The sequence below is a fragment of the Acartia tonsa genome, chromosome 11 (genome assembly GCF_053477335.1).
Source record: "Acartia tonsa isolate MP-2025a chromosome 11, ASM5347733v1, whole genome shotgun sequence".
In the NCBI taxonomy this organism is placed as follows: domain Eukaryota; kingdom Metazoa; phylum Arthropoda; class Copepoda; order Calanoida; family Acartiidae; genus Acartia; species Acartia tonsa.
The window spans coordinates 46,587,808-46,714,249 of NC_137270.1; the positions used below are offsets into that span (position 1 = coordinate 46,587,808).

At 32.0% G+C, this 126,442-nt stretch overlaps 4 protein-coding genes and 6 long non-coding RNA genes across 10 annotated transcripts; 7 read left to right on the top strand and 3 right to left on the bottom strand.

Moving 5' to 3' along the window:
• Positions 1-12,307: 12,307 nt before the first annotated feature.
• On the top strand, positions 12,308-40,901 carry LOC145331328 (dynein axonemal heavy chain 5-like). The gene is made up of 15 exons (XM_080175944.1): positions 12,308-12,397; positions 15,023-15,142; positions 15,995-16,114; positions 32,537-32,568; positions 33,650-33,678; positions 34,171-34,243; positions 35,624-35,695; positions 36,667-36,771; positions 37,555-37,602; positions 38,040-38,103; positions 38,926-39,030; positions 39,339-39,387; positions 39,686-39,755; positions 40,265-40,349; positions 40,782-40,901. Exons 1-15 carry the CDS (start codon positions 12,308-12,310, stop codon positions 40,899-40,901), a joined length of 1,182 nt encoding a protein of 393 aa, XP_080032070.1.
• A 3,133-nt stretch (positions 40,902-44,034) lies between these two features.
• LOC145332785 (uncharacterized) lies at positions 44,035-45,480 on the top strand. The gene is made up of 3 exons (XR_013884311.1): positions 44,035-44,128; positions 44,693-44,749; positions 45,369-45,480. It is a non-coding gene; the product is annotated as an uncharacterized LOC145332785 (long non-coding RNA).
• A 1,034-nt stretch (positions 45,481-46,514) lies between these two features.
• LOC145332784 (uncharacterized) lies at positions 46,515-47,811 on the top strand. Its single transcript, XR_013884310.1, has 4 exons — positions 46,515-46,605; positions 47,005-47,064; positions 47,171-47,229; positions 47,751-47,811. It is a non-coding gene; the product is annotated as an uncharacterized LOC145332784 (long non-coding RNA).
• A 1,040-nt stretch (positions 47,812-48,851) lies between these two features.
• Positions 48,852-64,525, top strand: LOC145331329 (dynein axonemal heavy chain 5-like). The gene is made up of 19 exons (XM_080175945.1): positions 48,852-48,894; positions 49,348-49,414; positions 49,941-50,037; positions 52,735-52,823; positions 53,257-53,378; positions 53,572-53,645; positions 53,825-53,919; positions 54,309-54,360; positions 54,862-54,937; positions 55,196-55,235; positions 56,567-56,632; positions 57,099-57,161; positions 58,551-58,643; positions 58,747-58,828; positions 59,459-59,518; positions 59,975-60,046; positions 62,590-62,703; positions 63,732-63,837; positions 64,431-64,525. The coding sequence occupies exons 1-19, from the start codon at positions 48,852-48,854 to the stop codon at positions 64,523-64,525; spliced, it is 1,506 nt and encodes a 501-aa protein (XP_080032071.1).
• A 708-nt stretch (positions 64,526-65,233) lies between these two features.
• LOC145331330 (uncharacterized) lies at positions 65,234-67,358 on the top strand. Its single transcript, XR_013883707.1, has 4 exons — positions 65,234-65,261; positions 65,368-65,521; positions 65,950-66,040; positions 67,341-67,358. It is a non-coding gene; the product is annotated as an uncharacterized LOC145331330 (long non-coding RNA).
• A 58-nt stretch (positions 67,359-67,416) lies between these two features.
• Positions 67,417-85,122, top strand: LOC145331331 (dynein axonemal heavy chain 5-like). The gene is made up of 6 exons (XM_080175946.1): positions 67,417-67,522; positions 67,956-68,091; positions 68,934-69,053; positions 83,450-83,520; positions 84,079-84,167; positions 85,097-85,122. Exons 1-6 carry the CDS (start codon positions 67,422-67,424, stop codon positions 85,120-85,122), a joined length of 543 nt encoding a protein of 180 aa, XP_080032072.1. The 5' UTR covers positions 67,417-67,421.
• A 2,611-nt stretch (positions 85,123-87,733) lies between these two features.
• LOC145332782 (uncharacterized) lies at positions 87,734-90,223 on the bottom strand. The gene is made up of 3 exons (XR_013884308.1): positions 90,162-90,223; positions 89,162-89,237; positions 87,734-88,063 (listed from the first exon to the last, which is right to left on the bottom strand). It is a non-coding gene; the product is annotated as an uncharacterized LOC145332782 (long non-coding RNA).
• Positions 90,224-92,425: 2,202 nt separating this feature from the next.
• Positions 92,426-93,578, bottom strand: LOC145332783 (uncharacterized). Its single transcript, XR_013884309.1, has 2 exons — positions 93,534-93,578; positions 92,426-92,863 (listed from the first exon to the last, which is right to left on the bottom strand). It is a non-coding gene; the product is annotated as an uncharacterized LOC145332783 (long non-coding RNA).
• A 16,515-nt stretch (positions 93,579-110,093) lies between these two features.
• Positions 110,094-111,397, bottom strand: LOC145332781 (uncharacterized). The gene is made up of 3 exons (XR_013884307.1): positions 111,330-111,397; positions 110,515-110,584; positions 110,094-110,260 (listed from the first exon to the last, which is right to left on the bottom strand). It is a non-coding gene; the product is annotated as an uncharacterized LOC145332781 (long non-coding RNA).
• Positions 111,398-118,189: 6,792 nt separating this feature from the next.
• LOC145331332 (dynein axonemal heavy chain 5-like) lies at positions 118,190-123,421 on the top strand. Its single transcript, XM_080175947.1, has 5 exons — positions 118,190-118,235; positions 120,575-120,668; positions 121,959-122,057; positions 122,658-122,728; positions 123,336-123,421. The coding sequence occupies exons 1-5, from the start codon at positions 118,190-118,192 to the stop codon at positions 123,419-123,421; spliced, it is 396 nt and encodes a 131-aa protein (XP_080032073.1).
• The last annotated feature ends 3,021 nt before the right edge of the window (positions 123,422-126,442 follow it).

Here is a 126,442-nt window from a genome sequence, read left to right on the forward strand (position 1 = left end):
CCTTTAGATCTTTGGTTTTGCATAGCTACGTTAGAATTCACAAAAATAAAACTAATCGAAAATTAATGGTTTAATTTGTAAACTCGTAATATTTCATAAAAATTATAGAAATAAATTGGTACCTCCCTTTAATTACAGCTAGGTATATTTAAACTTTTGTTTAGACAAGGACATTTAGGTCCTATATTAAAAATGGATATGCAAAAAATATTATATTTAGTTAAACTTTAAGCAAAAGAGAATATTAAAGAAAAGGTGGAAGGGCGAACAGAAAGAACCTAGTAAAAGTGTCTGACTCTGCTTATGATGTAAAAAAAATTTGCCAATGAGAGGCCAGTATGCACTGTAATTGACCAATGATAAAATTTATAGAGGCCTCTCATTGGTTAATTTTTTTATGTCATAATCTGAGTCAGACACTTTTACTAGGGTCAATAGAAAAGAAAAAGAAGGTGGGAATTGGAAGATGACAAATAAGATGCAAATACAAAAAAAACAAGGATGACAACATCCATAAAAACAGTAGAACAAACGGACATTAACTCTTGTAGATATAAGAACTGAATATACAAAATATAAAAATATAAGTTTTGACAAAATTTTAAGTAAATTTGATATAGAAAAATACCTTGATACAGAATAATGTTATGGACATACTTACATTTTTAGGACTTCATTATAGAGTTGCTTTGCGTTTTACAGTGTACCTTTTTGTAATAGGAATCAATACTACAAAAATCATATCAATCGGATGATTATATCTTATAAAAAGATTGTTGTTAAAAAAGTTAAATATCAATATGTTAAATATAAACGAGATGCTACGCTTTCTAACTCGTACCTTACTTCTACAGGAATAATCATGCAAAGTTTGAAATCGATAAGACAATTCTAACATGCCTAAATTAACGAAAAAACCTATCCGTTACGGACATACGCACAGATGAACCGACCCTAATTATGGAAAAGCTTCGCTTTTAACAATATTAGGCTTTTATAATGCAAAATTAATTATGTTTGTATATTTTCTATTTATTGCATATTAATTCTTACATAATTAGATACTGGTCAGAATAATAAATCATTTTAATAATTTTATGATTGACAATTTAAAAAAAAATATATTGATAACAAGGGTGACAACATCCATAAGTAGCACAAAATATAAATGAATAGACCAACAGATAAAGTGAGTTATAGAGCAGATTTTCAGTTATAATAAAGTAAATAAAGAAAGAGAGAATATACAAAAACTAAAAGAAAATCACGCAACGGACAAAACAATGTATAGACTAGATTATGTCATAAGAATCGTCACTGTAAATCAGCTGTCTATCTTCAATAACAGCCGATAGAATTACTAACTGACTGATGGACAGACAAACAAAATAGATTATATAGTAGCTTTGGTACTAAAAACAGCTAATCAAAAAAAGTATGTGTTTGTCTGTATGTTTGTCGGTGAGCTTAAAAAACCTTTCATCCATAAGAAGCAAAAAGCTTGATAAAATATGACCAATGGTCATAAAAAATAAATAGAAAATGATATGACCGACAAATCATAAGATTAAATTATATCATAGATACTCATCTTCACAAAATCATTTTTCAAATACGAGCCAAGAAAATCATGTATCCCCAACACACCCCACCCGAAGGCATGTTAGGTTAGAAAAAACCCCCCGCAGAAACGGTTTACACAGGATGTACTGGGACCTCATGGTGGTTTCAGAACATGCTTTCCCTAAATTGAGTTAGTAGCTTCCCATAGTAGAAAATTTTAAAATTACTTTTGGTGATCAAATTTTACTTTTATTTTTAGACTACCTTCACCTAACCTGCTTTATTGTCTTATTTTTCCTTTCATTTTTATCATGCAAATTTGCTCACATTACAGTTGAAATGACAGATATTGGAGCTTTCTAAAAAGGTCTCTAACATTTTTCTAGCTCTAATACTTTTTGAGATATCTTATTTCAAAGTATTGCTGTAAAATCATCTTTTACACAGCAAAAAGTTGAAATATAAAATTAGTTATTTTAGAGTAAATTACAAGTATCTTCATGTAAATCTCTCTAATATTGCTCCAAATTGACCAAATTGGACAGTTAAGGTGCCTAAAACTATCTACATTCAATGGACAATCCAAATCCACACTTTTTGAGACTTTATAAGTCAACAGGAGAACGCTAAAATGTAATATCAAATAAACAAATGTAATTTAATTTTAAATAAAAATCACTTTTAAGTCATTTTTAATATTGGAAAAGGTGTTTTAAGATAATAGAAACTCCTAATTAATTATGATTTATGATTTTACAAATCGCAGTATTAGTTTAAAGTACCTAATAGTGTGTATTAACAAAAAAAAATGTGGCCTAAGAATAAATTGTTTATTTTATTATATGTGAGATCATTTATGAAAGTCTTTTAATTACTATGTTTTCTTAGTTAAGGTGGCAAAAACTAATTTTGTTTCATAAGGTTATAAAAAATTTAAAAGGCCAATCAACTGTTCTTTAAAAAAATTGCTAGAATTAGTAGATTACATTTGTGAACTGCTTGGGAATGCTTAAAATTCTAACCAATTTTTGGTTTATTTTCAATGATTATGTCTATTTTTCTTAAGATATGTTTCTATTTGTTCAAAATATCAGACGATTGTGTTTTATTTGCTTACTAATTACAAAGTGACAACTTTATACACCATAACTTACCTTAAAATCCTTGCTAAAGTCGATTATATTTATATTTATTAAAAATAAAACAGGAAATATTTTTTCCTTTAGCATTTTTAAAAATCACTTCAGTATGCTCCTATTGGCTTATATAGTCTTAAAAAGTATGTATTTGGATTGTCCATTGAATGTAGATAGTTTTAGGCACCTTAACTGTCCAATTTGGTCCATTTGGAGCAATATTAGAGAGATTTACATGAAGATACTTGTAATTTTCTATAAAATAACTAATTTTATATTTCAACTTTTTGCTGTGTAAAAGAGGATTTTACAGCAAAACTTTGAAATAAGATATCTCAAAAAGTATTAGAGCTAGAAAAATGTTAGAGACCTTTTTAGAAAGCTCCAATATCTGTCATTTCAAATGTAATGTGAGCAAATTTGCATGATAAAAATGAAAGGAAAAATAAGACAATAAAGCAGGTTAGGTGAAGGTAGTCTAAAATAAAAGTAAAATTTGATCACCAAAAGTAATTTTAAAATTTTCTACTATGGGAAGCTACTAACTCAATTTAGGGAAAGCATGTTCTGAAACCACCATGAGGTCCCAGTACATCCTGTGTAAACCGTTTCTGCGGGGGGTTTTTTCTAACCTAACACACCTTCGGGTGGGGTGTGCCAAATATATTTCAGACATACATACATACGGAAATTTCAAATTATAGAAAAACGCGCTACTAAACAGAAAAGTGTAAAAGAAATCTTAAAAAAAGGTTTAATAAAAGTGAATTATTTAAAAATCTATATAAAACAATAAAGCAATATAATTGTAATCTTGCCTAATAAAAATACTAATTATTTTTTTTGTTTTAATGTTAATAATTTCAAATAATTTAAAATGTAGAAAAATACAGTAAACAAAAATATGATTGCTGATGACAGCAACCAAGTGGTCTAAAAATGTACAGTCAAGGGCAAATAACCACTAATATATACAACTTTTAAAAGTTTGATTAAGTTCACTTTCCTTTTTAGTGACATAAAGAAATGGTAAAAAATACTTTTGAGGATTTTTTTCCAGGGCGTTTTCTCTTAGGAGATCTGTTCCTTGGCCCAAAGGAAGCTTCACTGTAAAGAAGAACCGTATTGGTCCAAAACATATTATTAGCTTGTTATTACCGCGCTACTTATAAATATATTATCCTTGTTAATACTAAGTTTACTATGATAGAATAAAACAAAAACTTCTTTGATAAAACCTTATTATTATCTTGTTATTGCTCACACCCCACCCAAAGGCGTGTTAGGTTAGAAAAAACCCCCCGCAGAAACGGTTTACACAGGATGTACTGGGACCTCATGGTGGTTTCAGAACATGCTTTCCCTAAATTGAGTTAGTAGCTTCCCATAGTAGAAAATTTTAAAATTACTTTTGGTGATCAAATTTTACTTTTATTTTTAGACTACCTTCACCTAACCTGCTTTATTGTCTTATTTTGTCTTTCATGTTTATCATGCAAATTCTTTCACATTACAGTTGAAATGACAGATATTGGAGCTTTCTAAAAAGGTCTCTAACATTTTTCTAGCTCTAATACTTTTTGAGATATCTTATTTCAAAGTTTTGCTGTAAAATCCTCTTTTACACAGCAAAAAGTTGAAATATAAAATTAGTTATTTTATAGAAAATTACAAGTATCTTCATGTAAATCTCTCTAATATTGCTCCAAATTGACCAAATTGGACAGTTAGGGTGCCTAAAACTATCTATATTCAATGGACAATCCAAATACATACTTTTTAAGACTATATAAGCCAATAGGAGCATACTGAAGTGATTTAAAAAATGCTAAAGGAAAATATTTCCTGTTTTTTTTAATAAATTGAAATATAATCGACTTTAGCAAGGATTTTGAGGTAAGTTATGGTGTATAAAGTTGTCACTTTGTAATTAGTAAGCCAATAAAACACAATCATCTGATATTTTGAACAAATAAAAACATATCTTAAGAAAAATAGACATAATCATAGAAAATAAACCAAAAATTGGTTAGAATTTTAAGCATTCCCAAGCAGTTCACAAATGTAATCTACTAATTCTAGCAATTTTTTTAAAGAATAGTTGATTGGCCTTTTAAATTTTTTATAACCTTATCAAACAAAATTAGTTTTTGCCACCTTAACTAAGAAAACATAGTAATTAAAAGACTTTCATAAATGATCTCACATATAATAAAATAAACAATTTATTCTTAGGCCACATTTTTTTTTGTTAATATACACTATTAGGTACTTTAAACTAATACTGCGATTTGTAAAATCATAAATCATAGTTAATTAGGAGTTTCTATTAACTTAAAACACCTTTTACAATATTAAAAATGACTTAAAAGTGATTTTTATTTAAAATTAAATTACATTTGTTTATTTGATATTACATTTTAGCGTTCTCCTGTTGACTTATAAAGTCTCAAAAAGTGTGGATTTGGATTGTCCATTGAATGTAGATAGTTTTAGGCACCTTAACTGTCCAATTTGGTCAATTTGGAGCAATATTAGAGAGAATTACATGAAGATACTTGTAATTTACTCTAAAATAACTAATTTTATATTTCAACTTTTTGCTGTGTAAAAGATGATTTTACAGCAATACTTTGAAATAAGATATCTCAAAAAGTATTAGAGCTAGAAAAATGTTAGAGACCTTTTTAGAAAGCTCCAATATCTGTCATTTCAACTGTAATGTGAACGAATTTGCATGATTAACATGAAAGACAAAATAAGACAATAAAGCAGGTTAGGTGAAGGTGGTCTAAAAATAAAAGTAAAATTTGATCACCAAAAGTAATTTTAAAATTTTCTACTATGGGAAGCTACTAACTCAATTTAGGGAAAGCATGTTCTGAAACCACCATGAGGTCCCAGTACATCCTGTGTAAACCGTTTCTGCGGGGGGTTTTTTCTAACCTAACACGCCTTCGGGTGGGGTGTGTGCTACGCTACTTATAAATATATTATCCTTGTTAATACTAAGTTCACTTTGATAGAATAAAAATAAAACTACTCTGATAAAACCATCTTATTATCTTGTTACTGCTGTGCTACTTATAAATATATTATCTTTGTTAATACTAAGTTCACTATGATAGAATAAAACTAAAACAACCCTAATAAAACCATATTATTATCTTGTTATTGCTGCCCTACTTATAAATATATTATCCTTGTTAATACTAAGTTCACTATGATAGAATAAAACTAAAACTACTCGAATAAAACCATATTATTATCTTGTTATTTCTGCGCTACCTACAGATATATTATCCTTGTTAATACTAAGTTCACTATAATAGAATAAAACTAAAACTACTCTAATAAAACCATATTATTATCTTGTTATTTCTGCGTTAACTACAGATGTATTATCCTTGTTAATATAATAAGTTCACTATTACAATGTAAAACTAAAACTACTTTGATTAAAACCCAGGAAAAAATATACATATACTGCTAATCATACAATAGTGTCCATATGGAAATAGAGAAAAATAGAAATAGCAAACAAGTTAAAATAAGACATTTTATATACTCACTTATATAGTTTTAAAAAAAGAGATAGCACGAAACCACCAAGAGAACAATGTTAAGCTTTTGTAAAATTGGGCACTCAATCTTGATAGAATATATTTTACTGAAATATTAATAAAAAATCAAGTGAATTATTAAGAATATGCTTGAGAATATCTGGATTATTTTTATTAAATACTTTATTATATTAATCTAAATTTTGCACACTTATAATTTAATACACGGGATTATTTCATTTTGCTATAAGTATATTTTCGTGGTATTGAGGGAGCTCTAAACTCAAAAGAAACGAATGCCTGGAACGACTACGCGACGCGCGACGACGGGAAAGCGCTGACCAAAAAGCCGCTCACCACACAAACTTTTTTGCCATTGAACATCTATATTGTTAGTGTTTCATTACGCTGTGTGTGCTTTTTTTTCTATGTGTGTGTGTGTGTGTGTGTGTATGTGTGTGTTGTTTTAAAATCCATGTTTCGTTGTTGCCACGTTCAAGTACAAGGGCAAGTAAGTCATTGTCCAAGAGTAGCGCCGCAATGAAAGTTAACTTTAGCAGAACAGTATACTTTTATTTAAATACAGTAATTTGGTATAGGGGGAATGTCTTAATGCTTTCTGTAAAAGTGCCTATTGAGCCCTGACCCCCGTTTCCTAAAAACAAGTAGATGGTAGTTTGGTTCATGGAAAGAAAACGAAGTAGCGGGTTTCGTCTCATTTTACATTAGCTTTTGATAGATTGATTTAAGTTAGCTTAGGTTAGGTAAATGTTAATGATTGCCTTGCTGTGTTAGGAAATTGGCCGCGCAAGGTTAGAGCCTACCACAGCGGTTAAAATTAGAGAAAATTACTGTATAAATATGACAAAACCCGCTTTTCTTTCTTTTCTTCCAATGATCCGGTAGTTTTCTCTCCTATGTATGATACCCTAACCCAACAGGGCCTATACCTCAACAGTCCTAACTCTGAATGGCTTTCAAGTTTCCCAGATCTGACACTAATAAACAAACATAAAACTACTAAAAATCCATATTTTTAATTCATTTAAAGATAAAGAGGGGGTTTATGTGCTTGACTGGACTATTCGAGGGAAATCACCAGAATACCTTAATGATTTAAACAAACAGAAAATTTACCAAAGTGCCATATTTTTAATATATTTCAATATAAGGAAGAAGGGTTTATATGCTTGACTGGACTATTCGAGGGAAATCACCAGAATGCCTTAGTCTAAGACAGGCTTTAGATAGATAAGGAAAACCAATTATTTTCAAGATTCACCCTCCTGGTCAATATTTAACACATTTCTTAATCTTAAAATAATCTATTTAATTCCCAAATGTATCCAATTATTTGACTGTAAAAGAAAGTTACGTTTGAATTAAACAATTTTTAATAGCAAAGCTTTTCTATAATTGATAAATGAAAATGAAAATATTTGTGTAAACATTTCTGGGTGCGGTTCTTGCATTCCCCTGGCGCCACTTCTACTATGCATCTACTATACCTTTTATTATTTCAGTCTTTTGTTTGTCTGTATTTTATGGTTACTTTTTCATTATACATGTTTTGCTGTCTTATTCATATCTTTATATTTACTAGGCCCTCTAACATTAGTAAAATAAGTAGCGATGGGCAAAACATAGCTAGTTTAAAACCACCATAAGACTGACATAAAATAGCCTAATACCATCAATGAACCTATAAGAAGCTTCCATTATATTGAAAACTTATATATAAAACTTTTTTTTCGATTTCCAAAAAAAAATATAAAACTCCTAGGACCTATGAAAAGCTACTTTGTAAAGGAGAACCATATCGGTTAAGCAGTTAGCGAGATCCTTCGGCAAAGACAGTGAGACATCCTGTAACATTTATATAAATATTATCATCGTAACTTATGATAAGTGCCATCCCTGTATACAAGCGGTAGCTTTTTATTTGAATATTGCACTTAATTAAAGTGTTTATTATGCAAATCTAAAGGATAAAAAATAATTGATTGCGTACTTAATAGCGAATCTAAGTAGGTAATTGTATGTAAACAAGGAGGACAATATCCATAAAAGCATAGCTCTGAAATCGAAGGACAAAGAACATTAAAACTTTTAGAGTGTCAGACTCAGAACTCATTAAATGTATATAAAAGTATATGAAAATATAAAAGTCGAAAAAAATGTTAAAAACTGGATAATGTTTAAGGAGATACTTACATTTTTAATACTTGATTACAGAGATGCTTCGCTTATAACATTTTACTTTTTTGTCCTAGGAATCAGTATTCAAAAAAATCAGTTCAATCGGATAATAATATCACATACAAATTTGTTGTTAAAAAAGTTTAAAATTGACATGTTTTAAAATGGACGTACGGACATTTCGGTATTTATTTTAGAGTTGCTACGCTTTTTTTAATTGTACCTAACTACTACAGGAATCATTATGCAAAGTTTGAAATCAATAGGACAAAGAATTGAGCTATCCGTTCCGGACGGACGTACCGACCCTAATTATAAAAAAGCTTCGCTTTAAACAAGGATGACAACAAAAAAGCTACGGACAAAGAAATATTACAATTAAAGAAAAGCACAGTTTTCAACGATAAAGAAATATTTTTTTGAGAGGTAGGGGACATCCAAATTTTAAAGGTTGTTCTCATTTGTTGGCTTAAAAACTTTGGGTTCTTCTATTATATCTTTATTGGTTGGTTCCATCTGGAAATGTTCAAACTGTTCATCCAATAATTAAACCAAAAGAGAGGGTATTTCTCATCAGACTTCTATAACGCATTATAACTTTAAGATTGAGAAGGAAAAGACACTAGTATATAAATTATTATATTTTGATAATAACAACGTTATCAGCTAACAAGGATGACAATATCCATAAAAGCGAAGCTCTGTAACAGTAGGACAAACGAACATTACAGCTTGAGTAGAGTGTCAACAATGAATAAAAAGACTATAAATGTATTAAAGTCGTACGAAATTTTTTTTAAGTAGATATGTTGAAAAACTGCTTAAATACAGAATATTGTTTAAGGACATACTTACATTTTAAGGACTTGGTTATAGAGATGCTTCGCTATAACAATGTCCCAGGAATCAGTATTCCAAAAATCCGACCAATCGGATAATTTTATCGCATATAAATTTGTTGTTGAAAAAGTTAAAAAGCAACATGTTTAAAATGGACGTATGGACTTTCTGGTAACGATTATAGAGTTGCTTTGCTTTTTAACTCGTGCCTAACTTCTATAGGAATCATCATGCAAAATTTGAAATCGATAGGAAAATCTAACATGCCTAAATTAACGAAAAGAGGTATCCGTTACGGACGGACTTACGGACGGACCGAACCTAATTATAGAAAAGCTTCGCTTTTTAAAACAAAATGATTGGGAAGATTGCTAGTGACCTATCTCTGTTAATTTGATTACTGTATTGTCGGATACCTTTAGGGATAAATCAATCAATTATTAATATAAAAGTTTGAACCCAACTTAAAATTTAAAAGTAGCAAAGGTTTTTGAGCCAGCGAATGATGTGGTTAAAAAAGACTTTTGGTACCAATGTATTTTACTGCAGGGAGAGAGGGGACATTGGGCTGTTTATTACACTATTCCCCAAAGTTTTATAATAACGTTTTCTTATACAACTTTAGGGACTTTTTAAGAATTTTGATTGGATGCTTCAATAAGTTGAGTGTCCAAATGATTCCACCACTAATAGTAATCTACAAAATGGGTAATTTTGGGTAGCATCATTGAAGATGTTCATCAAATTATCAGCCATTGTCTTATCCCTATAGAATTCTGATTATATAGTCCAATGTCCCCTCCCTCCCTGGTGTGTATTGCAAAATGAAAAGAAGAGTTAGAATTAGAAATGACCAAAACGTGGAATTTATTCCAAAATCAGAGCCACAGAGTAATTATTCAAAGACTATCATTATGTCCATGCATTGCTTTGTATTATAGACAGCTTTCCACGGATATTAAAATCAAAAGATTAAGACCAGAATTGTCTGTAATACGGTGCTATACATGATTTTCCAGTATGGCTGAGAATCGGTTCTAATCCAGCGGATATTAATCGGTTTCGAAGCCATACTGGAAAAAGCATTTTTAAAGTAACTCAAAGTATAAACTCATTGTCATAAACGGGTGCTATGAGTTCGAGTTTCAGTCTGAGCCACGTTATGACTAATGATGTTAAAAAGACTACAATGTGAACTAAAAATAAAATACATATTTAGATACTTGTGAGTTCTTAATCAATACTTATAGAGAGACAGATAGACACCATATTTTTTTCTGAAAAAAAGTTCTTTATCTAATTATTTGATGTATGCTTTTATTTATTGGTGTAAACATGGATAGGTATAATTCTTCATCTGTCTATCTTTATCATTTTTTTTCAACAAAACTTTTAATCGGATTGAAATTTCAAATGTGTGATAATGATACCTCTCGCTTCTTGACATTTCTTTTTAGAATAAAATTAAACATTAATAGTTATTTCTCGTATCGTATTATAAACATATTATGAACATTATCCTTTTTTTTGTCAATTCTATTGGTTAAGTTTTGAGGTGAAGCTTCTTGATTCGTCAATTTTAGAGATTTTTGATTGGCTAGTTTAATAGTTACAATTTAGTGTTGCCTGTAAAAATATAATATTTTAGGCCATTTTTTTTTTAAGTTTTTATTTTTTTCAATTTTGCTTAGAATGGATTTGTAATATTTTTCTGATTCTGAAGGTATATATGAACCCATGTTTTTATGTCTGTTTGAGAAATTATTGAAGTTTAAAGTTTTTATTAAACTGAGGTTAAAAAAATAGATTTTTTCAATAATTACTCAACAGAATTTTAAAATGAAGGTGTCAAATTAAAGATCTTACTATTTTTGTTCATACTGGCCATTTTCTTCTTTTATTTTGTTGCGTTTTAGTACCTTAAAACCGACTTAATTATTTAAAAAAAAACTTAAATTACTTAAAAAATAAGAGGTCTACAAAAAAAAACCGATTGCATATCTGAATTCTATGAAAAATTTTACATCTACTACTTACTAAAAGCACCGGCTAGCTATCTTAAATAAAAACCAAAAAAGTTAATACACCTTCTTTGTATATAATGTCATTAATAGAATAGCTTTATAGGATAGTTATAGGTTTCTAGATCTTTTGTAAATTAAGTTTTGAAACTACTTCTTTTATCAACCATCTAATCATTATACCATAAAACTAACCCATTCAGTTTAGCCAACATCAGGTACAAGTGTAATTTACATTATAATATCCCCTCCCTCTCTAATATTAATATTACGATATATGTTATATATCATTTGGTGATTCCAAGATTTTTTCTATTTTCCAAAAAAATGACGTCATACAATTAAGTTTACCAATGAGAGGCCAGTATACACACTAATTGACCAATTTCTTTCAAAAACTAAAACTGTAATAGGAAGAGGGGAGGGAAGTTGACTCTTCCCCCCCCCCCCATCCAACACTTTGTGTGCCTCTAGAGGCTCTATAGCACTTTGTATGATTAAAGTTAATAAATCCCCATACCTGTCTGTGGGTGTGAAAGTTTGCATAAATTAATTTGCAAATTACTACAAGTGTGCAGCACAGCTTGGAAAAGGAGGAATATTAAAAGGACACTACGAGTTTGCAAAATTAATTTGCAAATTACTACAAGTGTGCAGCAAAGCTTGGACAGGGGGAATATTAAAGGGACACTACGAGTTTGCAAAATTAATTTGCAAATTACTACAAGTGTGCAGCAAAGCTTGGACAGAGGGAATATTAAAAGGTCAATACGAGTTTGCAAAATTAATTTGCAAACTACTACAAGTGTGCAGCAAAGCTTGGACAGAGGGAATATTAAAAGGTCAATACGAGTTTGCAAAATTAATTTGCAAATTACTACAAGTGTGCAGCAAAGCTTGGACAGGGGGAATATTATATAAAGGGACACTTCGAGATTGCAAAATCATCCATTTATGAGAGTTTTCACAGAATAATTTAATCACTATGAGTTTTAAACACTTGGAGAACTCGAGCTCCCCCATAGACGTGTATTTCCTTTATAGATCTGACATGGATCTTGAAGAAATGAAACAGGCAGTTTTACCAATGTTAAAAATTGGAATTATCTGTGTCTCAAATATAGGTATCAAATAAATGTAACATGATGTCTGTCTGTCTGTAGGTTAGTTTCTTGCTAAAAATATGTCAGGAAATTTATTTTTCAAGTTCGAACTTGATACCTAAAAAAAGAAAACCCAATCTTATTTTCTCAATATAATGGATGTAGAATATACGTGGATGATATGACAAGGGAAAATTGTTATCAATTCAAGTTGCTAATATGGACATTATTTATTGGTCTGTTCGTTCATCCAGTAGGAGGGAAGTAGACGGGGAAAAGAGTGGATGTGGTTATCTCTCGACGAAGTGTCCGAAAAAATGAGCCGTCTGACGTCAATAGATCCATCTCTTTTTAAGGGGTTTACTTTCCCACTTGTCTCTCACCTCTCCCTTTCATGACGTCACACGGTTTTTTTTTTAGTTACTTTGTCGAGTGTCGGGTGGGGATAGTCATTTTAGCAAGCTACAAGTTTCACTATATTGAGGTAGTGTAATAATCTTATTAATGATCCTTTCTTAATATGTATGCACTGTTATTAAATTTATTCACAAAAATCTAAATTATGCAAAGCTAGTGTCCCTTTGAGCGTACATAAACCAAGGTTTTGTGCTTTAATTCTGCAATAACCAAAGTCGAAATTGTTCACATAAAAGTGTACTAAAAAAAGCTTGTCCTGAAAATTATGTGTTCGATTCTTAGCCCTAACTTTGTCATAACTTTAGTTTCACCATATTTACTTACTAATGCCCAAATTGTTGGAGATCTTTTTGTCTGCTAGCAAATTCTTTCTGTTCTTTTGTGTTAAATTTTTGACGATATTAGCTGATTTCAAAGACTTGTTTAAAAATTTGAATATAGCACCCCTCCCTCTATGTGCACAGAATTACATATAGCTCATGTCCCCCTCTATTATTTTACTTTAATGAATCAACACCCAATACAATCAAAGTCAACACTAGAAGAAAAAAGGTAAAAACTCAGAAAGGGAGGGGACAATGGGCAGTTTATTACACTAGTCCCCAAAGTATTTTAATTCGTTGACTTAACAAATTTAGGGACTTTTTATAAATTTTGATTGGTTGGCACATTAGGTTGAGTGATTAAACATTTCAACCATTAATTATAATCGACAGAAAGGGTAATTGTGTGTATTATTATTGGGGATTACATCAATTTGTAGACCATTGTCTTATCCCTGAAAAAACTTTCCCTCTCTCTTTCAATTCTTTGGTATTGTGAAGAATAAAAGTGTTTTGATATAAAAAATACCGCAGTACGATACAAAACGCTGAATAAATAACAATAAGATAATTTGTTCTAATTTAAAAAATAATAATATTTGTTATCAAAATCTTCATTTGTAATTACTCAATTAACAAGATTTCTATTTGTCCTGTAAGATCTCATAAACTGCTGAACTAGTTTGTCTGTTAAAAGTAAAAAAATGTCCCTCAAATTACAACACAACCTCCCTCATAAAAAATATAATATATACGAAAATTAAAAGTTAAGGTCATCATCTAAATATTTCATCTTTAAAACGGTAGAACCCTTTTCACGTTTCAAATTTCAGGGAAGCTTCAAATAGCTTTAAAAATCGTTAATGAAAAAATTTCTAATAGCATTGATAAGGTGATATTTCAAATATTTTATTTGCTGGTTTCCCTCGAAGTTTCTAAGGAGCACATACGTTTTTTTCATCGGCCTAAACCAGACAGGGCCTCTAACCCATCGGGGCTACACATGACTCAAAATAATCTAACCTTACCTAAACGAAATTAACAAACAAACGAAAAACTACTCCCCTATCACTTATTTTCAAAATACGGGGGGGTTTATTTGCTCTACTAGGCTCTTTGAGGAAATTCTTTCTTTTTTAATTTCAGTGATGGGTTAATTAATTGAAATTTCTTTGATTATCCTAAACTATTGACTCAGTGATTATTAATACCTGGTGTCCAAAAAACAGACTTTAAAATGGTGAGTTATATAAATTTTAAACCAGCGCGGCGCGGCTCATTGAGTAGGGTTAATAAAAAAAAATAGGATTTATTTTACAGCCAGTCAGTCCGTCATTTTCCCAGTTTCTATTTCTAATAAAGCTAGACTTCGATTGATTCTTGTCAACATAACCATCATTAGAAGCATATAAACATCAATGATATCCACTTTTAAGTAGCTTTTTAGACAATTTAATCTGTTTACTGATTTCTACATTTCTTTAGTGTTGTTGGTCCGATTTAAAAAATGTTAGTGGGCAATAGCATCAAAATTAAATTTCCTTGTCGTTCTAATGGATTTTTTTTATTCATAGACAAAAGGTCATGTAGAAATAAAGTTAAGATTTTCACAAGTCTTTTTTTATCTTCTCTGCTGCTATTAAAGATACATTGCTGATTTTTGAGTGTAGAAACACTTTTCAAAAGTCCATCTAGTATACAACTTAGTTTGTCTGTCGCTCATACATGAAAAAAAAACAAATTAATAATTTCAATAAATGTTTCCTAATTGTATATCTTTCTTCCTATTATTTTTAAGACCATTAAACGTTTGTCTAAAAAAATTGCTCTAAAAAAATCATTAAATTTTCTTCATAGGCTGGGGGGAGTAAGCTCTCCCCCGAGGAGCTGTTGAAGAAAAGGGAGGAGGCGGAGAGGAAGGCCAGGAGGGGGGAGATTGATCCCATGCATGAGTTTGCCTTCCAAGTTCTAGCCCAGGTAACATCCTGCTGTAATGATCAACTAATAAATTAGGAAAAATATTTGGTAAGTTCAGCTAATTTTTATAAGATTTTGGGAGGCATCACACCGCAACAAAGACGATCTTTTTTTATGTCCCACAATTTCATTTTGGATTTATTTTGCTTTTTGGCTATACCTTATTACTGGGTAATAAATAACCAGCGACTGTGATATATTATGTAGCGCATCCACTCCTTGTGTTCATCGCACGAATCTTGGCAAAAGAAAGCATTAGAACTGAAGACGGTAAAATGGTTCTTACTGTCGCTCTGTTTATGTTATCAGAGTAGGGGGAATGCATTGGCTCAAAGTGGATTACCATGCACAGTCAGGACTTCCAGACAAAGTTTATGCAATCAAAGGATTGGTTTTCTGAATTTTACAACTTTTATAGGGGTAAAATCCCACATTTATTGTGTGCTCCGCTAAAACTTTACCAGATGAACCTCTGAAAAAATTATCTTTTGGGATATTGAAAGTGAAAAATTTAACATGCCGCAAATTTAAAATGTTTGGGTGGGAGAACAAATTATTTAATTGTCTTGTAAGAGAGGACTACTTTAGTTTTTAGCATTAAAATCAAGTTTAGTAATGGATGTAGAATATATACGTGAATGATATTGTAGGAGAAAAATTGTCGTCAATTTAGGTTGCAACTTCCCCCCGCATTTATTGGTTGGACCGTTTATCTAGTAGTAGAAAAGATGATGGGGTAAAGGAGGGGAATTGGGCCGGGAGATAATATTTTAGCCCGCTACAGAGTTTACTTCATTATGAAACATCAACATGTGGAGTAAGATCCAAGTAACTATACATCTATTATTCTAGTTGAGTGGACTTGTACGGCACAAACTGTTGGACTATTTCTTCTCTGACCCCACTATGATTGATGATCTGGACTTTCTGTTCAAGAGTGATATGGCTAGGAAACTTATGTTCTACTATCAGGTTGATATATTTCTTTAGTAGAGAAGCTACTCTATATCTTGAATGTTGTATGTCCGTTTGTCTGACACATCTGACCCCACTATGATTGATGATCTGGACTTTCTATTCAAGAGTGATATGGCTAGGAAACTTATGTTCTACTATCAGGTTAATATTTTTTCTTAGTAGAGAAGCTACCAGTGATCTAAAGGGATAAGACAATGGTCAATAATTAAGTATACATCTCCAATGATGAAACAAAAAAATATCCCTTCTGTAGCGTAAACTTAGTGGTTGAAACGTTTGGACACTCAAATTAATAAATCAAATAATCAAAAATTAAAAACTTTGGGGACCAGTGTAATAAACTGCCCATTGTCCCCTTTCTTGCTGCTTGAAATCTCCTAAAATGTTGTCTGTCCGTTTGTTTGAAGCATTGGGGAAATGTGATTTTCTCACCTTATATTCAAGATAAACGGATGAAAGGTAATCTATGAAACCGAATCACACTTTGCTGAAATATAAGGAACAGACGCAATCGATTTCACAAGTTTATGTTACAAAAAAAGGCATTTCCAGAAGAAAAAAAATGTGCTTAAAATAACCCTTCCCTAGCTGTGCTTTAAAAAGGCATTACCAGTTGTTCAAGTTTGTTGATATAAATTGATGCATCGCTAATTATAACAAGTACATTCTTCCTAACAGGGGTAAAGGAACATCAAGTTATCAACTAATAATATTAAATCATCAAATCTTCAAGAACTACAACTTACGGGTGTAATAAATTTAGCTTAGAATGGTTTGTGTAGAAATAAGACCTAAATTTTATGTAATTATTTATATGATTTTTTTACTATATTAATATTTATAGAGCACTTAAACTCTGGTCCCCTTAATTTTAAATAAAAAAAGAGAGGGTTTTTTTTTTAATGTATCTAATCCCTGCAGGAGGCCATAACCCTGCGTGGTTCTACCCTGTACTTAATTTAACCTAACCTAACTTGATATTATATATAAAAAAAGAAAAAAAGCTACCCCCTCATATATTTTTTTTTCATGGGGTTGGGATTTTGTGCTAAACAAGGCACTCTGAAGGATTCGACAGAAAAAAAGTCAAAAGTCCTGTATCTAGCCTTTTTTTATACATAGTTCCATTTTGTAATGATAAATTGGTTTTTATTTATTTACCTATCACAAAATCTAGTTAATGCAGTGGTTATAAATTTTACCAATTGTATTTTGATTGCAGCTACTATAAAAAAACTCCCTGCGACTACGCCTCTAGAGGCCACTAATGGTATTTTAGAAAAAAAAGGTCAGGTTTTTAGGTTTCTATTTTTTCCAGGGTCTTTTCTTGTGAGGATAGAGATCCAACCCAAAAATAGGTATAAACCTTTCCTACGACCTAACAGAAGCTTCACTATATTGGTCCGACTGGTCCTTTCAAACAGATACATATATCTTTAAAGACAAACATCCTGTTACTTTTCTATATTGGAATCAAAACTTAATTTCATTTAAGTATTTTAAGTCAATTTTGCTCTTACTTTTAAACTTGATAGGAGAAAAGCTACTCTATAATTACACATCATCTACTATTATAGGAAACCAAATGTTTATGTAAGGAAAATATTAATTGATCTTTTTAATTTTCCCTAATGAACAAAATTACCCTTGTTCTGAAGTGGATTCTTAAACAACTTTTTGGCTCACTGCCTCACTAAAATTAGTGAGGTTTGCTAAAAAATTTTGTGGAAAATCCTCCAAAATTGCAATAAAAATCTTCAAAAATTAAACAAAATCTTATGCTAATAACCCGTTTATGATTTTATATAATTTTTGTTGATTTTCATGCGATTTTGGAGGATTTTTCACAAATTTTTTTTGCGAGCCTCACTAATTTTAGTGAGTCAGTGAGCCAAAAAGTTTTTAAAGAATCCAGCCTTGTTGTATTACTATTTGTTAATGGTTTCATGTTTGGATAGATAATCAAACTTTATATTCTAAAGCAAATGTAATTTCTTTAATTCCGGACAGAGATTAATATTCAGAAAACAAAGACAATTATCTCCATAACATTAATATTCTTATAAATAAATCTAAGACTTGCTAGCAACTACTCCCCTGAGAGGCCTCTAGGGGCAATAAAGGTGGAGGGAGAAAGTCGACCCCTTCATTCTTTAAATTTCATTTTAAATAGAAAAAATAAAAAGTAAAAAAATTAAAGGGTAATTTTTTCTAGGGACGATTTCTCTTAAAAAGGGTGGTGATTATTAAACCCCCCTTAGACCTATGAAAAGCTACATTGTAAATAATAAACAGATATCTTTAGTGGTAAGCAATAGATAAAGACAGACAGAAAGACATCCTGTTACTTTATGAAGATATATATTTCATAAAAAGTAATTAAATTTAGTTTAGTAAGTGTCTGGGTGGGAGGGGACATTGGCCTGTAAATTAATATGGTACACAAAGTTTTATAACTGCCTTTTTATTATAACATGTAAACAAAATACATTGGGGAAGTATATACATTTATCTTTTCTTCAGATTCCTGAGTAAATGTGGGTTTTTGTAGTTTGACTGACGTAAAGACTAGTTATTGAGTAGCTGCGTTACTTAGAATATTAGAACAAAACCCCAACACAAATATTACATTCTACTGAAATATCAAATTAGATTCTACAATTTTCTTTTTAGAATCCTTATCTCTTTCTGGTTTAAATTAGTTTTAACAAACATATATAATTGTAAAAAGGCCTATAGGGAAATGAAAGGGAATTTAAATGAAAGTAAGTATATTTATACATAAAAGTGCAGGTATATAATTTGTGTGTTATTAGAGACCCTATAACGGCTCGGCTACAACTTTTAGGGAAGCGTCGAATTGGACCCCAAATCTTTCAATTTAAATGTACACTAATAAAATCTTGTTATCATTATTTTTTTCGAATGATGATAGGATTTGTAAAGTTGTTTGATATATACTTCTTGCATTGTATTATAATTCTATGACTAAAATTTTTTCGAAGCATTTTTCTAATATGACTTTTAACCGGTTTTACTAATAGTTGCAAAAGTGTTAATCACAAAATTTGAATTTGTTTTTCTCTATTCAACAAAAATATATTTAATTTATTATTAACTATACCAGCAATATAAAGTTGCCTGAACCAAATAGAAATAAAAATAAATATCCAATGTGAGGATAAACATCATATAAATATTTGACAAAAAAAATAGTGCTATTTCTGCTATCGAGCATTTTTTGGAAACACCTAGCAAAGTTTTTTTTCTAATAAGAATATTAAGGCTAAGGTTAAAAGTGTTTATTTAAATTAAAATAGGATAAGGAAAATATGATGAAAACAAGTTTAACAATTAAAAAATACTCATTGTAAGATATTAAAAGGTTATAGCTTACAAATGGTCGGTTGTGTAGTGCACTGATACCTCATACATTTTTGAAAAAACGAAGCTTATCTATAATTAGTATCGGTCCGTCCGTACGTCCGTCCGTCCGTAACGAATAGCTTTTTTCGTTAATTTAGGCATGTTAGAATTGTCCTATCGATTTCAAACTTTGCATGGTGATTCCTGTAGTAGTTAGGTACGATTTAGAAAGCGTAGCAACTCTATAATCACTACCAGAATGTCCGTACGTTCATTTAAAACATGTTGATTTTTTACTTTTTTAACAACAAATTTTTATGTGATCTAATTATCCGATTGATCTGATTTTTGGTATACTAATTTTGGGACAAAAAGTACAATATCATAAGCGAAACAACTCTATAATCAAGTCCTAAAAATGTAAGTATGTCCATAAACATCATCCTGTATCAAGCCTTTTTTCAACAAATATACTTAAAATTTTGCTTCGACTCTTATACATTTATATTCTGATTATTCACTTCAGACACAATACAAGCCTTAATGTTCGTTGTCCTTCCATTTCAGAGCTTCGCTTTTATGGATGTTGTCATCCTTATTTTCAATTTCTTTTAAAATAACGGATAGGAATTTAGTACTCAAGAAAGTACTTTGTTTAATAATAATGCAAATAAAAAAATCACTTTAGACAGTGCAGAATCATGGCAAACATAAGCTAACAATATTTTGGACAATAACAATTAAATTTTAAAAATGGGCTTTTTACAAAACTTATGTCTGTCCTCGAACTTATTTAACCTGTCTTATGAAGTGACAGGTCGAAGCAAAATTTAAAAGCTTCCATAATATATTATTAGTCTTCATAATTTCAGGGATAAAAAGATAGACAAATGATAGTTTTTTTTATCGTATTATAGACAGCTTTCTGCGGATATTAAAATGAAAAATTATAATATTAAAATCTTTTTTGTTATCCTCGAGGGGCCGAAGGCCCGTTCAAACAAAACTGATATTTATTTTACAATTTCATTTTAATAATCGTGGAAAATTTTCTGTAGCACGACGATATAAATGATTTTTCAGTTTGACTGAGAACCGGTTCTAATCCAGCTGATATTCATCGGTCCATTCTGGAAAGTGAATTTTCTGTAATTCTAATAAAATTTGACCAAATAGTATTTCTTAAAACAGACAGACGCTGACGTTTGTATATTAGCTTAGCTACTAAAAAATTGTATGACATTGATATTAATGTGCTATTTTTTACTGCATCGATTATATATTTCTTTATCTAATATTCCCAATAGAAAAAGAAAGTGGAATAGAAAGGGGAATTTTGTTTATTTAATTTTATTAAAAGGTTTGCATTCAATTTATAACCTTATGTGTTATGTATTTTTGTAGGCTAAAAATAGTTAGAGCAAGGTTGACAACATCCATAAAAGCAAAGCTATAGAATCAGACGAACATTACACAGAATATAATATCAATATATATTTCTAAATTTTTTTTCCCTAAATTGCTTGAATACAGGATTCGGTCAATTGTTTATTTATATCATAAAACATAGTTGTTGTTTTAATTAAATGGACGTACGATCTTTCTGGTAATTATTATAGAGTTGGTAGACGTCTTAACTTGTATTTAACTATTACATGAATAATTATTAAAATTTGAATTCGATATGACAATTCTACCGTGGATTCTAAAGATGGACAGGGCCTAGTTTTATATTTGCATGTTAAACTTCACTACTCCAAGTCATACTAGAGACGTCAAAAAGTGTCGACTACGGCTATTGTATTTAGGTGGGAATGTACTGTCATATAATATAGGCAGAGTTACTGCAATATTCTTGCAATCAAAGACCAGAGGTGGATTCCTTAAAAAATTAGGATCGCTAAATCGGCGATGAGGGTCGCCAGATCACCAAAAATAGTTTTTTTTTTAAATCCTCCAAAATCATATGAAAAATCTACAAAGAATAAATAATTGATTATAACCCTTCTATGATTTTAAACACTAATAAACTAATACAAAATAAATTTTGTGATCCTATTTTTTTTAAGTATCCACCTCTGGATAATCTTTATTCTTTAGCAATGCAATCACTTGTGGCAAATAAATTTACACAATTAGAACTTTTGACAAAGTTAGAGCAATAGAAATGCAATCAGAGAGTTGGTTGTTTGTATTATTATATATGTTATTATGTACCAAAGAATTTTGACACATAAATCTCAATTGGGGTGGGGGGGGGGGGGGAAGAGGAAGTCGACCCCCATCTTACAATTTTAGAATTAAAAAGAAAAAGGTTTTATTTAATCAGTTTGGAGGGGCGATTTCTCTTGGGGGGATAGTGGTGTCCTCCCACAAAAAAAGTTTAAAACCTTCCCAGGACCTATGAGAAGTTACTCAGTAAAGGAGAACTATATCGGATACGCGCTTACAAAGATCTTTCGGTACTGACACACAAACAGACACAGATCCTGTTACGCTTTTATATAAGGATTACTATTTTACAGCAATGGCAATTCTACTATTTTAGCTTGGTGATATTGGCGAAAATATGGAAGATGTAGTTGATAATGAAAAAGAAATCGTAGTTAAAACGGTTAGATTAGATTGTTATAGATTTATATTTTTTTAGAAGTTATACGAATTAGTTTTATAGATGGATAGAATTCAAAGACATTATACACAGCTTATACCAACAACGAAATTAATTCGAAAAAACTGTCGTTTGGGGGTCAACACTTTAATTTACGACCTTTATATTTGCCCCCAAAATATTATTTAAGATTTTTTTCACTTGTTGGTTATACCTTTTTCTGCATTAACATCTTATACCTTTAATAAACTTTTCATTAAAACAGTATTTTTAAAAGCTTAGCTTTGGGTCGTCTGTCCGACCGTCTGTACGTCCGTTCACATTTAAAACCATTTCAATTTTTATATTGCTCAATTTAAACTACTAACCACAAAGTTTACATTATATTATAGATTTAGATCATCATAGATAATATTTTAGTTTTATTAAAACCAATTGCTACACTGTTTAAATGCATTTAAATGTTAAAAAGTACATATTTATAACACGAGTTTATATATTTCTGAAGTTATTAAAAGTTAAAATCGAGACATTAAAAAAAACATTAATTTGAAATTTTCACTCAACCCACTCAGTTTTATAGATGTCTCTAACTTTATTATGTAGTGGGACAAAGTGACTCAAAAATCAGCCATTTGACGTCATAAAAATGAGTGATTTTCCTTCTCTTTTCGAAGGGTTTTCTTTCCCACTTCTCCTCTTATCTTCCTACTTTTGATGACGTCACATGGCTGATTTTTGAGTCACTTTGTCTCTCTAGAGTTTTATTATAGAATATTATATCAAAAAGTTTCTTTTGTTATAACAATATGTTCAATCAATATTTTCACAATTTCAATTTAATTTCTATACTATACAATAAATTTAAAATTTAACATTTATATTATCGTTGGATGTACAGACATGAATAATTACTCAAAAAAAAGGTTTCCATAAGAATCCATTTAATGGCGTTCTTAAGGTGGGTATCAACTCTCCACCAAATGAAAATAAGTGTGTAGATAAAACCATCAAGGTTAATAAAACATGAACTACCACAAGGCCGTTCAAGGGGGGGGGGGTATGAGATGATTACCCCCCCCCAAACGATTTTTTTTTTTGGGGGGGGGGGGGTGGGTTAGAATATTTGGATCATGGAAAGAAAACAAAGTCATTCCTTAATTAGGACAGAAGTCACCTTCCTAGGAAGGACATAAGTAGCCTTCCTTAAGTGAGAATTTGTTAGATGAAGGGCATAAATTGCCTCCCTTAACAAAGATTTTGCAAGATTGAGGACATAAGTAGCCTCCCTTCACCTAACAAAACCTAGCTTTTTGGTCCTTCACATAGCAAAATCTTGCATAAAATTGGTTTTTGGTCCATCACATAGCAAAATATTGCAAAACTTAGCTTTTCTGTCCTTATTATAGCAAAATATTGCAAAACATAGCTTTTTGGTCCTTCACATAGCAAAATCTTGCATAAAATAGCTTTTTGGTCCATCACATAGCAAAACATTGCAAAACTTAGCTTTTCTGTCCTTCACATAGCAAATTCTTGCAAAACATAGCAAATTCTTGCAAAACATAGCAAAATCTTGCAAAACATAGCAAATTCTTGGAAAACTTAGCTATTCTGTCCTTCACATAGCAAATTCTTGCAAAACATAGCAAATTCTTGCAAAACATAGCAAATTCTTGCAAAACATAGCAAATTCTTGGTAAACTTAGCTTTTCTGTCCTTCACATAGCAAATTCTTGCAAAACATAGCAAATTCTTGCAAAACATAGCAAATTCTTGCAAAACATAGCAAATTCTTGCAAAACATAGCAAATTCTTGCAAAACATAGCAAATTCTTGCAAAACATAGCAAATTCTTGCAAAACATAGCAAATTCTTGCAAAACATAGCAAATTCTTGCAAAACATAGCAAATTCTTGGAAAACTTAGCTTTTCTGTCCTTCACATAGCAAATTCTTGCAAAACATAGCAAATTCTTGCAAAACATAGCAAATTCTTGCAAAACATAGCAAATTCTTGCAAAACATAGCAAATTCTTGCAATACATAGCAAATTCTTACAAAACATAGCAAATTCTTGCAAAACATAGCAAATTCTTGCAAAACATAGCAAATTCTTGCAAAACATAGCATTTATGTCCTTTACATAGCTAAATCTTTCAAAATGCAGCTTTTCTGTCCTAAACATAGCTAAATGTTGCAAAATGTAGCATATTCTTGCTATTTAGACCACCCATTCCTGGGATCTTAAGCTTCAAACAAGAAAACCTTGCTGTTTGGTTATTGAATTGATAGGATTTCAGAACAATGATATTAATTTTGATGTTTTATAACTCTGAATTTTTTCATCCATTTAAAATAGCCAGCTTTTTGTTAATAAATGTGAATACTAAAAATGCTTTTAAATTTAATGATCTACTAGCTGCTCTGCCCCTAGAGACCTTTTTTTTTGGGGGGGGGGGGTTAATTTTTACTAGGGGTGAATTCTCCTGGGAGGGTGGTACCTATACCTATAACCTATCCCAGAACTAATAAGAAGCTAAACTAAGTACAGAACCCTATAAGTTCAGAAGTTAACGAGATATACATACAGATAGACAGACACAGATCCTGTTACTTTTATTATAAGGATAGTAAAATATATGTTCTTGTGTAAAAGCTAGCTTTTCAAAATAAGAAGAAAAAACTTGACACATCATGCCGTCCGCTGTCGCGAAGTATGGTCTATGAAGATTAGAGTGGGTCAATTTTCAAAGTTTTTTTTTAATTTTTAATTCATCACAATGGATTTATTATTACTTGGATCTTACACGAGATTTGCATGTTCTATAATAAAGTGAACTCTCTAGTGGGCTAAAAAAAACGATCTCCCCCACCCAATTCTTTTAACCTATTCCCTCTTTTTTACTGGATAAATGGCCCACAAAATAAAATCGAAGAGAAATTGCAACCAAAATTTTCTCCTGTTATAATATCAACGTGAATCAATACAGAACTTAGCAACTTAATTTGGCGACAACTTTTCTATGTAATTCTATGTCAATAAGATAGCGTGCTTATCAATTCCAAAATTGAGCCATCCTTATGACTTTTGACCCAACACGACCTGGGGTTGGTTAATTACCAATACTAAAATCTAATCACACAAAGTTTTGAAATTAAGAAATATTCTAATTTATTTTTTTGGTATTAATTAATATGAATACTAAGAAAATTTATAATCCCTTATAACTTTTCAACATATATATTTAATTGTAAAAAAATCCGAAAATTAACATTTCTTTAGCTCTGTTATTGGTCATCCCCCCATATAGTATTATAATGTCCATTTCGCAAAACGTACTATTTACAGGGATCTAAAGGGATAAGACAATTGCCGATAAGTTGATGTAAATCCTCAATGATTAAACATAAAATCATCTCTTCTGTAAGTTATAATTAGTGGTTGAATCGTTTACTATTAACAGGGATCTAAAGTGATATTCAATTGCCAATAAGTTGATGTAAATCCTCAATGATTAAACATAAAGTTATCCCTTCTATAAGTTATGATTAGTGGTTGAATCGTTAATGGACAAGACACTCATTTTAATGTACCAACCAATAAAAATTCAATTATATTTCCCTAAGATTAAGCCAACGAATAAGAAAACGTTACTATAAAACTTTGGAGACCAGTGTAATAAGCAGCTCAATGTACACTCACTCCTTGGATTATTACACAGTACCCAAAGTTTTATCTTAACAATTTCTCATTTATGGGCTCAACATTTTGGAGACTTTTTATTTAATTAATTATGTAAATTGATTTATCATCCATTGTGTTATCCCTTTTAATTCCTGATTTTGGCGTGATTTTTATGTGACGGCATGGGTCAAAAATGTTTAACATCAAAGACAATCTATAAATATAGAATATCTATAATACAAAGTAGAACGATGTCCGTATGTTTGTTTGTAGCGAAGGATCTCGCTAACCTCTGAACTGATCGGGTTCTCCTTTACAGAGTAGCTTCTCATAGGTCCCGGGAAGGTTTATAACTATTTTCTTAGGGGGTGGGACATCCCCAACCCCCCTAATTTTTTTTTTCTTTTTAAAACTAAAATCAAAATAGTGGGCTGGACTACCCCCCCAAGAAATTTTTTTTTACATTCTTTTTTAAAATCTTAAATACGAAATTTTGGTTTGATCAAACCTCTTGGTGCCCAAGCCCCTAGAGGCTAGGGGCGAAGCCGCTAGTGTAATATAAAAGATTTTAAGAAAAAAAATAATCAGGGACCGCTGAACCGATATGGTTCACTTTCATAGTGTAGCTTCTTACAGGACATGGGTAAGTTTATTGCTATTCTAGGGAAGGGTACCACCGTCCTCCGAAGATAAACATTTCCTTGAAAAAATAACCTTTTAAAAAATCGAATGAAAAATGGGGGAGGAGTAATTTGTTTTTTACTTTTTCATTTTAAAAATAATATAAAAATGGAAGGGTTAAATCCAAACCACATCCACCTCAAGTACCCCTGGAGACCTCTAGGAGCGTAGCCGTTAGTTTAAAATAAAACACCAACAGGCAACAATAAATCAAAATTCTTACAAATCTAAGCATACATAGTCTATGGTCTTTGTGTGTGTTCCGACCCATGCCGTAAACGCCCAACTAGCCACCTAGCCAAACAGTTTTTTTTATTTATTTCTTTATTATAAAAAGCTATCTTTTAAAAAAATATATTTTTTTACTATGCTATTATAGTAATTGTATGGTTCTTTTACAATTTATCTTCGTATGAGACCAATAAAGGTTTAAAGCTATTTGGGGGAAGGGTACTACCACATTCTTAAGAGACATTGCCCTAGAAAAATGAAATAAAAATTAGGGTAGGGAGACTTTCCCCTCTTTCCATTAATATGTCTATAGCATAGCAGTTAGTTGATAATTAAATTTAAAAGCATTTCTAGTTTTTAAATTTATTAACAAAAAGCTGGCTATTTTAAATGGATGAAAAAATTCAGAGTTATAAAACATCAAAATTAATATCATTGTTCTGAAATCCTATCAATTCAATAACCAAACAGAAAGGTTTTCCTGTCTGAAGCTTAAGATCCCAGGAATGGGTGGTCTAAATAGCAAGAATATGCTACATTTTGCAACATTTAGCTATGTTTAGGACAGAAAAGCTGCATTTTGAAAGATTTAGCTATGTAAAGGACATAAATGCTATGTTTTGCAAGAATTTGCTATGTGAAGGACAAAAAAGCTAAGTTTTCCAATAATTTGCTATGTTTTGCAAGAATTTGCTATGTTTTGCAAGAATTTGCTATGTTTTGCAAGAATTTGCTATGTTTTGCAAGAATTTGCTATGTTTTGCAAGAATTTGTAATGTTTTGCAAGAATTTGCAATGTTTTGCAAGAATTTGCTATGTTTTGCAAGAATTTGCTATGTTTTGCAAGAATTTGCTATGTGAAGGACAGAAAAGCTAAGTTTTCCAAGAATTTGCTATGTTTTGCAAGAATTTGCTATGTTTTGCAAGAATTTGCTATGTTTTGCAAGAATTTGCTATGTTTTGCAAGAATTTGCTATGTGAAGGACAGAAAAGCTAAGTTTTCCAAGAATTTGCTATGTTTTGCAAGAATTTGCTATGTTTTGCAAGAATTTGCTATGTGAAGGACAGAAAAGCTAAGTTTTCCAAGAATTTGCTATGTTTTGAAAGAATTTGCTATGTTTTGCAAGAATTTGCTATGTTTTGCAAGAATTTGCTATGTTTTGCAAGAATTTGCTATGTGAAGGACAAAAAAGCTAAGTTTTCCAAGAATTTGCTATGTTTTGCAAGAATTTGCTATGTTTTGCAAGAATTTGCTATGTTTTGCAAGAATTTGCTATGTTTTGCAAGAATTTGCTATGTTTTGCAAGAATTTGCTATGTTTTGCAAGAATTTGCTATGTTTTGCAAGAATTTGCTATGTTTTGCAAGAATTTGCTATGTTTTGCAAGAATTTGCTATGTTTTGCAAGAATTTGCTATGTTTTGCAAGAATTTGCTATGTGAAGGACAAAAATGCTATGTTTTGTGAGGTTTTGCTATGTGAAGGAAAGAGAAGCTATGTTTTGCAAGATGAAGGACATAAGCAGCCTTCCTAATGTAAGAATTTGTTAGACAAAGGACATAAGTCACCTCCCTTAAGTTAGATTTTGTTAGATGAAGGACATAGGTAGCCTTCCTTAGACCAATTTCCAGTGACTTCTGTCCTAATTAGGAATGACTTTGTTTTCTTTCCATGATCCGAATATTTATTTATAGCGTCGTATTATAAACAGCTTTTCGCATGTTCTAAAAAAATTAAAATGTTTGTAAGCCCCAATGGAGCCGAAGGCTAGCGCTAACAAAACTGGTATAAATCTTATAATCTTAATTTTAATATTGGTGTAAAATTGTCTTTAATACGATGCTATACATGATTTTTCAGTATGGCTTAGAAACGGTTCTAATCCAGTGGATATTAAGCTGTTTCGAAGCCATAATGGAAAATATTTATTTAAAACTCGTGGCTTTGGTAATAGCATCTAGTTGCTTTAAATCCTCCAAAGTTTTCAATTAAGAGAAAAGTAGATTAAAACCATCCTAGAGCCTATGCGATGCTTACCTATAAGTTAAAGACTTCTATTGCTTTTAGGATTTTTTTGGAATACTAAAAATTATTTTGCTCATATTAGTAAAACTTTTTTTTGAGAACTTATATTCATATTATAAAACTAAAAAACACTTGTTTAACTTATTGGTTTTCAAAGTTAACAATACAACTTTTTAATAAACAAGAACGATAACATCCATGATATAAAACTCAATATTAAACGTTCCTTCAAATGGATACAGGATCTAAGTGGACATATTTACATATAAATTTGTCGTCAATTTAGCTTGCTAATATGAACCTCATTTAGTGGTCAATTCGTTCATCCAGTCGGAGGGGAGGGACTGAGGTAAAGGAGATGGATCGTTATCATAGCCAAAAGTTCCATGGTAATCTGGTGAAAGATCCAAGTAATAATTAATCCAATACATTTCAATCCAATTTTCAAGTTTCATTCGCTCATTGTATTGGACATGTTACTCCTTGTAGATTTAGAAACATAAAAATAAATAATTTCATTGAAATCTTTATTTAAAATGATTTCAAAACATATAACATGGTGATTCTTATGGCAATCAATTAATAAAAACAACAGCATAGATGAGACTTAAAATTACTTAAATTAAACTGTAAAACCGTAGTTTTAACATTTTAAAAACCACTAAACATGACACTTCTTTCGAATGAAAAAAGCTACTATATAAGTATATTATTCTTATATAGTATTTCCTGTTATAATTCGTTTTTTAAACCAAAAAAATAGCTAGATAATATCCAATAAATAGAATATCATGTATTGTAGTAAATGTTTTTATAATTTTTGCTCAGCAACTGTTGGAAACAATCGTTCTTTATTTGAAATTTTCCGCGTTTAGGTTTTTTATTCACTTATCATGTAATGGCTAATTTTCTATTAACAAACAAGGATAAATAGAACTGATAATAAGTAGCTCAGCTTTGTTATCGGTTTATAGATATAAAATACATTTATAACACTTGTTTAGAAAATAGCGGCTACGCCCCCTAGAGGCCTCTAGGGGCACTTGAGGAGGGGAGAGTCGAATTTAATAACCTAATTTATTATTTTAGATTTTAAAAGTAAAAAAAAAAATTTGGGGGGGATTTTTTTCTTGGGACGATTTATCTTAGGAGGGTAGTGGTACCCTCCCCCAAAACAGTTATAACCCTTAAGAAGAACCAGATCGGTTCAGCGGTTAGCGAGAAATTTTTTGGTACAAACACAAGACAATTATACATCCTGTTACTTTAGTATAAGGAAACCATAAATTTTTTGCTGATTTAATGACTCATATAAAAGTAACAGGATGTCTATCTGTCTGTAGATTTAGATCTCGCTAACCACTGGACCAACATGGTTCTCCTTTACAGTGAAGAATCTTATATGCCCAGGAAAGTTTTATAACTATTTTGGGGGACGGTTCCCCCACCCTTCCAAGAGATATTTCTCTGTAATAAATAGCAGTCCCACTCTTTTTAAAATTGAAAGTTGAAGGCCCCCTTTTCCATTTTCAAAGTGCCACTAGAGACCTATAATGATTGACTTATGAACTGCTAACACAACCAAAACAAAAGACCTTGTTAAAATTTATTTAAGAAATTAAATAAAATGATTAAGTGCATTATAGAGGAGCTATCAGCAATAAGTATAGCGTTTATAAAATTTCAGAACTTGCTAATTCTATATCTAAAGTAATATTTTTACAAGAAGTACATTTAGAATTAAGTCTTCATGAAATTTATTTTTCCTTGTTTCCAAAATTGCAAATTCTTTTAAATGACTTCAAAGAATGAAAAAGACAAGAACATTTTTTTTGTAAGCAGCGCAGCAATATAAAGTTACTAACAGCTTCGACTAAAGTCTCTTAAAGACTAAAGGACTTTCCTAATTTCTAGACTGAGTAGGTACTGTAGAATTTAGCCTGCGTAGATACTGTTAACTTTGAATGAAATCGTGTAGACTGCTGCTTGATTACTTTAAAACAATCAAGAATTGACTTTCAAACCAGCAGTTCAGACAAACTTTACTTACAGAGTAGCAATGCTACAATCATGACAACATCCATAAACTGCTTAAATACAGGATACTGTTTAAGGACAAACTTACATTTTTAGGATTATAGAGATGCTTCACTTATAACATTGTACCTTATTGTAATAGGAATTGATATTCCAAAAATCATATGAATAGGATAATTAGATCATACAAAAAATTGGTGTAAAAAAAGTTAAAAATCAGCATGATTTAATTGAACGTACGGACTTTCTGGTAACGATTAAAGAGTTAATACACTTCCTAACTCATACCTAATTGTTATAAAAATCATCATGCAAAGTACACTTCTAACATTTATAAATTAACAAAAAGAGCTAACTGTACCGTATGTACGGGTTGACTGACGGACGGACTGAACGAAAATATAGAGTGGCTGCGCTATATAAAAAAACTTCATGCATATGATTAGAATTTTTAAAAAATGTATTATTTGATCATTCTTCTCTTTCATTTGAAAACAACACTCTAACATATTACAACAATTACCAAAATTACTGGCTAGACTAGAAAACAGCTATTGTATTTTTTTTCGAACTAAAAAGGACGTCCAAGTTTTTTAATTAATGGGTAAAATGAGTGGTTTTAAAGGATGAAGGTTGGTAATTTAATATTTTTATTTTATTTTGAGGTAGTAAATAAGTGGTTTCAAGGTTTGAAAGGGCTAAACACTAAGATATATAAGTTTTCCGAAATTTTAAAGTTAGGGGGAGATTTGAAATCTGTATCAAATTTTAAGGATTTTTTATAAAATTCGTTTTTTGTATAATTCTTTATCTAAAAGCGGAAATGCATTTTAAGTTAATTAATTTTGACCAATAGGATAGGTGGATTTTAAACTACCTGCGCTCTAATTGGTTGAATGATGTACGCCATCCAATCAGAGCGCAGAATTTTTAAATCCACCAATCACAGATGCCAAAATTAATTAACTTAAATTGCATTTCCGCTTTTAGATAAAGAATTATAGAAAAAACGAATTTTATAAAAAATCCTCAAAATTTGATGCTGATTATAAAACTCCCCCTAACTTTAAAATTCCGGAAAACTTATATATCTTACTAAACACCCTTTTACCCTTTTACCCTCCTCCTCTTTGACGTTATGGGCAACAGATTAATATTTTACTCTCTATTTCATAAGGATCCACAAAATAAATATATGATCAATAATCTTTTCATTTCGTATAATGACTACAATTTTGACATTATGATATGACAATTGTGGTGAAATTACAGCACTGAAGTTTATTCATATTTCCAGTACGGCTTTGAAACCAATTAATATCAGCTGGAAAGAAGCGGTTCTCAGTCATACTAAAAAATCATTTTTAGCATTGTATTAAAGACAAATTTTCACAAAAATAAAAACAATATTCAGAAAATTAAAGCTAGTTTTGTAATACCGGGCCTTCGGCTCTTGGGGTGCTAACAAAACTGATTTAATCTTAAGCTGTCTACAATACGATGCGATAAATAGTATAAACATTTTAGTTTAGACTAGAAGAGAAAATAACAATTTCTGAGTTACACCATTTATTAAATAGAAGTTACATACTGTAAAAGTTATTTGCATTTTTTTACATGACATAATAAAACATTATCACTAATGTCAAATTTTATAAAAAGAATTGTTTTTTTTTTACGTATGAAATATGTTAATTATGTAATAGTTTATTAGGCTAGTTGTTTATTTAATATAAATTTAACAGTTTTTTTATGTTTTAAATATTCATTTTTTATTAGGAGGAAATACCGGTTGTCGACCCAAATGCCAAGTAAGTTTTTATTTAATTTATATAAAGGTGCTTTTTATTATAGGAAAGGAATGAAATAAATGGCGTTGGAATTGGATAGTTTTTCTTTATGCATAACCCCTGCGGATGCCTAACCAATTATAACCTAACTTTAACACACAAAAACATACACTTACTCATTAGATTTATTCCAAAATGAGGGTGGGGCTAAGCATAAAAAAATTACAAAAAAGATATGAGGATTTTTAGTAGCGAAGCTACTCTATAATTCACAATGTCCGTCCGTCCGTCTGTCCGTCTGTCCGTAATTAATGAATTGGGGGAAACCTGATTTTCTCGGCTCCTATTCAAGATAGACAGCTGAAATTTTTGGTGAAGATTCCCACTATATATGCCCATCTAATATATACATTGTTTTGTCCGTCTGTTTGTTATTTGGGGTGCTAGATTGATTCCTAGATTTTTATGTTTTCGTGATTTTCTCAACTCCTTTCCAAGATAAAGGGCTGAAATTTTCAGGGATTAATTAATTTTATATTCTACATATTTTCACAAGTTTTATTAATATTTTTTTTTTTATTAATTGGGGTGCTAGATCGATTCCTAGATTTTTTAGGTTTTCATGGTTTTCTCAATTCCTATTCAGGATTGACAATTGAAATTATCAGGGATTGAGTATGCTCATGTTCTACATATTTCCATCAAGTCTCATTCAGATTTGTCCTGATATACAATCATAATTTTTCAGCTTCTCTACTTATGGATGTTGTCATCCTTGTTTAAATATAAAAAATTGCCATAAACCAAGGTGTTTCTTAATTGTATATAGGTTTATCTATTTAGTAAATAGATTTCCAGTATGGCTTCGAAACCGATTTATATCCGCTGGATTAGAACCGGTTCTCGGTCATCGTATTACAAACAATTTTCTACGAATATGAAAATAAAAATCATAAAATCAATACCAGTTTTGATAGCCCTAGAATTCGGCCTACGGGTCAAACAAAACTGATTTTAATCTGAAAATTCTGATTTAAATATCCGAGGAAAGTTGTCTATAATACGATCTAATAAATAATATATAATTTATGTCATATTCTAGGAAAGGGACTGTTGAAACAAGAAACAAAGGTTGGTTCAACTTTTTTATCTGCTTTTCTCAAATACTATCAGCTGCGCCCCTTGCATCTAGGCACTCTGAAATAAGACATGGAGGAAGGGGCAAAAATAGCCTGGAACCATCTAGAAACATCTTTTTTTAAATCGAAAAGCATTTTAGTAATTCTGTAAAGTTTCCTTTAAATTGAATTTAAAGAACTAATTCAGTTGAACAACAAAAAAAACCATACTTCTTTAAAATAGAATATCTTTATTTTGTCCTTTTTTGGTAAAATCGATATAGAATGTATGTTTGTCTATTATAGATAGATTACAAATAAGATAAGGTAATATTGGTCCTAGCAGGATTTAATTCTTTTTTGTGGGGTTTAAGTTTAACCTAATTTTATCATCTTTTTTGCTAAAACTTTAAAAAATTGTTAAATGTCCTTAGAAGTTAAGGAAGCAGTCACCTGAATATTTTGAATATAAATATAATAATAATAACAATTCAATTAATTGTAGCAGGGAAATATGTACTCTCGTCTGAAAACGGGGATGAAAAACCACTCAATGGCCTCTGTGTCTATATTCTAAGGTAACTTTTTTTGTATAGAGTTGCTGAGCTTTTACAAGACCATTAATGATCAAATATATTCCAGCATGACTTCGAAACCGATTAATACCGCTGGATTAGAGCCGGTTCTCAGCTATACTGAAAAATCATATAAAGCATCGAATTACAGACAAATTTCTCCGATTATTATTAAAATAAAAATCATACGATCAATACCAGTTTGTTAGCTCGGGCCTCTGGAATCTCGAGGCTATTAAAATTGTTTTAATGTAATATTTTTCTTTATTTTGCGGTAAGCTGTCTATAATAGGATGCAATAAAAAAAACTAATCTAGCATCTCGCACAGACAAACAGCAAAACCAAGATAACTTAGTAATAGAGTGGCTGCGCTTTTATATGTTTTTTCGCTCTGTCATTTATTTGATTGTCCCTCTGTAATAATGCCAGACCGAAGTAGCTTATAGTACCTGATAAAAATGACGTCATACAATACCAATGACTTATGATAGGCCAGTATACTTTTTACCATTGCATTGGTCAATTACAAAGTATACTGGCCTATCGTGGGTTATCTGTATTGTATGACGTCATTTCTTATTAGGCACTATAAGCTGCTTCTGCCAGATCGATTCTACTTTAAAGGAGTAGCTTTGACTACTAAAAATATTGTAATTTTTTATTACAACGCGTTTGAGTAACTTATCAACACAAGTGTCCTTGTTGGATGTTAAATATTCAGAGAAAGAGGGGAGAAAGGTCTGTTTATTACACTAGTCTCCAAAGATTTATAATAACGTTTTCTTATTCGTTGGCTTAACAACTTTAAGGACTTCAGTGAATTTTGATTGCTTATAAGGTTAAGTGTTCAAACGTTTCATCCACTAATTTTAATCTACAAAAGGTTTAATTTTGTGTATCATCATTGTTAATATACATAAAGTTATCGGCTATTGTCTTATCCCTTTTGATCCATGTTAAATATTACTAGTACTTATTTAAATTGTCATTAGAAAATAATTAAAACATTTTAAAGATGCATGTACTAAGTACTTACATCATTTGTAAAATTTTAAAGATAAAGATATACACACGTGCACTTTGGAAAAAAATAAGTTAAAGTGCTAAGAAGAATTTAAGAAAGGATCGGACATTTGACTGTAAAATACACCGGTACCCAACGTTTTATAATCATTTTATTCGTTGGCTCAAAAACTTTGAACACTTTTATTGAATTTGATTATTTGATTCTAAAGTATAAGTGTCCAAATTTTTCAACCAAAAAAATAATCTACAGAAGGAGTAATTTTGTGTATGACTATGATGTACATAAATTAATCGTCATCTGTCATATCCCTTAAGATCACTGAGAATAATTTAAGTTTGATTTGTTTTCTTTTTAGAAATTCTACAAAAAGAAATCTGGGCGAGGAAACTTTTCAACGAGAAATTATGCTTGGTTGTGTTGATGCTAGGTAAATTTTTATTACAAAAATCGGATCTACTGCAGTTCACGGTAAAATATTGCTGGTAAGCCATATTTCCAAAAAACTATGAATTTAAAGGCTGCTAGCTGCCAAACGGCTGAACGTACAGATCATGCCCGCACACTGTTTAATCAGCATAAGAAGGCCTACAAATAATCTGTAATAGCCATAAATCAATAATGCATAATTATCTCGCAGTGCAGAGAAATGCGCGAAAAAGACCTATTTTAAGCGTTTTTTCTTCAGTGAACTTTTTCTGTGCATAATTGGATCTTGGCTATTCCAGATTGATTGTAGGCCTTCTTATGCAGCTTAAATTGGTGTGCGGGTATGATCTGTACGTTTAGCCGTTTGGCAGCTAGCAGCCTTTAAAAATCATAGATTACCAGCAATATTTTACCGTGAACTGCAGTAGATCCCAAAAATCCCAAAAAAATAATGATATTATTAACAAGATAGGGGAAAATGGAATTATACATTAGGTACCTTTTTTATATGGACAAAACCGTAATTATAGATCATATTTCACCCTCCTAACTGTTTTAGACAGATTTCCGTAAATATTAAAAAGTAAATTTACAAGATTAAAACCAGATTTGCTAGCCCCGCGGGGCCGAAGACCTGGGCTATCTAAACTGGCATTTATGATTATTATATTAATATTCATGCAAAATTGTTTTAGTTCGATGCTATACATGATTTTTGGGTACTCCTAAGAACTGTTTCTAATCCACCGGTTATTGATCAGTTTTGAAGCCATACTAGAATAGTTATTTCTTTCGTCGTATTATAAACCGCTTTCCGCGGATATAAGAATGTTTTAATCTTATGATTGTACATTTTTATATTCGTAGAAAGCGGTTTATAATACGATGCTAGACATAGTTTTTTCGTATGGATGAGAACCGGTTCCTATCCACTGGATTCGAATGAATACGAGAAAAATAATTTTTTTTTAGAAAACCAGATTCCCTTTTATGGAATGTGGAAAGAATTGTGAGTAAGATATTTATCCCTCTGCTAAATTCCAACAATACGGCGGATAAAGGCAGTCATCAGTTAAAGTAAGTTTTTTTGGGGCTCGGCAGCTGCAACTCAGCCGCACATAAGCTTCAAATTTAAACCCACTTGTGTGCATAATATAAATCCAAGTGCATGGATTGTCTGTTTTGTAACAGGTTTAGACATGTAAACTTTTAATATGACGATTTTTCTGAGGCTTTCACGCGGCTGACGCGGATGCAAAGCCCTGATTTCTATAACAAGTATATTTACACACTTTATTAGCACAGCGACTTTTTGCTTTAGATATAATAAACAATAAAATGTAATACAGTAAAATTTTAGAAAACTGTCTGGTAAATTTAGTAAAAGTAAAGTTAAGCGGTAATCATAAACTGAATATTTAATCTACAGGAAAACAAAAATACCTAAAAAATTTCTACAATTCAATAAATATTAGTTTTTATACAATATGTTAGGGCATGTTAATTGTTGAATATTTGTTTTTATTAAAGAAGTAAAAAGTTAAAGATGAATTTTATAAGAAGTCATGGGAATAGTATCTTACGTAACATCGCCCCATAAGAGGCTATTCGTCATATTTTTAAAATGGCTTTTTATAGGTTAGGTTAGGTTATATTTTTTAGGTGATTGCCCCACAGGGTTAGAGCCCCCCGCAGGGGCTAGAAATAGGAGAAAAGCTACTGTGAAAAATACGAAGAATAGACCCATAAGGCGCGATGTTACGAAAGGGACTATACCCGAAGTCATTTTATAACCAAAAAATCTTTTTAAAAATCAAAAAAAAATCTTCGAAAGTTTAATGAATATAATTGATTATTTAGAGACAAAGTAAAGAATGAGTTATTACCATGTCTACGCTCTTTTACCAGGTAATATTTTGTTTTTAATTTTAGTTTTAAAAAGAATAAGTAAAATAAAATATTGTGGAGGGGGGGGGGGGGGGGTTCTTCTAGGGGTAATATCTCTTTGCAGGATAGTGGTACCCACCCCAGATATATCTATAAACCTGCCATGGACATATCAGAAACTTAATTGTAAGAAGGGGCTTATTATTTACGAAAAAAACATTTTTCTGCATGAGGTCTCAGATTTTGATAAAAACTTCCAGTCCCCTTCATTTGGTCATAAAACTAAGGCCTGGGTGATTTTTAACCTTTTTAATCCATTTAAAGTCCGATTTTTCGCGCATTTACTCACTGTGGTGTTTTACAATGAAAAAAAGGCTTTTTTCGTAATTTTAAAGTTTAAAATTTTTATTTTATAATATTTTCATTGCATTATTAAGTTTTGTTTTCACTATATTTAGCTCGCTGAGAGTTGCAGAAATAGTCTGGATGGATGGAACTTTTCTGGAGGATCATCCACCTGAGGTATAGATCTAATAATTGAAGAAATAGTCTGGATGGATGGACTTTTCTGGAGGATCATCCACCTGAGGTATAGATCTAATAGTTGCAGAAATAGTCTGGATGGATGGAATATTTCTGGAGGATCATCCACCTGAGGTATAGATCTAATAGTTGCAGAAATAGTCTGGATGGATGGAACATTTCTAGAGGATCATCCACCTGAGGTATATATCTAATAGTTGCAGAGATAGTCTGGATGGATGGAACATTTCTAGAGGATCATCCACCTGAGGTATAGATCTAATAGTTGTAGAAATAGTCTGGATGGATGGAACATTTCTAGAGGATCATTTACCTGAGGTATATATCTAATAGTTGTAGAAATAGTCTGGATGGATGGAACTTTTCTGAAGGATCATCCACCTGAGGTATATATCTAATAGTTGCAGAAATAGTCTGGATGGATGGAACATTTCTGGAGGATCATCCACCTGAGGTATATATCTAATAGTTGTAGCAATAGTCTGGATGGATGGAACTTTTCTGGAGGATCATCCACCTGAGGTATAGATCTAATAGTTGCAGAAATAGTCTGGATGGATGGAACATTTCTAGAGGATCATCCACCTGAAGTATATATCTAATAGTTGTAGAAATAGTCTGGATGGATGGAACATTTCTAGAGGATCATCCACCTGAGGTATAGATCTAATAGTTGTAGAAATAGTCTGGATGGATGGAACTTTTCTTGAAGATCACTCTCCTGATGTATAGATCATTCTGAGACAAAATACATTAATATCTACATTATACATATTAGTGTATAATTATTTATTTATGTAGGCCTTTACAATAAAGAATGCAGATGATGCCAGGGCCTTCTTGGAGGTGGAAGGAAACATGCAAAGGTTTGAGACCTATCTGAAAGCATGTATGAAGAAAATCCAGGTATTTATGTTTTTTTCTTTATCTACGTAACTTTTTTTCTTGTTTACCCTTCATGCTACAATATAAAGTATTGACAAATATAAGATACATTTAAAAGGCTTCGTTATTTTTTTCATTGATTTTATTCCCTACATTAAAATCTGCTCTTTAAATCATCTTGTCAGTTCTCCCAATTTCCTATATCCTTTATTTTTGTGCTTCGCTACTTACGTATGTTGTCATCTTTGTTTTCTTTTAGTTTTAACCAAGAGTAACTTAGTTTAAAATTTAAATCTGATTAATGCTTTACTACATTTATCCTTTCTTAGGAGCTGTTGTTTGAAAGTGAACAGTTAAGAATGGAGACGGATGATTTAGGTATCCAACTAATCCAGTGACATGCACATGATTTTGCAGGGGGAATGAGCTAAGAACCACCCCCTAAAAGTCCTCCTCCCCTCAATCTTATATATATTGCAACATACTCAAAAGTAAAAAAAGCGTCCTTTGACTTGTAAATTAAATTTAATACGGGTGTGACTTTTTATTTTTTTTTTAACTTGACAATTCCCTTGGCTATTTTAGGGGTGGAGATATTATAAACTAACTAAACCAATTGGCAGTTTTAATCCTTTATTTTGAAAGCTAATCTAATTATTTTATGATGAAATTATAGGACCTCAAGATGAAATAGAGTTTTGGAAAATCAGAATGTGTAGACTTACTCTTCTTATGGATCAACTAAGGTAATTTCAGATGGCGTTTTTTTGTTACATGATTTCTTTTTATAGTGAATTATTTATTAGTTGTTAAGGTACTCTTTAATTCCAAGTAAGTTGATTCTTAAGTAATCTTTTTTTTTTGTTATCTGTATGTTTGTCCATTTTTCTATAACAGGTAAATAATGATAAAGATTTTGAAAATTCTTGTCCATATTTCTCTAACTGTCTGTCTGTCTTTGTGTACCAAAGGATCTCTCTTACCGTTGAAATGGTTTTACTTGGCAGTGAAAAATTACTTTTAAAAAAACTGTAATGTAAAGTAGAGGATATACTTTTCCCATCCTTCTCTCAAGTGCCCCTAGATAAGTCTAGAGGCGAAGCCGCCAGTTAATGATAGATTAAGAACTGGCTTTATCTTTCCTGCTAAAAAGATTGTACAAAAAATGAGAGCTTACATTCTAGCATTTAGTAATCTGTCTAATTAATACAACTTAAAAACTTAAAGATATATTTAAAAATTCTAATTTTTTAAGTTCTAAGCCCACAAAAATGGTTGTGGTAACACTGAGGGCCGGGCATTGTAAACTAATGAAGCTATGGCAACAATGTAATGTTAAGGTTGGTAGAAACAAACAAGGATGACAACATCCATAAGTAGCACAAACAAATAGTTTAAGTAACACTAAGAGCAATGTAATGTTAAGGTTTGTAGAAAGTAGCACAAAGTATAAAAAAATGGTTGCAGTAACACTTAGAGCTAGACATTGTAAACTAATGAAGAAGTTATGAAATTTCAGTGGTCATAAAAAAATGTATATTATGAAACCTAACTAAATATTATCTTAGGTCTTTTGTAGCATGACCGATGTAAATGATAGAATACTCATTGGAACAGGGACTCTAACCAAAAATTGCAATCATCTATCTTGGATAAGCGTAGAGAAAACTACATAGCGTTACAGACACGTACTAACAAAGTAATTTATAAGGTAGCTTTACTACATTATTACAATTCACACATGAAATAATTCTAATAAATGTAATTTTCAGGTAATAAAATACCACGTAGAGGCTCGGGATAATGCCAAGTTCCTGGGATCAATTGAGAAATCCAGCCATTCCATATATCTGCTGGACCCGTCTAGAATGCAGGTATCTATATTTATCTAGCGGAGCTACTCTTTAATTCAAAATATCTGTCCGTCAGCAAGAACGAAAATGAAGAAAACGTGAATTTATCGGCTGCTGTTTAAGGTAGAAGGCTGTCTTTTTTGTCTTAATTACCTGTACAAGTGAACAGCAAGTATATGATTTACCTCGTCTGTCGGTCATTCTAAAAATGGCCAATACTCATTTCATGTACACTCCACTTAAATCGAAATTGAGGGGATTGTGAGCTTTATGTGGTATCTAACTCCCAACCTTGAGACCTCTCTTTGGTATTTTAGGGGGTGTTAGACCCTTTTTAATTTGAGTGTAGGTGTGTGGACACCTTGGGGATGGGCTGCATCCACCCCCTTAATATTGCTAAGGGGTAGATACACACACCTTCCGCTTGCCTATGATTTATGATTTATTGTAACCCAACCCTCCCCTTTATTTTGTTAGGGGGTAGATAAACCCACTTTTTGCGAGCCTTTGAATTATTTAATATTGAAACTTTTTTGTATTTCAGGTTCCCTTGATGAGACTACTACATATTATAAAGATGATATTTAATGTATCCAGTTTTTATAACACCTCTGAAAGAGTAGCTTCACTCCTTGTCAAAATTACAAACCAAGTAAGTAATTAAATTTAAAGTCTTGAAGGAAGGTGTGAGGGGACATTGGGATGTTTATTACACTGGTCCCCAAAGTTTTATGATAATGTTGGTTGGTTGGTTCATAAGGTTGAGTGTTCAAACGTTTCAATAACTAATTGTAATCTACAGAAGGGTTAATTTTGTGTACCATTATTTATCGACCATTGTCATATATCTTCAGATACCAGCCTGAAAGTAGTTTAGATAAAACTAAGGATGACAAAATCCATAATTAGCGCGGTACAAAAAAAATCGTGATAGACGTATAAAATAGTGTAAAAAGAGCGATGTGTATCATTTATAAATTAAATTTATAGAAAAATATCACGAAACCTTGCACATGTATTTCATATTTTTCAATACTTTTAATTTTATATCATGAGTTACAGGTCAACGAACCTTGTCAACTATATGCTGGATTACTATTGGTTTAGCAGCTGAGAAGATCTCCTACAGCTTTATGGGGAGACAGACATACTAAATTATAGAGTAGCTTCATTATACAAAATAACGTTTTAGCTTGAATATCTGCACATTGTTTTAGAAAATTTGTGCATAAGTTCATTTTAAAACACAAGTTTCTCTTTGCAAAGGTTATAAGAAGTTGTAAGAGTTTTATTACTGAGAATGGAAGTGCTTCTTTATGGAATCAACCTAGGTAATATTTAAAAGCCAAGTTTTTATATTATTAGGGTCGGTCCGTCGGTGAGCACTTTTTGGTTAATTTAGACATGATAGAATTGAAACAAATAAACAAACAAAGGACACGCGTACTACTAAAAACGGTCCAGGATTTTTAATAATTTAATCTGCATGGTCTGAGGTTCAAAATACAAACCCTTATAGTTTTTTAGTATATTAAAGGTATTTTCTAACATATTTTAAATTTAATAAAGTAAATATTTGTTGATTTTTATTGCAACAATAATTTTGAAAATGAGGAAAAATCTTCTAAATATAAAAAATAAATAATTAATGCCTAATTTATTTCTCTAGTTGTTCATTAAACAATTATGAAGTATGTGATTCATTAAAAAACAATTTATATTGCTATTTATCAGGGAAGTTATTGAGAAAAAGTTGACACAATGTATAAGATTGAACAAGAACTATAGAGAAGCTTATCTAAAGGTATTTATATTCTTAAGTTTATCAATTGGCTGTTTATTAAACTAGTCCCCAAAGTTTTATTATAATATAATAATATATTAATATTATCATTCGTTGGTTTTATAACTTTGGGGGCTTAAGTGAATTTGATAGGTTGTTTATTAAGTTGATAGTTCAAATGTTTAAACCATTATTTACTAAGTATATTTGCGATTACTTTTATTTAATGAAATCTTCCAATTTTTAACATGTACAAAACGGCCTGCTTAATTGCTTCAAGATCCATGCCAGATCTATATAGGAAATAAATGTCTATAAACGAGCTCAAGTTTTCCAAGGAATATATGATTAAAACTCATAGTGCTCCAACAATCCTTAATAAACTCTCATTGCCCAGAATGATAAGACCCATTATTTTACTTTATTAAAAATAAATTCATTTTTTTCATTTCATGTTGCTATTTACCTTATATTGATGTATTTAATTTCTAATCATAAAAAAGAAAATTTAAATTTATAATATGATAAATTTAAGAAAACTATGTTTTAAAAGAATTCGATTGTGGCGACATTTTGTGTGTTCAAATATTAAACTAAAATTGTAATCATCATCATTAACCCTTTGGTGATGGTAATGTAAAGAAAAAAATATAATTTAAAAAAATCTTTTAAAAATCATTTAAATTATTAAATATTTACTTTCTTTTAGATAGTAATGCCGGGTGAGGAAAATAGATTTATTGAGAAATAGATATGCATATAGAAAACTAGCCAATAGGGAGATAATTATATCGAGCCAACTCTAGTTTTTTTTATATAGAGAAGAGGTACCATCATTTGGGATGTAAACCAATTTATCGATCATTGTATTATTTTTCAGATCCCTGAATTAGCTCACAATATTTGTATTTTAAACAAATTTATGATTTCAACAAGGATGACAACATCCATGGAACCTAGTATTAGTGTCTAACTTTTTATCTTTGTGACGTAACAAAAATCGAAGGATGAGAGGGGAGGTGGGAAAGGAAACCCCTAAAAAAGAGATGGATTTTTGTTACGTCACAAAGATAAAAAGTTAGACACTATTACTAGGTAGTGTTACAGATTGACTGATGAACGAACGATCATACTTATATAAAGTAGATTTGATGCTAAAATATATTGGGCCCCTTTCGTGGCAACACCTCATAAGGGGCTTTTCGTCTTATTTTCACATTATTTTTTATAGGTTATTTTAGGTTAAGTTGGATTTGGTGATTGCCCTACACGGTTAGAGTCCCCCGCAGGGGGTTATTATAGGGGAAAAGCTACTGTGAAAATACGAATAAACGCCCCTTAAGAGGCATTGCTAATAAGGGACTATACCCAAAGTATTAACATACTTTATCTAGGTTAAGAACAGGAAGATTGGAAATGAACCGAGGGAGTTCAGCTTTAGTGAAAAATATATCTTTGGCAGATTTGACAGCTTTTGCAATAGGTAATATATGTATTTATACTAGCTGCTTAAAACCACCACAAGACTTATATCTGAAAATAAAACAGCCTAAAACCTTTACAGGATCTTTATGATGTTATTGAATCTCACTTGGTTCAGTTGTTATTGAGATCTTAAGATTCAGACAAAAAACAATTGATACCTTATAGGATGTAAATTGTAGAAATAGATTCTAGATAGACAGAAATACAGCAAAGGGTTCTAATTATTTAGAAGTATATTTTTGGAAGATTTTAGTGCTTTTGCAATAGGTAATATATATAGATAATAGCGGCTAAGCCTCTTGCATCGAGGGGCTCTGTATTCGAAAGGATAATTACGAACCATTATAGCTTAAAACCCCCACAAGACTTATATCTGCAAATAAAACAGCCTAAAACAGGATCTTTATGAAGTTTACAGAAAATAGAGAACCCAATTGGTTCAATAGTTTTTAATTGGCCTGGGTCTTCGACCCATATGGACAAACAAAACTATTATTATTTTTTTTATATAACTTCTGCAGAAAGCTGTCTATAAAACTATACGATAATAATTTTCATTTAGGTTGACAAATTTATTGGATATGTTCTCGACCATCAACAGATTCAGTGATCTGTTCAGGTGATATTTTCATTTCTAATCAATTGTTTTTTTGTTTGTGGCTGTCTTTAATTTTATGCTTTTTTTCTTCTATTCATTCGAAACCGGTGGATAGGAACCGGTTCTTAACCATACAAAAAAAAACTATGTTTCGCATCATATTATATCCAGCTTCCTACGAATATAAAAATGTACAAGCATAAGATTAAAACCAGTTTTTTAGCCCGTGCCTTCGGCACCTCGGGGCTAAAAAAACTGTTTATAATACGATGCGAGAAATAACTAATAAAGGTCCTCCAGGGATTGTACCAAAAAGGAATATGGACTCAAAGAGTTTAAATAAAGGTCTATTAATGTGTTTCTTTCAAAAATCTAAATTAATTGGAAGGGGGTTGCTAGTCCAAAAATAGGTGGAAGTTAAGCACTATACAAACTATCATTCTGATATTAATTTTTGTGTATTTACTTAGCTGAACAAATTTATAAATTTTAGCTGTTTTTTGAGGAAAATCCTGGTAAATACTAAGAAAGCCCCCCCCCCCTTTCCAAAAAAAAGCAGCTGAAATTTTTTTAGTTTTAATTATGCCTTTACCTGGCATCAAGAATTCTAAAAGACTAACTAATAAAATTTTCCTTCTAGCACTCGAATGGAAGCACTATTATCAGATGAGGCAATAGCTGACGAGGCAAAGAAGTTTGATTCTTCTGTCAAGATGCTAACTCTTAGAGAATATGATTATCTAGACTTCAGGTGAATTTACAATTGAATTTTTGGTCATTTGTGTCATAAATGGTGTGTTAACATGATTCGAATTAATACGAGAAAATACTTTATATTTTAAAATTTCTCCTCTGTCTTTTCTTGGTTTAATTTTAGTGAATCATATTTTTCCTCTTAGAAAAAGTCTAATTATTAATGAAATACGTTGTTTAAAACGCATTTAACAGCCCAGTTTTATATTTAATATTTTTTTTTTTGCTTTTCAGGAACACGATGTATGACAAGGAATGCAATATATCTGTATTATAACAAATTATTGAATTATTTATTTAACAAATAAAAAAATGTTCATTACCTCTTACATCTGAAATTGAATTTAAAGTTACTTTATAGTAGCAAAGCTTCTTTATCATTCACCTTGTCTGTCAGTCTGTCAGTCCCGCTATTGGGTTTTCTCAGTTGCTTTTTAAGATAGACATCCCTGTATCAATGAGCATCCAGTTTATAATTTACTTGGTCCGTCGGGTTGTCGATAAAAAGGTTTCGTGATTTAAATGATTTATTGTGTATTACCTTTTTTCAAGTCAATAGAACATTCTTAAATTCAGGTTGTTCGTTTATCCATCCATAAACATTTTGCTTTTCGTTACTAATGAATGTTGTCATCCTTGCTTTCTGTTTTACATAATAGAAACTAAATATAAGAGATTTATTGCAACACAGGACTACAGCGATTTTCTGCTGAGAATGGAAGATATCTCTGAAAAGTAAGTTAATTTCAAATTTCTATTAAATAGAATCTACAAATCAATTTATTCGGAAATTATAATTTGATCTGTCTGTCTGTCTGACTGACTGTTTCCATCGTTAATATTTTCATTCAAATCACATTAGTATAATATTCTGAGACAATTTATATATACAAAATAGATTATGAGCATTTCCAGTATGGCTTTAACACCATTTGCTAGCTCATGCCTTCGGCACTCGGGGTTAACAAAACTGGTTTCAATCTTACATCTTTTTGGAACCAGCTTTATCATATGATAAAAATATATATTTTAGACTACAAGAGAAGTTAGAAGGGGCGTATGATGATATTTGGGACACCCCTCATGCGTTTCAATACCTACAGAGATTTGAAAAACTTGCACAGGTTTTTATAAAGTTTTTGTAGGTTTTGATGGGAATCAAGGGAAATTCTGATTGGTATGTCTTTACTCGTAATTGGTTGATTAAGAATCATAGTGTGTTTAGTATTAAAAAAAACATATATAGAATTAAGGATCTATTGCAGTTCACGGTAAAAATATTCCTGGTAACGATTATCTTATTTTCTTCAATGAAGCTTTCCCTGTTCATTATTGGATCTTGGCTATTCCAGATTATTTATAGGTCTTCTTACGCAACTTAACACGGCGTGAGTGATGGATATAAACGTTGAAATGTTTGGCAGCTAGCTGCCATTGAAATTCATAGATGTTTGGAGATAATCGTAACCGTGAACTGCATTAGATCAAGAATTTATAAGTAATTACAATAATTTATTATTTAGGTTTTGCCTCTACAAGGAATGAACGAGAAATATTACCGTATGATTGATACATTTAGAAAGGTAATTAATCTACATAATATTTTTAATCTTGTTTTAAAGATCTTCGAAATTCATTCCAAAAATCTCCCAAAAACAAAGATAAGTCCTGTAAAAAAAAAATGTTTAGGAAATGGAAAGAATTATGACTTCGTTCAAAAGACAAACGGCAAATCCACCATTGATTAGGTAAGTTATATGCATTAAGTAGTAATGAATTTATTTATAACTTGGATCTTACACCAGATAATCAAGTGATAAGCTGGCTGAAATATCGATCTCCTTATTAACCCTCCTTACCCCATCCCCTACCCTCAGATTGGATGAACGAAGTGATAATAGATGTCCAAGTTACCAATCTAAATTGAGAAACCCTGTCATAATATCCACGTATATTGTACATTCATTTATACATTCAATCATTCTTCAAGTAATTTGTGTCTTTTAGACTTTAACAAAGCCGTTAATAAGGATAACTTTGCTTTTTGAAGTATCAATTAATAAATTTATAGTTTTTCAACCTTTTATTTTGGAGACTTTTCAGTCTAACTAACACCATCTTTCTAAAGATTTTGTCAGGCTTTTGACAAAAAAAGAGTAAGAGGGAAATTTTTTTGACTTCAAAAAGCTATGTAAGATTTAGATAAAAATTTTAAAAAAATAACCATTTAGTAATAATCTGAAGAGTGAAAATCTATTAATTTTTTTAGAAATTTCCCGTCGGCTTCTGGAAAAATTTATTGGGTGAGATCAATGGTTGAACATCTCAGGAATATTTTTTAGTATTCGATAGAATTTGTAGTAGCAAAGCTATTCTTTTAATATCAATACGTTTGTCTGTCTGACTTTCGTTGCTTAAACTATTTAAGGACACACAACTTAATTTTATGAATTCCCAACATATGCTCTATAAGTATCTTTAGTTTGTATAGCAGCTATGATAGATGCTTTGTTTATTATTAATTTCAGTAAAAGGTCTTGCAGACAAGCGTTGTGCAATCAAAGTGTCGGTTTGCCATTGAACATTGAACATTGAACCTTACATTCAAATGATAAACCATATATCAAAACAATCAAACATTATTTTTATTATTTCTTATTATTTTAATTCTAGACATTGATAATTAAAGTTGTTTACTAAAAGATAATAATATTAAAATATCAGGCTGTTTATTCTAAAGTTTGAAGAAATGGAAACTTTTAGGAAATTAAATCATTACAACTTTACACTTTCTAGTTTTACTGTAGCAATGCTACTTTATAATTAACATTCACTACGCTGAACACCCACTATGATTTTGTGGGCAAGGAATTATTTGATTTATATATTGATATATAAACTAAATACACTAAATAGCCTTACTTCAATTTAGAGTAAAAAGGATTTTTTAGACTATTAAAAATCAAATTCTTTTAGGATTCTAAAGATTTGAATAATCAGTGTTTCAACATACAAAAATATTTTTTTTTGGATTTTAGAACCCTAAAAGAGAAAAGTCAATATTTTCATTAATTTCCACCTTTACAGTACAGAAACTACCAAGGATCTAAAGGGATAAGACAATGGCCGATAAATTGATGTACATCCCCAATGATGATACACAAATACTCCGTTCTGCAGATTACAATTAATGGTTAAAACATTTGGACACTCAACTTAATGAACAAGCCATACAACATTCAATAAAATTTGCCATCGAATAAGAAATCGTCACTTTAAAACTTTTGGAACTAGTGTAATAAGGAACCTATGGAAATTTTAGTCTTCACTGTTAAACTTAAAATATAATTTAATTATAAATAACAGACAAATGCCAGAATATAACAAATTAGTGAAACAATTCAATGATACAGGTAACTGTTATTTTTTCAAATTGTGTTAAAAGAAATTTTCATTTATCAAGCAATTAAATTTAATATAGTAAGATAAATAAGGTTCCAGAAAAAAACGCAGGAGTCCCAAACGTGGGAGTTGACAAACGCAGGGGTGCTAAAATATTCATTTGATAAAGTATTTCTATGCAGATTAGGTTAGGTAAAGATATGAATGTACTAATAAGCCCCCCGCAGGTGTTAGGCATTTGAAAAACCTATAAGATGGTCTAAAATAGGTTAGGTTAGGTTAAGTGTCCACTCCTGCGTTTGTCCACTCCGACGTTTGGGACTCCTGCGTTTGTCATAGGACCAAAAAAAAGATACATAAATATATCTGAACATTGGGAGGCAATTGTCAATTGTCTTATCCCTCACATTACAAAAATAGATTTCAAAAGTATACGCAGATTGCTAAATGTACCTTTTTTTTAGGAGTTACATTGATGCAGTATGAGCTAAAAGTTCAAACTAAATGGAATGCTCAAAATCCTACTATAAGGTATTATCAACTTTATGAATTTTTATCATAGCTAAAGTCACGTGACTTTACGCAAACACACCCAAACGATCCTATCTAATACAATTAATTTTTATAAATAAAAATGTAATTTATAGATAAACAAATCAAAGTGAGCTATTGAGTAGATGGACATTATTGAGCAGAATCTTTAAAATAAAATTCAGCTTTCTATCTTCAATGACAGCTAAATAAGTTGTATTTCCTCTTTGTATGACCGATAAACCTACGTACGATGGGCATTAAACTTGATCAGGATCATAGGTGAGGAAGAAAATATTTAACCTTCTACTTTAAATAGCGGCCGAGTGAATAAATTAGATGCGGACAGACAACGTGAGTTATAGAATACCCTTGCTACTAAATCAAAAATAGAATATAAATAAAATATCATACAAAGTTAAAACATTTAATTACAAGAGAATATTAAAAGAAAACAAACAGAAATTATTGCAACTGTTGAAAATTGATGTTTGTCTTTTGAAAACATTATTCAAATCTAATTTAGGGAAATTGAAAGTAAAATGGCGATGCCAATCTTGGCAGAAAATGTGGTAGGGGACATTGTGATGAATTTTGACTCTGATTTTTATAATCTTCTCAAGGTAAGACATTGTTCATTTTTTAATTATTATTTAAATTTCTTTCTTTATATTTAGATACTCAAATCAGACAATCTAACGGTTTTTGAAGGTTGAGGGTTATCTTCTTTTAAAACTAATAAGATATAAATTTCTAATTCTAGATTTAAAAAAAAAATATTTTTTTTTGTATTTATTAATAATGTGAGATTTGTATTAAAGGTTTACTTTTATATTGACTTGTAATTTGAAGTTGAATGATTTCAAAATATAAATTTTACTTTTTAATGGAAACTAATAAAAAAATTCGTGTATAGTCCCTTCCGTCACAACGCCTATTTAGGGGCGATTCATTATATTTTTATAGCTTTTGATAGGTTATGTTAAGTGATTACCCCGCAGGGTTAGAGCCCCCATGCAGCAGGGGCTAATAATAGGGAAAAAAGCTACTGTGAAAATTCGAAGAAACGCCCCTTAAAAGGCGTTGCCAGGAAGGGACTATACCCAAAAATTCTATAAAATTCAAAAGAAGGTGTATCAACTTTTTTTTATAGCTAGCCGGTTCTTTTAGTAAGTAATAGATGTAAAATTTTTCATAGAATTCAGATATGCAATCGGTTTTTTTGTAGACCTCTTATTTTTTTAAGTAATTTAAGTTTTAAAAAAAAAAATAAGTCGATTTTAAGGTACTAAAATGCAACAAAAAAAAGAAAGAAAATGGCCATTATGAACAAAAATAGTAAGATCTTTAATTTGACACCTTACTTTTTCAATTCTGTCAGGTAATTATTGAAAAAATCGATTTTTTTAAACCCACGAGAATAAAAACTTTGAACTTAATTTTATCATTTCACAGGTAAAAAAATATGGGTTAATATATACCTTTAGAATCAGAAAAATATTACGAATCCATTGTAAGCAAAATTGAAAAAAAAGTTTACAATATAGTATATAAACTACAATAAAAGGAATTATATGAAAATATTATATTACATTATACAGGCAACGTCTTAATTCTTGAATTGAGTATAAAAATGGGAAGAGGGTAAAGAGGGGGTAAAGAGGGGGTAAAAAAAGGAAGACGAAAGTGTTGCCTGAACAAAAAATATAATTGGCCATTTGTTCATTTTTTATTTTTTTACTTTTTTTCAATTTTGCTTACAATAGATTCGTAATATTTTTCTGATTCTAAAGGTATATATGAACCCATATTTTTTTACCTGTGAAATGATAAAATTAAGTTCAAAGTTTTTATTCTCGTGGGTTTAAAATAATTAATTTTTTCAATAATTACCTGACAAAATTCAAAAAGTAAGGTGTCAAATTAAAGATCTTACTATTTTTGTACATAATGGACATTTTCTTCCTTTTTTTTGTTGCGTTTTAGTACCTTAAAATCGACTTAATCTTTTTTTAAAAAACTTAAATTACTTAAAAAATAAGAGGTCTACAAAAAAAACCGATTGCATATCTGAATTCTATGATAAATTTTACATCTACTACTTACTAAAAGAACCGGCTAGCAATAAAAAATAAAGTTGATACACCTTCTTTTGTAATTTTGTTGATGTTATTATCCTTGTTGTTAATAATATTTTGACTTTTAAAAGATTGTATACATAATTTTTATTTGTATTATTTTTACTTAAAATTGATGAAATTCTACTTTCTTTATTTTTATGACTCAAATATTTTTGAAGCTGTTTTTTTTCCTTCTTTAGGAGTCAGAAAGATTGTTGATTTTGAGCCAAACCAAACCTAAATTGTTATTGGATAAAGTATATAATAATAGAAGCACAAAACTAGTTTATAGCACAGTTCATTTTCAGAGTTAAAAAAGTGGTGTTACAAAAATCACCAACAAGTATACTTTATATTAATATGACAGCATACATAATGACAAAAACATACATTCTCAGATTTTCTATCTAAATTGGTTTATTTAGTAAAAAAATATAATTCAACTCATTTTAAAAAGCATAGTTTAATATAATTGCATTTAATGAGATTTTCTTTTAAAAACTGTATTTTAAACAAAAATACAGTCTGTCTTTTTAGTGGAAAAATCTAATGCAGAAAAATTTGTAGACCATGATAAAAAAGGCTTTGAGTTTACTAACTTGTTTTTTTATTAAAGTTTAGTTTAAATTAATTTCAATCTTTAATTATCTTTCTTAAAAAATACACAAACAAACAAACAAAAACTAAATAAAGTATTATTCAAGTTTTCATAACAGTATTCTTCAAGTTGACTTCTTTGTGTTGTCCTAGATTATCTCTGTAATGCTTTGTTCCTCTATAATTCACTTTGTTAGTTTGATATTGTAATGATAAAATCATAAAAAAAATTTTGTGAAGTTTATAAATTGAAAAAATTTCTAATCGAATGAATAAGTTGTTGCATTTATGTTTACTTAAAGAAAAAGTTTTTAAATGTCTCAATTTAGGACTATTGCTATTGTTTTTTCAGAGAAATATAATAAAAATAGATATTGTTCCATGAAAATTAGTTTATAGAATTTATAGGAATTTAGTTTGTAGACCATTACACTAGTATCAGAAAGGGAAAAGATATAAATTAATTTTGAGACAATTCATTCAATAATTAATTTCAATATAACTGGATTACTCTCATTTTTTATCTTAAATACACTGTATTTATTCATTTTGATTTTGAGACAGTATTTTTAATCTTACTGTGAGTGATTGATTATAATTTAGGAATCAGAAAAGTTGATTAAACTGGATATACCCTTACCAAGCATAAATCAACTCCTGGTGCAAAATAAACAAAGATTTTATGGGCACAGGTGACAATATTTATTATAATATAGATAAGTAAATGTTTATGGGAATGATTTTCTTGTAAATATAAATTTTTACATACCTATCTAATTTTGTAATTACCTCAACATTGTAATACATAGAATGCATTTCAGCACTGTTCTTTATCAATAATTCAGTGGTTTCCCTCAAAGTTCCCAAGCAAACACAACCCCCCCACTTCTTATTTTGAAAGAAATTGAAAATAAAGGAAGGGGTAGTTGATCGTTTGGTTGTTTTTCTTTTTTGAAGCCAGGTTAGGTTAGGTTATATTGGGTACAGGGTAGTCTCGCAGGGTAGGGGCCCCACAAATATAGACCTACCTCTCTCTTTTTACATTTTTGTAAAAATAATGATGGAGGAGTTTCTGTACTTTGACACTTTGAGGGAAAGCACCAAATCTTCTATCAATGTATATAGAACAAGAGTGCTGACCCTGTTGCTTGCCTATAATACAGCTGTTGGCTCTGTTGTTCCTGAAATAAAGAAATTATTCTCACCATACCTGCAAGCCATCAGAGGCCTGCTCCAACCTGGATTAGGTCAGTTTTTCTTTTATTTTAGGCAAAATTTTATTAAACATTACAAATGTAGCAACTATTACAAAATTGAGATATAGCCTATGATCTTAAGAAATAAGATAAGGGATGATGAATTGATATACATCCACAAAACTATTAGTTTAGAAACAACTAATCAATAATTACACCTTAATTCTCAAAACTTTACTTTTAGAATCTATTGATTGGGTGAGAAAGGATGTTGTCCATTTTTGTGACAGAATTCTGGAGGAAATGTCTAAATTTCAGGTACACTTCATGGTTATAGGTTAAGTTTTCATTTCATCAAAGTAATCTTATTGATGATCCAAGTACAAATATTTACTATTGAAAAATAAAGATAATATGAAGTATTAGAGGGCTACTTTTATACTTTTTAAAGGCAAACTTCAATCAATTGCTTCTAAAATTTTAATGTATGCTTTTAGGATTTGATAAACAGGATAAATGATATCTACAACAACAGAATTAATATTATTCTTGATAGTATGGATAATGTGGAATTATATCTCTTTCCTAAAAGGTATTTTATCTTACAAAATTCTTCTTCAAGTGATCATCTAGAGAATTTAGAGCATCACCCATGTGTAATGGGATGTTATACTCTAACACCCAAGGTTATTAGGTTATGTAACATCCAACAGACAACCAACCTTTTTGATTGCACAGTATGAGTTGCGCCTGTTTATTGGCCAAGGCATAACCCTACTCTTACTATTTATGTGGCGCACCTGACATAGCAACAGTAAGAACCATTTTAACATCTTTAGTTATGATTGGAATCTATCACCTCCCTGATGACGAATGGATGGGCTATATGTTGAGCCACAATCGTGGGTGTTTAATATTAGATTATTAATTTTGTACCATTAATTTTAATACCAGTTATTTAGAAAGAATATTTGTTTTTAGGGAAGCTTGGTCATTTGAAAAGTTTATGTCGATAATGAAAGAAAAATGTAAGGTAGGTATTTTTTAAATTTTAAAACATTATTTTTCTTGATTTTTTGCATTATTGAACTAATTCTGCGCAGTAAGCTGAATTGTAAATTTTGATTAAGAATAATGCTTTGCTTTTTACCACATTCATTTTTTCCAAAAGTAATATTTTTGATCTTTAGCTTAGTTCACACTTAAATGAGGTTAGTTAATAGAAAAAGTCTTTAGCTTAGTGGTTTAATAAAATAATACATAAGTGGTTATATACAACTTAATCTATGACTTGAGTTGAAGATTTTTACTTGTTCTTGTAAAACATTTAGTGTTCAATAAACTTAATAAGTTTCAAATTGATCTTAAAAATTGATTTTGTTTAATCCAGTATAAAATGACATTTAAAACATTACACAAATATAATGATATAATTTGTATATCAACTATTTCTTGTTCCTTTCTCTTAAAAAATGCAAAAGATATAAATTATAATTACAAACTCCTTTGCATATTTCATGTGTGAAATAAATAGGTTGGTACACAGATTTTAGAGCAGAAAAGTTTGATGGTTGAAGAAGCTGTTGAAGACATAATTAATTTGGCTATGGGTAACTTTTTGTAATTTTGTAGCACTTTCATAAATAGATAAGACCGGGGGTAATAATTTATTTAAAGAAAAGCATTTCCAAATTTTTTATACTATATAATTATTACTGTTTACATATTTTTTTATTGTATTAGGTTTAAACAAATTCTTTGCTGGTTAATACAAACTTATAATCTAAAACAATCTTTATAAGTAATGTAAAGTTTAGTCCATCTAAGATCCCACAATAAAAATAAAAAAAAATTTCTTCATATTTTAGAAAATTATCCAACTGATATTTCTGACCAATTACAATCAAGGTATGTTTTCCTAATTTTTAGAATTTATTTGAATTTAAATTTTCATACAAACAATAAGTAATCTATTCTTGTATTTTTAATACAGGGAAAATGATTTAAAAGTAAAGCCTAGGTATACTATTACATAACAATTACACATTTCTAGAGAAACTACATAACTTTTTGGGGGAGAGGACAATTATACAATCTACATGTTTGACTTTACTCACCATAAAAGTTCTAAGGCATAACTTCACACTCATTATGGTGAGGTAGTAGATTGATTTACCATATATTGTCCTTTCCCTTTACAGATCTACATACCACATACATACATAAAACATGTTTCTGGATAATTAGTTTAGAATACATAAAGGGTGTTAAAAAAATAACCGATCGCTCACAATTTGAACCACCATAAGTACTTCAAATCTTGGGGACAGGCCCCATAATTTTAGAGTTTTTGATGGGGCATGTAAAAACCTTTCTTTAGACACCTTAACAAGGTTTCTAACTCAATCTATGCCAATTTGACATAAAAAAGACATTCCCATCCAACTTTGAGGCATAACGGCTCTGTCTATTTCTAGTTCTTGATGATTGCCAGGTCGATCTTTTTGATGCCATATTGGCTAAGATTGTGTTAGAAACCTTGTTAAGGTGTCTAAAGAAAGGTCTTTACATGCCCCATCAAAAACTCCAAACATTATGGGGTCTATCTACAAGATTTTAAGTACTTATGGTGGTTCATATTGTGAGCGATTGGTTTTTAAAAAGACAAATTTGTAATAAAATATGCACTTTCGGCGTAGGGCAAATTTCTCTGCAAGGGCTAGGTCTTAAGCTCTAGGGCTCTGGAAGGGTAAGTAGATTCAAATTCAATATTGTTTTCTCATCGTAATTGCTTGGGCATGTATTGTATTATTTTCTATTAGTTTTGGACCAAAACTGTAAGGTTTATATTGAAAAAAGTGAAGCGATTGGTTTTTATTTTAACACCCTTTAACTATAGTATTTTTCATCTTTTTGAATGACCTAGAATATTTTGTATTTGTATGACATGCGTTACACTACATTAATTTATAGTTTTGAAACAATTTATGTACCTTATAAATGAATACTATATTAAAAAGCAAACTTTCAACAACAAAAATTCACAAATTTTTACAAAGTTTGTTACATTTTATTTTCATATAAAAGCATAGAGAAAAAAGAAAAGTAGTAAAAAATTCTTTCATATAAAAAACATTAAGAAAGCTATAACTATGTGAGAAACAAATAGTTTTAGCGGATTTCTGAAATAATGATTTTTTTGCAATATTGCTTAGTTTATTGATTGATTGATTGTTAAGAGTAAATATGCCAAGTAAGAGTATGGGAAGTAATAATTCAGCCAGCAACGAACATCTCTCTGTCAAGTAAGTAGTTTTACTATTATTGTAAGTTTGCACATGCATAAAAATAGGCTTTTGATTATATTTTCTAGAACAAATTATGAATGTACATTGGTACAGAGAATCTGTATAAAGTTTTACAGCTAGCTTTCTTGCATAGCAGCTGACAAAATCACATTTCCAACAAAATGGTTCAGACAGACATACAGACAGACCATATTTATCTTATTAATTATTATTGTTGGGCTGGATATCTGGTTTGGCCGAATATCCGGCCATTTTCGATATCCGGCCGGTTACCGAATATTGAAACTATCCGGATACCGTATATCTGGCTGATTTTTACTTCCGGATATCCGGTAATTTGCCGGATATCCAGCGTTGGCCAGATATCCGGCCGGATACCGGATATTAAAACTATCCGAATAACGGATATCCGGTATCCGGCCAAAAAAGTATCCGGCCCAACCCTATTAATTATGTGATTAAGGGAAACTGAACAGTTAGCTCTGTTGAACAAAGTTGCTATGGACATCAGAAAAAACTACAGCAGGTCACAAGAATTATGAAAAAAGACTTTCATCTACTGTTAAATTACTTTTTTTAAATTTAGAAATGTACCTGCCTCTTACATAAAAGAAAAATTAAAACACGTGGGGGGGAGGGGTTGGTCTACCAAGTACTCTATACAACCTATCAACTAAACGTAAAACTTTCTTCCCTAACCTCTTTTTATCTAAATTTTTAGTAGCGAAGCTACTCTATAATACACTTTGTCCGTCCGTCCGTCCGTCCGTCAGTCAGTCCGTCCGTCCGTCCGTCCGTAACGCTATGGGGGAAATGGGATTTACTCAGCTCCTATAAAAGATAGAATGCTGAAATTTTTTGACAACATTCCCATCATTAAGGAGCACAATTGACTATAAAACATCATTGGCGTTCGGACCGATTTTTAGCAGGTTTTAGGCTATTTTTATATTTTTCACATTTTTCTCCATATCTTCAGTGTTTATGGTCCGATTTTCAAAATTTTTTCAGTTACAGATATCAAAATTAAATTTCCCGTCGTTTAAAGGAACAACCATGAAGGCCAGACTGCCTTTTTAGCAGGTTTTAGGCTATTTTTATATTTTTCACATTTTTCTCCATAATTTCAGTGTTTATGGTCCGATTTTCAAAATTTTTTCAGTTATAGATATCAAAATTAAATTTCCCGTCTTTTAAAGAAAACAATCATGACGGCCAGACTGCCTTTTTAGCAGGTTTTAGGCTGTTTTTTTATATATTTAACATTTTTCTCCATATCTTCAGTGTTTATAGTCCGATTTTCAAAATTTTTTAGTTATAGATATCAAAATTAAATTTCCCGTCTTTTAAACAAAATAACCATGACGGCCAGACTGCCTTTTTGGCAGGTTTTAGGCTATTTTTATATATTTAACACTTTTTTCCATATCTTCAGTGTATATGGTCTGATTTTCCAAATTTTTTAAGTTAAGGATTTAAAAATTAAATTTTTTGTCGTTTTAATAAAACAGCCATGACGGCCAGACTGCCTTTTATCAGGTTTTTGGCTATTTTTATATGTTTTACATATTTCCCCATATCTTTGTTTATTTTGATGCAATTTTCAAACTTTTATGGTATTTCAGTATCAAAATAATTTCTCCCATTGTTATGAGCATCTTTAATATAATTTACTTTGACCATCGTCATCATGCAAAATAAAACAAGGTTTCATGTTTATTTTATCCAATAAATCTATTCTTGATTTTAGTAAAAACCTTTTAAATCTACCTGTATATTCCCATCGACGATTTTTTGTGCTTCGCTACTTATGGATGTTGTCATCCTTGTTTTCACAATAATGGAGGGGGCAAATCAGTGCTCAAATGGGTACCTTGTGTAATAGCGACAAACGATATTTATGGATTATTTCTAGGAAAATCCTTGAAAAGCTCGAGACAATAACCAAAAATTCACTGAAGGGACTCACAAAATATTTCTCATTAGTAATTCAAGATTCTCAGAAAAGGTAAACAATTATTTCAAACATTACATTTAATAAATAATTTATTATATAATTACTATAATGCACTTTCTTCTTTTTTATTATGAACAAAATTTTTCTGTTTTAGAGAGTTGTTTGATTTTGAAGAAGAGGATGGAACTAATTATAGTTTTGAACTGAAAACTGTTCTTGAGATACCTAATGTTGAAGTAAATAGATTAATAGATACTTAAAAGTAAAACAACATTTTATCTTAAATTTTTATTTTCTTTTACTCAGAGTTTCATGCTTTTGCAATCATCAGAAAGAAACTATTTTTTTCATTAAAACTAAATACGTAGATTTTTTACAAATGTTTTAGAGGATTTTTAAAAAAATTGTATTACAAAATATAAAAAAGAACTATGTTAAACAGCTACAGTTTGGCCAAAAGATGATTTCTTCTATGAATACATTTAGAGAAAATTTCATGCCGCTTGTTGATAGATGAGTTTTTGTCAGAATTGAGAATTGAAACTTTCTCCATTAAGCAAAGCTGACACTTGTTAGATCCAGGATCAAAAGTAGGTTGCAAAGAAACAATATCCCATTTAATATTGGCTTTATAGATTAATAGATAGATAGATGCTCAGTGCAGATTATAATTTTAGACCAAAACAACTTTAGATATACCTAACAGTTTTAGAGATATTTTTGAACTTAAAACTGTTCCTGAGATACCTAATGTTGAGGTAAATAGATGAATAGATAGATAGATACTCAGAATATAACATAGTTTTGAACATAAAACTGTTTTAGAGATACCTAATTTTGAGGTAAATAGATTAATAGAAAGATAGATACTCAGAACAGTTTATAGCTTAGAAGTTAAAACTGTTCTTGAGATACCTAATGTTGAGGTAAATAGATGAATAGATAGATAGATACTCAGGATAGATTATAGTTTTACACTTAAAACTATTCTTGAGATACATGATATTGAGGTAAATAGATTAATATATAGATAGATACTCAGAATATAATATAGTTTTAAACTTAAAACTGTTCTTGAGATATCTAATATTGAGATAGATAAGTAGAAAGATAGATGCTTAATATAGATACTAGTTTTCAACCCAAACAGCTTAAGAAATGGTAAATAAGTAAATTTATCAATCAACTTTTATTGTCAATAAAATTGACGTCATACAACACAAATGATCAATGAAAGGCCAGTAAACATTTTAATTGACCAAATTATTTAAAATTTTTATTGGCCTATCATTGGTCATTTGTATTGTTTGACGTCATGTTTTAGGCACATTAAGCTGCTTCGACATAAATTTAAATAGTTGATTGATAGCTTTTTTATTTAGGTCCATCCAAGTTTGGAAGAAATCCAAGTTTTGTTGATAAATGCTGGCAATATGATACTCTCAGTGAATAAGGTCAGCTTTGACTTTATTTTTCCTTGTTTTATATCTTTAATTCATGGCAGTGTAAATATTAGAGTAAAATACTAGAGGGAGAAAGGGTTAAATTACTGTATTTCCTTATCCTAACCGCCTTGTGTAACCTTTCTATTGGGTCATTAAAAATCAACCAATGGTGTCGCTTATATTTACACAGCAAAGTAGCAGAAATAATTTAAAAGCAGAAAAAAGAGGTCTTTGAAAAAGAAAGGGAGGTAGTTGTCTGTATATACATCTATACTATAGATCTGTTGTGTAAATGCTACTTTTCCTAACAGCCAAGTAAATCAATTTCAATGTTTCAATCTATGCTTTCCCTATTCACCATAAATTCATTTTATTTACATAAGTCAACTATTTTTAGTATTTTCTTGTAGAAGTGAATCAATCAATACTAGCTTGGTCAATTTAGATCTTAATACGTCTTAAATTTATTGATAAAAACGAAAAAGTGAGTTACGGAAACGAATGAAAATTACCATTCTTGCTTTTTGGATTGTCAGAATATTTTTTCTTTGAAAATCCATCATAAAAGTTTACAAAGTTTAACAGGCATTGTTCACATTCTAGAATGGATTTAATGATGAAAATCATAAATACTTTTTGGTTATTTTTTATGATACTTTTTTGGGTATCTGTATGTATATTATCATAGTATATTGTGTCAAAAATGTTCTATGTGACGTCATAAAAATGAGGGATTATTCGTCTCTTTTTTAGGGTTTTTTTTTCGACTTCTCCTCTAATCTGCCTCATTTTTATGACGTCACATAGATTTTTTTTGACATAATTTGGTCTGTGTCGTATTTGTCGTATTTGATATAGTAATACATATTTGAAAATAGTTTTGGCTTTATATCTTTAAAGTTATAAACCAAAAAGTTAAAAGTCTTTTGAATTTTTTGGCAACAATTAGATTAGGTTAGGTTAAAAACAACTTTGCAGGGTTTTAGTCATATACATAAACTAGATTTTTAGTTTTGTAATGAAATGTTTAATACAAAATAAATTTATGAATCTAGCCTTTGTTTTACCGCAATGGTAACTTTGAATTTTGTTTTCATGGCAAAAATTTTGCAATGGTCAAGAAACTTATTTTGTTCCTTAGAATAATTATTTTATAAAGTCTAAAAAAAAAATATCTAACAATGTATGTATATAACACACACATGAAAAAAACGAACTAAATATGTAATATATATATTCATTGATACAACTGCACTGTTTATGATTAGCTTAAATGTTTATCTATAAAAAGTATAACTGAAAACTTTTCATTTTATAGAAGCAATTTCTCTTTGTAAAGTTTTGCTATCCATTTCAAATAGACAAGAGCTGTTATTGAGAGTTTTTTTTGTACAGACTACACATTTTAAGTTAAGATATCATAATAAGAAAGATATCCTAATAATATTAAGTATTTCTATGAAGATACCCATCCTCGGTGAATGTCCAAATTTTTTATGCGCAAAACCAAGTTGAACATGCAATAAGCGTCAAAATCATTAACACTTCAAGCTAGGCATAAAGTTGTGATTTTTAACAAAACCACAGCACATTGGAATGTCAGTAGCGGCTGCGGCCCTTGAGGCATTTTGCAGCACTCTAAAAAGTAGAAGAGAAATTTAATGTAAACTATTTTTTAAAGAACTATGAAATAAGAATCTTCAGTCCAGACATATTTTGGTACATTTAGACAGAAGGACATACAGACATACATACAATTACTTTTATATCAGGATATAGGTTATTAATTCCTTATATATGTAGTAATAAATGCATTTTTAATGTTTGTTGGTAGATTTTTAATTTACTGAAATTTGTTTTTATTTTAATACACTTTACTGTTATTGCTGCGCTACTTAAGAAATCAATTGTCCTTATTTTATTACATCAATTGGTGTTACATTTTTAAGTATAAAGACTATAGACACCACCACTTGTTATTGCAGTATATATCAATGCCTAAAACTTTGTAAAAAAAAAGAAGAAAACTTTTTAAAAATATATTGTACTGCATTTCTTGTGTTTGTGTAGAGTATGATCACATTTTGCATTATCCCCAGAAATTAGGGCCTCACTTTATACCTATAACAATCATTACAAATCAGCCCTTCAGAAATACTTTATCAATCACATTTTCAAAGCCTTTTTACATGTATATTTTAAACATGATGATTTTTCCCTTTCTTAAATACAGAATTTATAAGATATACCTACTCAAATAATTTTTGGATTCATTTGGACACATGTAGATTCATAGGACTATTAGGTACATTTTTATAAGTGAAGCATCTCTATAATTATGCCTAAAAATGGAATTATGTTCAATAAGATCCTGTATTTCAGTCATTTTGGAATAGATTTTACAGAATTTTTGTTCAAACTTCTAAATAATTTTAGTTATTAAATGTGATATTGCACTACAATTACATAGTTGTTAATGTTCGTTTGTCAATCTTATCTGACTTATTTGTTAAAGCTTCGCTTTTATGGAAATGGTCATCCTTATTTTTTAGGGAGTAGGACAATGGGACAAGCTGATCCAGAAAAAGAAGATAACATCCAAGACAGACAGTGTGTCCACTCCGAGACAAGATAAGAAGGGGCTGGTCCTTTATAATCCTGTAAAGGTAATAGCCAGATAGATAAATATATAAATAGATAGATAGAGAGACAATGTTTCCACTCCAAGACAAGATAAGAAGGGGCTGGTCCTTTATAATCCTGTAAAGGTAATATCATATAGATAGAAAGATAGATAGATTGATAGATAAATAGATAGATAGATAGATAGATAGAGAGACAATGTTTCCACTCCAAGACAGGAGAAGAAGGGGCTGGTCCTTTATAATCCAGTAAAGGTAATACCATATAGATAGAAAGATAGAAGATAGATAGATAGAGAGACAGTGTGTCCACTCCGAGACAAGATAAGAAGGGGCTGGTCCTTTATAATCCAGTAAAGGTAATATCATATAGACAGAAAGATAGAAGATAGATAGATAAATAGATAGATAGAGAGACAATGTTTCCACTCCAAGACAAGATAAGAAGGGGCTGGTCCTTTATAATCCAGTAAAGGTAATATCATATAGACAGAAAGATAGAAGATAGATAGATAAATAGATAGATAGAGAGACAATGTTTCCACTCCAAGACAGGAGAAGAAGGGGCTGGTCCTTTATAATCCAGCAAAGGTAATATCATATAGACAGAAAGATAGAAGATAGATAGATAAATAGATAGATAGAGAGACAATGTTTCCACTCCAAGACAAGATAAGAAGGGGCTGGTCCTTTATAATCCAGTAAAGGTAATATCATATAGACAGAAAGATAGAAGATAGATAGATAAATAGATAGATAGAGAGACAATGTTTCCACTCCAAGACAGGAGAAGAAGGGGCTGGTTTTTTATAATCCAGCAAAGGTAATATCTTGATAGATAGATTAGATAGATAGAGAGAGACAGAGAGAGAGAGAGAGAGAGAGAGAGAGAGAGATAGAGAGAGAGAAAGAGAGTGTGAGAGAGAGAGAGAGAGAGAGAGAGAGAGAGAGAGAATGGGTGGATGGATAAATGAATAGCTTAAGTATTTTTGCTAGTGGTAAAAGTGGCAGCATCCCTGCAGCCTATGTAGAATTTTAACGTATTTTTTAAGGCTAAGAAACCATTGATTGAGTCCAAGCCAAACAACTTTTATCCCCTGGTGTTGGAAAACAAGGAAGTCACCAAAGCTTTTTCTCAGCTATCCAGCTGCATGTCAGGTAAGTGAAATACATAAAAATATTAGTTGTATCCTAAAGTTACAATCACAATAGAATAACAAAATTGGATTTATTCCTCATTGAATGTCCGAAAAAATTTGAATCTTTTGTATAATATAACTAAGATATTTTTAAACACCAATGCATCTTCTACTTTCTCTAACACAGAACAAATACATAACTTCGAGTAAAGACATTGAAATATTTAGTTTTGTTTTTAAAAAATAATATTATGAATTGTTAACAAAACTATTTTAGAGAAGCTTAAAAGATATCTAAGGATGGTATTAGCCTATTTTTTTATTCTAGTCTTATGATGGTTTTAGGCCTTCAAACCTTTTTCAATATATATCCCCTAGATCTAGGGACGCAGCCGCTAGTTGTATGAGACCTTATTTTTTTGGATCATGGAAAGAAAACGAAGTAGAGGGTTTTGTCGGATTTGCACAGTACCTTTTCTCCTATTTCTAGCCCCTGATGGGTGCTCTAAACATTTAACATTTAACATTTATCCAACCTAACCTAAAATAACCAATATCAAAAGCCTCTGTGAAAACACGTTTTTTTTCTCTCCATAATCTAAATTTTTTCAGGTCTGAAATTGGAATTATCAAATTTCAACAAGAGATGGATGAATTACTCTCATGTCTGGACTACAGACAGGAAAAAAATAGCATTGGATTTTTAATTTAGAATGAGAAAGACTAAACTACGTAACATTTGTGTCGCTTTTGAGGAAGACAATTCCCTTTTCTCCCATCTCTTTTAAAAAGAGTTTCTTCCCCCCTTCCCTTTTTCTTTTCCCTTTATATTACTTCATATAGGAATCGTCTTCCTCAAAAGCGACACAAAAGTTATGTAGTTTAGTCTTTCTCATTTATAATTAGCGTATGTTAGACTACAGCAAAGTGTTCGCTATTATATTTGTTTAAGTATTTTTTCTGTCCGTTCGCTAGTCCGCCCGTCAGTACTTATCGGTATAGGGAAATGAGATTTTTTCGGAAGCTATTTAAGATCATCTGGTATACAACTAATTTTGTTCGTCGGTCCTTCAGTCATGCTATTTAGACATGTAAATTATATGTGTCTTTCTGAAGGTTTCGTGATTTCTAATAATTTTCGATCCTTTATCTTTCGTTTTATTCCTCACTATTTTTATGACTACTAAACATTTGCTCTGTATTTTATTTGTCTATCCATGCTCTTTTTTGTGCTTTGCTACTAATTGATGTTGTCATCCTTGTTTAAAACTGTGTCCATCCTTTTTAAAACATTCTTCAGCTATCCTTAAAAAATATTGTGAAATAATTAGTTATTTTTTATTAAAATTTGTAAAATGTTAATGCGTTCTTTTTACCAAATGATTATTAGAAGCTAAAATACTCTATATTTCGAAATGTCCATACGTTTGTCCGACCGTCCGGGTATTTTTTAATATACATATATTCTTTTCTCCCTCATATTTCGCTGACCATCTGCTTTCTATCTCATTTTCTCATCCATGTTATGATATATTTTAAAAATATGCAGTCATTCTTAGAAATAATACAGCTATTCTTACTGGCAGAGATGAGTTTCTGTATGATTTTGTGCACGCCAAGCCCGGCATCTATGATTTTGAAAATGAACTTAAAAAGTTTAATCTGATTGAGGCTGAATTGGACTCGGAAACAAATGAATTCAGGTATGAAATATATTCTTCCATAAGGAAGGGTAAGTGACTGTCCATTAGATCTCACTGATAACTTATATCACCCATTGTGCATTTTAATGAGTTGGCAGGTTTATGGGCCAAAGTATTCCCATTACTTAAATTATTCATATCATTAATCACACCTAGGAACAGTTTTTAACGTCTATGGTATGCCACAATGTGGCTCAGACTCAAATAAAACACAATCCCCGATGACAAGCAAGCTTTTTAGTTTATTCTATTTTATCTAAACTATACAATGTCTGTCTATTATGTATTTTAATCATTTTAATCAATTTTTTTTGTTACAACTATGTCTAAAAATCTACATTAAAAGGTATGGACGGATATATGTTAAAAACATTATCTGCACTGTTGAAAATTAGCCTCCAAAATCCCCAAAATTGTCTGCATTCTAGGTATGGACGGATGTTAGTATCAACAGTCGAGTTTAAGGCCTCCATCAAGAATGAAATTCAACAGTGGATAAATATGATTGGCCAGGAATTAGTCAGTCTTAATTATTTAAATTTCAGTTTCAGAATTACAAATGAAATAAGGATGGCAATATCCATAAGTAGCAAAGCATAAACAATCATGGATGGACAAACAGACAAATTGAGTTATAGACTAGGTGTTTAGTGATCATTAAGAAAAATAAAGAGATACATAAATATGTTAAAAATAAAATATCACGAAACCTTGATATAGATATTTTGGGTATAGTCCCTTTCGTAACATCGCACTTATGGGGCGATTCTTCGTATTTTTCACAGTAGCTTTTCTCCTATTTCAAGCCCCTGCGGGGGGTTCTAACCCTGCGGGGCCAATTACCTAACCCTGTGGGGCAATCACTTAACCCAATATAATCTAACCTATAAAAAGCCATTTAAAAATACGACGAATTGCCCCTTATCAGTCGATGTTACTAAAGGGACTATTCCCGATATTTTTATGCTTTTCTTAAGTACAAGTCAGAAATTTTACAATGCTCTAATAGCACTAAAAAAGTACCAACTGGAAGGACAAACAATGTGAATTATAAAGTAGATTTGGTTCTAAACAATTATTTGTCTAAAGGATAAATTGAAGACTTTTTTTGCAATCAAATTTATATCTACCTTAAGTTTTATTAGGTACTAGAGGTGGCGTTCTAAAATTATTCCGCTATTAGCTAGATTGAATATTAATCTTTTTCTTCCATTGTACTATCCCTGTTTAAAGTATTTAAGTATTTCCTCTTTCTTTAAAATATTTTAGGATCCTAATATTTTTTATTTCAAATTATCGTCCTGAAAGGGTTAAAATGTTTAGGTAACTGTTAAATTTTAGTTCAATATCTGACCACATTACGCACGTATCGCTAGTATCAAATTATTTTAAAACTAAGTTTTCTTTTATTTACTATATTATTAATTTAAATTTTCTTTTTTATGAATATAAATTTAATACTTCAATATAATTTAAATAGCAACATGAAATAAAAAAAAGAATTTATTCTTTATGTAGTGAAATAATGGGTGATATTGTTCTGGTCAATGGGAGTTTATTATGGATTATTGGAGCACTATGAGTTTTAAACATTTATTCCTTGGAAAACTTGAGCTCATATATAGACATTTATTTCCTATATAGATCTGACATGGATCTTGAAGCAATAAAGCAGGCTGTTTTGTAAATGTTAAAAATTGAAAGAATCTATTAAATAAAAGTTATCGCAAATATACTTAGTAAATAATTACCCGATGTGTATTATAGGGGGTATTAGAAAATATTAAATTGATACCTTTGAAAAAATTCTAATTTATAGTTATTAAAGGATAATTAGATTGTACTTTTGTATTATATTGATTCCAATAATGCGAATACTGATTAAAATGTTGGTAAGGCAATGTATACCAAGTACAAGAGTGAGATGGAACTATTGATAGCAAGTATCAATGATTTGGATAAGAAACTTGAGCGTCCTATGAATGATTTAGATGATATTAGGTAGGTTTGAGAACAGCACAGCTTCTCTGCAGTTCTCATTGTTGTTTATTACCGTTGATAAAGATTGGAATAATGGGCGGTTTCCCTAAGAGTGCCTTGCGAGTATAAAACCCCATCCCCCTTATTTCGAGAAAATTCAAAGTTGAGGTTAAGTAATGTAAGATTATATTTGGTACATGGTAGTCCCGTATATATAGACCTATCAGGGTCAAGCATAACCGACTAATTTGAAGTATTTCTTTCTATACAATCAAGTCTTTAATTGTAAAATATTTAGATTTTTTAATATAAGGTAAGAGAAGCTTCAAATCGAAGTATTCTACAGTTGTTGAAAAAAGGCTTTGGCTAATCATCGGAAATTTATTGTTTACTTTCGGAGGTTTCAGTTCTCAACAAGTAAATTTAAGAGAAAATACTTTATCATATTTTCTAGAATTATTATGGAGACCCAGAAGAAAATTCGGGAGATGGAAATAGACAATGATATGAAGATAGAAGTTGTAGAGAATGCCTTCATGCTCATGGTCAAATATAATATTCAACTCAGTAAGAGTGATGTTGATAGGAATGTTTTGAATCTGAAATCTTTGGTTTATTTAAAAAAATTTTTTTTTTGGAATTATGTTAAATTTACAAAAAAAATGAATCCACTTCTCCTGTACATCCACAAAATAACCTTTTCTTTAGATTACAAATAGTGGTTGAAACTTTTGGACACTCAACATAATGAACCAAACAATCAAAATTCAACAAAACATTATAATAAAAACTTTGGGGACTAGTGTAATATTAAGCAGTCCAATGTCCCTGGTATAAGTGGTGTTGAGGGGGATAAGTCTAGAGTATAACATTGAGTGTGTTTGTTTTACTCCCATCAGTTCTATTTAGTACCCAGATTTAGAGGTAAAAGGTTGGACCATATATCAATAGCAAAATTACACAAATCTCAAATGTCAACCCTTTTCCTCTATTCCCTAATAATACTTACTTTTACATAGTTCTTTAATAGGGTTCAGAATATTAATTTAAGATTAAAACATGATTAAAAATTAGAGTTGATAATCTTGGAGTTAATTGGAGCTATGTCCTTAAGAAAGCTATGACCACCTATGTTCTTTTATTAGAGGTAAATATATGTATATATTTAGAGAAATCATATAATTTGTTTGTAGACCTTCATCCCATCTGGTTAGGTACAGAACTTTAAAGTTTAAGCTAGGCAGCTCTAAAGGCAAAGCACTGGAAATCTGTAAAGACTTAGCCTTTCATATATTTGTCTATGTCCTTTAACCCTATTGTGTTCTCTGTAGTTAGAAATATTTGATTTAACGCTAAACTTCCATTAAGGATATTAATCCTTTATCAAGATGCATATTTGATTTATAGGCTGTTATTGTTATTGTATTACAAGGTGCAAGAACACTTTAAGACAGAGTTGGTGAAGAGTATTGAATTATTTCAAACAGATTGTGATGATTTTGTGGATAATTACAACAATGATGGTCCTATGGTCAGTGGTCTTTCTCCACAGGTAAACAGATAGATATACTTATTTTTTAGGTAAAGATGTATAATAAGTGATGAATTGTTTGGGCAATTATTTACAGTTTTGTGTCTTACACAGCATCACATAATTTCATTAAATATTTGCATTCCGCTCATGGCAATTGCATGCTAGAGTTAGGTAGTAAAAAGTAAACTTAGGTTTCACTCAACCTAAACCAACAACAAAATTAATTCGAAAAAAATCACGAAACCTATACATAATTACATCTGGCTTTGGGGGTCCACACAACATAGAATTGACGTCCTCTACTTCTGCCTCCCAAATATTATTTTAGATTTATTTCGCTTGTTGTTTATACCTTATTTTTGGATTTTACTTAAAAATAGAAACACCATATTTAAAACTATTAAAAAATTTCTGTTTTATGAACTTTCTATTTAGCCATTTTTGTCTTTTCATTTGCTAATTATATTGTATCATAGATGATTTATACGTCATCGTTCTGGGAATTTGGATCCAAAAAAGTGGTCTGAAACTTTTTGTATAGCCTTCTAGATTTTCATCCATGTTAATATTATGGCATTTGTTTGTCTTATATAGAAAACTTGATCATGAACTAACTAAATTTCGAACAGTTGCTTCTTTCTTAACCCTTAACAGTCGGGCCCCTTGCCGCACCTTAATCAGTCAAAGGGGGGGGGGCGTTGAACGCTCCCCCCCTATTGTCTCAGTTCCTATTAGAGCTAGAGGGCTAAAAAAAACTGTGGAAGTCCCTTATTTGATAATGAATTTCCGATCTTAGGTAAGTCAAAGTCAATTTTCGCTTCCTTCAACCCTATATTTAACAACCTTAGTTTTTTGGTCCTTTTTTACTTAAAAATTTCAAACGGCTGTATTTTTTTATATTTTTGAAGCTAGAAAATGTTTTTTATTTGCAGAAAATGTTTATCTTTATGTAATTTTATATAAGAAATATTAAAAAATAAATTTCAGCGGCCGCAGCTGTACTTTGCAGCTGCCAGCCATTATTAAGGAGCACAATTAACTATAATACATGAAGGGCGGTTTTTTAGCAGGTTTAAGGCTATTTTTGTATTTTTCACATTTTTCTCCATATCTTCAGTGTTTATGGTCCGATTTTCAATTTTTTTCAGTTATAGATATCAAAATTAAATTTCCCGTCGTTTAAAGAAAACAACCACGACGGCCAGACTGCCATTTTGAAGGTTTTAGGCTATTTTTGTTTTTTTTCTCACATTTTTCTCCATATCTTCAGTGTTTATGGTCCGATTTTCAATTTTTTTTCAGTTACAGATATCAAAATTAAATTTTCCGTCTTTGAAAGAAAACATCCATGGTGGTCAGACTGCCTTTATCAGGTTTTTGGCTATTTTTATAGGTTTTACATATTTCCCCATATTATATTTGGTGTTTTTGGTCCAATTTTCAAACTTTTTGGGATATCAGTATCAAAATAATTTTTCCCATTGTTATGAGAATCTTTTATGTAATTTACTTTGACCGTCGTCATCATACAAAATAAAACAAGGTTTAGTGTTTATTTTCTCCAATAAATCTATTCTTGATTTTAATAAATACACTTTAAATCTATTTTTATGTATTCCCATCCAAGATTTTTGTGCTTCGCTACTTATGGATGTTGTCATCCTTGTTTATCAATCAGCCTTCTATCCTTAATAGCAGCTAAGAAAATCCTATTTCCCCCATAACGTTAGAGACTGCCTGATTGTCTGGCAAATTAGCTTTGCTACTAAAAATATGCTGTATCCCAGGGAGCAATGGAGGGGACAATGGATCGAATATTAAATTTTTAAGACTTTGGGTACTGGCTTGAAGGGAATTTGCAAGAATTCAGCAGTCTCTGACTGACTTTGGGTACTAGCGCATTAATGCCCCGTTAACTAGCTAAGTTAGTTTTGAATATGCAGACAAAAAATTTGTCCTTAGATGACTGGTTTTAAAAAATATTTTTTCCCAAGAAAATGTCATTTCATGTATAGAAACTCTACTGTGATATTTATGTATTAAACGATCTAAGAACCCCTTGAATTTAGTAGAAAATATATGAAAAGGGTTGTTGAAGTTCTAAGGGTGATTTTTCTAGTGATTTATTACAGAATATTACTACATTGTGATGTACTGGTAATTTAACTTTCAAGTAAATGATTTTTTTCTTAGAACTAATTTTGTTCTCAATTATATTACCATGATCCCTTTACAAATTTGGTAAAATTTTTTGGATAAATCTGGTTTTCATTGCTTTTCAGTGAAAACTCTTAAATTGAATTAATTGTCCATTGTCCCCTCCCTTACTCCCTGGCTGTATCCTTATAATAAAGTAACAGGATGTCTATTTGTTTGTCTGTACCAAAGGATCTCGCTAACTGCTGAACTAATCAGGTTCTCCTTAACAGGGTAGCTTCTCATAGGTCAAGGGAAGGTTTGTAACTATTTTGGGGGAGGGTACCACAACCCTCCTATGAAAAATCAACAAAAAATTGAATGTTCTTTTTACGTTAAGACTTGAATGCAACATTGACATCTTATTTAAAAAAAACAAAAAAACATTTGAAGTTCTACTAGAGGCCCCGTAGTCGCTTGTAAATATATATATTTTAAAGAATATTACACTAGTCCCCAAAGTTTTATTATAACGCTTTCTTATGCCTTGGCTTAACAATTTGTTTCGCTGTTATTAGATTTTGCCTCAAATTTTAAAAGATTTTTTTTTCAATTTTTTCAATTTACTATTTTTGTAAAATTAGACTATTTGTAGGATAAGACCTTTTGTAGGGTTAGATCATTTGTAGGAACACCAACAAGAAATGTATAGTACAAAGTAGCTTGATGTCTGTCTGTCTGTACCTTAAGATCTCTGTAACGACTGAACAGTTTGGATTATACTCTTCAGAAAATATACCTATTGGTCCTGTGGTGGTTTAATCAACTTTAAAAAATTAATTTGAGATACAGACTCTTTTAAAGATGCAACTTTATTGTAAACTAGCTGCTGCGCCTCTAGAATCCAGGGCCTTTGGTTTATAAAATGGTAAGGATAGGCAGAAAAACAGAATAAAATCATTCCACAACTTAACTTTAAAAATAGAAAATCCCAAAGTTACACATGGACGTATCTAAAGCTTCCCTAAAATAGAATACATATTCAGTAAAAGGGGAGGGAGCAGGAGGTCCGAAAAATAGCTCAAAAACCATCTAAAAATATTTCTATAACTTTCCTTAAAAAGACATTTATATAGCTCTTCTAATAATGTCAATCAATTCAGACCAACAGTTTCCGAGATCTTTACCTTCAAACAAAAAAAAATATACTGCTTTATATTATTGTACTAGCAGCTTTGATTCTAGAGACATCTTTTTCTCTAAGGTTGATTTCTCCTGAGAGGTTGATGGTACCCGCCCCCAAAATAGCTAACTACAAACCTTCCCAGAACCTATGAGAAGCTACACTGCAAAGTAGAACCATATTGATTCAGTGGTTTGCAAAATCCTTTGTAAACAACAAAAAATTTTAAAATTTGGAAGCATATAAGACAGACAGACACACATGTAGACAGACAGACATCCTGTTACTCTTATGGATGTTGCAGGACTTATATGTTAGATATCTGTGTCAACATGTCTAATCAAAGCTATCCTAACCTCCAAACTAGCGCAATATTTGATATGCCTCTAGAGGCCTCTAGTGACAAATTAAATTGTTTCGTTTCAAGCAATTTTAAAATCAGCTAATTACCACAAATATTTTTTTCACCAATAGATGGTGTTAGTTATTGTGTTTCTAGCTAATTGTAAAAAATGTCTGCAGACCGGACATGAACCCAGTAAAAGTGTCTGACTATGACGTCAGAAAAAATTAACAATTAACCAATGAGAGACCGCTATATATTTTATCATTGGTCAATTACAGTGAATACTGGCTTCTCATTGGTTAATTGTTATTTTTTTCTGACGTCATAGTTCGACACTTTTACGAGGTTCACCGGACATTTTTGTTATTTTTGTCTATTTCTCTGGGGAAGGTGGTACCCTCCCGCAAAATAGTTTTAAACCTTCCTGGGACATATGAGAAGCTACCCTGTTAAGGAGAACCTGATCATTTCAGCGGTTAGCAAACATACAAACACACAAACACATAGACATCCTGTTAACTTTATTGTAAGGATATACATATGTTCCCTAAAATATACTGCCATTTAGCCTAAATATTCCCCCCCTCTAAAAATTTATTGGCTCCTTTACAATAGAAATTAATTTGATTTTTGAAATTTCTACCAAGGACCTTTTTATAACAGACAAACAATCCTAACTTCATCTTTATTTAATTTGAATTAAAAGTATTTTTTTTTGTTTTATTGAAAAACATTTATTACAATTATGCTGTACTAAAAACTAGTTTATACAGTTACAAGGAATAAATATCATAATATTAAAAGTCACAAGGTTCTTTTTTTAACTTACAAGATTATATTACCAAGTAATAATAAAATTTGTAATACTTGTTATGAATGAAATTAATACAATTAGTTACCCACACAGGATTAAACTTCCTAACTCTATCCAAGGCCTATCAAGGCCTAACCTAACCTAACCAGGATAATCCTCAACTTACTAAACTTTCCTAATCTACCTAACCAGACTCATGAAGTTTAATCCTGTGTTGGTGCTAAAAAAAAATAATATAATCACAAAATGGTGTTCTGCGAAAGAAATAAGCACAGGTTTATGAATTACAAAAATACAAAATTACAACAATCAAATTATCAAAATAATCAAAATTTTCTTAAAATAATTGCATTATATAATAAGTATTAAAAATAAAAATTTTTTATGAAGAGTGCAAAGTTTATAATTTCTTTGAGCTTTTCTCGAAAAAATCAATGCCTAAAAATAGATTTAAGGTGATGATTACACATTTACATTTACAATTACATAAGTAAAAATATCATTCTATACCTATATGAGCGACAACTTTTTCTGATTTTTATCCTATGAAATATTTTCGACTGATTTTTTATAAAAACGACTTGAGTTATTGCTTCAAGATCCACGACAGATCTATATAGGAAGTAAACGTCTATAAATGAGTTTGAGTCTTCCAAAGGTAGAGTGTTTAATACTCATAGTGCTCTAATAATCCTAATTTAACTCTCATTGACCAAAGTGATAAGACATTTATTCTATTTGTTTATGGAATTTATTAAGTTTTTCACTTCTTGTTAATATTTGAATTACATTGAAGTATTTAATCTTTATTTAATAAACAAAAAATATGTGTTCATAATATAGTAAATTTAAGAAAACTCAGTTTTAAAAGAATTTGATTGTTGCGACACTTTGTGTGTTCAAATATTAAAACTAAAATTTTAATCATACGGTAATGTGAAAAAAATATGAGTAAAAAATCTTTTTTTAAATCATTTAGATTATTAAATATTTACTTTGTTCTTTTAGATAATAATGGCAGGGGAGGAAAATCGATTTATTGAGAAATAGATAAATAGATATGTATTTATAGAAAACTAGCCAATAGCGAGATAGTTATATTGAGCCAACTCTAGTTATGTAATAATCAACCTTACTTATTTACATTATACAATTAAACAATTTCATTATTTACTAAGATATAAAAATAACACATTAAACATCTAGTTTGAAATCTTTAAATACATGTATAAATATATTAAAAGATTGCAGTTGCTATTGTTAACTAAGGTCTTAATTCTATTAATATTTGAAGATATGCAAAAACTTCAATAATTCACTTTACATTCATCCTTAATTAGATGATATACTTTTAAGATTGCTTGAAAATATTTGCTTTGTAAATATTTTAAAAGAATAGTTTTAGAAATATAATATGAACATAATTATTGTTTTATAACAATGAAATTATTGTTCTAAAAAATATTTAAAAGTAACAAGAAAGTTAAAATCATGTTAGAAATTTTTTTTAAAAGTTGTCTTTATCAAAGGTTTTGGTGATATGATTGGTTAAACTTTTCAAATAAATGCAAATTTGTTACCAGTTGAAGGAACTATTAGAACTTCTCTGTCAATTTCTGGAGAGAAACACTTTCTAAAAATTAAAAATGATTAAAGAATAAAAATTATGAAAAACTAAATGTGTTAATTATTTGTCCACTTTATGAATGATACATCTGTAATAATATATTTATGTTGGTTATTTTTAATTTGAAATCTAGAAATGCAAAGATGTACTTGGTTTGGATTTCTTTGTATTAACCAGCAGCCACCCCTAGCATCTAGGGGTAAGCAAAGGCAGAAAAATGACATGAAATTAACCAAACACTTAAATCAAAAAAATTAAATAATCTAAAACCGACCAGGGACTTATGTGAAGCTTCCCTACAAAATGGTTAAGTTGGTAGAGTAGTTATTGATCTTAAGTACAAACAAAAAAAAACTCAGAATATAACTTTTTACTAATAGCAAAGAAAGCATAATATACAAATAATATTGTACCTATCTCTTGATGGAATCTTTAACCCAAAGCTTTTAGTAATTAAAAGAATTTTAAAGACATTAAATATAATAAAATATTTCAAAATGTCAATCTTCACAAGCTTTATAAAACCTCAGAAATACCTTTATCTTATTTAGTGACTGCAGATCTGATCTTCTTGATGATGAAGCTGTTGTTGACAAATTGAACAGCCAAGACAACCAGATCATGAAGTCCCAGGACAGATAGTCCTAACCAGAGTCCTAAGCTACTGCCAACATCTATGATATACTTGAACATATCATAGTTTTGCACTCTCTCTGTAACAATAACTTTCTGATTGAAAGTTATAGAAGCAAAACTCAATCCTTCCACAACTTTAGAACCCTCATCTACAACATAAGTTATTTCTTTACAAGATTGTCTGCATTCCTCTTCAAATCTGATATTTCTCAAAATGCCCAACATATCTATATAGTTCCACATGTTGTGCTCCAATTTGCCATAAAATGTGTTGTATTTAGGGTAAGTTTGGTTACATTGTTTGTTGTATGACAACCATGGAGGCACACAGCTAATATTATTCTTCTCAAACTCTTCTTGAATTTTATCATTAACACACTTCTTGAATTCCTTCTCAGACATTGGCTTTTCTTCTCTCTTACAATTGTCTCTCTGTTGAATCCTAACATTGATGAAATGCAAAGTGTCTGGTTTCAAAAACAATTTACTTCCAACATGAGAAGCAACATCTAGCATTATAAAGCTTCTGTAGTTTTGGTTTGTGATAAAGATCCTTGCATAATATATATTCCAATTCCTTAATACTATTCTAATCTCTTGTGTATAATTCAGAAATGAAGTTTCTTGACAAAATCCAAGACAAGGTAGAAATGCTAAACTATCTTTAAATTTTCCTCCCTGCTCTATATATGTGCTTTTAACTTTGTTCAAATCCAATATTTGTTCTGTGAGCTCATCAAAAGTAAGATTCAGATGTACACCCCAAGATGTACAATTAGTTGTTTCATTACATTCAGCAAATCCAATAAGCATCCAATCATAACTTAAATACCCTAGTTCTTTTATTCTTGTGATATTGGTCTGATTAGTAATACATACTGTAATCAAAGGCATGTCATCCTCAGAAATACTTCTTTCATAGGTAGAATCTACTGTTGGAGGGTCCATCAAGTTTTGGGTTGCTGTGCGCAATTGGAAACAAAACATGGCAAATGAAACAAGAAAGACAATAAACTTTAGTAACTTTAGAAGATCCATTGTAATATCTAGATTGACAAGATGATTTAATTTGAATTCAAGTTAATAAAACTAGGGATAAAATCCACTAACTTCTGTTTCTTAAAACTTGGGTAGGAAAGATTCTCTTGACAAAATAACCAAACCAGCTGGAATTAAGTCTTGTTTAGCAACTTGAAATATTAATCCTTAATTTCTGTGATTTGTTATATTCTTTAGTTCTACCCTATGTTAACTATAATATGTGGCTAAATTATTCGTACTATTAGAAGGCTGAATGTGTAATGAAACTTTTTAATTTTTAATATTGATTTATTAAGTAAACATTGTCCATGGAAACAAAAGTTACACACATTAGTAACAATATGGTTGTGGCAGTATACTTTATTGTGCAACAGCAACCCCACCCCAACAAAACTTAGCTGAGAACCAAACTGTCCTTCTGTATCATGATAAAAGAAGATTATATCATGATACTTTAAAGATCTGGATAGGGGCCTAATCATTAACAAGGAATAAAAAAGTTTAGTAATTATTTTAAAAAATGAAAAGAGGGAAAATGGTTTGTAAAAACTAAGCTTGGTTACCCAGAATAAAATAAGCTTTAAAAAAACTGTAAATTCTAAACAATTGTTTCAGATATTTTAAATTTTGTTAAATTAATACAATAGATAGTCAAATCAGTTGTGCTGAATATATTAAATATTTCTTTTTTAAAGGTATTTGATAATAATATACCTGCTTTAAAACATAACTGTGTAACTTCAAATTAGTTGAATAGATTCCCACAAAAAAACTTACTAACTATATAAAAGATCTGCTGTTGACTTTCATGCTTTTACACCTGAAAAAGGAGTATTAATTTCAAGTATCTATTTAGCCGTATTTGTAGAGATATCGAACTGGCAAACAATATAAGTCAAATAGTCTTTCACATGGCTAAAAGTTTAATAAGATTAAGGTCACATGTTTTTTGAAAATCTCATAAGCATTGTTGGAACATATTGACTTGATGAACAAAATATTTAATTGACAGGCTGTAAAAGGTTAATAATTGAATATAATAAAATTTCAAACTTTAGGCTATATTAAAAATATTCTTTTTCATTTTTTTCATATTATGGATAATTCTATTTCAATTTGTGGAAAAGCAGAGCTCACCAAAGCAGAAATCCTAAAGACTAAAACAAAAGTTATTTAGAGATCCTATAACAATTGTTATTTTTTGGATTTCTTAAAATCAAACATTTATTTCATAGATTAAGAAAGCATTTTGTCTAATAGTTCCAACAAATATCCTGGTTGTCTTATCATAGTTAAAGGTCTTTTTTACTTTTTTTAAAATCTGATAACATAAGCAAAAAATTAAGCATAAATTTCTTATGAATAGTACAACACATTGAACATTTTTTTCATTTGAACATTTAATTTAGAAAGAAATAATTTAGTTTTTGGCTGGTAAAATTTAATGGTATTAAGCTTTTTCAGGTGTTTTTGAGAATTTATTAAATTTTTAGATTTTTATAGTAGGCCTGTATGTTGGATTTATTTGACTTAACAGTTTGTATGAGTTTAAGTATTTTATAATAGTTCTAGGAAATAATGAAAGTATTGGGTTTTTACAAGTATGAATTTATTTGCCTTCACTGTTTGCATAATTTCAAGGTTTTTAATTATTTATTAGGATTAATGAAATAATTGGATTTTTAGCAACTCATGGAGGTTGAATATATGTAACCAACAGTTTGTACTATCAAAAGGTAATAAAGTTTTTTAGTAATTCTTTTGGTGAAATTATTGGGTTCAAAAGTTTGTATTTTTTTAATGACTTTTTGGTAGTTCTTAGACTTACAGAAAGTGTAACATAATAATATGGGGAGAGTACACCAATTTTTTTATCATTGTCTGATCCTAAAAGTGTTTGGTACTTCTTTGAACCATTTTAAATTACAACAATATTTTAAATTAATTTAGCTGAAAAAGAAATATATAAATTTGGGCCCAGGGAATATATTATTATTCTATAATTTATTGGGTTTTCTATAAAATAAACATAAAAAAATAATAAAATACGCATATGATATATTAAAATATGATAAGATAAAGTAAAATAAAAACGGTGGGATATAGTTTTACTGGTTGATGAGTTTGATGGCTGTATCAATTCCATTTTCCATGTTGATGTTGTCATCCTCTGCGTCGTCGTTTGTGTTGATGATGGTGTCGCTATTGAAGATATTCTTCTTTGATAGCAGGGAAGAGAGTTGTACCTGTAGACTCTTCTTATATCTGGAAGTTGGTTTGTTTAGTTTGGTTGGCAGACCAAACACGAATTTAGACAGGGAATAATATTTATGTTTAAACATTTTAAAGAATTTTGTGTAAACTTTTCAGTGTTTATTGTTCATAAATAAAGAAAATTGTAATAAAATATTTAATTGAACCAATAAAAAAATACATCATAGGAACAATTCAATCTCATTATTAGTTACAGAAATTATCATCTGCTAGAAATTCCTTTTTCTTTAAAGTGAAGATTTTCTATAATTAAAATAAATCTTTCTTTACAGCAGTATGAATTAGATTGATCTTATGTTTCATTTAAGCATTGTCCTATCAATCTCAAACTAAAAGTTAAAATTTTTTTTATTCCAGAAAGTACAGGGTGAGTCAGAAAAAACTGAGTTTTCCGATTTTCTGATACAACCAGTAGGAATATGGAAAAAACAATTATAGGTTCTTGTTCTCTATAAAAATATACATTAAACTTAGAAAAGGTGTTTTTGAATATCTCTGAAAACAACGGCGCTTTTTAGAGCATAAAGATTTCAAAAAGTGTGTGTGATGACTTTTTCGGCCATTATTTTGTACTTTTTAGGTAGATTTATGAATGATATGAAATGTCTACCATTCTAAAAATTTGATTATTAAAATTTGTATTCAACATATTGTAAATATTTAACATCTTAAAAATACAATTCATTTAAATTAAATTATCACATTATAAATCAAACATTTTGTTGTAATCTATTGTTAAGATTTAATGCTCCATGACCGGAAAACCAGCTCATGACCCGAAATATTTCATCTTGTTACCTAAATTCCTACCCCTGAATTTCCTCTATATTTGGTGCAAGACTGGATTTAATCTCCAAAATCTCCGCCCCCTTTTGACAAATTATACTTGTGTGTTATAATCCATCATAATAACTTCATTTAAATAGGGTAGGGTTTCTAAAAGGCATTTTCATATTAAAAATTCAAACCTTGATAACTTTTTTATCTTAAGAGATTTTTTTGTCAAATAAAAAGATTTTTTTCTTTTTACTATAAGCTACGTTATTATAGAAGATTCTTTTAAACCACATGCATCACAATCAAGAAATATGAAAAAATGACAAATTGCAGTATTCTAAAAATGCTTTTGTGAGGCGCCAAAAAGCATTTCACCTTTAAAACTCATTAAAATACTTTTCTTAGACCTTTTTCTAAATAAATATTGAAATTTTAAGATTTTTTTATACAAAATAGATGAGTTATTTTAATTTTTCTTGATCAACATTTTTCACACAAGGCATTTTTTGACACCATACACCTATTATAGAGGCCGCATTTTTAGAGATAATGAAAAACACCTTTTACAAGTTTGATGTGCTTTTGTACAGAGAACAAGGATATATAATTATTTTTTCTGTATTCCTTCTGGTTGTTTCTGAAAATCGAAAAACTCAGTTTTTTCTGACTCACCCTGTATGTATATCCAATTAAAACAGGCTAATTTTCACTATTTTTGGTATGATACTAATATCCTCTTCATATGATATTTGAAATAATGATTCCAAGGAAATCATAGTACAATATTTTAAGCAAAGAGTCTCAATAATCAAATCCTAGAAATGTAAGCATGTACTGAAACTTGAGTTCTGGCACCTTACAAGTGTTAATGTTTGTTGATCTGATTATAGTTCTTTTCATTTTTATCATCCTTGATAGTTGGAGAGGTTTCTGTGTCTAATTGGTCATCTAGAAAAAAAATATTTTCTCATAGGGTTCATATTCAATTCATTCAAGTCAGCTATTAAAAATTTGTATGATAATAAGGTTTGATAAGTGAACTACAGACAAATTCCCCCTCTTTTCTTTAAAATATTTTGCAAGATTGTAGTTCTAGACCTGTTGGGCACTAATCTTTGGTGAGAAAAAGATCATGCTGTACAAAGTTTTACCTAACTGAACCTAACCTAGTTGAATTATATTTCAAAGTAACCCTTTTTCCAAGTGTGGGAGGGTAAAGGCGAGTTTATGGTCCATATATCCAAGAAAATCTCAAGAAAATTTAGTTTTCAAAGTAAATATTGAGTAAGTAAATACTCCTTTTTTTGCTGCTTTAAAAATACATATACTTAAATTTTAAATTACACTTTTAATTCCTTTAAATTTTGTTGATAAGAATTGTTTTACAAATTAATGGGTTTGTTGTGAAGCCTATTAAAAAGATTATACTGAAAAAATTACTAGGATGGTTAAATTCAAAACAAAATACTTTTAGCTATCATGGGGTAATGTCAACTGCCACACCAAGTGTTAAGCTTCTTTTGATTTTTTCATAACATGCTATTTGTTTGATTTAGAGACATTTATTTATTGTATGAAACTTAGTTTTATAAAGAAATAATTCTGCATAAGAAACAAAATAATTATAAAAATATATTGAAAAAATTTAAAGTACATATTGCAATATTATGGTTACAAATTTTAATTATCCAGAGTTAAGCAAACAATAAAAAAATCAATAAGGTATAAAAACATACAAAAACCTAAATTTATAACAATATGCATTTAGAAAATTAAATAAACATAGTTAAAAAGTACTCTTGAATTATTCTGAACTACAACTATACATTTGTAGAAATTAATTAGAAAAGAAATCTCTTTAATACTCTTATGAGCAACAACGGATATTTTATAACTTCTTCCCTATAAGAAAATCAATAGTAAATTTTTGTAAATCACAATAGTACAGGGTGTTTTTTTAATAAGTTAAAAGTATTGCTTAATTTAACCCACTTGCCATTGACAGAAATTAATAATATATATCTTAATTTCTTAATTGATGTGGGACATTTTGTATGAGAAAAAAATATTTGGCTACTTTCAACAAATTATGCCTTAAAAACCGGTTTTTCTAAAGTACCTATTTTGGAAGATTTTTGGATCATGACTAATTTAAAGGGTTTGCAAAATTGCGTACATTTTTAAAAATTTAATAGCGCGGCTTTTGTTAATAGTAGAAAAATGTTATGCATATCGTTAGAATCGTCATAAACTCTTGTTTTTAGGTGTTTAAGAACTATTACTGTGCTACGTATAGTTTAGGAGCTACGTGGTAAAATGTTCCAACTTACTTAAAATTTTCAACATTTCTCACATTTTCCAATGTAGCTTCTTTACTACATATAGCCTGTATGTGTTACATATATTTCCAAAAACTAGAGTTTATGACAATTCTAACGGTATGCGTAACATTTTTCTACTATTAACACAAGCCGCGCAATTTGATTTTTAAAAATGTACGCAGTTTTGCACACTCTTTAAATTCGTCATGATCTAAAAATCTTCCAAAAATAGGTACTTTGGAAAAACCGGTTTTTAAGGCATAATTTGTTGAAAATCGCCAAATATTTTTTTCTCATACAAAATGTCCCACATCAATGAAGAAATTAAGTTATAGATTATTAATTTCTGTCAATGGCAAACGGGTTAAATTAAGCAATACTTTTAACTTATTAAAAAAAAAACCTGTATTTGTTTACCAATATTTTCAGCAAAAAGATTGAATGTTTAAATTTTGATATAACATTACCTTAGATTACCTCGTTTGGGCAGGATTGCAGTCCAGGACTTTTTGACTACAGGTCCTGGTCCAGCAATCCAGGAATACTAAGGGTGACTGATATGCACCCTTCTATGTCAAAACACCCCAGGATATTAGGTGAAGTAACATTCCTCAGACAACCAACTCTCTATGATGCACGACCTTTGTCTGAGAAGTCCTAACTCTGGCGGCAGTTGATCTTTATGAAATTTTAGTACGTTATGTAGACATGTAAGAAAAGCTTAAGTTTAAAATTTGAAGTCTCTAAGTCAAAAATCGAGGCCATAGCAGCCTTTTAAAGATTTCTTGAGACCTGGAGGATTAGGACCTGCAGGATCATACCTGGAACCTGAAATTGACTTGAACACCTGTATTTCATATGAGGATGTACTATTAGAGGATATTTTAGTATTTTGGTATGATAAATGCTTTGTTTTAGTCAAAAAAATATTTTTGCTCTTTACCTGGATGACCCTGCCAGGTTTGCTGGCATCCTGTGCCCGCCAGGATGGAGATATTAAAAAAATTCCAACTCTCAGTTATGTGTCATACCCCTACTTAAAAAGTCACGCAGTTTGGGTTCTTTATCTTTCACACACAGAAAATGTGGTAGAAAAAACCGGAGGGGGGGGGGGGCGGGGGGCGTTGAACGCCCCCCCTCCCTTTCCGACCGTTGTGTGATTTATTTAGTGACATATAATTCAAGAAAGCTTACCAGTTCTTAAAATGATATTCTGTAACTAGGTACAATTTTTGTTTTGAGATATTTTTTGTATTTAGGTTGCTTCTACAAGACTTGAAACCTTCCAGAATAATTTTGATACCTTGTGGAGAAAACATTCTTCTTACAGGTCAGTAGGAACATTCTCTAGACTATGGTTGACGCATTGATGTACATCCCTAATGATTATAAACAAAATTACCTCTCTAAATAGAAAGATTTTTTGTTTAAAGTTTTTACACTTCTAGTTTAAACCAATAATAAAAAAATTAGAACCTAATGTTTTGAAACTGAATGGGAGATATGTTTTATAAAGCTTTGGATTATCATATAATGAATCACTTTATATTGCATACAAGAAAGGGGATAAATTTTAAAACTTTTGGCTGAAGTATCCCGAATGACATCATTTTTGAATAGTCCAGTATTCTAATATGACGTAATTTGGGTGTTTTAGGCCAAAAGTTTTTTTTTTAATTTATCCCCTTTTTGTAGACACTACATTTAAAGATCTTCGATTTAAACAGAAATAATGGGAGAAAATCCTCTTGAAGTATCTTAATTATCTCAGCTTCCATTTAAAATAGGGTTATATAATTTCATAATAGGTTTTATTTCAATTATTTGGTATCAAAAGAGTGATTTTTTTGTTTTTTTTAGCAAGCTTTAATTTGCTTTTTATTTTTAGTGTTGGTGAGGAATTATTTGGTTTGCCCCACACAAATCAAACCAAACTTGAAGTCATCAAGAAAGAACTCAATCTTCTTCAAAGGAAAAGTATAGATATTAAATGCTTAACTTTTGAGTGTTACTTAACCCTTACAGATCGGGGGGGGGTTCTGTGTCGGTCGTGGTGTCCGGTCAAAGTCGGTTAGGTAGCACCAAAACTAGAAAAAATTCTAAATAAATCTTAATTTCTACATTATGACTTTTGTGTATAAGGTAGAAACCTAATTTTTTTGGGGGGGAATACTTAGATATCAGTGACCTTCTGAGAAAAGTGGTGTTATGACCGTTTGACTGCTCCCTGACCGACTTTATGACCGATTTTTGTCCGGCTTTTACTACAGACATATATCATGAATATCGTGGCTTCTATTACATCTAGAGACCTATAATTTTTTTTGGTAAATCTTTGAGCAACAATAAACAGATAAAAATATTAATTGGCGCTGCCAACCGCCGTTTTACCGCCGTAACCGGTTTCCGTTATTTGCCGGTTTTTTGGCACTGATCAGAAAAGGTAATTTTTTTGTTATGAAAAATAAAAGTTCGTCCTAAAATTTAGTCATCCAAGCTGCAAAATCATACTAAAAAGCGGCTAAAGAGCGGTCTGACCACTATGACTAGAAAAAGTAATTTTATCTAAAAATACACAGAAACCACCAGAAAAAATTTTTACGTCTTTATCTGTAACAGGAGCCGAGATAGAGGGGGGGGGGGCTCTTAGATCTGATAAGGTGGGAATTGGGGTCCGATCTGTAAGGGTTAAAAAACATTCAAAGTTATGTGGGACTAATAAAGGTTTAAAATGTTACTCCTCATTAAAAATGGTCTTATAATATCCCCTTCATTTCCTCTTTTTGTCAATCTTAAATCCATCAATATTATGTCATTAGTAGACTATATTTGTTATATATAGGATTGTGTAGCAATACATCACTTTTTATTATAGTTAAAGGAAATTAACAGCTCAATATTTCCAGGTTCGAGAGTCCCTATAATCCCCTAATTCAGCTGCAACCAACAACTGTAATAATTCGAAAAAAATATTTGAAAATATCCGCTAATTTCATGATTTAAGGGGCAAAGCTTTGTAGTAAAGACGACTTTTAATCTGCCCCCCAATTAATATTTTAGATTTATTTCGCTTGTTGGCTGTACCTTATTACTGCACCTAACTCCATTCATTATATAAAATAATAGAACTATATATGTGTCTATCTATCTATGTTTGTAAAGATTGTACAAGCTGTACAATGATGTTATTGAAAGTGTGGATGGATATAAAAATATTCAGGAAAACAAGTGGATTTAAAACATGAACATGTTAGTACATAACAAAGCTGACAACATTTTTGATCATCAAAAAAAACATGTGTTACTAAAATTGCTAAGATTATTTAATTTATTTATAATGCCTTTTAAAAAAATGACGTCATACAATACCAATGACCAATACAAAACTGAATACCAATGGTAGGCCAGTATGGCGTCTTTTTTATAGTTATTATAAAAAGCTTCAAGATTATTTGATTATTTGGATAGATTTCACTATAAATTCATGAATATGACATTCAAATTAGGGTTGGGCCGTATATACGGTTTGACCAGATAATCGGCTGATTTATAATGCCGGATATCAAGTCAACCGGCTGAATGTTTGGTAATTTGTTGGATATCAGCGTTGGCTAGATATCCGGCCAGATACAGTATATCCAGCATTAGAAATCGACCGGATATCCAGTATCCGACAAAAAAAAGTATCCAACTCTAATTTAAATACAATCCACTTGCCAATTATTTAGTGGAAAACTATAAATGTAGAGGAGATTGGTAATGAATTGATGGAATATCAAAATAGATGCAGAAAACTACCCAAGGAACAATTCAAATGAAATTATTATAAGACCTAGAATTCATCTCTTAAAAATAAAAATAAGAGTTTGATTTTATATTTTAAGCACCAAAAGTGTCAAAATTGATAAAATAAGACATACTTCATAAATATTTTCAATGTGAAAGGGATTGAAGCTGGAGAAGTATATTCTAGCTAAGACAAGCTTCCCTCTTTTAAATTATATAACATGATGGGTATTAGCAACCCCTATAAATATGTATAAGAGTTACTTTTAGGATTACAACTGTAACTGAAAGGTTTTAAGTAGATCTAATTCTAGATTTACATAGACAATCTTTTTATTAAAGGAGTAAGAAAGTTTATTGTAATTTTAGATTTTGATTTGAATTATATCATACAGGGTTTGAAAGAGTGGCCTGCATTCCATGATCTTAAAAAGATAATTGATGACTTTACTGATATCTGCCCTATTCTAGAACTTATGTCAAATAAGGAAATATATAGTTTATGTTCTGGTGATATAATTAATCCTGTTATAGCTATTAAGATGAATACGTGTCTGTTAGTATTGTACTAATCCAGTAAGATCCTTAAGACAGCTGAACCTATTGGTGCACAATTTTTAGTGATGATAAGTAATGGTCTCAAGCAGGTTTAAGTCTATTGTAATAGAGTGGAGGGATAGTCAGTAAACACGCCTCCCCCCCCCCCCCAACTAAAAAAATTAAATGGCATTAAGAGTATGACTACCCTCAGGAGAATAATTTTCTCTGTTAAATAAAATACAAACAAACAGACAGACAGACAAACATTTTGTTACTTTATAATAAGGATAATAAAAAGTCTATTTGAAACATGAACATGAACAATATGAAACGGGAAGGCTATGAAACAACGACATTGGCAGAGGATTGAGAAGATGACAAACTTCAAGTTTGACTTGGAGAGAGCTGGTTTCTTACTCAGGAACATATACCAAATAGTTTTTAATCTAAATCCATATATGACATTCTAGAGATCTTATAATCTTATTAACCAAGTCAGCCTTTACCAACAACGAAAATAATTTGAAAACTAATTCACGAAACCTATACATGATTTTCAGCTGTCATTGGAGGGCAACACATAGTAAAATTGACGACCTTTTTATCTGATCCCCAAATATTATTCTATATTTATTTTGCTTGTTTGCTATACCTTATTCATGGCAAAAAAAATTTTAACCCATTAATGACATGAATATTCTAGAGATCTTTTAACCATATTAATCAAGTCAGCTTATACCAAATAACGAAATTAATATAAAAACTAATTCACAAAACCTATACATTATTTTAAGCTGTCGTTGAGGGGCAACACAATATATGAACTTTTATCTGACCCCCTAATATTATTTTAGATTTATTTTGCTTGTTGGCTATACCTTATTCCTGGTTAAAAAAATTTAATCTAACCAAGTCAGTCTCTACTAACAACTAAATGAATTCGAAAACTAAATCACGAAACCTATCCGTGATTTTAAGCTGTCATTGGGGGCAACACATAGTAGATTGAGGACCTTTTCATCTGCTCCCCAAATATTATTTTGGATTTATTTTGCTTGTTGGTTATACCTTATAATTGCCTACAAGTGAGAAAAAAAGTTTATTTTGAAACATTTTAGTATTAGGTTTTAAGCCCTCCCTCCATGTATAAAAATCACTTAAACAATAAAATTTATTCAATCATTTATTTTATAAAAATAAGTTATCGAATAGGGTAAGCATTTATTAAGTTAAATAATTGGCATCAACAACAGTTAATATAAATATTTTTAACAACACCTAGACAATATTGATGAAATATTTTTTTTAAATATGTACCAATGTAGTCCATGAGATAAGTACTAAAGTAAAAATTAATGAAATTAAATTTTACAAACTACATAACAGCTTTTGAATGCTTTAAAACACTTTTTTATACTAAAACATATCTTAAGAATTCAAATTTTACAAATTTTAAAGTTTTTTTTCTAAAGAGAAGGTTTATCCATCACCGGTACTTTTGCAATAACCGACACAGACTTCGCCCCAACCGCATGGAGGGTCACAACCTATAATTGTAATGATTATTATTTTAAATACGGTTTATTTTGAAGCCTAAATTACTTTTCGTAATAAAAAATTGTTAGATTTGCCAATTAAATTTCTTGAGAAAATTATCTTTTCTTATGTTAGATGTAATTTTAGAAACAATATCAAAACAAAAATAATTAAGTAAATGAATTGTACAGTATGATTATATATTACTGAAATAAAGTAAATGCTCAAATAAGGTCCAAAAACAATAAATTTTTAAATCTTTTGAATGATTTAAAACACTTTTTTTTATACTGAAACATATCTTATAAATTTTATTGGGTTTTACTTAAGAGAAGGTTTATCTCGCAATCCAATCTTTGCACCAACCACCAAAACAGACTTCGCCCCAACCGCATGGGGGGTTACAATCTGTAATTGTAATTATTATTATTTTAAATACGAATTATTTTAAAGCCTAAATAACTAATTCTAATATGAAATTGTTAGATTTACCAGTTAAATTTCATAGAGAAAATTATCTATAAAAATTATGATAAAATATTACTGAAATAAAGTAAATTCTCGAATAAGGTCCAAAAAACAATTAGTATATAAATGGTTTAGATTTTTCAAACTACATATTACATATTATTTACAAATTAATATTGTAACTCCTATCATTATCAACTCTTTTTGGGCTTTATGAGATAGAAAAAAGTATTTTAAGATCAAGTCCGTAAAATGTCTTCTAAAACCACCTTTAGGTGTTGAAAAGATTCGAGCTGGAGTTAGTCCTGTCAAGTTCTACAATATTGTATTTCTTGGTAAAGCCCATGAAACGACTCCATCCATGAGTTTTGATAGCACAAAAAGTTAAAAATGTACTTTCAGCTTGAGAAAAAGCTAAATGTAAGAGCCTAGAACTCGTGTATTCAGATCTATCCACCATTGCGGTAAAATATAGTTTAAAGCAAATATCAAAATTTTTTTGTAGTAATGGCCAGAATACAACTAAATTTTTGGATTTTGATCAACATTTTGACGGATATTTTAGCATTTATTTTATTTCAATCATATATGATCATACTGTAATTATTTTAAAGTATAAAATTAATAATTTTCAGTCCCACCTGGGGTAGGTTGTGGGTGAGGTTGAGGAGCAGCCTTGCCATAAGCAAGAGAAATTAACAAACACAAAACCAATACCTAAATAAACAAAGATGACAACATCTATAAAAGCGAAGCACTGAAACGGTAGGACAAACGGACATTAACACTTGTATAGTGTTAGTACTTAATTATCATAATGTAAATTTATAAGAGTCAAAGCAAAATTGTAAGTAAATATGTTGAAAAACTGCTTGATACAGGATAAGTTTTATGGACATACTTACATTTTTAGGACTTGATTATAGAGTTGCTTCGCTTATCACATTATACTTTGTTGTCCCAGGAATCAATGTACCAAAAACCAGATCAATCCGATGATTAGATCACATAAAATTTGTTGTTCATAAAAAATCAACATGTTTAAAATAAACGTACGGACATTTTGGTAATGATTATAGAGTTGCTACGCTTTCTAAATCGTACCTAACTACTAAAGGAATCACCATGCAAAATTTGAAATCGATAGGAAAATTCTAACATGCCTAAATTAACGGAAAAAGCTATCCGTTACGGACGGACGGACGTACGGACGGACCGACCCTAATTATAGAAAAGCTTCGCTTTTTAAAATATAATAGTTTTCACACATAAATGGACTAGGATATTTTTTAAGGAAAAAACGTGAAGAAATGTAATATTTCAGTTAGTCCGGTAAATACACAAACATCCTACTACTTTAGCAGATAGACTTTAATTATTGCATTTGTAATAGTTATTTATTTCATCGTATTATAGATAACTTTCCGTGAGTATTAAAAACAGTTTCGTTAGTCTCCTGGGGTCGATACCCAATTTAAACTTGCCTAACTTATTTAAATTTAAAACAACATAATAAACACTACTCCAATTATCTTATTTTTCTAAGGAAGTTTGATTTATGTCCAAGACTTATGACACTAGGAAAAATCTTTGTTTAAAAAAAACAATTTTATATATAAAAGTATATATGTAGAGACTTACTGCAAACAATACTTTAATTTTTGTATTGAACATGTTGATACTTTCAGAGTTTGAATGTAACTAAATGAATGGTCTTTTTTTGGTGTGTGTTGTATACACTTGTATACACATTATAAAGTACAGTCTTGAATAATGCCTGGTCTGTCTTGATAACGCAGCTACTATAAAAATATAAAATTCTGTAGAAGTTTGAAACTTGGGCAGTTTAAAATCATGCTTTTTGACAAAAATGTATTTTCTATTAGTTTGTTTGTGTACTTTGTGCCACAACGAAAAGTGAGTTACTTAACCTCCCATCCACAAGCCCCCTCTAGACAAAATACCCCCAGGGCACTCATAATTCCGATGGAGGGGGGGTTACAAAATCCCTTTGTAGATAAAGTGGCTTCTTAATCTAACAGTTAGCGGCAGTGCCCAAGTAACTATGTGCTTTTATGAAGGGGTTAGGAAAGCATAAAAAAGCCTAAAACCATCACGGTAAATAGATGAAGGTTTCCTCAAATGGAGAACTAAATTGGTTCACTAATTATTGAAAAACAGACAAAAAACACTTAGCTTTTGAGGATCCAATCTGGGACATGTTAAATATAAAGCTATTCTTTTACTTTAATAAGCTATGTACGTGATCATAAACAACCAAATTAACCTAAACTAACAAATCTATGGACACATTACAACTTTTAACATAAAGTTAATAAAAAAATATTTTCTATAAATATTGAGACTTTTGAGGGGGTTTCTACAACTTGTGCAATCTTACTGTACTAATAATAACATTTCTGAGATCTAAATGTTATTCTATGATGTATTACAAACAAACATAATTTTCCTTGTTGAGTTGCTGAAGACGGGATGGTATATATCTGTAATCCGGTTGTAAAAATTTCTAATTTACTGAACAGTAAACCTAAATCTGGCCCCCTTTTTACGCCTTAAGATAAAAAAAGTTTAAGATCATACCAAGATTTTTTGGACTTGATTAAAGAGATGCCTAATACAATATACTTGTTATTAGCAGTTGCGCCCCTAGTTACCTCTAGGGACACTTGAGAAGGGGGGAGTTGAATTCAATAACCCATATTTTAACTTTAGATTAAAAAAGAAAAAGTAAAAAAAAATAGTTGGGAGAGATTTTTTTGAGAGGGGTCAACCACCCCCCTCCAAATTATTGATTAGTTTTTTTTAAATTAAATTTTTTTTTGTGGGGGAGGGTAGGTAATTTTTTCTAATGGTGATTTCTCTTAAGAGGGTAGTGGTACCCTCCCCCAAAACCTTCCCTTATAAACCAAAGGAGAACCTTGTCAGTTTAGTAGTTAGCAAGATCTTTTGATACAAACAGACAGATACAGATCCTGTTACTTTATTACAAGGACTAGCGGCAATGACCCTAAAGGGGAAAAGGTAAGTACTAAGTAGCCCCCCACCTCACTTTCCATTGCAGTTATAAAAACTAAATTTTTAAAAAAAAATTTGGGGGTAATTTTTTTTCTATGGGTGATTAAGAAGGAGGTGGTACCATCCCCCAAAATATTTATAACATTTCCAGGACCTATGAGAAGCTACCCTGCACAGTTCAGGAATCTCGGTTATGAAGTTTCTTAAAACCAATATTCACAAGAAAAACGCCTGTGTAAATTAAAATATCTAAAAAATAATAATTAAATTTATTTGCAAAAATTGCATTGATAATTTACAAATTTATCTAATGCCTTAAATGCGGATATAGAAAAAATCTTTTTATGAAAGTTTTTCATTTATAAGTTTAGAAAATTTTTAAAAAATTCTTTAAAGTTAGTTTTTTGCCAGACATATGAAAAAAGCTGTTTCTCACATTTTATTATAAAAAAAATGCATAGAATCAAAAAAAAAATTTTTTAAGTCAACGCAATAAATCTATCTAATCTAATCTAGAATAAAATCTATCATCCTAAATGTGATATAGTATACTTTTTAGACATTTAGACAAAGTATAAATAACTAAAAAGAAAAATCCTTTTTTTTTTGAAATACATATCTGATAAATGTATATATTAAAGGGCTAAAAACTATAAAACAAGTTTTAAGTTTTTTCCACTCTGTCATTGATTTAAAGCACTTTTGGTTTTCTAAAGTAGAACATAAAAACTCTTCTTTTTAAGAAACAGTGGAAAACATATGATTGTTTCATAAATATTTATTTCTTTTTTTTTATATAAAAGTAAAAAAACGTTTTTTTGGGGGGAGGGGGGGATGGGGGGAAACACACTCCAAATTTTTACTTTTCGTTTTTAAAAAATACAAACACAAAAGATAACTTATATACCATTCAAAATATTCCCATTATTTCATGAAAATTTTAAAATGAATAAATAAAGGCATTTATAAGATGAATGTAGTAGTTCTGCATATTTTTTAATGAGAAAATGCCCCTAAGGTTGTTGAATCATTAGTATGCATTTCTAGCTTTAATATGAGAACAGTGCTGGCGATTTATATTTTTTACCAATAAAATGCATGCTCTTAGAAAATTGACTGGTCAACAGGCTAACAACACATAATATACATGGATTAGTTTTAGAATATTTTTTTTTATTTTGCATGGAAAATTATTTATATTCATATACAATATATTTATTTAAATATGGCTCAGAACCAGTTATAAACCATAGGTCTACAATGATTTCCAAAACAATCTTCTAACCAATCACATGGTGGCCAACAACCTGTAATTTTCAGCTTAATTATTAATACTCTATAAAAATTTGTTAGGCCTATCTACCAATGTAAATTTCTTTGATAAAAAAAAATAATCAACACTCCTAACTTATACCCCTAATACATATAAAATTGTATTATCATGTAGACATTTTAGAAAAGATAGAGTTTAAACTTTGAAGTCTAATACAATTTAATTTAATTAATTTTGACATCTGTGATTGGTGGATTGAAAACTATCTGCGCTCTGATTCGAGAAGCTTAAGTGTCGTACATCATTCACCCAACCTAACCTAACCTATTGGTCAAAATTAATTAACTTAAATTGTATTTCCGCTTTTAGATAAAGAATTATACAAAAAACGAATTTTATAAAAAAAATCCTTAAAATTTGATGCAGATTTCAAATCTCCCCCTAACATTAAAATTCCTTCCAACTTATACTTTTTGTGGGTCAAGCTGTATATAAAATGAATATATCCTTAAAGTTTCAAAAAATTTCCTTTTAAAATTCGAATTTTATGGCTATTTAAAGTTCACTGGACACTTCAGGGACCAAGTACTTCTGTTACTATATAAACCTGTCAAAAGTATTTCTAAGTCCGTACAAGGCTTTTATAATCTCATTATTAATGGTACTTGGTGTTTGGAGCAAAAAAGGCATATATTTTATATTACCTCCTGGGGTAGGTTTAGGGTCCGGTTTAGGAGCAGCCATGCCATTGTGGTATTCGGCAACCGTGAGCCATGTCTATGGCACCCCTGATCTGGGGTTCGGTGGAGGGTCAATGGCCCTCCCCTGAGTCCTGGGGAAGGGGTCTAGTGACCCCCTCCCTACGCTTAGAATTAATGATTTGAATCTGTCATGTTTATTATGGTTAACTGTATTCTTAATTCTCCCCCACCCTTTCCAGGGATGGGGGAATCATTATTGCCCAAACTGACCATTGTATATGTATTATTTATGCTTTCATGTTATGATTATTTATTCCTATCCATGTAATTATTGTTTGTTGTATATAACTGCAGTATCTCTTAACCCTTCAATAAAGTGACAACTGAAAATAGATGTTGATCATTATCTAGTGAAAGCTAGAGAAGCGTAGCTTCTCTATATTAAGGTGTCCACGTCTGTCACACTGCCGTAATCTAATTGAACTCCGGTGTCTGCCATTTATCCTCGGCGGATACCACAACTTTGGTGACAGCTGTGTGAGATTACGGCGAACCACAAGTGTAGAGCAGACGCGCATCTGAGGCTAAGGTACTCCCAGCAGTGAATCTGGCAAAACTGACGCAAGCAACCTGAATTACCCACCCTGGACAGCAAAGTTTAACTCTGCATCCGGCAGTTGTGGAAGCGAAACAGCGAAATCTGACGAATAACCGCGAGCAGCGCTGATATCTAACGGAGAATTGAGCGCCAAAAGGGCTGAAACAGGCCTGCGGACCGGCTGAAACAAGCCAAATACGTGTAGACGGCTGAAAAAAGGCCAACTTTACTGCAAGAAATAGCAGGATCCGAACCAGTGGCGCTAGCAGGACGGGACATTCCCTGCCGCCGATAGGCTGAAACATGCCACATAGCTGCAAGCTGCGAGCTAACATACGGGTGTAGTGCACCAGAACAGAGAAAAAACTACGTCAACCCCGAGTATCCTGAGAAGCTACAACGCAGCCACCCATCTAGAAGACAGATATTATATCACATTTGCAGGGATTACCACCCTAGTGTGATGGCCAAACAATAGATTTATGAGCAAAGCTTGGCAAACAAATTGTTGTGTTGTGATAAATCTAAGAATAGAACAGGCTTGGATTACTGTGTATTGTGATAACAGCTAAAAATAGAACAGAGTTGGTCAACAAATCTGTTATGCAATTGTGATAAGGACAAAAATAAAAGCTAGATGTAATATAATCAAAACAATCTCAAGCCCACAGCACAAAAACAATACACCCCTTATTCCAAGGGAAGGGGAGGGGCCCCTCTCCATTGAAGGCAAATACAATCAGGGTGATATAACAGATAAGCCTAAGATTAAGAAGCAAAGGCCCCATTACACCAGCACACAGTTACCCCCCTCCCTCACAGGGGGAACGGACGGAGTTACCCCCGTCCCCTCACGCGCTTCCCCCCTTCCTACCCACACTAGACTAAGTCCGTCTGTAGTGTGGAGCTAGCGATCGGATACACAGAGCGCCATTCACGGGTAGCGCAACAGAGTGCGGAAAATATCATAAATCCAACGGACGAAGCGGACCAATGAGAAAGCGAGCTGAGGGGTGAGAGCGCGTTTTCCCCGTGTGCGCGGATTTGACGGCGCGAACGCGCGTTACAAGGACAGAAGATTCCACGCACCCACACACACACACTCTCACACCAGAGCGGAGCTACTCCATAGCATTTAACAGGGGTATTTTTTAGCAAATAAAGAATTGCAAGTTTCTTTCCTCCTAGCTCTAGTGTGATAAGGGAAAACCCAATCAGTTCCTGACAGCAGTTCAGACCCTCAACATCTATCTACCTCAACACCTACCTATTGATAAGTACAGCTAAGTTATATCTTTGCAACTAAAACTCCCAACCTAGTGATACAAACAGTGTTGGCTGTTAGGCTAGGAAGCCTCAAGTGACAACCCATTCATTGTAGTACTGTATAACTTTGTGCCCGCCGTTTCACCATTGACCCAATGGACCAGCATCAAGTCCCAGGAGGTGACCAAGCCCCCGGATGGCTCCAGGATGACCCTCAGCCGGCCCCAGCCGAGTACCGCAAGCTGATGCTGAGCAATCTGCCGGAGTTTAGAGGGCCGCCCAAGCAGTCCTGGTCGGCACATATCCGCCGACTTGAGATGTCATGGGCGGCTTACCGCGTGCCACCTCATGATTCCCTCAACCGCCGCAACGCCCTACTACTGTCATTGGTAGGGCAAGCGGCGGAAATGGCGTCCCATCTGTTTGGCGAGGCAGGCCAAGCCTTGACCTACGAACAGGTCAAGACCGAGTGTGAATTGCTATTTCGCCCTGCTTTTGAATCCCAAACGCTTAAACAAGCGTTTAGGGATTACAAGCAACACTCGACAGAACCTATACAGGCGTACATATCAACAAAGTGCGCCTTGTATAGGGACGCCTACAACCATGAGGATCTTGAGTTGTTGGTGGACGAATTAAATCGTGGAATTCGTAACGCCAATGTAAAACGCCTCATGATGAACCATGAAATTGCGAGTGTACCTGAGTACACTCGCAAGGCCATGTTCACCGTGACCATGGTTACTAAGCAGCTGAAGGAAGGTGTGTGCTTAGTGGACTCGACCGACGGGCTGACTGGATCTGCCTGCATCCAGTTGCCCCAATATGACGAGTCGGAGCCAATGGAGATTGGCTCCTTGGCTCCGGGTCTCCACCAGATGGGGAAGGTCGCTCCAGATGACAAGGTTCCAGGCCGCTGCTACCGCTGCCAGGGGAGAGGCCACCGAGCTCGAGACTGTCCAACGCCTGTGGAAGTTAGCCTAGAGGAGAGGCGCACCCAGCCACGCCGTGACCGTTCTGCCAAGTGTGAGCGTTGTCACTATGACGGTCACACGGCGGCCGATTGTAGAGCTGACTGGGCCCAGGTAGCCAGCCGCAGGCGCACCGCCGACAAGGGTGCCCCTTCAGGGAAGCCCAGCAGAGTGGCCCATATGGAAGGGAGCGCGCCCCCAGCACCACCACCGCAAGCAGCCGCCCCCAGAGCTGCGGACCGAGCCGATGGGATGCCGCAGTTCGGGACTGTCCCAGCTAGGATCAACGTACTGGGCGGCGCGGCTGAACCCAACCGGGTTGGCCTAGGCTTCAGTCTTAACCATCTGGGGCCAGAGCTGGTACAGCCCAACAACATAGCCGAGCCAGAGGTGCTGAGGCCCCAGCCTTTCAGCCTCAACATGATGGAACCTGCCCGACTGAGCCTACCCAGCAAGAGTGGAGGGGCGCTGCCCAGCGTCCCTGAGACTGTGTATGGGGAGGCCCTGGCAGCCGCTGAACGAGAGAGGCAGGAGGTGCTAGCCAGCACCTCTGCATCGATGTATGGGACGCCACCCGGCGTCGCCACCTGGGATGATGGGGGGGTGCTATCCAGCGCCTCCCACCTTGTGCCTGGGGCGACAACCGTCGCCGCCACCGAGATACCTGGATCCTGGAACGAGCCAGCCTCCAACCTGATGTCTGGGGCGACAACCGTCGCCGCCACCGAGAGACCTGAGTCCTGGAACGAGCCAGCGGTCCCAGAGGAAGGGGTGACACCCGTCACCCCCAGCCAGCCAGCGCCACCAGCCTGCAGGGAGAGCCCAGCTACATGCCAGCCAGCGCCACCAGCCTGCAGGGAGAGTCCAGCTACATGCCATCCAGAGCCCTCTACCAGCCAAGGGAACCCAGCGGCTCACCATCAGGATAAGTTGAATTTGTTAAATGTATTGTATCCAAAACATTGTAAACACCCAGCCTTGCCTGTGCCCCCTGCACCTGAGGCTGGGGAGATTGAAATTTGGGAAAATAAGGACTTGCCTGTGCCACATGCACCTGAGTTCCTAGGGCAGGGGAGGGCATTGAGTAAGGGCGAGCCTGTGCCACATGCACTTCAGCCCCATGCCACTGGGCATGCCTTGGACCAGGGAAGGGAGCACTTAGGGCTAGGGGAGCCGACACCCAGGCAAGTGCCAGTCGCTTGCCAGTCTGTCATTGGGGAGGGTATCGGGGTGCCTCGGCCGCATACAGATAACGCTCAATGGAAATTTGTATCTAGCCAGGAGCAGCCCAGCCGTGTCCAGCCCCAAGAAGCAGCCGTGACCAGAGCCGGAGATCCCCAGCCGCGTGTACGAGGAAGATGGTTACCTGGAAGCCTCTCCCATTGGTGGATGGTCCTGTGGGGCCTCCTGCTGGCAGCCGTGTGGCCTACAACCAGCTACGTCCTGGTGGGGTGGGACTGTGCCAACCCCACCCATGTCACGTCTTACAATAAAGAAAAGATGTGTGACACGGAGCCCCTACACCAGGAGGTGCCCCTGGGCCATGACATCCACGTCCTGCAGCAAGTCAAGGTGAGGGAAACCACTGGGTTCAGCTGTCAGCTCACCGTGTCCCAGTGGACATTCAGGTGTGGGGTATGGGGTCACCTCAAAGTGACCTCGGTCCCCACCCTCATGAGGCCAACCAAGATAGACCCAGAAGCGTGCCGAGACCTGGCCAGGAACCGAGTATACACGTTGCTAGGCAAGACCCAGCCACTGACGTTCCAGCTGAACCACCCCCTGTTCTTCACCATTGATATGGTGGGCGCACTCGTCAACAGCCCCGAGGGGGTGGGTTGCGAGGGGGAGGACGTCCACTTCGAGGGCCAGCTCTACCGCAATGAATTAGTGCTCCAGGAGCGGCGGCTGCTGGTCAAGGAGGAGACCTATGTGGTGGAGGATGGACGGGTGGAGTCCCAGTCTGACCACCTGACCCTCGAGTGTCCCCATTCTGAGCTGTCCTGTATCACTGGGGAAGCAACCTACGTGTGGGACCACCTGGGAAGAGATTGCCCCTTGAGGCTGATCCGCAGCCTCCAGCCCAGCCTGGTGAGGGATGCATATCTGGTTGACCATCAGGCCCAGTTTTTCATCAACATGACCAACCCCACCTCAATTGTGAACTGCGACTTCGAGGCCCATGCCACCAACCATCCAGCGTTGTTCGTGGCAGCTGACCCAGCCGCGGCTGCGCTGCCCAGAGTGTCGGCCAGGGATGTTGACGTTCCCCTTCAAGCACAGATCCATGCAGGTTATATTGGATTTACCCTGGAAACGCGCATGAGAAGCACTGCAGCAGAAGAAGTAGCGGCCAACTGCTGGAAGCTCCAGCAACTAGATCCGGCCCACCCGGTGCGTGTCCAGGGGAGCACGTTCTCGGTACTGAGGGGAGACATCCTGCTGCAGCTGACCTGCCAAAGGCACAAGTATGTTGTCCGCGAACACAAGGAGTGTTGGGACAAAGTGCCAGTGGAGCCCACAGGTTTTGTAGACGCTGTGACACGGGTATACAGTGAGCACGCCACCAAGATTCCCTGTTCCTCCACCTACCCCCTGACTGTGCACGCGGAGGAAGGCTGGATAGAGTTAACCCCTGCTCCCAAGAAGAGGCCACCCCCGCTGGATACGCCTAAGCAGTTGTTGACAGAACCCTTAGATGACTTCAGTTCAGGTGGTTTGTATTCGCAGGCTGAGTTGAACGACTGGCAACAACTGCTGGCGTTCCCAGCATACAAGAGTGCCATGCTGACCGGCCTATCCTATGGCTCCTGCGTTCAGCAAGGCAGCTGTTCGGCCACAGGAGACCATGGGATAGTGTCCTACAACATTGACCGACTGGCGGAGGAAGGAGAGGCAGCCCTGGATGTCTGGGCAGGATTTAGACAAGCCATCCACGAGTGGGGAGATGGCGCTGCCATACTGTGCTTGCTGTTGCTGATCCTCAAACTGCTGGGGGACCTAACCATCATTTCTCTGGCAGCAGCACAAGGAGGAGTCCGGGCAGCCCTGAATGCGATATCACAAGTGTTCCTGTACCATCCAGCTTTGTATAGGAAAGCGTTGGCTAGAGCCAGGCTCAACCATGCCAAGTCCCGGGACTTTTCAGTGGACTGGGATGCCATCCCCATCGGCAGGGAAGCAGCCGAGGAAATGGTGTCTATGAAATCAACTGACAGCGGGCATGACCGCCCAGGTAGGCCAGGACCGCCCTCCGGCAGACCCCGCGGCCCCTCAGGAGGACAGGCCGCTGCTCAGACAATCAACCTGGCAGCCAGTGCCCCAGCCGCTGCCAACAACAACCCGCAGACCCCACTGCTGACCGTTCCAGCAACAACTTTGCCACCAGCAAACCTGATACCTGCCGGCGCTGACCAACGTATCCAACCCAAGTCAGCCTCTGCCTTCTATCCCACATTGGGAGCCCATCAACCCTAAGAAGATACTCACCACTAGGATTCCATTGAATCATTATCGTTCGTATATATTTTAGCCCTAAGGAGCGGGCCGAAGGCCTCAACCACTGTCGGAAGTCTGATAGGGAAACCACCTCCCAGCCTTCCGAGGGGAGAGTTGTGGTATTCGGCAACCGTGAGCCATGTCTATGGCACCCCTGATCTGGGGTTCGGTGGAGGGTCAATGGCCCTCCCCTGAGTCCTGGGGAAGGGGTCTAGTGACCCCCTCCCTACGCTTAGAATTAATGATTTGAATCTGTCATGTTTATTATGGTTAACTGTATTCTTAATTCTCCCCCACCCTTTCCAGGGATGGGGGAATCATTATTGCCCAAACTGACCATTGTATATGTATTATTTATGCTTTCATGTTATGATTATTTATTCCTATCCATGTAATTATTGTTTGTTGTATATAACTGCAGTATCTCTTAACCCTTCAATAAAGTGACAACTGAAAATAGATGTTGATCATTATCTAGTGAAAGCTAGAGAAGCGTAGCTTCTCTATATTAAGGTGTCCACGTCTGTCACACTGCCGTAATCTAATTGAACTCCGGTGTCTGCCATTTATCCTCGGCGGATACCACACCATAACCAAGAGAAATATACAAACACACAACCAATATCTAAATGAAAAAACTATTAGATTTCACAAATTTTTAACACATAAAGGGTCCTTTAAAATAGGAGAATGTTTTTATAAAGTATTATACTGCAAGGAAAATGATTATTTCCTGCATTTTCTATGTTCCCTGCGAACACTGAATCCCAGCTCATACTAACAAAGAAATTATTTTTTGTTAAAACAAAACCAATACGTGATTTTCACCTATTGTTGGGTGGCAACACATAGTAGAATTGATGACCTTTTTGTCTGCCCCCCAATCATTATTTTAGATTTATTTTGCTTGTTGGCTATTCTCCCAGAATTCTTCCTTTAGAAAAAAAAATTTTAGCAGGGTAGTTTTTTCCTATGCTTCATTTATTTGATGGGAGCCTATACCTGTGTAGCTAACATATTTTCACTAGTTGAGAAATGTCCTTCCCCCCTGCTTATTTTCAATTTATTTCAATCAACATAAGGGAGGGATTTTGTGCAAATTTGTGGAATAAGTCTTTTTATTGATGGAGAGAAAAGCTACGCTTTCTAACTTGTACCTTTGTTTTGTTTAAAATTTATAGGACAAATCTAACATTCCTAAATTAACGATAAGAGCAATTTAACACTAATGGCCGAATGGGCTAGTCCTAATTATAGAAAAGCTTTGATTAAATAATTATGGAAAAGCTTCACTTTTAAAAATATTTTTCATGATAAAAATATGCAATGACTTACTACAAATAATATTTTGATTTGCATGTTGAACATGTTGATACTTTGTAGAATGGAAAGCAACTGATTATATATAATTCTTCTTAAAAATCTTTTGCAGTATTTTGTAACCAGATTATTAAAAATGCAGCTACTACAAAATTATAGTAAAATGTCACCAAAAGATGGCTTGCTTGCTATTTATTTTATTGTATTTCATTTATACTTATTCAATTTTTTTAGGGGGGGGGGGTAATGTAATGATTTCTTATGATCATTAATTCGCACTCATGATATGGGATTAGGGTCAGTATGCATATTATTAAAACCCCCTTATTTCAAAAACTTTAATGAAAACTAAATGCCCCCTAAGACCGGAGGTGATTTTCTTGATTGACAGAAAAAAATGAATTATAGAGTAGCTTTGAATGTTATTATGCTGCGCTAAATGAACATAATTTTTCTTGTTGAATGCTAAAGAAGGAATGGTAAAAATTTACACAACTTTCTAAATGTTTAAGCAGTAAACCCAAATATGGCCCCCTATTACGTATAGAAACAAAAAAAAGCTTTAACTCAGGGTTCAATGGCCCCAAAAATACAACAGACATACTACTACTTGTATGTGTATATAATTTTATAATTTTAAATGTTTTATATTATGTACTTAACAGATAATTCTAATTCATCTACCATCCAAACGTTTTACTTCCCTTATCTTTAACTAGCGGCTTCGCCCCTAGCCTCTAGGGGCTTTGCCCCAAGAGATGATCAAAAAAAAATTAAGGTGAAATTCGTAAAAGGACCAAGGAAATCTTCTGCAAAAACGAAAAAAAAATAAAAAAATAAAGGACCAAGGAAATCTTCTGCAAAAAAATAAATAAATAAATAAAGGACCAAGGAAATCTTCTGCAAAAAAAAATAAAAAAATAAGGGGGGATTTTTTTTGTTTTTTGGGGGGTTGGGGGTGTCCCACCCACTAAGAAAATAGCCTAAAACCCCCACAGAACCAGTAGGTATATACCCTGAAGAGTAGAATCCAATTGGTTCAGTGGTTACCGAGATCTTAAACTTCAGACGGACGGACGGACGGACAGACATCATTCTACTTTGTATTATAGATACTTATCTTTAATAAACACTTGATAATTCAGCTGAAGGTTTGTGCTAGTAAATTTTATTTAAACTGCGGTTACGCACCTAGCATTAAAAGAGGCGAAAATCAAACAAATGTAATAGCCTAAAACCACCCCAGGACCTCAGGAGAACGCAACAAGTTATGTAGTTATTGAAATCTTGAGCTTCAAAATTTAACAAGGATGAAAACATCCATGAAAGCGAAGCTCTAAAATAAGGAGTGAGGACAAAGAAACATTAACTCTTGTAGACTGTCTGAACTTTTTAAACAGAACATAATTTCTAAGTCTAAACGAAATTGTACATCAATTTCTTAATCGTATCTAACTGTTATAGTAATTATCATGCAAAGTTTAAAATCGATAATACAATTCTGACATGTCTAAATAAACTAAAAGATCTAACTGTTATGGGCGGACGGACCATAATAATATAAAAAAAATTCTTTTTCAATCCTTTCTACTGTATTAAATAGGGTCGGTTCTATCTTCCAATAATTTTATTCAAACTTTGATGCTTCGCTTATAATGTTCTACTTTGTATAAATCTTTCTATAAATCTGATAAGATTACAGAAAAAAATATTTGCCAAAAAAGAGTGGAAAGTAGGGATGGATATATTGGTGACGATTATTGAGTTGATATGCTTTCTTAAGGACAATTCTAACTTGCATAAATTAACGAAAATAGTTAACTGTTAAAGACGGACAAACGTACAAACCAACTCTAATTATAGAAAAGCTTTTAATATTGAAATGGATCAGCTTTTTGCCCATAGCTTTTAAGGTGGAGTCTAAAAGGGTCCTGAATGTCCTGCTTGTACTGTCAGATATCTTGAATTTTTACGTGTTCCTTTTTTGACGACTTTTTATACAGTTTTGTACTATGAGAGGTGTACTTGGAATTTATAGTTGGGTGGGGAACACGAATATAATAGTGTGTTAACACTTTATGGACGAAATGGGCAAACTTTCTATTAAAAAGTTATGAGCTATTTTTTTTAAAGAAAATTTAATAATAATGGGAATAAGATATTTAAGAATATCGCATTAATATTGAAAGAGGACAATGAATAGAAAAATTAATATCATTATGAATCTTTTGAAGCGAAGCTTTTCTAAAATTATGTTTACTTTGTCCGCCCTAAGCCCGCAGCGCTCGGCTCCCTAGTCTGCCTAGCCGCAGCGCTTGGCCCTCTTGCCTGCCTAGCCGCAGCACTCTGCCCCCTTGCCTGCCTAGCCGCAGCGCTCGGCCCCCTTGCCTGCCTAGCTAGAAAAAACGCCGATAATTAATTTAGGCATGCTAGAAATACCCTATGAATTTCAAAATTTGTATTATCATTCTTAATCTTAATGCATTATTTATAGGTCGTAGCAACTCTAAAAAACTCTATATAATCTTTAACAAATGTCTGTATGTCACTTTCAAACATGATTTTTAAAACGTTGATTTTTAGGACGTTTAGGAACAATGTAATAATTAATGCAAATTGATAATCAAGTATAAAAATGTTGAAAAAAAGTTTCAGCCTTTTATTTTTTATAGGAGCCGATAAAATCACGTATTCCTTAAACATACAGACAGACGGACATAAGGACAGACGGACATTTTAAATTATAGAGTAGCTTCGCTACTAATAATCAAGTATAAGAATGTTGACAAGAAGTTTCAGCCTTTTATCTTTTTTAGGAGCCGAGAAAATCATGTTTCCCCCAAACTAAGACATACGTACAGATGGACAGACGGACATTTCAAATTATAGAGTAGCTTCGCTACTAAAAATGTTAATTCACAATTAACAAAGATGACAACATCCGTTATTAGCGAAGCACAGATGTATCCTATTGTATAAAGTAGTAAGCTTTTTTGTCTGTAGCTTCTTATTAGTCCAGGGAAGGTTTTAACTATTTTAACTATTTAAAACAATAACTCTTATAGAGTTTCAGAAGCAGAACATTAATTTTTAAGTCAAAACAAAATTATACATAAATGTGTTGCAAAATTGCACATATATAGGATCAAATAAAAGGGCATACTTTCATTTTTAGGATTTTATTGTAGAGTTGCCTTGCTTATAATACTTTACCTTTTTGTCCTAAGAATCAATATTCCAAAAATCAGATGAATAGGAGAAGCATATTATACAACAACATGTTGTCAAAATGCAAAGCTTTATAAATTGTACCTAACTGTCATGGGAATCATCATGCAAAGTTTGATATCGATGGGACAATTCTAACATGCCGAAATTAACGAAACGAGCTAACCATTACGGACGGACCGACCCTAATTTTACAAAACTCTCTCTTATTTGACAAAAAGGCGGGGTAGTTTATTGTTTGTTTTTAAAAGCGAAGCTTTCTATAATTAAAGCCAGTCTGTCCGTCAGTCCGTCCGTAACGGTTAGCTCTTTTTGTTAATTTAGACATGTTAGAATTGTCCTAGCGATTTCAAACTTTGCATGATAATTCCTATAACAGTTAAGTAAAGATTTATGAAGCGTAGCAACTCTATAATCCTTACTAGAAAGTCCGCACGTCCAACCTTTTTAATGTTTTTTTTTATATCTTATAATCAATCTTTATAGATTTATAAAGCGAAGCTTTTCTATAATTAGGGTCAGTCTGTCCGTACGTCCGTCCATAACGGATAGCTTTTTTCGTTAATTTAGGCAAGTTAGAATTGTCCTATTGATTTCAAATTTTGCATGGTGATTCCTTTAGTAGTTAGGTACCAAAATTTTTCGTACGTACATTTTAAACATAATGATTTGTCTACTTTTTTAACAACAAATTTTACTTTTTAAAAGCGAAGCTTTTCTATAATTAGGGTCGGTCCGTTCGTCCGTAACGGATGGTTTTTTTCGTTAATTTAGGCATGTTAGAATTGACCTATCGATTTTAAATTTTGCATGGTGATTCCTTTAATAGTTAGGTACGATTTAGAAAGCGTAGCAACTCTATTATTATCACAAAAATGTCCGTACGTCCATTTTAAACATAAAGATTTTTTTACTTTTTTAACAACTAATTTTTATGTGATCTAATCATCCGATTGATCTGATTTTTGGTATATTGATTCCTGGGACAACAAAGTATAATGTAATAAGCGAAGCAATTCTATAATCAAGTCCTAAAAATGTATGTATGTCCTGACATTATCCTGAATCAAGCAGTTTTTCAACAAATTTACTTACAATTTTGCTTTGACTCTTATACATTTATATTATGATTATTCAGTTCTAACACTATATAAGTGTTAATGTCCGTTTGTCCTACCGTTTCAGTGCTTCGCTTTTATGGATGTTGTCATCCTTGTTTAACAACAAATGTTTATGTGATCTAATCATCCGATTGATCTAATTTTTGGTATATTGATCCTAGGACAACATAGTATAATATTATAAGCAAAGCAACTCTATCATCAAGTTCTAAATATGTAAATATGTCCATAAACATTATCCTGTATAAAGCAGTTTTTCAACAAATTTAGTTACAATTTTGCTCCGACTCTTATACATTTATAATCTAATTATTCAGGTCTGACACTATATAAGTGTTCACGTCTGTTTGTCCTACCGTTTCAGTGCTTCACTTTTATGGATGTTGTCATCCTTGTTTTAATACAGTTTCCTATTACATCTAGGTATAATGTTATAAGCGAAGCATCTCAAAAATCAAGTCCTAAAAATGTAAGTATGTCCTTAAACAGTGTCTGTATTTTAGCAGTTTTGCCTACAATTTTGTTGACAAATATACATTTATATTCTTCTGCTTATTTAGTTCTGACACTCAAGGGTTTATGTTCGTTTGTCCTACTGTTATGGAGCTTCTCTTTTATGGATGTTGTCATAATTGTTTTACTGTAGGTCAGGCATTATGTTATAACACAAAGAATTTCTATTATCAAGCTTTATAATATAAGATAAAATCCTAAAACCTAATTGGACAACAATTAATTTAGGTTAGATTTAGTCATATTAGAATAGGTATTTTAAAGAGGTACTAGCTAGGAGCATGGACTTAAGTCAAAATATATCTATTTTTCTCAACAATATTCCTACTTTTAAAGAGTTCGCTTATCAGGCAGTCTAATTTAATAAGCTTCACATGTTTAAATATGAAATCCTTGTTATAATCGAATCTTTTCTACAATTAAGATTGCTCCGTCTGTCCATTATTGTTCTATCTATTTCAAACTTTGCATGTAGAACAGTGGGAAAAGGAGAAAAGGTGTTTTAATTGAAATGAAAAAATCAATCAAAACATTTTTAATTATTAATTTATTACCTATTCTTTTTCAATTAAACTGTAGGTAATTTTGATGAAATAAAATCTTAATTTAGAAAAGCTTAAATTAAAACAATTTTTTTTATAATTTTCCCAACAAGAAATAACGTAAATTTTTCATAAATAAAGAGATGAAAAAAAGGAAGTATATGATAAAAAAACATTATAAGTGACAAAATTATTTGTTTATTATGATACGGAATTTCGGTTAACTATTATTATGCAATAACATTTTTTATTAAAAATATTAATATGTACTTTATTACCTTTTCATGGAAACAAAGACAATACTGGGGGCTCTACTTATAGTCAAACAAAAAGGGGGAAATGAACCCACCATCTAATTTGTTATTTAATAGATACATTACTTACAATTTTATGATAAGAAAAGGTAAAATAGATAATTTTGAAAGCGAAGCCATTCTATAATTGGGATCAGTCCCTCCTTATGTCTGTATGTCAGTTTGTACGTTACAAGCAGCTCCTATTGTTAATCTAGACATGTTAAAATTTCCTATTAATTTTATTTTTTCAATATCTAAGCGTTTTTAGTATTTTTAGATTAAATCTTTAATAGGTTTTTTTTGGCTATTTTTATATTTTTCACATTTCCTGATTGTATCTTTTGTGGTCTGATTTTAAAAACTTCAGTAAATAAGGGTATTAAAATTGAATTTTCCATCATTGTAAGGTATCTGTAGATGACAGGGCAAGTAACTTTTTCTTATTTCACATATTTCTTCATTTCTTGATAATGATAACCCTTTGTTCTTATCATCCTTGACCCTTAAAAGTAAGGCCCCTTGCTGCACCTATTAGTCGGGGGGGGGGGGGGTGCAACGACCCCCCCCCCCCTCTTATTATCTCAGCTCCTATTAGAGCTAGAAACTAAGAAAATTTGTGCATGTTCCCTGTTTAATAATAAATTTCCAACTAAAAGTGAGTCAAAGTCAATTTCAGCTTCCTTCATCCTTTTATTTAACAATCTTTGTTTTTAGGTTCTTTTTTATTAAACAATTTTAAAAGGCTGCCATTTTCTAAATTTTGAAGCTAGAAAACTATTTTTTTTCAGAAAATGTTATCTATATGTAAATTTTGTATTACAAATCTCAAAACATAAATTTTGGCGGACACAGCTGTACTTGGCAGCTGCCAGCTGCCGAAGTCATCAGGGAAACTACGGCAGATCATAATGAAATTTTATTATGTTATTAAATGCCCCCCCCCCCTTCAGTTTTTCATGTGTAAAAGATTGAAAACCATAAATAAGTGACTTATTACATATGGATATAACATATACCAGAGACTTAAACAAAGAATTTACCTTACAAAGATACTAAATATCCTCTTTTAGTAAATCCCTATATGAATTATAAGTATAATTAAGATAAACATTTTCTTAAATATTTGCTTTTCTACCTTAAAAATAAAAAAAATACTTTGATTGACTTATAGTCTAAATTCATTATTAAACAGTGGCCTTGCATAATTCTTTTTAGGACTCTAGCTCTGAAAAGAGCTGAAATAAAAGCAAGGGTGTTCATGCCACCCCCCCTCCCTTCCTACAGATTAGGGTCTGCTGAAAAGGGGCCCGACTGTTAACCCTTAACTTATAAGTATGGGTATGACACATAACTGAGAGTTAAAACTTTTTGAATATCTCCATCCTGGCGGGAACAGGATGCCAGCAAACCTGGAAATTTCATCCAGGTAAAAAGCAAATATATTTTTGTGACTTAAACAAAGCATTTTATCTTACCATAATACTGAAATATCCTCTAGTGATACATCCTCAGATGAAATACAGGTGTTCAAGTCAATTTCAGGTTCCAGGTATGATCCTTCAGGTCCTGATCCTCCAGGTCTCCAGAAATCTTTAAAAGATTCCTGTGACCGCAATTTTTGACTTAGAGACTTCAAATTGCTTTTCTTACATGTCTACATAATGTATTAAAATTTCATAAAGATCCGCCAACATTTTCCGCCGACTGCGGCGGCTTGCAGCTACCAAGTACAGCTGCGGCCGCTAGAATTTATGTTTTGATATTTCTAATATAAAATTTACTTAAAGATAAACATTTTCTGCAAAAAAAAATGTTTTTCTTGCTAGAAAAATAAAAAAATTACAGCTGTTTGACATTTTTAAGTAGAAAAGGACTTAAAAACAAAGGTTGGTTAATAAAAGGGTGAAGGAAGCGAAAATTGACATTGATTCACTTAAGGTCAGAAATTCATTATCAAACAGGGGACCTGCAGAATTTTTTTTTAGCCCTCTAGCTCTAATAGGAAATGAGATAATAGAGGGTAGCGTTGAACGCAACCCCACCCCCACCCCAACCCCAATCATAAAATCATAAAAAATGTTGTCAAAAAGAAAAAAATTTGCATTTTATAATGAACGTCTGGAATTTCTGGTTGACTTTTTATATCGTACAGGCACCCTACTACTACGTTGGAAATCAATAAGACAACTCTAAAATTCCTAATGTCAATAAAAGCTATCCGTTATGAACAGATCAACCAACGGACCATTTATAAGCTTTTTTTATTTACACAAATATCATAAAAAATGTTATTAAAAAGTGTACATGGACGCAAGGATTTTTTATTAACAATAAGCGATAATTGTTACCAACAGAAAGGCGGACCAACCTCAACTATACAAAAGCTAAACTTTTAGTGATTATAGAAAAGCTTTCTTTAAAAAAAAGTTGATTAATTTAATTCATTAAAAATGTCGCACATTACTGAGTTTGCGTTTTTTGAGATAGACCAAATTACATTCAGGACCCTTTTAGACTCCACCGCTTTTAATCATATAAACACAATAGAATTAGATTAATAACTATTTTAGAAAATATATTTATTAAATCAAGTCATTTACTTACATATAAAACTATTGATATACAAATCAAAATATTTTTTTATCGCAATTCATTCTAACTTATTTTTGTATGAAGAAAAGTATTGTATGAAATGTAAAATCAAATTTGAATAATTTCTTGTTTTACAATCTTATTTTCTACTTATTTTTATAAAATAATTCTTTCACAATATTCTCAAAATAATTTTGTAGAATAAGGAATTGAAAATAATTTAAACATGTTAAAAATAAATAACTTGATGAGAATAAGAGATTTATTGTATTGTATTATAGATAGTTTTCCACGGACAATAAAATAAAAAAAATCTAAGGCTCGGGCCAACAACACATGAATTAGTTTTAAGATTTTTACTTTAATACTCGAGAATAGTTATTTCTCGCATCGTATTATAAACGGCTTTCCGCGGATAAAGAATGTACAATTATAAGATTAAAACTAGTTTTTTTAGCCCCGAGGTGCCGAAGGCAACGGCTAAAAAAAACTAGTTTTAATCTTATGATTGTACATTTCTATATTCGTAGAAAACTGGATATAATACGATGCTAGACATAGTTTTTTCGTATGGATGAGTACCGGTTCCTATCCACCGGATTCGAATAAATACGAGAAAAAATTTTACGATACAAATGATTAATTTTGAATGCGGCTCAGAGCAGGTTTTTATCCAGGTGGAAATAAACCAGATTTGAAGCTATACTGGTAGCATTATCATTATTTCCGTATGACACAATTATTTGCGCGACAGGAAAAGGGCAATGGGCATGGTGGCCAACAACCTGTAATTGTAATAATTATTATGTTAAATACTGTAGTTTAAGATTGATCACAAATACTCTTTACAAAATTTGTTAGACCTAAAAATTATAACTTTATATGTAAACACTCTTGGATATCATTTTAAAAATCAATAGTACAGGGCCTTTAAATAATCTCATTTCTTTTCTAATTTACGCCCACCCTCCTAAGAATATAGTTAAGTAAATGAATTATAGAAACCTCAAAGAACAGACAAATATATCTTAAAATATACCTGGGATAGGTTTAGGTTCAGGAGCAGCCATGCCATATCCAAGGGAAATGTACAAACAAACAATCAATACCTAAATAGAAAATTTTTGTTGAAAGCTCAGTTTTTCTATATTTGGGTCAGCCCGTCCGTCAGTCCTTTCATAACGGTGATGTAATGGTTAGCTCTTAAATTTAGACATTTTAGAATTGCCCTATTGATTTCAAACTTGCCATGGTGATTCCTGTAAGAGTTAAGTCGATTTAGAAAGCTTAGCAACTCTACAATCATTACCAAAATGTCCGTACATTGAATTAAACCATGTCTAACTTTAACTTTTTTGACGTCCCAACAAGAATCTTGTGAAATATTAATTGAAAGCATGGCAAAAGACAGATTCATCATTCCTAATTTTATGGCTGGAGAAAAATACTTTAGCAAGAAGAAAGATACAAGCTGTGCACTAGTACTGTAAGACCAAAAAACTCCTTACCCTATATTATTTTCCATTCATTTTAAAATTAGGTCGTGGGGTTTGTTTGCATTTGATATAATATTTTCTTTTATTGTTTGAGAGAAAAATAAGTGTAGAATGAAATTAAATTAACTTTCTGTTTAATTTTATGCAATATAACGATCAAAGAGTTTCTATGCTTTCTAAATCGTACCTCAGAGTATTAGGCATCATCATGCCAAGTTCGATCAATAGGACACATCTTAGTTGCTTATATTAACTACTGGAGGTAATCAGTCTCGGGCGAAAGAAAGGACTGATTATAAGTACAGAAAATCTTCACTTTTATAAATATTACCCATGATAAAAATATTCAAAGACTTACTGCCAACAATACTTTGAATTCCATGTTGAACATGTTGATGCGACTGTTTTTTGTTAGAACGTTCTCCCAAAATGTACACTACAGTTTTTCTTACTGCCGGGTCTTTTTTTAATGTTTTGTATAGCCTTGTAAATCCCGTTTATAAGTAACGAAGCTACTTCAAAACTTTGGTAATTTGTCGCACCAGAAAACTTAAAATTCGAATATTTAGCTGTTAGTTATTGACTGATATAAATATTTTACTTCAATAAAAATAAAATAACAAATTAAATACAATAAACATTAACCACGAACTTAACCTAATCTTTTTAAATCTATGGAAATTTTTAATTTTAAAATTCTAAATTTTTAAATTACGATTCCCCTTTAGTGTTACGGACTGATTGACGGGCACACAAAGTCAATTATAGAGTAGATTTGCAACCAAAAAATATTTTGATATTAAGGCTTCTTTTAAAGTTTCAATTAACAATTGAAAGTATGCACTGTTAAAATCAATATAACTTTCCCTAGCCTCTAGATGCTCAGGGTAGATTTTATTAAAAATGTAAAAAATATTTTAGTGGGCCTTTCTCTTTTACTCAACAACATAGTTTTAAACTACCTTAGTAACAGTAGTTAATATGTTTTTATGCTGCGCTTCTTATAAACATGATTTTACTTGTTGTGAATGCTAAAGAAGGGTGGTGATAGATCTACAATCGATTGTACGCATTTGTATTAGTTTTCTTAACAGTAAACTCTTTTTACGCATAGAAACAAAATATCAGGGCTCGTCGACCCCAAAAATACAACAGCAACAAAAAACTAAGTATCCTTAGATTTGAAATATTTAGCAAAATAGGACAATGGCCGATAAATTGATGTACATCCCAATTAATGTGATACAAAATTAACCCTTTTTTAGAATACAATTTGTAGTTGAAACTTTTGGACAACTTAATGAACCGACCAATCAAAATTCGATAGAAGTCCCCAAAGTTGTTAAGGAAAGAAAGAGTGAGAATGTGTAAAAACTCAAAGCATATGAAACCTTTAAGAGATAATGTTTGTTTCTTTTGAAGCATGGCACACATAGTTAATTATAGAGTTGCTTTGCAGTAGTTAATTCAAGGAATAAGAAGACATTATTATGATTTTTCAGGACTAGTGCAATAAACAGTCCAATGTCCCCTCCCTTCTAAATATTTTTTAGATTATAGTGAAAAATAGGGATGTTTATTATTTTAAATGATCTCATAAAATTTAATGTATGTTCTGTATTTCAGTTTAAGGGAGGATAGACGTTTAACCCCCCCCCCCCTGCCCACATAATCTAAAAACATTACCCGGGACCTTTTGTGTTTAACTATGTATATCTTTCGTTAAAAATATACAGACAAACATACTACTACTTGTATTGTATAATAATAAAGAATCATTAAACTTGCGTTAACAAGGATGACAACATCCATAAAAGCGAAGCTCTGAAACGGTAGGACAAACGGACATTAACACTTGTATAATGTCAGAACTGAATAATCAGAATGCGAATGTATAAGAGTCAAAGCAAAATTGTAAGTAAATTTGTTGAAAATCTGCTTGATACAGGATAACGTTTATGGACATACTTACATTTTTAGGACTTGATTATAGAGTTGCTTCGCTTATAAAATTGTACTTTGTTGTCCCAGGAATCAGTATACCAAAAATCAGACCAATCGGATAATTAGGTCACATACAAATTTGTTGTTAAAAATGTAAAAAAATCAACATGTTTAAAATGGACGTACGGACATTCTGGTAATGATTATAGAGTTGCTACGCTTTCTAACTCGTACCTAACTATTACAGGAATCACCATGCAAAATTTGAAATCGATAGGACAATTCTAACACGCCTTAATTAACGAAAAAAGCTATTTAAAAAAGTAAAAAAATCAATATGTTAAAAATGGACGTACGGACATTTTGGTAATGATTATAGAGTTGCTACGCTTTCTAAATCGTACCTAACTACTAAAGGAATCACCATGCAAAATTTGAAATCGATAGGACAATTCTAACATGTCTAAATTAACGAAAAAAGCTATCCGTTACGGACGTACGGACGTACGGACGTACGGACGGACGGACCGACCCTAATTATAGAAAAGCTTCGCTTTTAAAAATTGGGAATCCCCTAATTTGGATTTTAAGCCCTCTAAAAGTAGTGCCCTTTTAGACACATAGAAACAAGTATAGTTTTAAAAGCGAAGCTTTTCTATAATTAGGGTAGGTCCGTCCGTCCGTCCGAGATAGATAGCTTTTATTCGTTAATTTAGGCATGTTAGAATTGTCCTATCGATTTCAAACTTTGCATGATGATTCCTGTAATAGTTGGGTACGATTTAGAAAGCGTAGCAACTCTATAATCATTACCAGAATGTCCGTACGTCCATTTTAAACATGTTGATTTTTCTACTTTTTTAACAACAAATTTTCAAGTGTTCTAATTATCCGTTTTATCTGATTTTTGGTATATTGATTCCTGGGAAAACAAAGAACAATATTATAAGTGAAGCAACTCTATAATCAAGTCCAAAAATGTAAGTATGACCATAAACATTATCCTACTTCAAGCAGTTTTTTAACAAATTTATTTACAATTTTGCTTCGACTCTTATACTTTTAAATCCAAATTATTCAGTTCAGATACTATACAAGTGTTAATGTCCGTTTGTCCTACCGTTTCAGTGCTTCGCTTTTATGGATGTTGTCATCCTTGTTTTCTTAAGTTTCATTGAACTCTATCGGTTAATCCACTTGTAGGTTGAGTATTTTATACATTTCTATTTACGGGTACGCCCCTAGAGGCCTCTAGAGGAACTTGTGATGGAAGGGGGTTGAATTGGATCCGACATTATATATTGATTCTAGTTTTAAAAAGAAAAAGTAAAAATATCTTTTATGAGGTCATTTTTTTGGCATGGGGAGGGGGGGAGTCGACACCTTCCCAGACAAACACACATACAGATCATCTTACTTTTATATAAGGATATTTTCAAAATATATACATCCGTTAATCATTTTAAGTTTAGATAAAAGATAAAAAAAACTGATTTTTCAAATTGATTTTAGTTGTTAGATTTTCTATCTATCATCATCAGAACAAGGAAGACATCATCTATTAAAGCGAAGCCATTTATGTCTCTACTTATTCACCCTAGTAATAAAACAAATTACATGTCTTAAATTGTTATAGGAATAAAATCTGAAATTGCGTCGCCATTTTACTAATAAAAAACATTAAACTTGTAGCTATGGTTCTTATATTTCCAAAACTCGAGTATAACATATTTCTACCATTAGTATTCGCTGTGTAGTTTGAATTTTTAAAAGATACGCATTTTTTGGCAATAAATAAATTTGAATATATATTGATACATTTAGAATATAAACTCGTATACTAGATGATTAGGTTATAAGATCTGTATAATGTTACAGTCGCGGTTTTTATGGCGATTTCCCTCAAAGATTCTAGTCAATTAACCCATTAATGACAATAGGGTCTTAAACGACGCACAAATTCAAACCTATACTATCACTCTATTTTTTTATGCTGTCCTTTTTAAATGTGTGTAAATAACTGAATAGAGCTTCAAGTTTTGTCCTCTACATTGCTTGGCCTCTCACTTAATTCGATGGCCAGATGAAATCATATTTTCATGGCAGAGGTGGAAAAAATAGGAAAAAATTTCCACACCAGGTCTAACTTTTTTCTTTTAAAGAATTAAAACATACTTTTTTATAGTTAATTATAGCATTTGTTATATATTTTTAGTTTCTGCTAAGTTTTCTTTAATTTTAGTTAGTTTACATACTTTTTTTGGATAAATTGTTGTGCGTCGTATTCGACGCATTCGGACTAATCATTTTAGCCATTGCGTCCTTTTTGACCTTATAGGACTAATCATTTTAGGATTTTACTGTATAATCTCCTATAATCTACTAGTTGCTACGCCCCTAACCTCTAGGACGTGTGGGGGATGTCAGGAAAATAGCTTAAAACCATCCCAAGGTATTTATAAAGCTTCCCTGATAAGTAAAACCAATTCAGACCTTCAATTTCTGTAATCTTTGGCTTGAGCCAAAAAACCTTACTACTTTATAGTATGGAATACAAACAAGCAGTGGCTACGCCCCTAGAGGCATCTAGGGCCCCTTAGATTGCAGGGGGAGTCAAATCCCCTCTTTCAATTACAATTTTTAAAAGAAAAAGTTTTTTTTTTAATTTTGGGTTTTTTTTATTTTCTAGGGATGATTTCTCTTAAGGGATGGTGGTGGTACCCTCCTTCAAAATAGTTATAAACCTTACCAGGACCTAGTAGAAGCTACCATGTAACGGAGCACCATATAGGTTCAGTGGTTAGCAAGGTCCTTTGGTACACACACAAAGACATACAATAACATGTTACTTTATTTTAAGAATATAAAAGTAGTAGCGCAGATAATCTACAACTAGGGTCTGTCTGTACGTCCACCTGTCTGTATTTCCATAATTGCATCCAAATAAATAATAGCTACCTTACAACTAGGGAATGTATGTATGTCTGTCTATATATCCATAATTACAGCCAATTAAAGACTGTAAATATGTTTATACCTCCGTAATTTTTATTGCAGCCTAGCTGTTAATATATTCATAAAAATAGCGCAAATACTCTACAATTATGGTCTGTCTGTACATCCGTCCGTCTGTACATATATAATTGCATCCAAATAATTAACAACTACGCTACAACTAAGAAATGTATTGGTTAGGGATCTAAAATAGTAAGTCAATGGCCGATAAATTGATGTACTTTCTCAGGGATATTATACCATAAAATCTTTCTGTAGATTACATTTAGTGGTTGAAACATTTGGACACTTAAAAAACCAACCAATCAAAATACAAATACAATTACCCACAGTTGGTAAGACAACAAATAAGAAAAAGTTATTATAAAACTTTAAGGATTAACAGGGGCTGGGGGGGGGGGGTGGGTTGTCATGTATTGGGTTGTTCAATATAATTGTCGAAAAAATCATATTTCTTTGCTAAACATTGTAATAAAGTGAAAGGGTATCTATCTGTGTATCTGCTTAACTGATATGCTTCTTTTTTTTCTTTGTAGCTTCTCATAGGTCCTAAGAAGGTTTACAACTATTTTTGGGGAGGTTACCTCCACCCTCCAAAGAGAAATCGCCCCTTGAAAAAGACCCCCCAACACAAGAAAAAATAGAATTAACTTAATGAAATTAATTCTTTTTAAATAAAAAATATTGCTGTTGAATTCAATGACCTCTCCCCATCTCAAGTGCTCCTAAAGGCCTCTAGGGGCGTAGCCACTAGTACTAAATAATTATATTCTGAATTGTTTCATACAGACGAATGGACGTACAGACAGACACTGATTGTAGAGTATCTGTGTTATGTATCCTTTTAATAAAGTAACAGGATATACTTTCTACATGTGTCTGTGTGTTGTGTACCAAGGGAACTCACTAACCACTGAACCGATATGGTTCTCCTTTACATGGTAGCTTCTCATAGAACCTGGTAAGGTTTATAAATATTTTGGGGGAGAGTACCACCACCCTCCAAAGAGAAATCGCCACTTAAAAAAGACCCCCAACACAAGAAAAAATAGAATGAACTTAATGAAATTAATTCTTTTTAAATCTAAAATAAAAAATATTGTTGTAGAATTCAATGACCTCTCCCCATCTCAAGTGCCCCTACAGGCCTCTAGGGGCGTAGCCACTAGTACCAAATAATTATATTCTGAATTGTTTTATACAGACGAATGGACGTACAGACAGACACTGATTGTAGAGTATCTGTGTTATGTATCCTTTTAATAAATTAACAGGATCTAAATACATTCTACATACATGTGTCTGTGTGTACTAAGGGATCTCACTAACCACTGAACCGATATGGTTCTCCTTTACATTTTAGCTTCTCATAGGACCTGGTAAGGTTTATAACTATTTTGGGGGAGAGTACCACAACCGCTCTAGGAGAAATCACCCCTAGAAAATAATAAACCCCTCTCATTATTATTTAAAAATTTTTCTTTAAAAACTGTAATTGAAAGAGGGGGTTTGACTCCCCCCAAACCCAAGGGTCCCTGGATGCCTCTAGGGGCGAAGCGGCTGCTAGTATAGTGTTCCATACTATAAAGTAGTAAGGTTTTTGTCTGAAGCTAAAGATTATAGAAATTTCGGGTCTGAACTGGTTTTACTTATCAGGAAAGCTTTATAAATATCTTGGGATGGTTTTATGCTATTTTTCTGACATTCCCCACCCAACCTGGAGGTTAGGGGCGAAGCAACTAATAGATTATACAGTAAAAGCCTAAGATGATTAGTCCGATATGGTACATAATAGACGCATGGGAAAAATGATTAGTCCGAATGCGTCGGAAACGACGCAAAAAAAAAACTTCTTTGGTATGCCACAAATCAAAAAATCTAAAAATACAAATGTCTTACAATCCCTTAAGGAAGCTGTGTTTAAAATTTCAAGTGATTCTGACGACAGGGGGGAAGTTTGGCACTAATGGGTTAAAAAACCATCCGCCCCCCTCCCTACTTTTCTTGGTTTAAATTGAAATAACAGGGTTGGGGCATTTTTTGGAGTATTTGTTTTTACTGTAGGTAAATTTCTTTATTAGATAGAATTAGCCCTGCCTAGTTAGACATTAAGAAAACATTTTTCAAAAATTAGGAGGTGTGTTTTGGAGCTCGCTTGACACTGGAAAAAAATAAATAAATAAAGGTTTTATTTTGGAAAATAAAAAAATTTATCAATCATGAAATTATTTACTTATTTGGTGAATGTGTAGGGACATAATGGAAGCTCCCCTGCTGGAGAACAAAGAAGATATAGAAGATGTTTGTATTTCTGCTATGAAAGAAAAGGATATTGAAGCAAAACTTAAAGGAACACTTTACATTTTAAGACTAATAGGACTTTACAACTTAAAAAGACAAAATGATGGAATTTCAAACAAGGATGACAACACCCGTGAAAACAAAGCTCTAAAATAGGAGAGTAGAACAAACGATTATTAAGAACTTAAAAGACAGAATATAAATGTATAAGTCTAGACAAATAGTGATTTTTTTGCAAAATTGCATAAATACAGGTTACTGTACACAAGGACAAACTTACATTTTTAGAACTTGATTATAGAGATGCTTCACATATGATATTGCACTTCATTGTCCTAGAAATCATTTATCAAAATATACAAATATGAAAGTGTACAAATACAGGAGTTGTTTCTGAGTGGTCTTCACAAGAACTTGAATTCCTCAACTTTAAAAATCGTGGAGAACTTTTACTCAGGCAAAGCAATTCTACAACCATTAAAAATTTAAAATCCTATAGCAGCAAAGCAAATTGTTTTGCTTTCAAGTTAAATGCATTTTTATCAAAGGATCTATAATTAGGGTCGGTCCGTACGTCCGTCCGTCCGTCCGTAACGGATAGCTCTTTTCGTTAATTTAGGCATGTTAGAATTGTCCTATCGATTTCAAATTTTGCATGGTGATTCCTTTAGTAGTTAGGTACGATTTAGAAAGCGTAGCAACTCTATAATCATTACCAAAATGTCCGTACGTCCAATTTAAACATGTTGTTTTTTTTACTTTTTTAACAACAAATTTTTATGTGATCTAATAATCCGATTGATCTGATTTTTGGTATACTGATTCCTGGGACAACAAAGTATAATGTTATAAGCGAAGCAACTCTATAATCAAGTCCTAAATATGTAAGTATGTCCATAAACATTATCCTGTATAAAGCAGTTTTTCAACAAATTTACTTACATTTTTGCTTTGACTCTTATACTTATATATTTTGATTATTCAGTTCTGACACTATATAAGTGTTCATGTCCGTTTGTCCTACCGTTTCAGTGCTTCGCTTTTATGGATGTTGTCATCCTTGTTACTTGTGAAATCTTCCTCTTACAAAAATGTATAAGTATAAATATATAATCCAGATAAATAGCTTATTGGGGACTTTTTTTGTCTGCAAGCCAATTGCTTTCTGATCTTTTGTAGCAATTTGGATGTAACATTATATACGCTGATATTTAAAGATCCACGGGGTTGGAACATACAGTTATTTAATCCCTTTCCCCTCTATTGTTTCTCTTTAATCCACTTGTAACAAAAAATATAATAGTGAAGACAGGATTTTAAGTTTCTAGAAAAAGCTATGGATCAAATTAAACCTTCCTTAAAAGCAAACCAGTATTTGTCTACTTAAAAGATACTCGAATAAAATGCTTTGATTGCAGAGGTGATACTACTGCAGAGTCTGTCAGCCAAGTTGAAGACAGTCTTATGATTCTAGGCATGATTTAATTACTTAATAGTTAACCCGCGACCATGGCTTAACACGTAGCGCATCTGCTCGTCGTCGGAAAGATAATCAGTTCGAATCTATGTCTTACACCGCGTCATAACTAAAGACGTTAAAAATGGATCCAACTGCTACTATGTCAGATGCGCGACGTAAATAGTTAGAGTGGGGGGAATGCCTTGGCCCAAAATAGGCGCAACCATGCACAGTTAGGACTTCTCAGACAAAGGTCGTGCATCACAGAGAGTTGGTTGTCTGATGGATGTTACTTTACCTAATATCCTTGGGGGTTTGGACATAGAAGGGTGCGTATCAGTCACCCTTAGTCTTCCTGGATTGCTGGACCAGGACCTGGACAGTACATCAAGTCGAAAAAGTCCTGGACTTCAATCCCGCCTGTACGAGGTAATCTAAAGATACTTCAAAGTTGCCTAACAGCTTTAATATGAATATTATTATAAAATTATGAAGTTTAGGTTTTAATTTCAGTTCTAATGCATGATATGTACACACCATTTAAAGTTTTTTATTTAAAACCTTAACCTTAGAATTTGACGTTGGTTCATTAATATTTCCAAAAATTATATACAATGAAAAACAAGTTTTTGAGATTTGATGAGTTGAAACCTGCGAAATATTGTTTAATACAAAATGCCTCCAAAACAAATATTGATGAGAAGAATTGATGATACAATTATGTTAAGAGTAAGTGGGTCAAATTAAGCAAATCAAAAATAAAACACTGTTCACATAAGATTTAAGTTCAAAGTTAAAGAAAAAAAATTCTCTTAAAAGTTATTTTACTTTTAAAAAGGCAGGTAAAATCAATAAAATATTAAGTAATTTTATCTTGAAATTAGGTTCCCTGTTATCTAACAGATATAATGCTCCATTTAAGAAACAGATCCAGAAATGGGTGGCTGACTTGTCAAATACTAATGAAATTCTAGAGAGGTAGATTATTTTTATTTTGTAATAAGTAATTGAAAAATGTTTAAAAACCAATCTTCTTATCAAAACAACAATCAATTTTACAGGTTGATAACTTCATTTTTTATTTCATATCATATTAGTTGTTTTCTATTGCATTGTAATGTTTTAATATTTCAACTTTATTCTTTTGAGTAAAGCAATAAAATTAAAGTTTCAAATAAAAATTAATCTTATTCTTGAAAATGATTTAGTATAATTAATGAATTAGTGGCTGCACTCCTTGTGGCCTCTAGAGGAACTTGAGGGAGCTAAGAGGGGGGTAGAGTAAGTCGACCCTCACCTCTTTTAAATTTTAGGGTTTTTTTATGTTCGATTTTTTTATTGTGGGGGGTGTTACCCTCCCGAAAAATATTTATAAACCTACCAAGAATCTATCAGAAGCTACATTGTAAAGGAGAACAATATCGGTTCAGCAGTTATCAACAGTTAGACACCGTTCTGCAATTACAGACAGACAGATACACATAATGACACAGATCCTGTTACTTTTATATAAAAGATTACATTATTAGATGGTTACTGGTCCAGAATCTGTGGGTGTACCTGGAGGCTGTATTTGTGGGAGGGTTTATGCAAGATCTTTCAGTACACACAGACAGACAGCAAGACAGACATTATGTTATTTTTATATAATGATTATATTACTAGATGGTTACTGGTTCAAAATTTGTGCGTATACCTGGAGGCTGTATTTGTTGGTGGGGATATTGCTAAGCAGACAGACCGCTAGATAGACATCCTGTTACTTTTATATAAATATTACATTACTAGATGGTTACTGGTCCAAAATCTGTGGGTGTACCTGGAGGCTGTATTTGTGGGTGGGGATATTGCTATCAAGTTATTTTTATATAATTATTCCATTACTAGATGGTTACTGGTCCAAAATCTGTGGGTGTACCTGGAAGCTGTTTTTGTGGGTGGGGATATTGCTAAGCAGACAGACCGCTAGAAAGACATCCTGTTATTTTTATATAATGATTACATTACTAGATGGTTACTTGTCCAGAATCTTTGGGTGTACCTGGAGGCTGTATTTGTTGGTGGGGATATTGCTAAGCAGACAGACCGCTAGATAGACATCCTGTTACTTTTATATAAATATTACATTACTAGATGGTTACTGGTCCAAAATCTGTGGGTATACCTGGAGGCTGTATTTGTGGGTGGATTTAGCAAGATCTTTCAGTACACACAGACAGACAGCGAGACAGACATCAAGTTATTTTTATATAATTATTCCATTACTAGATGGTTACTGGTCCAAAATCTGTGGGTGTACCTGGAAGCTGTATTTGTGGGCGGGGATATTGCTAAACAGCTACCCAAAGAAGCTAAGAGATTTTACAGGTAATTGTTTCTTTATTTTGCATTAAACAGTCTTGGAATACAGTAAAGAAAGAGTGATAACAAACAGAAAGGATATAGGGCAGTCCTTGAAAGGTTGATTTGTATTTGATTTAGAAGAGTCAAAATGGTTTCTATTTATAGATTATACTTTTTCAGATGTCATATGAAATGTTTGTTTCTTTGTTATTTTTTATACAAATTATGAAGTCACATAAATATGATTTGCTTAACTTAATATTTAATACAGTTTGACTCTGAATGTGATTAATGATTTGCAGCTTAAGCGTCATTGAAAAATAATGTATCGTCTCATATATAGAGGATTTTTACGAATAATAAAATAGTTCCTGTTTTATTGTTAAAGTTTTTTATATGTTGAATAGTGAGAATGTAAAATCAAAGAAATTTTTTTTTATTAAAATATAAAAAATATAAGATTAAAACCAGTTTTGTTAGCCTGGGCCTTCAGGTATTTAAGATTTTTATTTCAGTATTGTCTGCAATACGATTCTATGCATGATTTTCCAGTATGACTAAAAACCTGTTCTAATCCAGCGGATATTAGTCGGTTTCAACGACATACTATAAATCATTTTACAGGATTGACAAGACCTGGCAGAGAATTATGCAACGTGCCCATGACACCACCAATGTTGTTTACTGTTGTGTAGGCAGGGCTCATGGATATGGAGCTAGTTACCTAATTACCCTAGCTGTCTATAGTGCTCTAGCAAAATGGAGATATATGTCACTGGTCTACCTATTCTATTGACGTCAGGAAATGCCCTATACCCCATCTTCTTTCTAGGGGTTTTCTTTACCCCTTCCCTTTCTCTTTCCCTCTGCTATGACGCCAATAAAATAGGTAGACCAAAAGCTGGGACATCTATCCCCGTTTTTCCTAGGGCACTAAACACAGTTACTTAATTTTCTCGTTAAAGCGGAAATCTCCTTCCATGTCAAATGATCGCTCATCCGCTTGTAATGGGAAACAATACTCTAACTCTAGGATATTTGGTTAAGTAACATCCAACAAACAACCAAACCTTTGGTTACACTTCCTTTGTCTGAAAGTCATAACTGTGCCTTGCAATAATTTGCTTCTGTTTATGGTCCAAGGCATTCTCCCTACTTTTACTATTAGTGTTATGTGCAAGACATAGCAGTAATAGGTACAATTTTCAACATTTTATATTAGATAGACTCTAATCGCTTGTCAACATCTAATGTAAATTTATTTTGTTCCATTAACTTATCCTTGAATCCCTGTGAGTGTAGGTGATGATTATTTGAAATCAAATCTACCCAATCTACAAGAACAGCTGGAGATTTGTCAGGAATTGTCATTTTTACAATGTCAATGATTAGTAGAACACTAGCGACGGGTACATGGCAGATTTACCACTAGCAAAAATACAGTGATAATACTGTCATAAACACAGTGATTTGATGTCATAAACACAGTTTTATTGTCAAATTCACACCTGCATTTTTAGGGGGTATGACAAAAATACAGTCATTGCAATTTGAAAGCCTCATTGAATTTCATGGGTGTGAAAATGATAGTAAAACTGTGTTTATGACATAGTAAAGGTGTAATTTTGACAGTGGACAAAAAAATATTGCCAAAAATGCAGCTAAAAACGAAATTGTCAAAAACACACCCACTTTTTGTCAAAAACACAGTGGTTGTATTTTTGCTAGTGGTAAAAGTGGCAGCACCCCCTAGCGAATTCGCCTCTAGCCTCTAGGGGCTTTGCCCCGAGAGATAATTTAAAAAAATAAGTATTTCTGCTTCTGCTATTTTTTTAGGTGGGGGGGATTTTTATTTTTTGGGGGGTTGGGGGTGTCCCACCACCCAAGAAAATAGCCTAAAACCACCACAGGACCAGTAGATATATTCCCTGAAGAGTAGAGCCCATTCGGTTCAGTGGTTACCAAGATCTTAATCTTCAGACAGAAGGACAGACATGAAGCTTATTTGTATTATAGATAGAAAACAAGGATGTCATCATCTATAAGTAGCAAAGCTTTTGAATAAAAAGTAATGAGAACTTCCAAGCATTGGTTAAATTAGGGCTCGGCAGTCACGCGTCAGCCATGACTAAGTCTCAAGAAAATCCGTTTGGATGCTTTAAAATGTTTTTGAAAATAGGGATTGTCATTTTAGGGTCAGGTAAAGACCTCCAGTTGATTCTTAAAACTGTAAAAGGTTGATTTTCGTAAGGCTTACAAGCGGTTTCCAAGCCCTGGTTTGAATAACAAAGGACAGATGGAACAATATGTTGTAGAGTGGAAGCTTATTTGGCAGGAGAATCTTCACTAAAAATCAGCTGTAAATCTTTATAGTAAATTTGTTCATTCATTTTTGAGAACATTACTGACATAATGAAGGACCAAGTAATCATATACTGGATGAAAGACATAAAAGGAATCTACAAAAAAAAATTAAATCGTCTTTCTTGTATAGCAGCCGAGAAAATCACGGATTCACATATTTTGAACAAAACAGATGTGCATCTGACTTATAATAATGCTAAAATTGACAATCTCCAAATTACCAGAAATCTCTGACTGGCTACTTGGAGAAGAAAAGATTACTATTTCCCAGATTTTTCTTTGTTTCTGATCCAAATCTGTTGGAAATTCTGGGCCAGGCAATATATATACATACTTAAGTAGATGCTTAATTGGGAAAATCAAGCAAAATTAAAGTGGGTGGAAAAGCCCTTCTTGAAAAATTAGAGATGGCAGATTAAGGAAACACTCCTCTGAAAAAATGAAGGGGGGGGGGGATGAAAACATCCCTCTGGCAAAATTAAAGGAGGTGGAAACACTCCTCTGTAAAAATAAGGATGTGGGGTTGAAACATCAAACTGGCAAAATTTAGTGGGGGTGGAAACACCCACCTAGGGTCAAACCCCATACGCCTCTTTAATTTTTTTACTCAGTTCATCTGAACTTCATATTATATGGTAATGGATGTAGAACAGACATATGTCTATTTGAAATCAATCCAATATATCTTTGACGATGGAAATTTGAAACTCACGGGTCAATATTTCTCAAATATTCCCCCTATTTACGAACTGTCCAAAGTCGTTTATAATAATTAGGGAAAGGGTTGAATTTGGACATGAAACATAAATATTAAAATCTTTTCTAAATTTTTACGATCCTGAAAGTTAATATTTACTGATATTTTCCAATAAATTTTTTCGTTCCGTCAAAATTTGGAAAAATAGCCAATATAGCTGTCTAGAAAGAACACGAAACCTCTACACCTAATATTTTCTCAGTGTTTTTTTTTACTTTTTATACAATTTTTTTTTAAAAATTAAATATTGATGAGTTTTTTATTTTTATAGAATGAATTATAAAAAAAATAATATTGGTTGATTGGTTTTTGCGATATCAGAACTCAGAACCATATCAGTTTTACTTTTAAACAATTCAATAAATATGAAAACTTTAAAAATTAAATATTGATGAGTTTTTTTTATTTTTTTAGAATGAATTATAAAAAAATAATATTGGTTGATTGGTTTTTGCGATATCAGAACCATATCAGTTTTACTTGTAAACAATTCAATAAATATGAAAACTTAGATATAAAATTTGTATAATAGATAAGACTTTTAAATAATTTATTCTCCCCTTTCTTTATTCCAAAAATCTCGATTTTTCTTTCATTGTCATATCCTAGTATTTATTATGTGTATTTGTATTGTCGTGTGAGTATGTGAGAGGGTTGTAAAGGATAGATAAATTACCACCCCCTCCCCTCTCCCTCACATAGCTGTTAAGACTTAAGATTTTTTGTTTCAGGCTTTCAGCGTATCTACTCTATAATAATCCACCTTCCAAAGTTCCAACACCCTACATTCTCCAACCCTCCACCCTGCTTACTGTCTTCTACATTTCAACTCAACCATATATCAAACTTGCTAATATCATAAAGTGAAAGAAAAGTTAAAAAATAAACCACCAATAACCATTAAATAATGTATTAATCATTCTAACTCAAGTAATATGTACTAATTTATTATTTAACCTAACATACTAACAAAACAATAATCATAACTTTTTTTACTTTAATGAAATAAATAATCTAAATAAATAAATAAACTATGTTGACTTAAATAAAATGAAAATAAATATTTTTATTTTATTTGGATTGGAGTTAGTTTTGTAAATTGTAACGTTTTGTCCTTGTTCTCTAAGGTCTCATATTTCCTGTATCATGAGTTGACCCTTAGCTTTATGCGGTCATAAATGTTCCCCCCCCCAAAAAAAAAAACGCTGAATCGATAATAATTTATTATACTAGTGTAGTCTCACCCCTCCCCTATTTAAGAAATGTTGTCTACCCCTACCTCGCCCCC

Coding starts and splice junctions, on each gene's coding strand:
- LOC145331331 (XM_080175946.1), top strand. CDS start 67,422: ATGTATACCAAGTACAAGAGTGAGATGGAACTATTGATAGCAAGTATC. Junction 68,092..68,933: donor AGAGTGATGTTGATAGGAAT/GTTTTGAATCTG, acceptor TTGTATTACAAG/GTGCAAGAACACTTTAAGAC. Junction 83,521..84,078: donor AGAAAACATTCTTCTTACAG/GTCAGTAGGAAC, acceptor TTTTATTTTTAG/TGTTGGTGAGGAATTATTTG.
- LOC145331328 (XM_080175944.1), top strand. CDS start 12,308: ATGAGTTTTAAACACTTGGAGAACTCGAGCTCCCCCATAGACGTGTAT. Junction 37,603..38,039: donor TGTCTACGCTCTTTTACCAG/GTAATATTTTGT, acceptor CACTATATTTAG/CTCGCTGAGAGTTGCAGAAA. Junction 39,388..39,685: donor AATGGAGACGGATGATTTAG/GTATCCAACTAA, acceptor ATGAAATTATAG/GACCTCAAGATGAAATAGAG.
- LOC145331329 (XM_080175945.1), top strand. CDS start 48,852: ATGCCAGAATATAACAAATTAGTGAAACAATTCAATGATACAG. Junction 50,038..52,734: donor ATTTTTATAATCTTCTCAAG/GTAAGACATTGT, acceptor ATTATAATTTAG/GAATCAGAAAAGTTGATTAA. Junction 63,838..64,430: donor GCTATCCAGCTGCATGTCAG/GTAAGTGAAATA, acceptor AAATTTTTTCAG/GTCTGAAATTGGAATTATCA.
- LOC145331332 (XM_080175947.1), top strand. CDS start 118,190: ATGGAAGCTCCCCTGCTGGAGAACAAAGAAGATATAGAAGATGTTT. Junction 118,236..120,574: donor AGAAGATATAGAAGATGTTT/GTATTTCTGCTA, acceptor TCTTGAAATTAG/GTTCCCTGTTATCTAACAGA. Junction 122,058..122,657: donor GAAGCTAAGAGATTTTACAG/GTAATTGTTTCT, acceptor ATCATTTTACAG/GATTGACAAGACCTGGCAGA.